This window comes from Dromaius novaehollandiae, chromosome 1 (genome assembly GCF_036370855.1).
Source record: "Dromaius novaehollandiae isolate bDroNov1 chromosome 1, bDroNov1.hap1, whole genome shotgun sequence".
Classification (NCBI taxonomy): domain Eukaryota; kingdom Metazoa; phylum Chordata; class Aves; order Casuariiformes; family Dromaiidae; genus Dromaius; species Dromaius novaehollandiae.
In genome coordinates, this window is record NC_088098.1 from 30564036 (window position 1) to 30708214 (window position 144179).

At 39.7% G+C, this 144179-nt stretch overlaps 1 protein-coding gene and 1 long non-coding RNA gene across 7 annotated transcripts; one reads left to right on the forward strand and one right to left on the reverse strand.

Moving 5' to 3' along the window:
• Positions 1 to 12964: 12964 nt before the first annotated feature.
• LOC112983056 (uncharacterized) lies at positions 12965 to 33576 on the reverse strand. The gene is made up of 5 exons (XR_003259140.2): positions 32966 to 33576; positions 31426 to 31923; positions 24187 to 24297; positions 23782 to 24081; positions 12965 to 14873 (listed from the first exon to the last, which is right to left on the reverse strand). It is a non-coding gene; the product is annotated as an uncharacterized LOC112983056 (long non-coding RNA).
• Positions 33577 to 33582: 6 nt separating this feature from the next.
• On the forward strand, positions 33583 to 113759 carry ANO6 (anoctamin 6). 6 transcript variants are annotated; one of them, XM_064508127.1, is made up of 21 exons: positions 33583 to 33812; positions 63117 to 63193; positions 73581 to 73709; positions 83104 to 83169; positions 84854 to 85132; positions 85492 to 85605; positions 87554 to 87669; positions 88110 to 88244; positions 89526 to 89631; positions 90837 to 90897; positions 94303 to 94448; positions 95663 to 95740; positions 97297 to 97522; positions 98397 to 98566; positions 99161 to 99258; positions 100810 to 100940; positions 101819 to 102024; positions 103342 to 103410; positions 108020 to 108219; positions 108679 to 108784; positions 109233 to 109757. In XM_064508127.1, the coding sequence occupies exons 1-21, from the start codon at positions 33728 to 33730 to the stop codon at positions 109302 to 109304; spliced, it is 2670 nt and encodes an 889-aa protein (XP_064364197.1). In that variant the 5' UTR covers positions 33583 to 33727; the 3' UTR covers positions 109305 to 109757. The 6 variants fall into 6 exon arrangements, with proteins under 6 accessions (XP_064364197.1, XP_064364207.1, XP_064364217.1 ...); XM_064508104.1 differs by lacking the exon at positions 109233 to 109757 and adding an exon at positions 109766 to 113759 and having other exon boundaries at positions 33584 to 33812; XM_026099905.2 differs by lacking the exons at positions 103342 to 103410; positions 109233 to 109757 and adding an exon at positions 109766 to 113759 and having other exon boundaries at positions 33584 to 33812.
• The last annotated feature ends 30420 nt before the right edge of the window (positions 113760 to 144179 follow it).

Below are 144179 nucleotides of genomic sequence, written 5' to 3' on the forward strand. Positions count from 1 at the left end.
CAGCAAAAGGCATTAAAATCATATGTCTAATAATTATTCTTTTGACTCAATTGCCCATTTGCTCTTTATTTTTATAACCAGTGGAACCTAAGGGCAGCAAATACTGCATAAGGGGAACAAATCCTGCATAATAGTTCTTGTTTTGGTACATTCACTTAGTAGTGATTTATTAAGGACTGCTGAATAAACCTGATTAAAATGCATAAACAGTTCTGAACAGTAAACAACCATGTCTAAGGATGAAAAAATGGGACCCACATGCTGTGCATGGAAATTGCCCTTAACAACATGGCCTATTGTTGAACAGATAGGAAGCCAAAGGTTGCTTGTAATCAAATTTGAAGTTTCCCATCACTTATAAAAGCAACACTTCCTTGTGTAAACGTTTCAATTTGTTGTTGTTTAAAACTGCTTCCTGACTTAATCCCTACAGGAACCCAGGATTTCTTTGATTGTCAGGTAGAAAGACAATTTCAAATTAAAGTAACTTTTGTGTTTAGGCAAGGTAAAACAAATACTCTTAACCCAAGCAACAAAATCTGCATAGTTTGTTAAGATTAATGAGAATAATTCACCAGTTGCATCAATTTAAAGTTATTCTCTTCTGAAAATTTCCCCTGTTTTGCAATTAAACAATAATACAAAATAGAGAGATGCAGAGCAGAGAGTACAGCAGTACTAACCTGCCTGACTTGGCATGGCAAGTAGGAGCTCCTTGCAGATTATTGATTTTTCCCTCAATTAATGAGGTTAATTAATTACAGAAATTTGCGTATTAAAAAATGATCTAATGTGTACTAACAAATTCCACTCTTTACATTAATGCCAGGACTTTGAGTCATGCTTAGAATGAAGAAAAGTAAATTTCAAAAAATAAAGGTTGCTTTTGAATATTCTAACAAATGTAGATTCATCTTATTGATGCACTTTAGAGCAATGAAATCTCAAGTCCCAGCTAAGCTATGAGTGCCACTACCCTCCCTCTATACACAGAGGGAGCTTTGCCACAGTCTTCCAGGGAGCCAAGAGTTCCCCCACTGTGTTTGAGGTCTCTGTACAAAACAGTGTCTCTCTAACATTCTTAAAACTTTTTTTTTCCTGTAACGCAAATAGGACCAAACTGTGTCTTTATGTCTAGAACACGACTCCCTGTTATCTCTCTGTCATCTTTGAGAGGTCACAGAGGCCAACGGAGGTCCCCAACAACTAGAGAAAGGCAAGTGTTGCACCCATCTTCAAAAATGGCCCAGAGGACAATCAGGGCAATGACAAGAACTAAAGGAGCTTTATGAAACTCGATGAGGAGAAAAGCACAGCGTTGCCCCTGGGAGGAAAGAGCCCCCCGCATCAGCGCAGCCTGCAGATGGATGGACAGGGAGAGGAGTTCTCTGTGGAGAAGGCTCTGGGAGTCCTGGGGGCAGCAAGCTGAGCGTGGGCCAGCAGTGTGCCCTGCCTGCAAGAAAGACCCACAGCATCCTGGGCTGCATTAGCAGGAGCACAGCCAGAAGATTGTAGGACGTGATTATCCCCCATTTCTCGGCACTTGTCAAACCACATCTAGATACTCTGTCCAGTTCTGGGTCCCCCAGTACAAGAAAGACATGGATAAGCTGAAGCAAGTTCAGCAAAGGGCCACCAAGCTGCTCAGGGGCTGGAGCACTTGGCCTGAGGGAAAGGCTGAGGGACCAGAGCTTGTTCAGCCTGGAAAAAAGGCAGCTTTGGGAGACCTAGCAGCAGCACCCCAGCACCTACAGGGAGGTTCACAAGAAGACAGAGCCAGGCTCTTTTCAGGGATGCATGGAGGGAGAAAAGAGACAATAGGCATAAACTGAAACAAGAGGTTCAGACTGGATATAAGGAAACCCTCTTCCTCCCTGAAGACAGTCAGGCAGTGGAGCAGGTTACCCAGGGAAGTTGCGCAGTCTCCATCCTTGGAGCTTTTCAAGACCAACTGGATAAATGTCCTGAGCAACTTGGTCTGAACTCAGAGGTGACACTGCTCTGAGCAGGAGGTTGGACTAGAAACCTCCAGAGGTCCCTTCCATCCTGAATTATCCTGTGATCCTATTCTGTGATTCAGGAACAAAGTTAGCAACAGTATTATGTAATCTATGCTGATCAAACCAATTTTTAATAATGTTATAATTAGGAATGTTCCATGTAATAGGCTTTACAATGTATATTGAACCTCAGCAGAGAGCTGACTGAGCCAACACAATATGCTGAAGACAGAATATTCCTAGAGCTTCCTGGAAAACCTCTGCAGCCCTGAGCTAGGGCCTCTCATACTGGGATAAGACAGGGATGCACAAAGCCACAAGTCCTTCTGTATTTAAGCATCTTCTGGTTAAGATGATGGTTCCTATTTTTGCAGATACCCTTTATTAGACCAAAATGCTTCTTTTTGAATAAGTATGTCACAAGCCATAGCACTGAAGCTGAGCACAGCCAAGAATAAGAGGTCTGTGGGACAGAAGAGGCAGTAGAAAAAGCCCCTCTCTGTATCCCGATGATGAGTCCTCATGCTCTGCTGCCAGACTGCTTCTAGATTTTGCATCAGCCAGCCTGGGGCTGCCAGGCTATATGCCTGGCTTACACAAGGAAATGGGTATCATTTTTGCCACTAAACATGTTTCGACTAAAAGAGGCCCTAGCTATTGTGTTTAGTCATTACTTTTTCCATCTGTTAGAGACACAGATTCTGCCAACCAAAACAGACCCATCTAGGGATGTAGGTGAAAAGAAAACCTATTTGTGGGTTGCAGAGCAGGCTTAGGCTTGGGGTTGGCACAGAGGCACAGGAGCTGGGGCTGGTAGCATGGTCCGTGGAAGGGCCTGGAGCAGGGGGAGGGCTCAACTGCTGGAAACCCGGGTTTTTTAGTTGCCCAGAAGCTTACATGAAGTCGTGTGGGTCACTTCCTTGGACACAGATGCCTTCATCTATACTTAAAAGGTTATGTCTGATGAGGATCTGTTTGAAAGCGTGTGATTAAAATTCAGAAGGTTTCTGTTGGAATTAATCATAGCTAGCATGATTACAATCAGTATGAAGGCACTCATGTCTTTAGGAAGCAACTATTTTATAACCAATATGATAGAGCATTAGTGTTTTTTGTCCTAACCACATAGTTACACAGGTTTTGTGAAGTCGGATATAAAAATGAAAGTCCTGCCTGGTTTACTGTTTGGATCTTAGACAATTTTGGCCCTTGATTTAGAAAATTAATTAGTCAAAATTAGAGATCATCATCTATTTTATGAATACTTTTAAATGAGAATAGTGTCTGTTGCCTTAGGGTACTGACAGCTGTTTCCTGACATGGAACTTTATTTCAAACAGGTATTAATACTGTTAAGGTTTCACTTAAGGTTAAGGTTATACCTTAAATATTTTAGGATTGATGGGATTCATATTGTCTTGGGGTGCAAGACTGTATGATTAAAACTGTGCTGTGATGAAAACATAGGACAGAATATAAGGAATCCTGGTTTTGTTCTTTTCATGTCTTGCAGGTTGGCAGGAAATGAGCTGCTGTTTTTGTAGATTAGAAGCTCCTCAGATGTGGGATACACTCTGTTATTATTAGCTGCTCTCCATACCTTTTTCATTCTTCAATTGCCTGTTTTTAATGTGATGCCCAATTAGTGTACAAAGTTGTAGATATTTATTTACATTTTGCTCTCCAAGCAAACAAATAGCAAACAAACAAGCTATTTCCTTTCCCAAGTACTTACAAATATCAAACAATGTAATCAAATTTCTGCTATTACACTGAAATCCTTTTTCTGATCATTTTCGCAGAAATGGAAGAATAAATTTTGACAATAAATGTAGTCTTAAGATTCACCTCTTTAAAAATATCTGTGCTTTTTTCTGATACTTTCAAACATTCATTTTCTTTCTCTACTCAACTTTCTCAGCTAAAATCCAGCCTTATGATTTTCTTCTGCATTGCACAAATGCACATCTGTTATGGAGCGTTTATATATTACAGGCAAAAATGCTATGGCTAATTGCAATTCTTATGACTTCTCTCAATTTATACCCACTTACTAGTGCTCTCTTATTTCATTTAAGCCATTTTTCCCCAGTGTAAAATGTCACCATTAATACCATATTTGATGATGGTACATATCAATCTTTTATGTGTTACTAAATCAAAAAGCCCCTTTGTAGTCAACTTAGGATGTCTCCTACTTCACACCTGTCAATTTTCATTGTCTTTCTGGTGCAGAAGTTAATCACATTAGTTAAACACAATTTTCCCTTTATATATCCATGCTGACTAGTGTGTTCATATGTTTCCCAGTTAAGTTTCTAATTAATTACTGAAATCATTTTGTGTGTGTTTTTTTAATATAACAAATCATGCCTAGGTAGCATGTGTTAAGGAGAAGATCAGTTAACTGAAACGTGCCAGCAGGGAGAAATTATTTAGGACTACATCCTAATGTTAAAAAGAGATGTAAACACCAGACAATGAGCCTCTGACATGTTTATCATGTGTTATTTAACCTATTACTATTTGTCAGTCTCTCCTACATACACAAACTCTGCTTCTGCATTAACCATATATAAGCACATTACTGCAGCCAGTAACCCCTATTTAACCCTCCTTCCCAGCTCATTGAAATAGAAGTCTAAAGGATGTGATCAATGACTCAATTAAGGTCTGAGATTGTAATCTAGTCGGGTGTTTGCATAGTGCCCAGTTCTTTGTATGCCATTACTTCTTTCTTCCCCACACACTCATTTAAGATGTCTTACTTCTTATTCTGTGGAAGAATGCCCAGCATATCAATGACATCATGTAAGAACTGTTCCTTTTTCATTATTAAAATCATTAGAGTTAGTCAGACATTTCCTGACAAAATGTTTTTGGTTGGAAAAACACTCATTTGAAAATACAAAAATCACTTTTGTCTTAAAATTCATTAACAAAACCGAAAACTTATGTATTGCTACTATGGGCACTCAGTTTTGATGATAAAATATATAATATGATCAATCCCATCAAAATGTAACACTCCAGTAAAATAATTTCCATGTTTCAGGGACAAAACTTTTCTGAAATTTCCCTTTGTAGGAAATGATGATATCCCACTTTATTATTCCAATTGGCAATGCAATTTCAAAAGGTCAGAACTGTTCATGAAATAGATTACTTGCAGGGTTTCTGAGTATGTGGTTTTCTGACTGTCCTCATGTCAACCTCAGTAGAAGCACCACATCCCATTTTCTCAAGCTACTTGAAATATGATATTGCTGATCACCATTACAAGATCTTCTCTTTGACAATTACAGACAATACCTTATGAGCTGCTGTCAATGTAGGTTTTTTTCTTACTGCTGTGTCTGACTTACAAAAATGTTATTCTGATGATCTGAGGTCCAGCCACCTTTTTGTTTTCTTCTTAGCTACTGAAACCATACCTGTGCGTTGGTATATTTTCACAACTGTGCTTGAAGAGATGTTTTTAATATCCTAGCATTATCTGCCCTTATTAGAGTCCCTGCCTGACCTCTTGCACCTGATACAACAAATCTCTCTTTCCTTGCAGATCTCATGCAATGATCCTTTATCTTGGTGTTAGTTAAATCTTCCTTTGTGATTTCTTGCCATTTGATACCATTTCACAAAGCCTATTACTCTTATATCATTATGCCTTCTATGCCCATCTCATGCCTTTGGTTACTTGATGTTTCTCCGCCATTTCTCTGGAGTCTGTTCAATTTCCTATATGATCCTTTCTTGCTTCTGTGCATATGGTTTATTTTTCCTAGAGGTGACCCTGGAAAGCTTCAATTTATTTTACACTTATTCTAGTTATCCTATTATTATTGCTCTTATCATTATATACTATTATATTACATTATTATTACTAGCATTATTAGTGTTAATATACTTGGAAAGTGCAGAGATCAGTGAGGTCATGGTCCACTGTGCAAAGAGCTGTATATGTAGATATAAACATTAGCATGGGTTTTATTTAGCCATAAGTGCATTATGACTATTACAGTGAAAGCATTTAAAAACCTTGATTTCCATTTCAAGTAATTAAGCCTGAAGCAAGCCTTGAAGTTCAGCAGCACTATCATGTAGAGCATGGACCCTTGAAACACAGCAGTGGGGGTCCCATCCTACTTGTAAGATTTTAATACATTATTACTTTATTTGTACCTCTGGTGATGTGCAGATGACACTTGTTTATAGCTTCTCCACTTTCACCAAGGTCTGTGCTTGGATATAGAGGAGTGAAATTCTAGTGAACACAGTAGAAGCCAGGGTAAAGATGTAGCTTATTCCAAGTACTGATTTTGTCTTATATAAAAATATTACCCTGAAAAACATTGAAAGAATAATGTACAACCTCTGCTTATTTGAGAATGCCAATAAATCCATACACGAAACATTAAAATAGTGAGTGACCTACTGGTGATTTTTATGCTAGATTTTATCTAACAAGCCCTCAGGCCATATAATTTTGCTGTTGAAGAGCAATGACTTTTAGTGGATTCAGTTCAATTAACTGCTGACTTAACTTTTCTCTGTATTGTAATTAAAAGAAATGGCATCTGGAAGCCCAGTTTCTGAATTTGTTTGTTTACACTGCTTCTGAGAGAACAAAGCGAAAATCCTAGGTTATTGATGTGATGGCTTGAGCAGCCTTCCTGTTTACAGTGTTTTGACCACATCTCAGATTAGCTATATTTGGAGGCCAAAGGCCAAAGTCCCAGGCCACAATCAGACATTTGCTGCAGAAATGACAGGGCTTGTTTAAAATGCTGCTTTGCCCTTCCCCATGTCCCCCTTCTCTGCATCCCCAAAGCAGAGATGCCAAAATAGATTGTGTGAGTACTCTCCATCTTCCTTAATTCAAATATCAGCAACATCAGATTAATTTAATCTGATGTGGAAAGCTGTTTAGGATAAATTGGGTGACTTTGTACTGAAGACGGTAGGAATTCTCAGATGAGCCATTTTGGAGACCACTGTTCTGGGGTATGTTGAAATTGCTGTTAACGGGTCTCTGTGTTTTGTTCTTCAGCCCTCCTGATTGTCTCAGCTACTTTGAAGGTGTAGTTGGATGTTATCTTCAACAACTCCCTGTTCACACTGAATGTGACCCAGACCACCAGTGGTTTCTTCCCTTTTTTTACCACCTCCTCTAATTTTTCCCTTCTCAGCATCTCTCTTCAGTCTTCTAATTGCTTTTGAAGAAGGCACAGAATTTTTTCTTGCTTCTTTCGCCCCCCCCCCCATAATTCCTTGCAAAATTGTATTAACTAATTTGGCTTAGCAAATGTAAGCTGAGACAAAAGAGCTGGGGATTGGAGCTAAGCAATTCTGAGAGTTGTAATCTACCGCAAGAGGCAATTACCTGGAGATGGCATAGTGACTAAAACCAACCAAACAGAGGCTACGTAAATCCCAGAATTTGGGTTTATAATGGCTTTCAAATGAACCGTGCACAGGCTCTTCTGTGTTATACAATGATCATGAATAAATCACACCTGGTTAGCCAACCAGGGTTCATTGACCAAGAGCTAACTATCAACTTCAGCAAATGTACAACATTCCTGCATTGTGCCAGTGACCCACATCTATTTTGGTGTGGGCAGATGACACTTCTTTAGCATACTATTTTGTTTCTATTTATTTATCTTACTTTGCATCCACCGACTGGGGCAAATTATCTCATCTCATAGCACTGTTAAAGTGGAAAAATTCCACTTTGATTAACGAAGCTAGTTTTGCTGGCACTGAAGATATGCAGGTGTAACACAGTGCTGCTTTTCTCTTGCAGATATATTAAAAGAGAGAAAAAATACTTGCCATATGTTTATCCCTTGATTTAATATCATAATGTATGTCAACATAAGGAAATGGGATGAATACCCCATCTAGATTTTATTTATATGCAAACCATAATTTCCTTACTTCAGCTTCCCACACCCAGCAAAGAACAAAGCTGTAGTTACTTTAATGTCAGTTGCCCTTTCTTAGATCAAAAACTTGTTCTACGAATGTGAGAAATCACCATGAATCTATCTGTGTAGGTTCTCCCAAGGGAAAGATACTTTATGGTGAAATATTAAAAGGAATCCTTGCCAGGCAAATTTATCTGCACAACTTTCTTGTTTCCTTGAAAATAAAAAGCCCTTAAGGTCTGGTGTAAAGTGGGTCCCTTTGGTTTGCAAAGAAAGGGGGCAATTCTGAAAATTATACTAAAGGCTGTTACGCAGCAAACTGCTTTCTACTTCCCAAGGGACTGAGTGCAAGCTTTCAAAGAAAATGTAATGATTTAAAAATCAATACTTTGAGTTTTCACCTCAGAGCCTTGAATACCAAAGCACAGAGGAAAATACGGTCAGGATGCTACCTGCATTGTCAGGCACTGAGGCTGAATACTGCAAAGGCCTTATCGAGCCCGTGTCTTGTGTAGGGAGATGTTTTATACTGAACCCAAACTCGGAGTAAAAAGTGTTACCGTCCAATAAGGGTACACAGGAACTTTACCAAAGATGTTGACACTTTGTATAGGCAGGTAAGCAGGTGGACTATGGCCAAGATGAACAAACTTGTTTTGTTAATGGCAGAAGGGCAATTCTCTGTTCTTCTCTTTGTTAGGATCAGACTCTGAAAGTCTTATGCAGCTTTAATTGTGTCTTACTCCTTTAGTAACTCAACTGAAAGCCAGGAGAAAAGGAGCATTATTCAAGGTAGGTAAACAGGGCAGAACCTGGCCCTCGGTTGATAAGCGATTTGCAGAAAGGCCTTTTAAAAACATGCTGTGAATGGCTGTTTACTTGCCTTCAAGCAGCAAACAAAGAAAACCTCCAAATCATGCCGTAGCTATTGGCAAGTGTACCCAGCTATGTCAATTCAGTTCAAATATACTATCCTAAGTGAAACTGGAATTTCAGGAAGCAATGTTAAAAGTTGCTGGTAAATGAATCTCTCCTACAAAGGCTGAAACGCTGGATTACAAATGAGCGATCCCTTTAGTTAGCCTGCTAAATCGGTGTGCAGGCCTGGAAAAAGAGAACAATGAGCACCTCCTGACACCAGGCTGTTTGTCTGGTGAGTATCCCTCAGCGCAAATGTTGGTACTGTGTGAGTATTTTTTGTGTTTCTATAAAGTCCTAATGAGCTCCTTGGGTGAGAGTGAAACCCTTTGCTTTTTCACACTGTGCTCAAGACCCTTAAACTTCATGGGGTCAGGCCTAAAGAAAGGGTAATGGACCATGAGGTCCAGCTTAATAGACCTGATATTAACACAGCAGCAAGAATGTCACCAAATGCAAAGTTTAGGGCAGGCAATGAATGAAGTATTTGTTACACTTAAATAATATACAAAGATTATAACGGAGTAGTAGCACTATATCAATGTCATCATGCGGGACTTTGAAAATCCCCCATGTATGAAATAACTTTGCAATGCATCCTTGTATTATAATCACCATAATTACCTACATACCCTAAATAATTAATTACATTAATGTGTGTTAAATGTCATATCTAGTCAATAATATTCACCTGAATTTCTAGTTAATCTTGGACCTTGAAAAATCTATGTGTAGAAAACCTATCAGATCACAGTAAGAGAATATTTGCATATGAGAAGCAAAGAATTTATTCATTCTGTGGCTGAGATTCCAGTAGTGGCAGATCAATTCATGATAACAATTTTGTTGGAAAGTGAATGAGTTTCTCATTTTTGGTCTAGCCCTGAAATGCTTATTGGTACAAATAATGTTTCATCTGATTAATGAAGTGAAATGATAACTCATGCTAAATTACGAACCCAAGTGGGCCCTAAGCCTTCTTGACTCTAACATTCATTTTAATATGAAACAATAAAGCAGTATGTGCTAATGAAAGCAAAGGAGTAAATGCAGATACATAGGAACATCACGGATCACGGATCAGCAGTTCAGTGATTATTTAATAAATAGTTCTTTCCATAGTCATACTTTAGTAAGGCCAGAACTGCTTAACACTATTTTTGAAATAGCCCTATATTTCATTTTATTTGTAGATAAGGAGCTTTTATTATTGTTTCCACTTTATCCTGTTAGAAGAATAAAAATGTAGATGTAAATAGTGGTTCAATAAGCTTTCTGAAGGGGGCAAAAAAGGCTCTTTTAAAAAACATTTTTGTTTGGATGGGGGTTATTTTCCCTTTTTAATGACTGACTGTGAGAGGAAAACTCTTTCTGTAATATACTTTAAGGAGCAGCTATTCTGTGAGGGGCATGTACCATCCTTTTGAAATAAGGCCCCACACAGATGTATGGTGTTTGAAACAGGAAACACAAAAATTAAGCAAATCAAATATTGTTAAAATTAGTAACAATATTTAATTTGACAAAAATAAAATTTTCTTCTGACCATAGAAAGAAAGAAAACTCCCTATGTGTAGACGCGTGGCATCACTGACCTAACATTCGCCAGCGTCGCTGTTGACCTTACTATTTGCTGGCTCTTGAAGAAGTATTCTCCATCTTCCATTTTTGAAAGTTTGTGATTTAATATTTCATTTTACAACGTTAATCATTATTCTTGCATTATTAAAAGAAAAGCTGGCTCTCTGTGTTTTAAAACTTTGAGCTCAGTGTTCATGAGTGGAGCAGGAAAGCTCACTGAACTCATGCCATCTAATTTAGCTTCTCAGACTTCCAGGTAAAGGCTTGAGCTGGTATTGCACAAAACTTTAGGTGGAGAAGCTGTAGGTGAATGAACCTGGTACTCCCTACTACCAGCACTTCTGGCAAGGTACACCAGGAGCAATTCCACCAAAGTTATAGCCAAGAGGGACCACCTCTGCTAGACCACCACGCTGAATGGAAATGCAGTTCTAGTGCATAAAGAATAAAATTTTCTGGAATGTCTGCACGACTTGGGAGCTTACATTTTATCAATACGGAGTGGGATTAAAGTCATATTTTCAAAACTGCTTCCCTGCCTTGGGACTCTGTTCCATTTTCAAAATTGACTCATGCACTTAAAAAATCAACTTCCTTCACCCACCAATGAGGTTAATGCCCAGAGATCCTGGACAGTAAGTACCTATTTCCTATGGCAATGTGAGCAAAGTGCCCAGATACTATCAGATCATAAGGAAAACAAAGCAACTTTCAACTTCATATCAATCACAGTTGGTGAACATATGTGGCAACCTTGAAACAAAACAACTCTGCAGGAGTTTCAGCTTTTTACTGCAAATTATAGAGCCAGCAGTTCAAAATCAATTAAAATTCAAACCAAACTATTCTATTTTTAGGAAAACTGAGCTACAAAGAAACAATCCAATAGTGATTTAAGCTCAGTGAGAATCAATGTAATTAATGTATAAATAAGATATGTTATGAAGTCACAGATGATTTTGAGCAGTGGGAGAAGGCATCAAGGAAACATTGAGGGAATTAAATCATGAAGTCATGTAACACAAAACCTGAGGAAGGCTTAAATTCCACTCTCTCAGTTCTTGAACATGTGGTATAGAAGATATTGCATGAAAATTGCGTGCCTTAGTTACACAGGTAAGTAGGGGTTTAGGCCTTTCTGCCTTGTGCTTTCCACTGGTAGTCCTAGACAACTTCCTGCACATCATGTAGATTTTCTAGATCACTTTTCAGGTGCGATCTTAAGTAATGGCTTTCAGGTGCACTGATTGAATGGGGACCTATGCTCTCAGTTTAGATAGTCTGGATCAGACTGCATGTCTCATGATGTCTAGGGTAGATGATGCAGATCTTGCCCAGCAGTAGTGGTGGAAAAAGATAACATCTTCAGCTTGTACAGTCTTTGGAGCATGAGGTTTAGAGCTGTGGCAGCCAATTTCATTCCTGTTTGATAGTTCATACCATGTAGTTTACATTAACCACAAGGCTCCTCAGGCTAGCATGGTGTTTGGCTTCTTGCTATTCTTGTTTGGCCTGCATAAGACGTCAATGTTTTTGAGAGAAACCCATGTGTCCCAGGTTTTCTAACTGAAGAGGCTACAGTCCAGACGCAGAGGCACATGCTCGACTGTATGTCAGTCTAGCATGCAGTAGACATGCACTAAAAATATAAAAATCATGAACTCCAAAAGACATGACTCCAGATATTGTTTTGCCTGTTTCCCAGCTTCCCTATGAGCAATAAGAATCCCTCATGAGAAATAATTATACATATATATATGTATATATATGTGTGTGTAAAATATACGACATACTTTGAAAAAAATAGTAAACCTTGCAAAATACAGGAATATGACGTTTATGCATGATAAATTTCCTTCCAGCCTATATCCCTAGTTATAGGCTATATCCGCCATCCTAGATTTGAAGGCTTGACCTATACGTCTGTGAAAGTTTTGAAAGGAACTAGTCATTTTGAACATCTATTGTATTATACAGGGTTCTGAAGAACAAGAGTATAAATGTGAACACAGTCATAGTGTGTTATGGAACAGAAACAGAACATCCCAAATGTCTGGCAAAGAATATGCTTTTATAATGCTTTTTCTCTCTCAATGGATGCATAACTTCTGGATCGTACCTTAACCTTTATACTACTGCTAGTCACTTAGCCAGATGCTGCTCTTCCTTGCTTTATTGTAAATCCCCAGACCCTGCTGTTTACCTGGGTTTACACTGACACAAATAAATGAAAGAGGCCTAACACCTCTAAGTAGCTGGAGCAAACTCTCCAGAACATGCAGTACTGAATTGCCTGATTACATATAACTTGGATCTTGAAGTCTTTTATATTTGCGTTGTAATGATTACTTCCAATAATGTATTGTGTCCATTATTTCATGTATCATTCTGCTTTTAGCTGAATTTTTTCTCTTCCCCAGCAGTCAATCAAAGAATTATTATAACTATTCTTGCAGAGTCCAGAGCTACTCTTATCAGAGATAGTATATCTCACTTCTGGTGATGTAAAGAACAGAAAAGGGATGCAAAAGCCAGAAGCACACAAAATTCTAACTTTATAGGAAGCCTTCCTCAGAAATGATGCAGTGTCTAACATATGTTCTCATGTTAATTATTTAGATTAGTAACATATGCCATTTTACAGTAGTCTGACAACAAACATAGTACAATCTTCCACCTGACAAAGACAACAGCAACATGTAGCAGGAGCCTATTATCCTGCTACACTCCTTTGCAATGACGGGGTGCAGTAAATGCATTTCCAGTAACAGCCTTCACACAAGGCAGTGCATGAATGCCAAGGGAGAAGGCAGCTGGCAAATAACCATTCAGGGCTGCGGTCAGATTTCTCACGCAACTGCCACTGAAATCCGGGGCAGTAGCTGCCGATGGCAGGAGAAGGCTAACTCGACTTCTTTTAGCTCAGCTGATAATGGTGAAGGATACAGGTGTGTGACCCCAAACTGAAAGGTTTCCATCTGCTGAAGATTATCGTGTAAACAACAACATTAGCAATACCATTCTTTTCCTGTAACAGCTTGTTTTATTACTGGAAGAGGGGTGATTTCACCACAGTGGTACACTGGTATCTCTACTAACAGCATTTTTCCGTATAACAATGGTAACGAGCTCTGCTCGCAAAAGTTTCCAAGGGTAGAGGTAACTTGGGGGAAATCTCTGCCTGCTCAACAGTCACGGTGTCCTAGACTTAGATTGTCTCTCCAGTAATTATAAACTAACAACTATTTGTTTAGACTAAATTAAAACAAGACCAATAAAAGGTGAAGAATAAATACGCCAAGCCTCAGCCGCAGGCAAATTCTCAAAACTCTTCACCAGAATAATAAGAATAATGGCTCTCCCATTCCTAGTGTGAAGGTGCAAAACACATAACAATCAATATTTTCCCATCTAGTTACGTACAGAAGGGTCTCTTATTTCAACACTCCAAGTAGATCATGTCGATATGTAAGTGCTGTTTTGTTTTATGTTAGAGGGGAGCCTCGCTAGGATTCGGAGTGACAATGTTAGGACATGTGAGCACCACTTCCCTTTTTTTTATAGCCCTCGAGATAATTTCCCTTCTAGGCAAAATAAAACATCTAAATTACTCCTGCATAATGGTTGCATCCTGTCTGAATTCCATTTATTTACAAATGGATTTGCACAGTCTAGTGAGTCAGATTAAGTGCCAGTTTGTCACAGAGATATCACACTTCTTTGAGTGACTGAGGGTAGAAGAAGGAGGACTGTAAAATATAGAAATAAACACTTTGAATCCAGTTACACAGCACATAGAACTATGGGAGATTATTATCAAGGCTTATATATTCAGCCACATGGATACCACATCTTCTACTAATTAAGGTAACTGCGTAAGTGTCTGGCAGAGAAGGGAATGCTGGATAAGGATAACCTCCATTTTTGGATTATTATTTTCTGGAAAGCAAATAGTTCCTTGTTGCAGACAGAGACAGAGGGAAATATGTTAAACTGAAAACATCAGTGAACACGCAGCCTCTAAATGCCACTCTCAACATGAAAGACATGTTGTCCAGGATACTGGATTTATGGTTAAAACTCAGTTCCGTTCCTACGGCAGGAGGAATGACTGGAAACTCCATGAATACACCACACCAGGGCAGCTTCTCCTGTGTTGCAAGTCGACTTCCAGTACATAGTTATCAGGAAGAGGCTCCCTATGACCAAAACCTTCTATTGTCGCAAACGGATTTCCAGAAATCTGTTCCTCCGATTCTCCTGAGGTGAACAGTGCTGTTGCTCTAGGCTGCATCCTACCAGCTGAGTTGTCGGCAGACCAGTTCATTTGTGCAAGTGCAGGCTTTTCTTTCCTTTGAAGGATCATGTATCAGGCACTGAAATGAGAAACTGGGGGCCAAAATCTGACCAGTGCTTGTGTATTTTCTTGTGTATTAATCCTCTGCAGGGGAATAAATATCACAGCATCCTTATACAATATAATTTATGAGTTACAGTCTGTTTGCTAAGGCAACTTAAACACAGGGGAAAGAAATCAGTACATTCAAATACAGAGTGCATACATGGGGATATAAACCACACAAATGTTTTCCTCCTTACACTGTGTGGCAAAATTTACATCAAAATGCCAATAAGTATCTAACTCTTTTCATTATTTAAAGGCCTCCAGAGCCTTAAAACAATAATTAAGTACATATTTTTGTAGAGGAAGGTAGCCTAACCTGCTCTGTTTCAAAACATTTCCAAAACGCAGCTACCTAGTTTGACAAGAGTCTTTTTCTTTTTTTTTTCTGTTTAGATAATTGCTGCCACTTCTCTGCTAGCTGCTGTGGATGGCAAGGGAACTCTGTTGCAGCTGTTGGTTGAGATGGTAAATGAGACCATGCTGCCACCAGGAGGTTGAATGGTTTGCTCTGTCTTTCACTACAGAGGTTTGAATTCTGCTTCAAAGGTATCTATAAACAATCTCCAAATCTTTGACAAAGCTAATGACATATAAATAGCGATGAGAAAGAACAAATGAGCTACCCTAGGGCTGCATATAAATTATGGCTAAAAGTGACCTTAGTTAAGTGACTATTAATGCCTACACTGGGTACACATGAGTGAATATGTGTTTAACTGCACTAACATGGCTGCCACGTATTGTTAAATATAGCTGTGAAAAGTAATCATTCCCTACTAACAGTGACTCTTTCAAAATAGAATCAGGGAACAAAGAAGTGCTCAGAAGAAGTAACTATGTGCTCTTTCTTATAATGTCATTGTGACAATTTGGTATTATTAACCATATTAATTAAAAAAATATATTTGTATTAGGATGCTTTTGGTTCCTTTTAGTAGCAATTTAAGCTTGTATCTAGATTGCAGATATTTACATACATATTGAGCAGGTGTAAGTCTCCGAACACTATTGAAGTTATTGGAGCTACCTCGATATATATCAGTTGAGGATCTTTCCCTAAAAATTTAGCAGGTCATCTGGGGGCTGACCTGCTGGAAAGCAGATTTGCAAAGAAGGACCTGAGAGTCCTGGTGAACAACAAGGTGACCATGAGCCAGCAATGTGCCCTTGTGGCCAAGAAGGCCAATGGTATCCTGGGCTGCATTAAGAAGAGCATTGCCAGCAGGTCGAGGGAGGTGATCCTTCCCTTCTACTCAGCCCTGGTGAGGCCTCATCTGGAGTGCTGGGTCCAGTTCTGGGCTCCTCAGTACAAGAGAGACATGGAGCTACTGGAGCAAGTCCAGCAAAGGGCTGCTAAGATGATGAAGGGACTGGAGCATCTCTCATATCAGGAAAGGCTGAGAGAGTTCGGACTGTTCAGCCTGGAGAAGAAGAGAGTGAGGGGGATCTTATCAATGCCTTTAAATATCTGAAGGGAAGGTGTCAAGAGGATGGGGCCAGACTCTTTTCAGTGGTGCCCAGCAACAGGACAACAGGCAATGGGCACAAACTGAAACACAGGCAGTTCCCTCTGAACACGAGGAAAAGCTGGGCAACATGCTCTGGGTGACCATGCTTGAGCAGGGGGGTTAGATTAGATGATCTCTAAAAGTCCCTTCAAACCTTAACCGTTCTGTGATTCTGGGAATTTCTCTGCAGAAAAATGCTGGTACTACAACTGCATGCTGTCCTCACGTCAGTCTCTGATAACTTATTTAATGTTATTTGTGGAAAATTTTATACACCAAAAAAGAAGTTTTTATCCAAAGCTAATGAGGAATTTTCTTTTTTCTCCTACTTGATTTATAGACAGTCTAAATATCCAGTCCCAGGCTATCCAGCTAAAGATCCAGTAGTACAGATAGACACAAATACTCTGTAAATAAAGCATACCCTTGTTTTACTGATCTGAGAGTTTGGATTCTTTCCATGGCAATTCCTTGGTCTGTCAATCACTTGTCCTGTGATTTTGAGAGAGTTGCTTAGCCTGTCAGTGCCTTGTAATCTGTAGATCAAAATCAACTAAATAATTTTGAGGAATTATAAATCCCTCTGGAATTGGAAAGGATTTTTGGAGCATAATGGCCTTTGCCTCCAGCATAAATACATAATGGCTTCCTGTCCCCCTGAGATTAAAATAACATCTGCTTAGACTTTTTGGAAACAGCTTGCTTCAAACTATAGTGAATGACATTACAAAGGTGAATCAGTTTACATATACCAAATGCCATTTTTACACGTACTATTTCCATCCCACTATTATGCATACCATTTTATAGACCCGCATGAAAATTAATTAATAAATTAACTATGACTCCATGAAAAGCCATGTGCAGGTATGCTCTTTTTGGGGAAAGGGAGAAGTGGCTAGTTGATAGTGCCAATCAGCAATGTGATCTATCTAGACCCTTTAAATACCCAAATATACACAATACCAAGTAAGCTAATTCCAACTCTGTTTGAGAACTGGCTCATTCAGTGAACGCTGAGACCATCCCTGAAGGAGGCCACCATGGTGGCAAAAAGTAGAGACGACCGTGTGGTGTTCACACATGTTGGCAGTCAGGGCCAAAGGGTCCTGAGCTCCCAAAAGCAGTAGAAAGGCATTGTTTGTTTGCCTATGTGCACTGCTCTGCCTTCTTGTGCCCCTTCCAAAAGCCACAAAAACCCCAGCCCAGTCAGGACTGCTTGATGGAAGCTCTCCTGAATGAGGAGAAGTCCAGATATTCAAAGCCCGTAACATTTGTATGGCGACACCTATTTCAATTTGTGAATAGGAGCAGCCAAATTTCAAGGGTCACTCTATATTGTCTTTAAAAGTCACCTATTTTCTAGTTTTGCCAGGAGCTAATGGGCAGCCTTTTCTTTTCTAATGGTTGTATGTAATCTGTTTCTTCTCCTAAGATGTCATTCTTCTATTCACAAGATGTAGTGGTTCTCCTTTGAATTTCTGAGTGCATTGTACCATTATCCATAACTAAAACAACTAAAAACCATCTGGCAATTCATTCTTAATGAAAGCATATGTTTAGAAAATTATCATTGTGTTTTGTTTTGTATCTATACCCTGTTGGTGTCAGCACCCTCTTCCAATAATCTGTACTCCAAAAACGATAAACACATTTTAAATACTAAGTCTAGCCTGGGTTTCCAGGGATGAATTCAACTACAAAAAGTTTCAAAGAGCTCTAGTAAATGAAAATTCACTAAAGAACTAACTAGTCCCACAAAGATCAGGCTAACAAACGCACAAACAAACTTCACGGGAGCTGCTGGTCTATGCTTCCAGGCTTGAGCTTCCTATCTACTTCCACTTTAATATACAACTTCCATTGGTGATTCATTTTGCCTGCACAAACCTCTGAAAGCCTCCTGCTACAACTACCATTTCCTTTTTTCATACAGTGTGGTGTATGGAGTCTCTTTAAACTTTGAGCAATTTGGTCAAAAGGATGCTCCACAGATGCTGGCCCTTTAACCTCACAGGAAGGAAAGATTTTTCTCATCTGTGGAAGCTATGAAGAAGCTTTGCAGAGTACACTGGAGGAGGCTTTCATCAAGGGAGCCCAAACTACTGTGCAGGCAAGAAATCCTAGAATCTAAGAAGGAGAAAGTAATGCTCAGACTCAGCTAATGATGGGCCTTGACACTTCCATGATGCTTCCAATGATGTTTCCATGGCCCACTATAGCTCCCCGCAGGGCCAGGAAAAAATCCTGTTCCTGCTCTTCAAGGCTCCAAGTGCTACTCAAAGCTAGTCTGGAAACAGCACTGATCTTCCCAGTAAGGGGCAGTGGGCAGTTCCTCCAGCCTGACTGAGGTAGTAGTACCTACATGAAACACTCTGCTCTGCTCAGGTTAGGCACAAAATTTCTCTATAGAGAAGTGCTACCACTGTCCACTGGCCAGATCTCTATCAGCTCGATATGAAAGAAAAGGGAGAGAAGTTGACTCATTCTGAGATATGAAACAAGTGCAGATTATAATGGTGTTTTTCTGTTGTTCTTGTTTCTGTCCTACTTATTATTACATAATTTATGTTACAGTACGCTGAAGGACTTTCACATTTTTTTAGATAGTTACAGTTTGAATTCTGCTCTGCCCAACAGGACCTTAATGCCTCAGGCCACCTTCCACACAAAACATATTTGAATTACCACAAGATTCTGGAGAGTGCTACTTTTCCTTTTTGGATACAAACTGCTATTCAGTATTTGGAGTCTTACTGGAAGTTCCCTTCAAGAAGAAAAATTGATGTCAAAGTCAGATTTTTTCTGACTTTTTGTCCTATTTACTTACAAAGAGTAAAATGTAGGAATCGAATAAAGGCAGGTACTTTCTTTGCAATTTCAACCCCCTTTCAGCAGAGGTCTCACTGAAAGATATCTCTGGCTATAGACTTTTTATGGTGCCATGTGCCTAATGCTGGCTTTGGTTGTCTCCCTGCTTTTCAGACGTTTCTCTGCCAGTCTCTGTAATACTTTTGCTGCTTCTCTTCATATGTCTAGCTCCATCAAACAGTGACCACCCTTCTGAATTTGTATTTGGCCCAAAGAAAACCTTCTCTTTTATCTGGGATCCTTACAATGCTGTATATTGCTATGTTCTTGGCAATAGCTCTTTTTGTTTCAGCTATTTTAGTCCAGGAAGGAGCTCCACTAACAACTGTTATGACCACAACTACAAGAAGACTTTATAAAAGCCCTAGTCTGGTGCACCCTGACCCACACTGAAATGATCTTTCAGAATGAAATACTGACTTTGAGATTTGACCTTTACTAAGGTCTGTGGTTCCTAGAGAAAACTTCTTGTACTAATTGGCTACATCAAAGTTGAAAGTTCAGACTACAGAGTCAGAAATGTTCTTCTTCAACAAAAGGAAATATAAAACCAGATCAAAAATACTGTATCACGTTACTGAAGGGCAGACTTTACAGCTGGTCTGGGAATTCTAGGCTTATGGCTGGAGGTAGCTCAGCACTTGAATTTGCCCAGCTCATGACCACAAGAGTCTCTTGACTTATACTGGGCTCTCTCTACCATCCACCATCAATGCATCAGTCTCAGCTCATGGCCAAATAGATGTGCCTGTCTGTAATTTTAAAGAGCAGTGCTGTCTGCTGTCCATTAGTTTGGCAGCACACTCAGATGACTCCTTACACGTCACAGAGCAACACCCTCCCTTCCTCCCTAGATGGCCACATGGGGAAGATGATTCCAGAAGTACCTGGAAAAAAGAGGGTCTAGGGACCTTCATGAGAGCAAGAGAGGTATATCTCCAAGGGCACAAGTACTAAAAACATATGAAGGATTTCCAGGTCCCTTATTGGAGAAGCGTGAGTGGAGGGGTTCAAAAGGAACCGGATTTCCATTATAGCAGCATGGAAGTAAGTCCATCTAAGAGCTGCCCACCCCCTTTACCCCTGCTAACAGAAAGATGGATGGATTCTCAGATTTCCCAAGAATGAGGGCGGGGGGATTTACAGATCCTCATCTCACTGAAATATTGAAGTGTTGTTCAGGGCCCTCCAGAATAGACAAACGGGGTGTCTTCTGGCTCTTTCGACCTCCTCTGTCTTACAGGGGTTTCTAGATCCCTAAATTGAGAGGAAGGGAAAATACTAAGAAGATCCAGCTTGGGACTATGTATAACTTCTCTTCTGTACCTGATTATTATCACTCCCTTTCACTCCAAAAGCTATAAGAAAGACTTTTCCCTCACAAAGAAAAGGCTCCTCACTGCTTGTATTACAATAAAGAAACAGAGCCCCACTTCAGACCCTGCCACTTGATGGCACCATGCTGCCACTGCTTCATTTCCACAAGGTGAGGGCTGTTGGGGCCTGGCTTGGCCTGGGTTTGAGACGCGAGCCTGTAGGCACAGGTGTGTCTATTCTCAAGTGAAATGAAGCTGCTGCAATAATACAAAGTGATGCCAAATGACGGACTTATTAGAATCTTCCCCCATTTAGAGAAATCAATCCAAGCCCAAACAAACCAAAGAAAAATCTGTTTTGTTTGTGCTGGGATGGACTGAAGAACGTGGAGGGGTTCAGAATAAACTTCCTGCTGCAAACTGAAAGGGAAGATCACTGCCAAGAAAGCCTACTGTTCGTCCATGTGCCTGGCTAAAATGCCATGCCTTTCTTCTCTAATGCTTGACCTTGCATTAAAAAACTCCTGCCAGCCACTGTCAGCCCTGAAATTTGTGTGGATCTGCTAAATTCAAACGTAAATATGTGCTGGCAAATGCAAAGCAGCTTGAGGAAGTTAACAGTGCTACATCCACAGATAGCTGCAATGTGTGTACACTGTTTGATAAGGCTTCTCAAGAATTGCCAGTCACATCCTGAAGCACAAAAAACAGCGTGTAGACACAACTGAATCCAGAGTAGAGCAAGACATTTACACTCAGTGGCTGAGCATAAAAATAGATGCAATACATTTTGTGGCATTTCAGTGGCTGAGATCTGTCAGTCACAGAAACGATCAGGGATATTATTTAAAGTTCTCTTTTTCTGTTGTAAATGATGTAAACTCTGTATAGATAATATAAAATGACTTGTATTACAAACACGAAAGACTGCTGTTGAAAAAAATTTGAAGTTATAAGGTCAGGGATCTTCAAGTTAGAAAAGGCTTTTGCAGCTTGCTCTGTGATACTAACTTTAGTTACATTATAAAATATTATCTTCACAAGACTCCTGCTTCATCCATTGGACGGACTGTGTGACCCACTCAGAGAAGAAACTGTTCAGAATTTTGTTTTAGCCACACTATCTTGCATATAGCTAATAGTTCTGTGAACATAGAACTGGATTCTGTGTTTCAAACTGTGTTTGAGTAATTTTCTTACAGGCTCTGTTCTGATACTCCTTATCTAAACTGAGTCTGTCACAAGAACTTATTCATAACGCCTCCTGTTGCAGGGGTCTAATACCATATTGTTTTAGCTAGCTAAAGCTTGATTCCTGAGCACTATTTATTATGTGGATTGCATACAACTAATGGGAAAAAAGTAGCATGTGACACTGTTTTATAGAATGTAAACCAAAGTACCACTTGTAAACCACATGTAAACCAAAGGGGTGACCCCACTAAGGATGCACAGCTAGCCAGTATATTGGCTATTCCTAAATTCTTCTCAGTTAATATCACAGCCATATCATGTTATTTTTAATGTCATATTACAAAGACTGACAAATAAAGAAGTATAACAGGCCACATTCCTACAGTTAAGCCAAGTTCCTCCTGGCTAAATAACTACACCAGAAAACAATGGATATTGAAAACAATTTTAACATAAATTAATTTTAACAGAATTAATATTAGTCTTGTCCTGTTAAGGGAGGGAGGTTAAGGGAAACTGATTTTTGCAGGCAGTCTGGTGATGGATAACTAAAAAGTAGAAAATCTCCCAGCAGAGAAAATAAATAAACGTTAGCGAGCCAGACCTAGTATTAGACTTTGCTGGAACAGTTCCTGTACAGGACAATCAGAGTATACAGGAAAAATTCACTAAAAATGAACATGAACTCTTGGGAGGTCTTAAGGCTCAGCAATGAGTCCAATTCTCATTGCACCCTGCCCACAGAAAGATCAAGGCTATGCTGCAGTATTTCCACAGAATTTACTACGTCAGTTTAGAAATTTAACCTCATAATTAATTAAACTATTATATATATTATAAACTAATTAATTAAATTAATAAATGCTAAAAATGGTGGAGAAATGGCAAATAAGTAGGTAGTGCAAGTGCAGAGAGATGTTTCTGAAGTGAACTTGCAAGTTGATGCAAACAGAGTTGATTTTCCTCTTGCTTGTTAACAGTAAAAGGCTATAACTCTATCAAAGACTCTGCAGGGTATGCACAAAATTGATCAATACAGAGGTGAATGCTTCACTTGAGCTATAGTTACTGAACACCATCATCTGCTTTCACGAGAAACAATGTTGCTGATGGCAATACAAATACAGAAAAGCAGCACAGGTGTTCTGGAGGCATATTACATAATGGGGAACTGATCACTGAACAGTAAGTGCCATACTAACTCACTCTCCCACAGCTCTCACTGCTGTGAGAGTTAGCATGATTTAATGGGCTATCAAGCATGGACAGAGAGTGCCCCGAACAACCTGAATTCTGTGAATTGAGTGCTATGATTTAAACCTTTCTTTGAAAGGGCCAAAGCAACTGTATAATTTAGGTTCTGCATACTTCAGTATAATGTGGAAAATAACATGCAAGGATATTTTGGGTTCAAGGGTATGTTTACTTAGACAGAGACAGCATGCATCATGCTACCATGGCTATACAGTTTCTGGACTGGCTGGCTGGCACCTAGTCAGCTCATAGCTTGGGCAGAATAAGCTCAAGTCTGTTCATACCCTTCTGCGAAAAATGCATTGGCAGAGATGTGTCTCCACTTGCATCCCCATAATGAAACATCAAAAATGTTCTTGTGGTATTTGACTTTGGTTTCACTTTCTCTCTAATAATTTTGCTCCAGTATGGAAGATTAGGGAAAGTGAGAATTAAGAAGCAGGAGTTGTAGTGATTTGGTGTACTGCATCTACTTTGGAGAATGGTCATATCTCTGAATGGAGAGGAAGATTTTTTTCTTTGAAGCATCCATTTCCAATTGCCATAAGCAGAGTGACCATTCACCAAACAACCACAAACACTTAAAAATCCACATCTGGAGAATTGCTGCAACATGCTAAATGGATCTTCTGGTACTCTGCAGGATCACAATATGTCCCTGATCATTTTGTGGTCTACCTGTTGATCAACAGCCTGCACCCTGCAGTTAGGTATCTTGTCTATGCGAGGAACTATATGGGTATAGCACCTTTCAGAAGGAAACTAGCTTCTAGAGGGAAGGGTAAAGGTGACAAACTTTACCTGGAAAAGATGAGGGTCAGGTCCCCGGAGAGCATTATGTATTTGCTGTTTTTCCCCTGGCTGTTCCTGGCAGGCAGGTTGAATGTGCCATCTGAATCATTTGTTGGCATCAGGAAACAGCTGATGTGAGGATATTTCTGCTGCAGTGAATTTGGTCACAAAGAAGAGGAACTTCAGGTCTTCACACACCAGGCTGGGCAACTTTTCTATTTCTTCTAAGGGGATGTCAAAAAGTTCCTCATCTGAATGATAAGTCTTTGATCCTAGAGTGCTTGGGCCTGGTTAGTTGATTTCAGGAAGCTGGGGGGAGGGAAAAAAATATTTTAATGTTTGTGCTACCTCTTATACTTTTTCCATAGACATCGCCAAGCCATTTCTGGATACAGGATACTGGGACAGCCATACCTTTAGTCTGACCAGTTACTGCTGTTTTTGTAGTCTTGTGTACTTTTCACGTCAAACTTCAGATGAATGCTTTCAAAGGCTTTTTTTCTCTTGTTCGTGAATTTTATGCACCTGAATTTGGAGGAGAACAAGATTTTATTTTAATCTTATTTATCTTACTCTTGAGTTTCTCTGGGTTGGTAAAGTGTCAAAGGAAAGTTGTTTGGAAGATGTCATTTCACAATTCAGTTGTGAGCATATTCATATAAAGTCACATTCTGCCCTTGTCTACACTCTGCAGCTCCAGTGATTTCACTGGGGATTTCATAGAGGAAATAAGCTCAGGATTCGTCTCAAGTCCAATCCTACTATACTTACTCAGGCAAAAAGCTCATGGATTTCCTACTACTAATACACAATGCAAGAGAAGAAAACATATGCGCTTCTAAGTGACCATGGTAACTGGTACTTGGGTTTCCTGGGTGATTTTCTGGCAAGTGGCCAAAGGAGGAAAATGTAACAAAATGGGATCCCAGACACCAGAAAGCATTGACATTCCTGCCTATGAAGCAGGCTGTACTGAAGAGTCTGAAGTGACAAGCTGTAGAAAGAATTATTCCAAACTCCTCACTTTTAAATTATAGTTAAGTGTCAAACACAAGGCAAGAGAAGGTTAAGTAAATCTATGGTCCCAATTTCCTTCCGAAACTAGTGAGCCTGATATGTTTCTTTCTCTTCTTCTGTCTGGTGAATGGTACCAGTCTTATCTAATTAATATCTTAAAGTTCGTATAAGCCAGTTTTGATAGAAAATAAAAGGCCAAAACGACACAGAGAAAGAAAAAAGAAGTTGCTTAAAACTGACTTGTAGCTTGAAGTTAAGAAATTCTCACACTCTGTAAATATGCATATTTATGTTTTAAAGTCTTCACTGTAGTAAATAATAGTAAGTGTTTTTTTATTTTGCATTTTTCAAGGCATGGAAGATAGGTTCAAAAGAACCAATTTCTCTTTCAAGCGGACTAGAGACACTGCAGAACGTATTCCTTCTGGGGCTCCCAACCAGTACACAGAAGAACCCCTCCTACCACCTCTTTGAGGGGGTTTCAGAACTCTCCTTAACTGCCTACCAAAATCATTCCATCCTGGAGCAAAGGTGAAATACAATGACAGACAATGTGGCACAACAGAGTAGAGACAGAAGAAGGACTGGGGGCAAGAACATCTCCATTTCCTTTTGCAGAATAGAGGAAGAAGGGTTCATACAATCATGTAGACGTACGTGCTCTGCCAACTCTTGTGCAGCACTAAAGACTGACTGTCACAGGATGCTCTCACACATTGTGAACTGTGCAGTCTACCAAAGTCTGCAGAGAACCGATGTGCACAGTAAGTACATGACCACAAACAAGTACAGACATAGCATCTATCTAACAGCGGAACATCCCAGCAACAAGAATGTTACTGAAGATTAGATTATGGACTGCTGTAAATTATGAAGACCAGCCACAGCAGTAGCGCTGCCTGTGCTGATACAAAGTCTGATCCGGAAATAGCAGAAAGCTGTTTCCTTTCTGCTGGAAGAGAAGGAGCCAAAGGAGTTCGAAGCCTCTCACTACAAAAAGACCACCTGCTGCACCTGTTGTGAGGAACTGCTGAGTATCAAAATCATAAACATGAATCAAACTGTTGCTAAGTGTTTACTTGTGCGTTTATATGCATGCTTTCAACTATAAGTAAAGCCTTATGAAGCTTGATTGCCAGGTTTTTCATTAAAGCCAGAAGGTCCTATTCTATCCCTGCAGGATACAGTTATTGACAAGTTATTTTAAGATCTTGTTTCATGGCCACAGGATAAAACCAAATTAGCCTTGAAAGTGCTGTGAAGTATTTTGAAATTAACTTTTCACTTATCTAATTGTGGGGTTGATTTCCGAATTCTTCTTTCTCCCTCTCTCTTCAACTTTTAATGGAAAATCTGTGCTGGCAACTGGTAGGGGAGATGTACAGTAGCAGTCACTGAAAGCACTTTGCTTACCGCAAACACAGAGCCTTTCTGAAAGCACATGGAGTGAACACTTGCTTATCCCTCTGGAAATGCAGTAAAAAAATGAACAACAGCTGCAGTGTGGGATGCATCAGCCACCATAGTAAGAATAGATGGTGATGGTGGAGGGGAGAGGGGATGTAGCCTACATTACCCAGGGAGTCTGACTGTGTCATAACAACCCTTTCTGACCTTAACATTTATAAGCTTCCACATGCATATTTATCACTAAGTAAGTTCTCTTTATATTCCTCTAAGAATATAGATCTCACTGTTAACACCACCCAGTGTGAACACTCAGCTATATGCTATGGCTGTGTGTACTCCTCTCCTTCACTTTCCCATCCAGACCGTGCCTGGACTTGGTAATGCTGCACTGCATTACTTAAAATACTTTAGCAATTTGCATGGGGCTCAGGTCAGTACTAGATGTAACTCTTTACACATTCTCAAAGCACTAAGACAAAATCTATCTGCAGTCACACAAGTGTGGCGCATACCTTCTCCATCAATTGAGCATGATGCCCAGATGCCTAGCTAATTCTAAGCAGCTTGGTAGATCCCCATAGCAAAGGACAGCACCATGCGAAGGTACTAGCACGGGTTTGGAAAGCAGCAGTTGTGTTAGTGATGTACTGTACCAGAACTAATAAGCCAGTGCAGGTGTCTTTGCTTTCCATACCATCTGCCTGTAGTCACGTCCGTAGTCTACTGAACTCCAGCAGGCTAAGATAGGGTAGCTGAGAACATGCTCTCTCTTGAAGAATGAATAAGACTTGCTAGAGCCTTTCCCGTAGATGTAGGGATGTCCAGACAGATATGGAACAAAAATGTTTTTTGTAAGTGTAATTAAAATATCATAAAATTAATATAATATACTGCAAATGAAATGACTGTATTATTGTTCATACTTCACCTGAAAAAATAACATCATTAGCTTCATGAAATTCAAATATTTTGAATCATTTGATTTGAGACATTTGTGTTAGAAAAATAAAATGATTTGAACTCCGAGTCTATTATTCTAAGACATACATAGGCCATTACCTTTCCTAAGAATTAAAAGCTCTGTGCTAAACATGTTAAAAATAACAGACAAAAAGATTGCCGTGTTTATGTCCCATACTAAGGACAGATAGTGAAAGGAGGTAAAATGAACACAAAGGTAGGAGCCAGCAGAAGATTTGGCAGCACTTATGAGACTGCTACATAAAGTAATTACGCACACCACTGGTCTGAGATCAATTATTTATATCCTCTTTTACATATTGCAACTCACATTTTATTGGCAATTGTTATTACCAATTCACTTCAACAGAGGGCAAAAGAGACTGAAGTTGTCATCTCAGACTGGAGGTTGCATGCAAGAGTGAGAATTAAGAAGTCTAGGAGGATTAAGTACAATTGGAAACATGACCAAAGTAAAAGAAAATACTGGAGCTGTACAGGGTTTGAGTAATTTTAATTTCCCCTAACGCTTCACTGCTCTCCCCATCTGTGAAACATACTGGAAAAAAAACCAAAAGACCTTGGTGAAACAAAATGAACTTAAGAGTCTTTACACTAATTTTTTGCTAGACTTGGACAGTTTGTAAGCATGCAATTCACAGCACCAGGAAAAATACATGGCTTGGTGAACTGGAATTATGTTCTCCTAAACCTTCTTTTACTGACTTTTAATGCAGTAAATTACTGAATAATTTGATGTACTTATGGGAATTTTCTGTGGTAGATGAACATTTTATTTGTTTTTATTTTCTCCCTGATTTCATTTCTACAAGAGAACAGGGACTTTTCAGGCTATCTAACATAGAATTTCAAACTATTTTGTGTTACTGAGTTTCACACTGTTCCAGTGAAATTTTAAAATTCATTTAATATAAATCACAAAGGTAAGATATCCCAGCAATTATTAAAAAGGCTTACGTTTTATGTAAGATGAAATAACACACTTTGGACTCAATGATAATTACTTCTTTGATTCTACATAAGAATGCAAATAAAAAGGACAGTGCCTTCCCAGTTCTGCAAAGGATTCCATAATGGTGGACCAATTTCATGTTCATTCCCTTAAAGAATTCCTCATGCAGTGGTATTTGTCTCCTATTATTCTTCATAATCTTTAGTATTGAAATGATTTGCTATAGCGGCCTTAATACAGTTTCTTTCACTAATTGACATCTTTCCCACAAAACTTTTTCCCTCCAAGATTTTTTTAAGTACACTTGACCTACCACTCCTCCAAATTTGCTGACTGTCTGCTTTACTGATGCTCGTGGTCTTTATTCTGCTATGACTGTGGTTTAAGCAATATGCATTTTGTCCCTCAGCACTTCAGAGGCATGGTGAAAGAGAAGAAATTCAAAATTTTCTTGACTAACGAGAGAGTTGATTAAAGGAGGGAATGTAACAAAAACAATGGCAAAAATGCTCACTTAAGAGCAGAAAGTGAAATTCAGAAATACAAAATAGAAAATCGCCTGACAAAGAACTGAGCTGCAGATAGTAATATACGACACAAATACAAATTGACAATGTTATACTGCTGCAAAAAAAGTCACTGAGGTTTGTTAGAAGGAGCATCATATTCAAAACAGGACAGCAATTACAATCGGTGTGGGTGAGTTCTTACCTGGAATTCTGCATTTGCTGTTGGGCACTGCACCTTAAGAAAGGGTTAGGCAATGAAAGAAGGTGTACAGACTTGTAATAGAAATATTAAGATTGTAGGAATGAAGTATGAATGGGCATATCTGTGTAAGGACCAGAAGAAACAGCAGAACCATGTAGAAAAAATGGCCCATATTCATAACCAAGAATACAGTCCACAACAGTAAAACTGAGGAATGTTGTCTGTATCAAGCCCAGAAGGCCTGCACCCCACTGAGACCAAAGCAGACTGCTTGTCAGCAGAAGACTAACTAACAACATGAAGATGAGAACAAGCTTACAGCACATCACACATGCCATTCCTTTTCCTTTTACCCTAACAGGAAAACAGACTATCGCCGTAAGAAACTCAAAGTGAGAAACAACCAACAGTCAGTAGACCTGTCTAAAATTTATGGAGGAGGAAGCAAACAAAATTCTGATGCAAAAGAATCATGCCATAGTAACTTTTGGCTTCTGAGACATACAAAAGACCTGTCCAAAAACCAGTCTGTCATTGCAAATCAAGAAAAACCCAGCAGATGTGATGAGGACTCAGTACCTGGTGTCTTTTGTCCTCTGTATTGCACATAACTGACCCTGTCCAGACCACCTGCACACACGTCTTGGTTCTTGTGAGGATGTGGGTGTGAGAGCGTGAGTGAATGAAATCATTGAGAAAATCAGTGTGAGTGTGTAAATTTAATATACTTAGAGGTTTTGTAAAATAAGTATCATCTTCTCCTTCCATAAGGTCTCATACTGAGTTTCGTTACACTCATTTCTTACACAGAAGAAAGCACATACAGTGATATATGCTGACAGGCTGAAAGAATTGCATTTGTTTAGTCTGGAAGAGAAAAGCTTTGGGGGAAATAAGGTCACAGTTTTCTGTATGTAGTATGCTATTATTAAGAAGACAACAATCAGTTGTTTTTAATGGATGCTGGGAGAAGGACAAGAAGAAATCAGCCTCAACTGCAGCAAAAACGATTTCAGCTGAGTATTGGCAGGCGTGAAACCATGGAACAGCTTGTCTCGGGATGTTATGGAATCTTCACCAGAGATTTTAAAGAACATAACAAACAAGTACATGCCAGCAAGTGTTTCTATACGTTCAAACCTATCTTAGTCCTGGGGGCTGGACTCGACCAGTGATTGACAATAAATTTTTGTTGTCTAGTGCCAGATTTATTGTCAAAGGCATTGTGACTCAGAGGCCCTGGTGCCAGCTCAAATCTGTGTCAGTTATAAGCTTGGTGCCCATGCCAAAGTTTTGTCATCACTGGACTAAACAATCTCTTGATGTCTCTTCCTGACCTACGTTTTTATGGTTGCTATGAAACCCTTACTCATGCAAGCAATTTTTCCATTGGCTCTATGAACTTCTGTTCTGTTTCTCACTAACGGAAATGTTAAAACATTTTTATTGTTTTTCTATTTCCTTTTCAATAAAATTGAAAACAGCCATGCTTGGAGTTGGGAAAAAATAATTTCTTTTACTCTAACGTTTTCATTTCAACTGACTTTTACAAAATCTATCTGTTGGCTGATGGATAACTGCATTTCTTTCAATAGAACTTTTGTTATTATCCATTTGACAAAGAGATGGCAGCAGGGTGGTGCTGTTGCATTTTTCTCTTCATTTGCTATTTTTTTTTCTCTATTTTTCAGAGGTAACAAAACCAAGCTTCTGAAGCTTTGATACTTTGCCAAGAGTACACATGGAAATATTTGCATCAGGTATAAAGTTACAAAGCAAATAGCCATACGTTTTCAAAGAGTTTTATGGGAATTTAAGACATAGAATTCCCATTGTCTTTTCAGATAACTGTCTAACTCTCCCCAAGGTAATCTGTGAAACTGAACATTCAGATAGCGAGGTCTGAATGAAGCCTGCAAAATCTTTGTGTTCTCTAATTGCTGGGAGAAATCTTGCAGTGAGAGCAGGATTAAGAGGTGGATCCTATACCTATATTTTTGGTAAGATCAAGTTAAAAAGCCCATCTTGAATATAGGTTATCTTTGAAATGCTCCTCTTTTATATATATTTTAATGCACCTTGCAGCTTCTTAATTACATGTTCATTAATGAAATATAGAAGTAGGAAGCATGTAACTAAGGAAACAATGTTGTCCCTGGTGTGTATCAGACAGTCTGTAAATCTCATGTCACAGTTCTAGGACAAACTGTAAATTTTCTGTAACAATCCCTGCCCCTCTCTCATTATGCATGAAAGAAGATCTCACTAGCAGGGCCACATTTTGCGGGGAGGGGCCCACAGAGAAGAAGGGCAGCTCACTATTACATAATACAGGTATAAAAACATGTAGTTACAACCATTTGCCAGATCATGTGGTGTCTGTAGCTGAGCCAGTCTGGGGTAAACGTGCCTAGTAAGGAGCTGTGTAATCCACTCTTTGGTTGTAACCTCACTCTGCAAAATCTAACAAGTGGTTGCAACAATGAGGAAGGCACATGTTGAGACCTTTCAGAGGCAGACTGGCTCCATCACAGGTCAGTGTACCATATTTCAAACTTGGGACACAGGAAAACATGTCTTACTATGTGGCGTTTCCCTGTATTTGGTATACCCTCCATGGTATTGCTTTTCTTCTCCAGTCCAGATCTGCGATGCTTCTGATGATGGGGAGAAAAATGCTCAGTATCAGATGGCACTGATAACACTAGTCTGCTAGTTTACTAAGTCCTTGCATCAATAAGGTTGAGGGAGGAAGTTCCTGTACTGATGAATTCACTGATGTCCTTGCAGACTATTTCCCTTTTTAAGTGATTCATGTGAGGGAGTCTCTTCTACGCAGAGTTGTTCCAAAACTTTCTAGTTAAATGTCTCAGTTTTTAATGTTGCCAGAAAGTGCTTGCTTTTAGATTCACTGTAATTCTAGGCCTTTCGGTGGCTCTTCCTCCCAGCTGCTTGTGAACATACATAACCATATTAGCAAACAAGACAAACTTATCTGACAAATGGCCCTTAGTTCAGCTTCTTGTTTGCATGCTTCAAATATCCTGGGTACTGTGGGCTATAATGGTATCAGCAATAGCCTGGAGAAAAAAAATAGATTGCTTAGTGGAAATTTAATGCTTTATGCAGAAGAAAAAAATGTGTATTGTTCTTTTCTCCTTTACCCCAAAAGGATCTGCCCATTTCTTCAACCCAGTCTTCCAGTCTTTCTCAGCTAACATTTAACACTTCACTTTCATTATTTCTAGTTCTTCCTGCTATTCAAGCTCAGCCCAATTCCTTTTTGGGCTCCCAAAACCCCGACAGTCCTCCAGATTTCTTTCAGCTTTAGGAATTCTCTACTCTTCCCCTGGACCAATACATATGAGTAAATAGGTATACTGTTGAGCATGGCAACTTCCTTTTTGTGAGAACCTCTGCCCCCAAGAAATTTGCGCATAATGACAATTCTGCATTGAATCATCCGATTTTGTAATTGCTGGCTAAGATGGAGGTGAGGACAACTTGTCTCACCCACAAAACAGTCAGTTGTCTTGAATACTTCAGTAAAGCTCTAGCAATGGACCCTTTATCTTACTCAGTCCTTGAGCCTTCCTCCTCCAACTTCCGCCACCTTCTCCAGGTAACTTTGCCGGTACTCACTGGCTCTTATCATATATGTGTGTTCCACATGTTTAGAACTGTCTAGTGATTGTGAGTTCTTCAGCTTTTGGGTGCATAATTTGACATACCTTAAGGAGATCTGACCTGATTTTTAGAAGGGGAACAAATGGTAAAAAAAACAAAGAAAAATTCCTAAAATCTTTGCCATGGATCCTGTTAAGAAAAACTGTTCTCTGATTAGTTTTAAGATGGCATTTGTGTCGTTTATGATGTGATATGGTCGTGGATATGAATTCCATAATATGGTCAGCTGCAAAAAAAGGGAACAATGACCACAAGGATTAATATAATATTTTTCTTACTTTCTCCTTTTACTCATCTAGGATGTTATTAATAAAATAAGTAATGTGCCTGTTTACAGTGCATTGCTTTTTAATGGTCTCTGCCTTTATCTGCCCAAGATCAATGAAAAAGCAAGTCAACGTCTTCTGCCCATGCTGACAGCTACAAGTGAATTACCTGCTAGAAGGCGACAGCGATGTAAGGGCTAACGGGTACATTTGCTTCTAGTCTCTAATCACACCTAGAGCTCATCTTGTCTGAAGCGAAGCCACTTCAGGCAGGAGCTGCACAACGCTTACAGCCACGGGACCGGACCCCTCGGGCCTCCTCGGGACGCAGCCAGGTGCGCTCAGCCGGAGCCTCACCATCCAGCGCAGGCCAAGGCCTGGACAGCAGACAAGGCCACCGCGGCGAGCCTCCCTCGCGGGGGTGACAGCACAGGTGCTCGCAGGACACAGATGCGCCGCGCCACCTTGGCAGTCCCATTTGTGCCTTTCTGGAAGGAGCGTTTCTACTTTTCTCTGTACCTCCCGGCGGGGCAGAGAGTGTGAAACGCCGGGCTCCCCTCCCAACGGCCACCACAGGGCGCGGCGCTGGCAGCCGGCTGGCAGGGGGCGGCCGGCCGCGGCAGGGGCACGGCGACAGCCCGCCGCCACAGCGAGGGGGTCCCGGCCCCGCGGGCCGCGCCCCCGCCTCGGCTCGGCCGCCGGCCCCCCCGCCCGCCGCCGCCCAGCAGCGCCGCCGCCGCGCCCCTTCCCCGTGGCGCCTGCCGGGAAGGTGGCGGTGGCCGCCCCGCCCGCCCCTCGCCGCCCGCTCCGCGGCTCCCGCCCCGCCCCGCGCGGCCCCACACGCGCCGCGGCCGCCGGGGCTCCGCGGCGCCCGCCCGCTCGGTGCGCGGCAGGGACAGCTCGGTGCGGGCGGGCCGCAGCGTGGGGCAGGATGAACGTGGAGAACGAGGATGTGCTGCTGGACCTGGAGGAGGAGGAGGCGGCGGCGGAGGAGGAAGATGAGGACGGGGAGACCGGTGAGCGAGCAGCGAGCGGGCGGCGGCGGAGTCCCGGGCGGCGGCGGCAGCCGGGAGGCGCCCGGCGAGCGGAGCTCCGTCCGGTACCCTCCGGTGCCCTCCGGCAGAAAACGCGATTTATTTGTACTGATTTTCACCACGACGCCGTGTTGCTCCTTTCACGCCATCCGCACGTGTTGGCGGGCAGAGAAACGCGGCAAACTTTACGCGTGGGCTTCCCCTTCCTGGGGGAGAAGCGCATCGGAGGGCACCGGAGCAGCGCGCTGCCCCGAGTGTGAGGGGGAGATCGGCGGGGTCGGCGGCGACCGCCGAGCGCGGGCTAGCCTGTCCCGCGGTGCTCCCTCGCTTCGGAAAGGGGGGGGAATGCCGTTTCCGAGCGCTCCCCGCGCACCCCGAGCCGAGCTGCGCTGCTGCCCGCCCCCGCCGCGCCGGGCAGCCGCTTCGCTCCCCGGCCCGCTGGAGCTGCACGCCAGGCAAAGGAGAGGAAAAAATGACACCCCCCCAAAAAAGGACAAGAAAGGGAGAAAATTAGCAAAGCATAGAAAGAAATTCTGCTGGAAAAAAATGTATGCTGTGTCTGCCAGCAGTGCAGGAAAAATGCCCGGAGTGCTGGAGGTTGGAAGGGAGAGTGCGTGTCAGTCGCGCACCGACAGCGAGCGGCCCGGGACAATTACGGTTGTGTTGGCCGTGGGCAGGGATTCCGTTAAATTATTTCCAGAAAACAGTCAAAAAGGGCTAGTTCTCAGATGGCTCAGACTGAAAGGATCTATTCATGCCAGTAAAGAGACAGTGGTTTACATCGGTTCAGAAGCTGTTTTCGACAAGAATACCCAATATTGCTTGTACCACATAACGAGAATACCCAAGTTATTCCGAAGCCTTTTATTTCTGCTTACTTGTTGAAATATAATAAACAAGAAATGCAGGCAACTGTCAGTTAGACAAGCAAGGAGAAGATAGACTCCTATATATAAATTCCATCAAATAAACAGGCTTGCTGCTCATTATTGTTTGCAAGGTTGTGAATAATTCTACTGACAGGTACAGAATTGTGGTAGTATTTTGGATATTGAGGCTGAATTTCTGTACTTGTTAAAAAATCTAGTGACATTAACTCTTTCTGATACTCTTGTTGCCTTTAAATACTAATCCTTAATAACGGCCACTACAATCTGTCTCATTTATTCAGTTAGCTCAGTCCAAAAGTGTATAAAGTTTGAGCCTTATCCAAGGTCTGTGGAAATCAGGGAATGTCTTTTCTCCAGCCTCACTAGTCTTTGTTTTGGATGCTGTGGGAGTATCCTTTGGTTTATAGTAATAGTCCAAAGACAAATTGAGTTTTCCATATGAAGTGAGACAGAGGAATTGTTTGACTCCATTCCCCTAATTAAGGGGTGGATCAGCACTGCAATGTATTAATCACCACATGCCTTTTTCTTTCCATTCTTTACCCCAGAGAACAACTAAACTTTTTCCTACTCATGAGTGTGTATCAGATTTGGAGTTGGTTCAGTTCCCAAAGCCAGCTAACCATGAGCTGCATGTTATGCTTTCAGGATACAGCAGTTTGGATCAACACAGTACGTGGTAAACTTGCCTGAAAACTGAGCAGTAATGGTTTCATAAGTTGTCATGCAAATGGGTTTTACTGTACAGCTCTGTCATGTTTGCTGTTCTGCCTTGCATGGGTAACAATCTCAAGGTTTTTAGATTAGCTATAGAGATAATTACAGGAGAGCTGATTTAATCTGAGAAACTTGTAGATCATCCATTTGCCTCCAGTTTTATTGTATCACTTGCCTCTACATTTTTACCAAGAAAGCCATCCCTGCTTCAGTAAATAAGTAGGACTTCTTTGGAGCTCTTTCCAGTTCAGTTCAAACCCACATAGCCCATCAGGAAAACATTATTATGGCATATCAAAATTTGTAGTCATGGCACATAAAAGGAGTGCTCTGGCTTGCATTGGCATATAACTGCTTTTGGTTATCCACGCTGGTGAGTAGCAAACCACTCATGTCAGAAGCAGACTTAGGCAGGAGTCCAAAGAAAGAGCAGGACTCATGAATCCAAATCCACAGCAAAGCACCATAACCACTTTGACATACATAGCTTTGAAATTGATTGTTTCAGCAAGAGATAAAGATATCTTGCCCCCAAACTAGGTTTTTTAAACAAGCTGAAAGAAACATTTTTTCCAGTGCTTAACGAGATGGGCAGCTTTTATTTTGGAGTCAGACTGTTTTCAACAGGATTGTTCTATTAGTGACATCAATTTGTTTCTGAGATAATGTAGCTACCAGGCAGAAATGGTGGGAAGGACACTGAGCCGTGGTTGCCACAGGAGTTAAAATGCTCCAAACCTATTATTTTCTGCCTAGAAACTGTCAGACAGTTCCATAAACTGCAAAATTTTTGTTTCCCTGGTGCCAAATCTCATACTACATCTAAACTGGTTTGCTTGTGTGTTGGGATTTACAGAATATCTGAGTGCTCTCTCCAAGAGAATTAACTTCTGAAGACAATATCAGAGGCATATACCCTTACTAGCCATTCAGCATAAAATACTTTTCCTTGTGATATTGTTAGCACCTTACTAACACTTTGTTATCTTGGTTTTGCATAGATGTAACTTCTAGCTGTTATTCTTGAACCTCGAGTGTGCAGCATCTTCCTGTCTTACGAAACTGCTGCAATTACCAGTTTATGGATGTCCATATGCTTAGGTTTTTCTTGTCATGCCATGCAGATACTGTGCTGATGAGGAGTCCAGGTCTTCTTTTTGAAAAATATTTCATGCAGGGAATTGCATGTTCAGCACACATTTATGCCGACTACTAGTTCTGTTGTTTCTAGCAATTTCTTACTTCATTTTCTGAACAGTTGTTTTCTTTCTTTATTAGCAGTGATACTTTTGTATTTGTGGCTTATTTGCTTTGGCTTCCTGTCTGTTTTTGAATCCATTGCATTAATCTTAGTCTTTAACTTCATAGTTCTGTAAGGTGACACAATCTGGCACTGCTGCTGAAATAGGAAGCCCTGCCCTCTTCCTATCTTGACTTGCCCATTCCCAGCCTCACACTGCCCAGTCCTTTACACCAACGCAAATGTTCTGCATGGTGAACTGTCCAGGCTGGATTTTATCTGGTGTATATCTCCAGTTTGGTTTACTGCACAGCACACAGCTGTGTGTGCCAGTATATGGGAGGAGGTGACATGGTGGGAAGCAGGGAGGATGTGGCAGTGAACAGGCAGGCTAAGCAGGGGGATGGACTGGTTATTTCAGTGCTAGTTTATGCAAGTAAAATTATTTGTGGAATTGCAGCTTAAAATCATCTGTGGGATGGCATTCTTCTCCGGCCTCTTTTCTTCCAATTCTGTGCAGCACGCTGTTCAATGGGCACCTTGTCCTAAGGGGTGACGTTGTAATACAAATGGTGAAGAACAGACATAGCTATTCTTCACCTCATTGCTTTTGCTCACTGTTCTGTTCTCCCCTGCTTGTTTCCTCATGACACGTACTGAATTTTATCATACTGCCTGCTCAGAGCTTCTAATTGGTCCTACTAGCTTCATTAACTTGACTTGCTTCTCATTTTCACCCTGCAAATATTATTGATATCATATACCGTACTCCAGAATGAATGTACTGTGTACTGATAGTGTCCTTCTACAGATTACTCCAATATATGCATTAAGGATTTTATAAAATGGTCAGTTACATATGGAAGTATTCTAAAGGCAAGGGAAAGTCTAAATAGTTACAATTCCTGACTGAAAAATGTAGTTAACTTTGTCCTGCAATTTATTAATTGTAATTTCCCCAACTGCAGGATGTTTAAAATTGGTCTACTCAGCAGTAGGTGCAAGTATCTGATAATTTTCTAACATGCAAGGATGTGTAAGGAGATGTTAAAAACTGAATTTCTGAAAGGACGATACCTTTCCTTTCATACCTTATTCTATGATAAGCAGGACTGCCCCAGTCCACTCTTGTCCCATCTGGTTTTCTTAAGTTTTTCTTCTCTGGTTTGTAATCACAATAACAATTATTGTGGCATATTTCAGTCATCCACTGTCCTGAAGAAGGCTGTGGGATGGATATGTCTGATGAGCTGCGGATCAAATATTTCTACTCCCCAATTCTGTGCTCAGTTGAGTACACCATTCTAGTTCGTAAGTGAAGACAGAGAACTTTGTATGCTAGACTTTGAGCTCTCTTTTTTTGGTCTTCTGTGAAGCAGAATTTACTGTATATGTGCATTTAGCAGACAAAGAACAGTAGTAGACTCACTTGTCTTATTTATCCTGATTTACAATTGAGGCTGCAGGAAGATCTTCATCATGAACCAGGACTGTATTCTACCAAGCCATGTACAAATCCAGAATGGAAACACTACCCTGTAATGTTATTCAGAATTTTAACTACCTCTCATGGCTCCATGTCCTTCCTCATATCTCTGTTACCTAATGGTTTACATACATTTCTTTCTCCCTTCTTACTTCAGTCATCTTACTTTCTGACTCTTTCTACTCATTTCACTTTCACTGGATCCAAACCACATGGGAGTAACAGCCTTGTTACTAGGACTGTATTTGAACAGCTATGCGCTGCTGGTACCACTCACTTTAATTGTGATTTAATGATTTTTCTACAAAAAATCATAATATATGTAATACAAAATCAGAATACACATAATGAGAGTATAAATGTTTAACTACAATATAATTACTGTTTTGTAGCTATTTATAATTCATAAACTTTGGAGGAGCTCATTACATTTTAAGAATCAGAGAGGAATTTGGGAAAATTTGCAAGATTTTTCTCTTTTTAAACTTTTCTACCATAAGGGAATTCCCAGTCCTCCATGATAAACTTCTTGTACTTTGAGAGTGTTCTTTGTTCCTACATGTAACATTTCAGACTTAACTGTACTGAGCATGTGAGTTCAGTTTACAGGTAAGTCTGCAGTCTGTAGGACTGAATTGTTATTGGCCATTGTACTAGCTGGTGTCATTTGTACAACTTTAATAGTAATAATTTTGTATCTTCTCCTGGTTATTGATCAAGTGGTTAATTTTGTCAAATATGTATCACAGGTGATTCCTTAAAGTTTTATCTTTGTTTACACATCCCGCAAGCTCTTTTAAAAGGAAAACTGCCCTATGAACCATTATGCTAAACATGCTAGATTATTAAATTACTTTTCAAGCATTATCATTTTCAGAAAAAGAAAATTTATCTAAAATTGGTATGTAGGAAACAATCAGGCTTGCGTTAAACGGTACAGGACTCCTGGCTAGTAGTTCCATAGTGTCACAGTTATTGAAAGTAATGCCATCAAAAAGTCACTATCAAAAAGTCACAAAAAATGTTAATGCACTACTATTAGTTGATTTGCAACTTATGCAGTATATCAAATTTGAGGTAGAGAGCTTGAATTTCAGGAGACCAGAGACATGAAAGGGCTGATCTGTGAATGCCTTAACAGAGTTTGTGCCAGTCAGTGGGTCCCATAATTCTTAGAGAGAATTCAAAAAGCAGTCTGGATGTTTTTAAAGCCTTGAAAGTATTTTTATTGTCAAGGGCAACAACAATCTCACTTTCCTCATATGTTTACCTTATGGTGGTAATAGAGACCACGTGCCTTGAAAACACGTGCAGAACAAGTAAATGGGCTAGGTTTATTGTAATAGGCTTTAATTCTTCCATAGCATAAGAGATCATGGAAACTTCTTGCTTGCCGTAGAGAATCATTAATCTAAAAATAATGAAAAATACAACTCTTAACTTTTTGGTAATGCTAGCTCTTAACAAATTTTTTTTGTTGTTCATACAATTCTGAGGTCCAAAAATCAGAAGTCAGTCCCAAACAGTAGGCATATGTGGAAACCACAATCTTATCTATTTTAGTACTCTCAGACAGGTTTACAAAATATTTGCTCAGATGTAACTTACATGATTTTTGGTATTTTTGTTTGTATATATATGCATATATATGGGAAAGAAGATGGCAGAAGTGAGATTTTACTATATGTATTGCAGGGAGTATTCTATGAATATAACATTTTGAAAGAAACTAACTCATCAAATTTTCAAGATTAATTATAAGCTAGTCTGTCCACAGAACTGAAACACTCTTTTGGGCCCAGTCAAAAGGGGGATGTTGGCTCAAGAAAGTGTTCATTAATAGGAAATGACAGATGCTGTTCTATTAAATTAAGCCAGTTTTATAAACTATAGTAACCATTAAAGAGCAAGTGATGAGAGTACGTCATTCTCAACAGTAAGAGTCTGATAAAACATTAATGGACCTTTTAAAAATATTTAAATGTGTTTTATGAATAAGACTTGTTATTATAAGCATGTTCATCTGAGTTGTTATCATTTAAATCACCTTGTCTTAGTATTTCTTGGTACTTGTTGTTTCCTAGAAAATGATGAGTCACATGCTATGGCATTAAGGTCTAGTTTGCCACTGGACACATGGCAAGTCCCAAGGGGGAACTGATACTAAAGCTGATGTTTTCTGCCACACTAAAAAAAGAACAGAAGGGTGATTCTGTACGAGAACAATTACCTTTCCTAAATTAGTCTTTGTAATAGACTAAAGCTGTCTTCCAGCTTTTCTCTTATAAAGAAAGCTGGATTTTTTTTCTTTTATTGTTTGTTTTGTAGTTTGAGATGGTACATTCTGTACACCACTAAAAAGTCAAATAAACATTAGCCTGAGCTTGGGATTAACTGGGGTGGGTCAGAAAAGGATTGTTCATTTTTATAGCATTGGGTAAAGGTAATGAAACTAAATGTGCTTGATATGAGAGGCACTTTGAGAAAGGTGTTGCAGGTGTTAAACATATAGAGCCACTGCAGGTGTATATTTAACAAGACAATGCATTTAATACAGTGTAAATGTCAAGGAGAAGCATTGAAGAATGGCATCTGAGTCTCGGGTTGTTTATTGTTCTTGTATTCAGAAGAAAAAGGTGGGGACAGAAATATTAAGCAAGTGCTGAACTCTGTAACTTAATGAATAGGAAAAGCCAACTTTCTTTTACTGGGCTGTCATTACTGCTTTAGTGTACGTCTCTGGCATTATCCTTTCTAACAAATATGAAGTATTGGTCTATACAATAGATATATTATTAAACAGATATTTGTTTTGTATTTTTAATATAAACAAAAAAGCATTTCACCAAGGTATGTGCCTAACAGCACTTGTAACCTTTAGTAGGTTTTTGATTCAAGTCCAGGCCTCCCTGTGAATGTAGATAGAACAGTTTTCCCACTGGACAGGGTGTTTGTTCGTCTCCTGAATTGGCTGACATGAAAACCCATAAGTACGCTGTTAGCTTTTTGTGCTAAGAGTTCAGGTTTGATGAATCGGAAAGTTTGAATGAAAGCCTTAGGCTGTAATGTCAGAAACATGTCAAGCCAGCATAAGTTGCCTTAGCTACCAAAGAAGAATTCACCCCACAACCACCTTACAGTGGCAACTTAAGTGTTCGTAGCATTTTGGCCTTATTATTCGTTGAGGTGTATTAGTGGCAGCATGGTAGGAATACAGAACTGTAAAGAACTACACAATACTCTTGAAGTTCTTATTGCTGTGGTTTTCTGTGGGAAATGAAGACTGGCAGTCATACTAAATGCCATCAAACAATAGATTTTTTGTGATAAATTAGTCAAAAATAATAAAGCAAACATTTGAGCATAGAATCTTTTGTCTTCTGTACCCTTCATCATGTACTCAAGCATCCCACATTTGTGTGTTTATGCTTCATGACAGGATGAGTATATTGGTTGCTTCCCGGGGAATTATATGACCATCCAAAATATCCTTTTGCTTGTTTCAGCAGACTTATCTGTAATTGTTGTTTTCACCTGTCCCAAGCTCTACACATTTGGTGATAAGAACAGTAAGCATGATTTCCTGCACAGACTTCAGGAATGAGATCCGAAGCACCACTAGAACTAATTAGAAAAACTCCCCTTCAGCTCCAGATGGCCAGATTTCATCTTTGAGCAGTCCCCGCTCTTCTGCAGGATTCAGAATTACTCCCCAGCCTCATTCTGTACATGTCAGATACCTTCCCCAAAGCGGTCAAGAGGTGTGCTCAGGCCTCTTGCTCATATGTACATGATTTAAAACTGCCTGTGAGAAGATAACTCTCCTAAAGCAGTGGCTGGTTTATCAGGGATGGACTGCTGGGTGGCAAACGGCAGGGGAAAGAGAGAGCTCACTGTTTCAGTAGTGTCAGGCAGCCTGGTACATATTCTTCTATTGTGTAATATCATCAAATGGCAGCACCATCCCTTTTTCCCATTCATATGCTGCGTATACATCAGGACAGCTTCCTCTTCATAAGGCTTTCAGTTCCAGACCTTATCAGTATAGATGGTCCGTTTCCTATGTAGCAAATGAACTGTTGAAGGACATAATATTACTGAATATGAAATAGGCAGAGTCTAGTTGGTTTTGTTAATGGAAATAGCCATATTAATAAAATGTGTATGCTGTGTTTGTAAAAGGGTAAGATTCAGACCAGCATAGACCCTGTTATCAGGAAGAACCAGCAAGACCAAATGGTTTTGGGGAGAGACTGCATTTAAATATCTTTAATTAATACCAGATCCAGATTGGAAAATTAAGAAAAATTTATTAAAACACAAATCGACTGAGCTTTAAGCAGTGCAGTTACAAGTCTGCTGGAGCATAAACATTCTTCTTTAATTGATTTTATGCCTCATGTGGTAGAAATTGCAGGTTAGTTTCAAAATATTGTATAAAGGCTGAATAAGATTGAGCCCTTCAATTTAGCATTTACATTAAATACTTTTCAGCTAAACCACTAATCGGCAGTACTCATCTGACATTACTGAAAATCAAAGTTTTGTAGTAACTGCCACCAATAGCAGGCTTTCTTTTTCTTTTACAATTTCTGTTCCTTTCAGTTTCTTGTGGAGAGATTTCCCCTATCCCATTAATCTGGTTAGTCAGGTTATTCAGCATTTTTTAGCTGTGATTTACCATGGGACGTTAAATATTTGCATACAAGACTGCCTATAGTACGGTCATCTGAATGAACTACTACTCCAATCTTGTAGCAAACGGTCACCACCTCTTTTCTGTCCAATGGCTGTTTGAAAATGGTTGCTGCAGCAGACACCGTAGGTTGAATGTCTGATAACTTGGGTGTTTATGGAGCGTTTCTGTCCTGTGGACTTGTGGCTTGTGTGGATCTTTTGGAAATGCATATGACCATCAGGGTGTCTACACGAAGATCGCAGTGCTTGCCCTCACTGCTGCAGCAGGGACCCACAAACAGTTCCCTGCTTTGGGAAATTTCTGCCAGAAGAGGAAATCTTCACTGGGTAGAGAAGAGAAGGAGGAGTGAAAAGAGTGCAAAGACGGAGCACTTCTCTTAAGAGGCACTGAGTCTCCTGTGCTGTGGTGGTGCCAGAGCTAATGAATTTTGGACAGGAGAAGGGGATGTATTTGGTGACTTTTCAGTGGGTGAAAAGAGATTATGGGTTCTTTGTGGGACAAATACAGGAAATGTCATCTGGATCAGGGTGGAAAATACAAATACAAGAGCCCATTATAAAATTTTTGCTAGAGATGCCGGGGTTTATTGCTCTCATCACAGGGAGTCTGAAGTTTGCACTGAAGAATAGAACTTGAAGCAGAGTAAAGACTCTTATAGCACAGAGCAGGGTCTTGACTGAAGAGTCTGCTAAAATAAGGAGTGCTGAAGAGATGGAAAGAGGTAGTTGTAAGTAAGGATATGGAAAAATCCGTTCAGACCTGGGTACACACTTAAAAAAAAAAAGAAATAAAAAGAAAAGAATTGAAAATATTCATAGTAGTCAAACTGACCAATGTAACTGTTCACCTATTTATCTGGTCAGGAATTTATAAGCACTAGAATAATGAGTCTTCCAAGTCAGTTCATCAGGAAAATAAGATGCAGCATGGGAATAAGGTAGTGTATGTGTAGTGAATTGAAATAATTGATCTGAGGCATTTTTATGCATATTTTTAATATATAGTAAAAATCACATTGTGTCTGTAGGTAATTTAGCCAGCAGAAAAGATAGACTACCATAAATTATTTGCAAAAAATTTCCACTGCTCTAGGTTTAGCAGTGCAGTTAGAGATAATAACATTTAACAAAACAAGACTGAGATGGTGATCCAGAGGGCTCTAACATTGCCAGAGAGTTCTACTGTCTTGTGTGTAATATTGCTAAAATTATTTATTCTCTCTGTATGTTGCTTCTTAAGTTGACTAATGGAGTTTTTAAAGGCAATAATGAACAAAGATCAGGTCAAACAGTGCACACTACCCTTGTGAGTAGTCCCATTGACTAGAGTGGGAATAGGATTATTTTTGTAAATGCTATTCATAGTAGAGGATGAAGAACTTGTCCCTAATGAAGGTAATATCTTTATTAAATCTTTCATCATCTCAGTGTATACAGATAAATTCTGGGAAAAATAATTAAATTCATTTAATTATTCTGCTGTCTATAAAAGACAAGCAGGAATATGCACATAAGGACAGTTTATAAAATGGTGGCTGTGCTTAAGACAATCAGCTCAGCAAATACCCCTTTATTATGTGGTAAGGCTAAGACATGTAATGTAGTATTCAAGATAAAAAGTGAAGAAATCGATGTGACTTGAAAGCTAAATGAGTTAATGCTGTATTTGGGGGCTTTTTTTGTTTTTTCTTTTTTTTACAAGTGCCTTACTGCTAATAAAATGAGAAGAGAAAAAGTTTCAAGGACAATGCAGTCCAGCCAAGTGGAATTCCATGTGTTTTTTAAGGTTATTGGTGTTTGCCAGCAAAGCAGAACTATCTTTTAGACCTCTCATTCACAGAAGAAGAAGAAGGTTTTATGTAGCAGTTGTTTATCTTGCATGCTGTAGCCAGTGGAAGGAAAATCTGAGGAGTCTTTTAATTGCTAAAACTACAAAATATTTCCTGGTTAGGAAACAAAAGTGCACAGTTTCCTTAGGTCCAGCGCTGGGAACATGTACAGACAGGAGTGTATGCACATACACACACAAGTAGCTCATAAATATCTATAGGTTCAGACTTCAAAATTAATACTTTCATAGTCAAAGTAATTAAAAATATCTTTTGGGGACCTTCCTGTATACACGTGGCATAACAGTTGAGTGTAGGAAATACTTTAAAGCAAACATTCAAAGAAACTCATTACAGAAATTCAACTATATCTCCTTTGAGACATGTAAATTTAAGAGCAATGGGCATAATTTTATGAACATATTTCAAACTACAAAATTGGATAGTTCATTGATCCACGGGCATTAAAGTCTAACCAAACATCCATTTGCCATTACAATTTGGTTGATCATTTCAAATCCCCATGAAAAGATTCCACAGCTGTCCGGAGGCTTGACATTGGTGATGAACACCATGGGCTCATCTTTGCTGCTAAAAAAGCTGTGTTTATAACTCCGGGCAACTACTGCACTGGCTGTCCTCCGGTAAAACATACTGAAGGCAAGGCACACTAGGTTTCCATGTAATAGGGCAGTAATTTTGCCAATATGCTTGGGATTGATCATGGCAAAAGCAGAAGTACCTTGCCTTCCTTTTATTTCCTGCATAAGAACAGCTGGTTTGGGTTAGTTGCTCTGAGGTAAAAAAAAAAACAAAAAAACCAACCAACATTATTTTAAGCAGCAAAGAAAACCCCTTCACATTCCAGAAGATACTTGGGCTGGCAGAAGTCTAGGTTTATTTGTGGAATGATGTACTTTAGCTCTGGAGCAGGTGAAAAAAACAGCTTATCATACTCTTGACTGGAGAGTTAATTATGCTGTCCCCGCTTAAGTGTAGGTCACTCTTTCAGCAAATCAGTGTTTGGAAATATGCCTGTTTATTAGGCCAGGTTCTGGGTACCCCTTTGGTCTAGACAGGGAAGGTGGAGTGCTTGCACACAAGTGCAATGAACAGCTTATGCTGTTTCTTGTTTCTGTCCTTTTCACCTTTAAAACATCAGCAATATTATGGTTTAATATGCACTGGGTTAGGTCAGATATCACTAACAATCCATCTGAAATTTGTCAGGGGAAGGAAACACAAAGAAAGAATGACATCTTATGATATTTGACCTAAGTAATTTAGTGCCTCTAATAGCTGTTACCTTGCCAAGATTTCACTTACTCTTCTCAGCTCATGATAGGGATTCTGATGTTTACAGGATTACCTCCAGTTTGCTCCTCTTGTCTTCACAAATCAGCATAAACTTTTGAGCTAAAAGATTTGACCAACTAGACAGAAGCAGGAGGCTGCTGTTAATCTGTGTGCACCCGGCTGCGCGGGGACAGACGGCAGGCCTGTTACACAGACATGGGAACAATCCCTCTGAGTTAAGTGGAACTGTCAGCATTCATGAAGTTATTTAAGTGTGTAAATGTTGCAGTCTCAGCCCGCAGGGATTGCATATTGCTGTTCAGAGTGGGGTTTTTTTCAGTGGTTTATCTTCAAAAGTGTAAGCTATTCATGATGGAAGGATGAATGTCTGTCTAAATAACAGTAGTCCATTTATCAGCAGTAGTTGGTAGATCCTGATCTTTCTGTCTGTTTCCTCTGAGCAGAAGGGAGTTTAATTAAATATTTTGGAAGTAGATGTTTATCCTATACTCTAAGATAAGACCAAATGTGTGTATCAAGGGGGTTTCTGTTTGTTTCACTGTGTAGAGTTCACTAAACAAACCCAGTGATCATTTGACTCAACAGGATTTTTCTTATGCATGCAAAAATAAACTGCAGAGCAATGCCCTTGCCTTTCGGGAAGAGTCTTCAGTTCTTTTTCATCCCCTTTGCAATTTCCTTCACCTTTTTATTCTGTCGCCTTGGAGTCAATGATTCTCTTGGCCTTTGGAGTGCTGAGTTTGACTCCTTAGGAGCTGAGTAGGCTCATGCAAAACAGAAGTCACTCAGAAGTGACATAAGGCACTTTTAGTGTCCGGACTGCACAGGCAATGTGTCAACCTGCAGCAAACAGCAAGAGAGGAGAGTCATTCCATGATTTCATGTTTCAGGGACTGCTCCACTTTCCAGATAAATGAATTAAACCAAAGTCTGTGACTAGAGGGAAGGTGACCGTTGAAATATTACATTCATTGAAATCTTGAACATATCCCGTCTGTGCTAAGTCCAACAGGGGACTGATATGGCAAGTGCTTAGAATTTCTAAGGTTTTGTCTGTGTGGAATACAGGCCATAAATGATGGCTTGATGATAAGTCAGATTCAAAAAACCTTTCTTATACATGATCAAGCAGCTTTCTAATTCTAACTGTGCTAATATAGGGAACTAAAGTCTACAAAAGTGAGAAAATATGTATTTGATATTAAAAAAATTGCTGGCAGTCTAATGAGCAAAGTTTACTTTCAAAGAATTTGAAATGCTGAATTATATGTGTGGCTGTGGAATCAGCCTTGCCCTTTTTCTCTTTGTCTCTGAAAGTGTATGAGGAGAATTTTCCACCTTTTTTTTAACTGAACATCTGTTCGCTTCATTTCATAATATGAAGGAAATGAAAGTGGCAGCACATTTCTAAATGCATTTTCTTCTGTATCTGTGGATACAGATCCTCTAACATGTCACCTTGATATAGGACAGTAAGAAGAGTCAAACAAGGCAAATCTCAGCTAAAAGTTTCAATCTCAAATTTATATTCCTGCTTTTTAGAATGTACATTGCTGTTGAAGTTAGTGCATTATTCATTCGAAGCATAAACATTAGCTTTTCAGTTGTGAAAGTGTGGCTTGGAATTTAGCATTCCCTCCTCAAGTGTTCCTCAAGTCTGTGATACTTTTGTTTTTCATTAAGCGCTAGTTCATGCCTTGCAGGCATAGCTCAGAGTTAAGGCCAGCAGAGGCTCTCTGCCCAACAGCGACCTCTATAAGTCTCCTCGATACCTGATTGCATTAAAGAGTGGCTGATACAACTAACATGGTCACCTACTTGCTGTCTCTTTTTGGTGTCTGTTATGAGTCATCATCTCTTCCTGAGGCAAAGATTAACAGTGGTTGTTCTCCAGGTACTCTACTCCCTCCTCAAGCCCTCTTCTCCTCTTTCTCCTCCATTCTGCCTTCCATGTTGCTGGGTAGGAGTTAGGCAGATACTTCTGGAGTGCAAAGACAGAGCAGAATCTATTGTTTTCACTGCTGTAACAGAATTTCTGTGAGATTCATTTGTATGATGCAACATCTCCATCAACCTGTTACTCTAAGGACTTCCAAGAAAACTAATAACCTGGTAGAATGGCTGAATGCTAAATCCCTCCAAAATGGAATTTGCATTGTAAACTTAGAGGTATAAATATAATGTCACTATGAGTTCTGCTTTATAAATACAGTTAGGCCTAAAAAAACCAGCATAGAATGAATGGATATTAATTTGTCTTTGAATTCTTCTGCTTGCATAAATTTGCTTGCAGTGTCAGTTTCAAAGCTTATGTAATTTTTCTGTGATTTATGAATGAGTATATCCATAGGTCAAGCTCTTTGTTTGTTAATTATGTACTTAGGATAACGTATAAACAGAAGATTTCCTTGATGGACTTACTGGATCCTAATTTGCTCTCTGTTTCAAGAGATCTTCTTGCTCTTCTGTCACTCTAATTCATTGACATCTTTGGAACTAAGAAGTTTGTTCTCCTTCAGACAGAAGTAGCTGGAGTTGACACAAGAGGTAGGAGGTGAAATCCTCTGGCTTGTACTGTAGAGGTCAGACTGGATGATCTTGTTGGTACCTTCTTGCCTTAGAGAGTCTATGAGATGGATTCACACATTTCAGATGGTCATTTTTGTTCCCCTCAACACACACACAAAAAGAGAATCTGCAGTAAAACCACTGTGATCTCCTCTTAAAAATAAAATAAAAGTCAGCATAGCCCATGTCAAGGGATTATGACTAGCCTCCTAACAGCCTGTCATGCTTGCTTTTTGCCTACTGCCACAATGAGATGTACTATCTTATCTAAACTTAAATGAAAAACAACTCTATAGAGGCTGCTTTGCTTTTTTTCAGGTGAAAGCTGTGATTTTTTATATCCTCTCACTTCCACAGTTTTAAGGAAATGGATTAGAATCCCAGTAGAACTGATTTTGTGAAGAAGGCTATGGCTGGGCCCCTCAGCACTAGTTCCAGTTTTATGAAAATCTCCATAACGTTGAATGAAATGAGCAAGCCCCACATAAGCCCTATGGTTATTTCTATGTTACTGCTATTTAATATGTTCATAACATTGTAAAATAGTGTAAGAGAACTTTTAGATACCGAAGTAAAATGTCTTTCCATGCATTCCAAAGCAAAGCTTGCATTTCCTCTTTTGTGGGGCTTTTTTTAATTTTACAGAATTATGCTGTGGTTTAGCTGAGATAGTAGGAAAACAAGAGGATTTCTGTTTGGCTTTTTTTCTCTCTATTATTCCTGTTGTTTGGTTTTGTTGTAGCTGGATAGTATCTAAGATTCAAAGCCAGTCATTTTTTATCAGCATCATTACTATGTACTCCTGACTGCTTTCCTCCTGAAATGAGCTATCAAAATACATATTGTCCATATTTGTATGGTATCTGCCAATCAAATGGAGACTTGTGCTTTTAAATTCACCTGAATTCTTTCCATACGAGTTCCTACCTTGATCTTTCTCACTCTGGGATGGCTAATATTCTAGGAAGGTGCACCAGTTGTTAGAGAAGTCTACAAATGGCGCTTCATGCCACACCGTCATATACTAACTTTATTGGGTCTAAAGCTGCCTCCACTGTTCCAGCTCTGAACGACCTATTCACAAGAGTGGCAGATCGCTATGCTGAAATCTGAAGTATGACATTACCCAGGGAATGATCCTACTCTATGTGTTATTTATAAGTATAAATCTTTAGGTGACATAATATCTAGATATTCAACATGTTATTAACATCATTGCAAACAGCAGCAAATGAATGTAGCATTTATCTCTAAGCTGTCTTGGCCATTGGTTTTATTCAAAGCACTCACAAAGCACTCACTATCCGATATGCAGCACTGTTGATGCTGTTCCTCAGGTATCTCTGGCAAATGCCTTGGAGTGAGTGGCAATATGTGTGCCCATTACATTTGAGAAGGTTATATTTCTACTGTGCCAGCCCTACCTTATGGAATGGAAGGAAAGCAAAACTTACTGGTCCTTGCTCTTCCCACTGCCAGAAAGTGTAAGAAGTTGCAGGTTCAGAGGTGTTGAGAGAAATTCAGGGATTAAAAAGCCATCAAATGATTTAAAATACAATAATACTGCTCCTCTCTGAGCATATACTGTGAATGTTTCACTGTCTTCTTGCCCTCATCTGACAGTTGGAACATGGATGGTTATTTTGACCCAGGGCACCATTTGCTCTTGGGGACGGGGGACTGGCTAGATGGACCACTGAGATGACCCATAAGAACATTCTTCTGTTCTTATGTGCCCTTTTTATCCTTTGGCTCTGTGATTAAGCACTGACCTCGTACAAAACTAGTAAACAGCCTTATAGCCAAAAGGCAGAGCAAGAACATGGACAGAAGGCAGGCTGTAGGCCAAAGGCTCCTTTATAACATAAAGGTGAGGTTTGAGAAGAGGCAGGCTATCCAGGAGCAAAAGCCAGGAGCTGGTGCTAAGACCTGCAGCTAAATGATCACAGGCAAGTGGTGAATTTCCTTCTTACATCTGCTAGATAGGAGAAAGTACTAATCAGGCTCACCAGCCAGTTCGCACATGATTGCAGCCAAAGATGCAGCCTGAAGGTGACATTAGCTTGGAAAGCTTGTAGTGTTCTCAGCCCTGCCTGAGCTCGAGTCTTGGTGCTGTAGAGGTGCAATGTCTGATCTATGCATTCAGATGTCACCTAAAGCTGTTGGCTCCTTACCAGTGACTGAAGTGAGACAACCAGGATCTTCAATGTGGCTTTTTCATTTCAAAGGAATCCACTGCATTTTTCTGTCCTTGCCTTGTAAAAGGACTATAATGACTGTTGTGATGCTTCCTCAGCCTCCAGGTTCTCAAAGTCTGGGGAAGATGTTTGTGATCACTCTGGACTTTGCCCTTCCAATTTTCTGAATTTGTTTGCATATAGGTTTCTTGAGTTGCTATTTTAATATGCATATGTTTATTTTTCTTTTGCTATACCATGGACTTTTCAATGCCAGGCAGCAAGAACTTAATCTGATTTTCCTATCAGGCTGCCCACATTAACATTACTAGAAAGCTCTGTGCGCAGGTACATCCTTCTTGTTGATGCCTCTTTCCACAGAAAGTAATTTAGATCCCTCGGTGTCTTCAAAGCCACAGCTGTTTAGCATGAAGCTGTCAAAACTCACTTAGCCATAGTTGCTGGGTGTCATGAATTGAATTGTTAACAGCATCCAGAACTTTTATTGATAGTGATTACAACAAGCTAAAACATGCACCAGTTTTCCATCACAATACTGAATTTCCACTAATTAGGTTATTCTGTATGGATTTTTAAAGCTTAATCAATTTGATATGCAAGTTGCTAAGGAAAAGTGTCCATAGTTATTAAGATTACTTTTCTTACAATACACTTTAAAATTACTTCTCAGCAGTTCAGAGTGCTCCTACATATGCAGCACTAATCAAATTGTCTGATTAGGTGAAATTCTATACTTTCAGCAAAGTTTTCTTATGCCAAATTGCGGTAATAATTGTTCCATCACTTCTGCTCAAGGGAATCTCTCCAGTACTTCAGATATAATTTCACTTCTAAACTGACTGCATAATTAAATAATACCATATAGCCAGCAGTAATCTTCCTCCGTATTTAAATGTAAATATTACCAGTTACCAACAGGAGTCATAGCATCCCTAATTGGCTGTGGATAATTATATATTACATCTAAAAAATGTTAACATTAAGGTTGCGAAGTCAAGCACTTAGAAGTTGGGCAATGTCAGAATTAACGCTGCCCAGGCAACTTCAATTTTCCTCCCATTTGTTCGCATGCATGATGTTAGGTTTTAATTACAGAATTATACTGTTCTTTTTTTCCTCCAAGTCCATTGCCTCATTCAGTAAACTGGTAGTAACTGAAGATTTCTTTTTATCTTCTTCATTAAGAGCTTGGCTCCAAGCCTTGTTTAACTCAGATTAACCAAACCTTGCACAGTATACATTTTTATTAATTTCCTCTGTGTTTCTTTTACACTCTTACCATATGTGAATGCTATATCCAAAAGGGATGTGAGTGTCGAGTTGCCCAGCTTCCCTCTTTAGGAAGAGCTGAAGTTTCAGGAATCTAGACTCCTGTGATAAGCCTGCAGGCTACTCAAGTCATAAGACTGTAAAACACCTCTGAATGGGATCTGCAAAGTCCAAGTGCTGAACACAGAGCCCCAGTACTACCAGCAGCAATACCACACATCTACTGCAGGTCCACCAGAAATGAATTAATTTTCAAAAACCTCCATACAGTCAAGTATTAACACCATCCTGCTTTTATGGCTGATAAACACTCTGTGTTTCGTAAAAAGTTGTCAAAGTGCTCACTAATCACAAATACTTTGGGAGTAATTTTTCTGAAATAAGAGCATTTCCATATCTTATTGTTCGAAGTACTGCTCCATACTTCTCCAGCTAACTTAGTGACTATTACCCCACTGTAAAAGTGCTGAGTTTTCCAGTTGTAACCCCCTGGGGAGTTAGCGTGAAAACTTTGCCATGGCAAGCTAGGCAAACTTTTTCAAGTAGCTTGATCAAGCATCACAGTGAGTTATCTGCAGAAGCTCGGGCAGGGGCCATTTCTCCAAGGCTGTTCTCAAATTCTTTGACAACCTTTGACAATCCTTTTCCCTTTCAGTCTTTCTACAGTCACTGTATCCTCTCCATCTTCTTGGAAAAACAAGGTGAGGGTCTAGATGGACAAATTCTCTTCCTTGACCAAACCTGGACTCAGAGCAGACCCATCTTGTGCACAAAAGGAGACAGGGTCCTGAAGAAAAAGAATAATAATCTGGGCTTTATAGTGAAACGTGATATCCTTTGCTTTAAAATCCATCAGCATCTCCTGTGATAGATTAAGTGCTATTGCTGTGCACCTTTTACCTTTCGAGTAGTAAGAACCATTTCTGGAATGGGAAGACCAGGACCCAGTCCCTTCCTTTGTCTCCTTTAAAATAAGCATCAGTAGCGACAGGCAGTCTTGAGACAGAAGTATCTTTATGTGTATGATTTTGAATTTGGAATCTTACTGGTCTGTTGACACATTTGGCTATGATTTTCTCTTTTTTAAAAGATCCCTGAAAACCAGATTCTGCAATGTAGAGCAGTATCAATCAAAGTGGAATGATTAAAGTTAGTAATTTAATTTACCTCATTTTCCATCAGGCCATAACAAGTAGGCAAGCTGTATCCAGTTTTAATCTTGTTTTGAATTTATATTTAGGATTTTTCCAAAAGAGAGAGATTTTTCTTGTTGATTGGTATAGCAACTAAGCCAGTAAAATTGCATTCTGGTTGATAATGATGTTGCAGACCGAGAGGGCGCAGTGTGGGCTACACCCAGCCCGGACCCTGGTGACTCACGGGGCAATGCCTGCACTGCAGTACAGTTAATTAGGGAGGCTCCCGTTAACCAGCAGCTGCACACCCATGGTTTTGGATTGTTGTTTTGGGCCTGAATGTTTTGATTACTCACAAATCTTGTTTTATGTGTCTACCTCCTTTCTTTAATCCTGTAGACACACGTTCATTTAAGCAGGTATGTAGTTCAGTGTACATTTACTCGGATTTTAAATTTCTCATTGAATGATTATTTCTTATTTACCAGATAATAACTATTCACTCTGAGTTTGTTTTAAGATACATTTGGTTGGTAACTGGAATACAGTTAACCACAGAGAAAACCAACATTCAAAATTCAACATTAAATACGCTGTATACATAAGAAGAAAGTGCATGTATAAAACATATTTTTCATTAAAAATGATTTAATAAACAAGAGAAATATTAACTGTAGTTAATGAAATTGAGAGATTAGTTCTTGTCACTAAGGACCATATGCTGTGTTTGGTAGGTGTTTGATATAATTTTTCTTAAAAACTGTCAGTGTGCTTGGACACTTTTGAATACCTCAGCAGGAATTTATCTGTAACTTTACATGCCTAATACTTTCTGCAAATCTGTCCTAAGGTCCTTTGGGTTTTTAGAATTAGTGTGTCTCATTCTCTGCCACCTGGATTTTATTCATTACAAGAGAAAAAACATCAACCTGCTCTTCCTGGTCACTTTTTCAACCTTAAATGAATTATTTTAAGTAAAGTTGGTTTTTTTTTCTGAACCCGCTATCAAAACTAAAGATCAGAGTTGTCTGTAAGCAGGTGCTGGGCTCAGTGACCCTGCTGATCCCTGCTGTCCTATGTTCTTAAAGGGATTGAGGTAACTGTTTTTCTCAGCTCTAGAAACTGAAAGAACTTACGATTTATTTGGACAGCATGAATGACAATGTTTGCACCACTGTAGAAAATGAAAGAAATAAAGATTTTTTTTTTTCAGTATGTAACACTCACATAGTTTGAATTAACCTTGAGAAAGACTCATTTGATAGTCAACACTACAGCAGTTTTCTACCTGATTCTGTATATAATTAAAATGAAGCAGCCCTCAGATCAAAAATTTGAAGAGGACCATTTGTTATATCATTTTAATATATTTAAATTACTTAATAGATTATAAGAAGATATATGTGGAAAAAAGTGAACGATCATCTTTTCAGGCATTAATCTTGGGTTGGAATATGGGCCGGGATCAATCTGAAGCCTTTTGAGTTTGTCAGTTTATTCCATTTTTGGAATATTTATTCCATTTTCTGAATATTCCATATTCAGGGTATTTCATACTCTGACAAAGGTAGCTATTTGCATGTATACATTCAGTATACAAACAGAAAGTTAAAAAATGTTGTTTAAAATTATAGTAGGCTAGGTGTGTTAGTCAACACATTCTAAAAACACGTTTTTTTCTGCATATGGCCTGTTGATAGATGAAAGCTGACATAATTCTTACTGACAGTCATTTCAGATGAAGGTGGGTAAATTGTTTAGCCTCGTAAAAAGCTTTTAGAATAGTCTAATTAGCAGCTGAATTTCTGCACTGATATGCAGTCAACTGATGTTTTCTGTACCAATGAGAGCAGAACATATGCAGGCAGTTAGGTTCTGGTGTGCGTTACACCAGTGAAGACCAGGAGCCAGCATTTGCGTTTTGGTGGATTCCTCTCAATCCACAGAATTTTAACTAAAAAGATGTTAGCCCGGTACCTGCTTTCTAAACTGAAGTTTGGGCAATAACAGGTCTCTCTGAAATTATTAGGATTTTTGCCATAGGTTTTGGGCAAGTGTCCCACTTTCAGTGGAAAGTGATCTTTTGTCTATTTGAGCTCTGGACACATAAGTACCGTGTGACTGTTTGGTTACTGAGCCTGTAAATCTTCTAACCCGATGCCTCTTAAGTGTTTAGATAGCACTATCAATGGAATAATTTCCACTAAGTCTAACTTGTTATTTTATAATTGTCTCCTAATTGCTTATTCTTTTTCTTGAGAGCTACCTTGACACTGAGCTAGCTGCTTCAGGAAATGGGGTGTTAGATTAGCAATATTCTTTATATTAGATTACCAACTGAACGTTCCTTCTGTTTAGGGTTAGTCATGAAAGAGTATTTAGTTTTGAATGCCATAGCACATGTTCCCAATACTTTGTTTGCACAGCTGTAAGAAAAGATAACTTAACGGAAAGAACAGTCTTTCAAACAAAAAGAATCATCTTCCAAGACAGCCATTTCGCTTCCTTTGTGATTCAGTAGTGTTTGTATAGCTTCATATTGGGTAAGCTTGTATGTCTGAAATTAAAATCAATGCTTTTCTTATTATGTGGCATAGATTAGGTTTGGGTTTGAGAATACCTGCAGATCTGCTCTGTCTGACTGCACAAAGAACATAATTTATTGACAGCTCGAAAAGCCATTTTGGCATTGCTAGTAGTCATCTGTTTTCTCATGTACTGTAAGACTTTAGGGGACCCTAAGAAGAGAACGAGACTTTCACACTGAAGGTAGCTATATAGATCTTTTATTAACTATAAGTAATAGGTCATAAAGTATTGTCTGTTATAAAAGTAATTCAATTTCACTTTAAATACATAACTTTTCGCAAAGTGAAGAACATGGGTTTCAGTAGCTTGTATTCTTCAAATAAGATCTACAGATACAAAATAGAGCAAATAATTTAAACACACTTCAATAAAATAACTAAACTTAAAAGAATGGATGCTATTAAGTGCAAGCTTATAGTATTTTGGTGGAATGAGGTGAAATATAATCTGTGATCGTAATGGCTGGCCTTATGTGTGAATGGAGAAATGACTGTAGCCCAGAGAACAACTAGTCTGCAAAAGTCTCTTCAACCCAGACAGAGCCTTAACAATGGAAAAGATCCTGATAATAGTGTTGATACCTAGCAAGGAGTATGGTAGAAAGATCACACCTACATTTTGAAAGGATAACCTAAGCCATTCTTTTCTTCATTGTTTGTGCTTATTTGTTTACTCTGAGAGGAGACAGAAATTAGATTTGAATATCTTCCTAGCTAAGGAGAATTTGATTTTTTTTTCGTTAAAATTGTTTTTGTGATTTAACGAGGTTATTTTATGTGTGACTTGATATGTTAGAATCAAGTCCATCAAGAATATTTTATGTTTAAAGCTGATGTATTTAACAAGGGAAATACATGGAAGAAGTTAATTGCCTTGATTAATTCTGTTTTAGAACTATGGATCTCATTGTCTCACTCCTTGTTTGATTCATAAATTTGAAAAGGAAAATACACATTCCTGCTTTTTCAACTCCCAATTAGTTTCTAGGTCTGAAAGAACTCCTATACATTCAGATGAACATATGGAACAAACTACAATAAATAAATATTCTGCAATAGCTGGAGAGATTGTGGCCATGAAAAACCTGTATATTAGTTCAACAGTTTCTATTTGCAGAAAAATTTCACTTGTGCAGTGGTTTTACTTCACTTAAAATTTCAGCAAGTGTGTGGCTTGAATATTTATTACGCTTAATTGAAATAATTAAAATAAATTGTGCGAAGATTAGCCCTTAAAATAGGTTGCGATCAGTTCTGAGAGTTTAATAATAGTTATTAGATTAATTTAGAAAAAATGTATTAAAATCTGATATAAATAAAAGAACAGGAAGGAAAGCAGTTGTTTTCTACTCTAACTAGTATATATTCACATTTTTCTTTGTTCATAGCTACAGAGCTCATTGCAATGTTTATAATGACAGCTTCACCTTTCTGAGTAAGCATAAAGATTTGGAAAAGCGAACTCTTTCCTCAGTACAGAAGCTCCTGTGTAGTGTCAGTTCTCCACCTTTTTGATCTTCCAGGGTATTTAAAACAAGATATCATAAATCTGTCACCCTTTTCTCTCCCCAAAAGTCAGGAGAGAATTTTTGGAGCAAGAGGTAGAGGCCTGAACTTCTTAAGAAGGCTAACTCGTACTTAAGACCTCTCTCAGGATAGTGGCTTTGCTTCCAGTCATGGTTGGCTGTCAGGGACTACCCCAGCTCTTCAGACTTACCCACCTATTAATGGTACTCAGAATAATTTGACTTGATTAGATGATGGGGTTCAGATTAGTTTTCATTCCTTTCAGGACTCAGTTCATATCCAAATATTTTACTTCATCCCTTCGTATGGCTTCTGTGACAGTAGGTCTCAGAAGGTGGGAGGTGGGGCTTTTTGCTCGTTTGCCTCTCAGGTGCCTACACAGAAGTGATAGTACCATAAAACCCGTCTGCTGCTGTCATGACTGCTGAGTGCCAAGGAGAGGAGACACTACCACAGTGTTTATCCACTTCCTAAGGAGCTGTACAATGCAGGATCAGCTCTACTTAGTAAGCAGTACCCTGGCAAAGCCTACAGCCTTTGGATCTTGTTCTTTGTCCCAGCAGACAGGGAGAACCTGACTCCACCCAGTAGTGTGAATCTCTTGGTGGAAAACCTGATATGATCCTTGAATTTAATTTTTGCTAGGACAATTAGACTTTACCTGATGAGGTTTTTTCCTGTTCTAATGTGGTGAAGGGACTATCATATAAATATTTCGGGGAATCTGGCAGTTCAGGTAGGAATTACATGTAAATATTTCCAGATATTTTCCAGTCAGTGGATTATTTTATTATTACATTAATTTTCTTCACAACCTATTTGGGCCTAAAAGACCTAATTGTGTCTAACTGAGTACTTTTACTTTCACATTTTTATATGCAGTGAAACACTAAACGTTGTCTAAGGCATGGCTACAAGAAGGCTTTACTGTGAGCTAAGCTAGAGTGTGGGTTTGAAGCACATCATCTGTTCAGTGTAGCTTTCTGTTCCCCTTTGGTAAATGCATGTTTTCCTGTTCTTGTACGCTCTCTGCTTGGCTTTGCTGTGGGATAACATTGTGCATGTATCCAGTTAGTGCAGATGAGCTGATGTGCCCTAGCACTGCATTCTAGCTTACTTTGCAGCAACTTGTTTCTTGTAACCACACTCTAAACTTTCCTGCATACAGAGGACAGACTGTAAGCAGCATGCAGATCCCACCAAGAGGCTAAACAGATATTCTTGGGCACATCAGTATTGTGCTTAGGAGAGCACAGTGTTCCATTAATTTGCTTTTTCCCTGTAAGGAAAGGATTTAGGATTTATACTTTTTAAAGCTTTTGTAACAGCCTGTTGATACTCTCACTTACAAAATACTCACTTACAAATAGGAAAGTGAGAGGTGATATGACATTTATAACAAGGCAGCAATGCCTGAGGGATTCTGGGGGATTCTAGACATCATTTCTTGGCTTTACATTCATGATTACAGTACTCACAAGGTACCTTATTCACTGCCAGGGCTGAGATCTTGTCCCTTACAATGGCTCACAGGGTTGTTGAGGGATATGAAGTACCAAAGTACTCTTTGGTGTTGTAAAAACCTTTTTTGTTTCTCAGAATAATTCTGTCTGTTAGTTTGACTTGTTTACGTGATTTACAAGCTTAAAGAATGCTGCTGCCCTTTTTCACCCTTTATCATTTCCATTAGAGGAAAATTGATGATAGCCAAGGATTTCTTTGGCACAATAAGTTTGGCATCTTCAAGGATATTTGGCAATGTCTTTGCTTATAGAGCCAAGCCCAGTGGCCTTTTCAAATATCGGCTTATCCAATATCTTTGTGGTTTTCTTCTCATTAATGTTTTTTTGGACAGCATCTTTCTCTTCATTTTTTTTTAATGACCTTTTCCCCATTCTCAGAGCCTTTTTAATTGGACGGTCTCAGAAAAACTGTTTCATCCCCGTTGCCTGTGCATTAGGCAGTCGCTCCTATTATTTTATTATTCAAACTCCAAGGAAAAGTTTAATTCTCCTGTCAAAGGGAGAGCAGCTTTTGTGTCTATCATTGTGTCATTTTCTCTCACCTCTGCCATAGCAATAGGTAGAAATTGCTAGGTGACTACGTAATATTCGTGAAAGGCTATAAAATTGAATTATTCAATGGAAAGATCATTGAACATCCAAAACCGCTCACAGTCAACATCGATTAACTAATGCAAGGACTAGACAATTTACATTGGCTCTCAAGGAATTTTAGGAGCTTTACTCAATCTAGCCAGAAGTGTTGGCCAACCTGTGAGAAAACTAAGCCTTTCCTAGGGTTATAAAGCAAACCACTGGTAGAATCAATAGCGAGATTCAAGTCTCTTGGCCTGGCCCAAGGTATGGGTGGTACACACGTTATAAAGAAGAAGCATGGGATATGTAAAATCTGGACCTAGTCTTAATTTCCCAGAGTATGCTTCTAGCTTCTGGTGGGGTTCAGATCCCACTGAGATATCCTCGTAAAGTAGCATGCACAGATTTAGTACTTAGAGTTTATATAACATTTGTACATTTTGTAAGGACTAGGAAAAAAACAGCTGCTATCACCAAGCAAGAAGTTAAAATGTACAATTACAATTCAAAGAAATTGGATCAAATGTTCTGACAAAAGCATATGTTACCAGGATTGCTTGAAGATAGAACTTGATGTGTCAATGAATTAAAATCAGAACATGCCAGCACAAATCTAGTAGATTTCTTTGCTCCCTTATACTTTCTTTGGCTTACTTGGCTTAATGATTAAAACATAAGCATCTACGTTTGATGTGCTCCGACCCAAACATTAACAGGGTTGATAATGCTTCTGAACAAGAAATAGATGAGCAAAAATATTATTTTAAAATTAAGTCTTAGTGCAATGATCTTTTTTGGACATAACTGTGAGAACACTGTGGCCAGGCCTACACTCAGAGGAAACTGGGTCTGGAAAGGACCTCAAGCTCATCTAGGCCATGCCTCTAAGGTTCATGCTGGGTTCAACTTGGCATAGATTGTTACATCATGTTTATTTAATCTATACCGAAGAAACACTGGTGTTGAAGACCTCACAGCCTCTCCACGTAGTCTGATTTGCTATTAGAGAGTTGTTTTTAATGTCCAACCCAAAACTTTCTTGCTGCAATTTTCTTTCTTGCCTTCTCTGTTTCAAACTGGTCTTACTGTAATGCTGGAGGGGAGGTGGGAGAAATAAATAAGATGAATTTGGGGATAGAAAAAAGCCTTATGTGGATGCAGCTTATTTTGTCAGAGCTGAGTTGTTGCAGGTACCATTTCTATCTCTCCACGAGATTGGAATGATCTCTTCCAGCTAAAAGCACAACTGCACAAATTGGCATAGCTATCCTAGCAAAGCACTACTAGAGCAAATCTGACCTAAGTACACATTCAGGTAGTGTCAAGGCATGTATTTAATTTGAAAAGAGAAGTTCTGGGCTCATGTCCCAGAATAAGTGAGAGTGGTAGGTTCCTTTTGCATGAGTCCTTTCATTGTAACAAAGGTTCAGGGTTTGTATTAGGCAGTATTTCAAGTAAAAAGGCATTAAGAGGATAAATATTGGTGAAATGATAAAATATTCATGACGCTTATACCATGGGGAAGACATGCTGGCAAGAGACACTGAGGCAGAGGCAAATTCTACTCATTTATATACTTTTTTCCAGAGGGTATTCCTGGCTAGCCTCAGATCATCAGGATTTGGGAGAACAGGAGTTATCCTTCCTACTGTGAATGTCATGCTTTCTCCCTCTCTTCAGTTCTGGTGGAAGGGATTTCTAAGCAGTGCTATTGAGTGCTGTGCAGTTACATATAGTGACTACTTAACGAAGAGGCCATTTTAACGCAAGGTTCTTGTTCTTCAGTTCAGTGCCTGGCATAAGTTTTCTTGTCTGGAGCTTCTGCTCTCCACATCTGTTTGCTCCCTATAATGACATGCAGAGTTTCAGAGCAGAAGTTTATATTTCGGAGCTTCACGCTGCCCATTATATATGGGCAGTAACATTCCCTCCTCTGTGGGTTTTCAGGAGCGTTCTGTATCCAGACAGAGAATAAAGAGTGCCCTAGGGAGTGAAGGGTCAGTCCCATTACACTGACATCAGGGATTTATATTTGCCCTTCTCACACTTGTCTGAATCGAGCCCATTAAAATATGATGATCTCACATATGGCAATCTTGTGGTAGCTGCTGATATATACCCATGCTTTCTGAGTCTGCATATTATGGATTCAGCATGTAATGTTTGTTTGCTGCACTACTCCACGCTTTCCTGCTCTTTTTTTTGAATGCTGGCAAATGTTTCTAAAGATTTCAATGTTTCGAGATCTCGCTGACTTTGACTATCCATCTGGGGCAACATGTAGGTTATGATTTAGATGTTTCTGAAGCTATGTTGAAGGAAAAATTCATGGAGTTGCTTTTGCCTCTTCCCTGGAGTATACAAAATCACCACAATAGAGATCTGGAAACTGACAGCTCAACATATGGAACAAAGTCCCTACCAAACTGTATAACATAGTATTTAAACCAGGGAATTTAGCAGGTTAGAAACCATGAGCAGATTCTGCTGATTTGTAGAGAGAAATTCTGTTGTGCTCTATCTCCAAGTGTTTTGACAGATCTTCAACTGGCATAAGTGAGCATCATCAATGAAACAAGGCCTTTTTGTGATTCTTTAGAATCTGGCCACATATCAATGGAGTTTTTAAGCCAAAAAAAATCTTTGGACATATCAGTGATGTTGGTCCTACTAATGTATATAACAGGCATTTAACTATCCTTCTAAGAGTACTATCTATTTGATTAAAGAGTATTTTTGATAAGTTGAGCTATCCTTTCCAGGCAGCACTGACATGCAGGTATCCTTTATATCGATGACCCTTTCCTTAATGCAGGGCAGACTTGCCTAAAGCACCTTTTATTTTAAGGCTCTAAAAATAACACATGGAGTCCATCTACCTGCCATGCATGGGCAGAAAGCAGCCTTCTCTCTTCAGCCACTTGTCTTCAGCTGCAGGATGTTGTCTGTCCTTTTCTTAAGACTCAAAAAGATTTGTTAAGCGGCTATACAGATGAATTTATATGTTATGCAGTGCTTGATCTGGTGGCCAGTTTTCCCAATATGTAGCAAGCTGTTAGACAGCTATGCTAGGTAGTAGTATCAGAGTAGTATACTTCACTAGATCACTTTTATTTTACGCTGTGTTTGCAGGAAAGAAAGTCAGTTTGCATGTAGGTTTTTTTTTAGTGGGAATCACTCTGGGGAAATGGGCGAGAAGTCACTGGGGTGCCAATACACATTGAACTTCTAGATATGATATTAGGTTACATGAAAATCATTCCTGTTATGTAGTGAATGTTACAGCATCACTGTCTGTATCACACCCATTCCAGGATTTCTGTAGGATTTCCTGGTACTGTTGTTGCCTGACAGGTACAGTCAGCATGAACCAGGGTTATTTGTGCAGGTGGAGCCAGTTCCGGTGCCCTTATTCATTGAAAGCCAATACTAATTGCCACTAGACTGCAGATGAAGTTTTCTGAAATGCTAAGCACCGCATACTGACGATGGGACATTTTGAATCACGGTAGCTTTGTCCGTACGATTTCCAAGGTTGTCACCCTGGTGAAATGTATGCTTTGCTCTCTCGCCACCTGTTGACTATAACCAAAGTCTGACACACAAACATGCTTTTTCTGAAACACTAAATGAGTGCAATAAAATGGTGTATCCCCAAACCATTAATTTAAAACCTTAGCACACAAAATGTTAAACTGTTTTAATTTTGTATGTTTATTTTTAGTCTTGGAGTTGAACCAGGTGATAATTCCCACTTATGGAACTGTGCCAGATCAGCAAAACCTTCATACTCCAGAATGGGTGGGTACTTCTTTACTTTAACTATGACTTCCTAGAATTGTTCCCAGTAGGGGTATGCAACGACAGGTAGCTACTCCAAAAGAACAGCATTCTCATTGCATTTGCAGTGTGTGCAGTTCATTTACATGATTAAGTCTGGACTGCTATGTCTCCATGTCCCTAAAGGTACTTGAAGTCATGGACTCAGATGTGAAAATGTAGGCTGACACAGACACTGAATTTGATTGAAAGTGGCAGGTCACTAGATTCGTTACAAACATATAGAAACTGATACACACACATACACCTCCACTATATATGTGCTTGTATGTGTATGCATGTATAGGATTTGTGTGTGTGTGTGTGTGTGTGTAAGGATACAATATATGAACACACCTTGCATATAAACACCCATACCTTATCGATTCACACGCACTCAAGTATTAGTTGGCTGATGTGTGAGTTCGTTGGCTTTAGGTGTGCACAGATATCAGAGTAGCATACTTCACAAGATCACTTTTATTTTACGCTGTATTTGCGGGAAAGAAAGTCAGTTTGTATGCAGTTTTTTTGTGGGGGGGAGGAATCACTCTGGGGAAATAAGTGAGAAGTCACTGGGATGCCAATACACATTGAACTTGTAGATATGACGTTAGGTTACATGACCTCTATAAGCAGGTCAGTCTTACAGGAGGACAAAGCTTAAAGAAGCAGATTCAACGGTGTCAAGCATTGCTTTTTGGAGCGATTAATTTTGAGCACCCAAGAGCTTCTTGATGGTTTTCAAACACAGGAATCTATTCAAGAAATTGGTGTGATGTTGCCACAAGAAATGAGAACTGGAGCAGGTTACTAGTCAGCCTTGTCCAAAATATTGAAATTTAAACTATCACCTGTTAACAAATAGCTGAAACGCACTAAGTGGGTTTGCCTGTGTGTTTCTGTCATCTCTGTCTACTACATACTAGATACCACTTACCCTTTAGCTTGCATAAGGGAGGTCTGTGTTGTGAGTGTGGAGGCCCAGGTCCTGTGGATTTCTCTGCGTATATGGAAATTTATTGTTTTCTTCATATATCATACAAGAAAAGAGCTAAAAAATTAAAAGATGCAAATCAAGCATTCAAACTCAATGGTCTGAATTAAGCCTGCCCTGTCTTGTATATAGATACTATGACTGGAGCTGTGCAAGTAATTTATTTCTTGGCTTGGTCACCAAACTGAAAGCTATTTTAATTCATATTAGACTGAAATTAGAAACAGAATCGTAAAAGAAAAAAGCAAAGAATTTCTGTAGTGGTAGGGAAAACATGTTGTTTCAAAAGCAGTGGGAATGAAGGGGTAGATTACATTTTAACTACACCAAGCTGTACTAGGGCCTTATGGGGGCTGCTCTAGTAGCTTAGCTGGCAAAGTATTTTTCATAGTTAGTACTTTTCATGTAGGTTTAGTTCCTTCCTCTGTTGTAGGAAACAAATATCCCAGCTACCAGGAAGAGAATTTTATTCTGGGAGCTGAATGCCCCAGCCTTGCCTGACCTTACCTTACAATGTTTTGACATGGTGTTCTCTATTTGATGCTGCTTAAGTTTCTGGAAAAATATTTAAACATTTTTGGAGCATGAACTGGAAGCAAGACCTTCTATTTCCCAGTTGAGTGCCATGACTAGGATGTTATAAAAACCTTAGACTCTCTTTGTGGTTCAGTGAAAATTTTTTTAATGTATTTATGTGAAGTGAAATAGTATCAAAACAGCTAGAATGTCATATACCTTGTGGTTAGAGCATTCTTCTGTGACCAGTCTTGTAGAATTATTTTTATTTCTACTGAAAATTAACCTTCAAAATCAATTTTTATTTTTGGTTACTAGTGTTTACCAGCAGTTGTAATTTCTGCTCAGTTTTAGCAGCATCTTTTCTGTACCGCTCCTTCCATGTCAAGTCCTCCTTTCTGTCCATGTCCATTGATGGACAGTTTCAGTGGGTCTGAGGGGCCAGAAAGATTGAATAAAATGGAGTTCTACCAAGTCTGTCTGTGAAATGGATAACATGAGAGGTAATCCATTCAGGTATAGCTAGAAATTGAAACTGGGTAGGGAAGTAATGTGCCTATTATCTAAACTTAGATTATGCTTTCCAGCTGAAAGTATTCTGTGAATTTGATTTGATTTTGCAAGTTGTCTTGGAGTAGCCAAAACTGTGAATAAACTATTGACTAATAAAAATTGCCCCGTCCTTATTGTGATACTGTTTCCAATTACAGGATTACATGCTATGTTTGCCACAAGATCCCTGCCTCATTCAGCACGAGTTGGACGTTAATCTGCACAAAAATCCAAATTCTGTGAGGAAGGATGTTGCATGTAGTACTTCTGCAAGGTGTAAATGTGAGAGGAAATTATAGGAAAAGAACAAATGGTCTTACAACTGGCAAAACTGAATGCTGTCCTAGATAATTGGATTTTATCCACGCTGCTGCTGCAAGATTTCTGAGAGGCTTGTTAAGTCACTTATGCCCAGGATTTATTTCCTGAGTGTCAAAGGGGAGCATCTGTGGCCTTGCTTGCATTAGCACAACATAGTCACAAATAGACCTAAAAGTGAGTGTAATGCTCTTTGAAGAGATAGAATTGCTAAGCACTCTGGAAGAAAAAAAAGTCTCCAGGTGTCTCAAGCTAGAACGCCAAATTTGGGAGACACTCAACAGTACTTGGCATTTATCTATAGATGCCTCATGTGACCACTGGTAAAATTGACATTGTACAGTTACTTTCTCCCCGGGGCTTTGTAAAGTTAAATTTATTAACATTTGTAGAATACTCAGATTCTATGAGGAGAAGTCCATAGAAGGAAATCAGTATTTTAGGGGGTTGGGCTATTTAGATCAAGTGTAACAGGAAAAGATATTGAATGAAGAAGATAATAAGGAGTAATGCCTATTACAAGGAACGTAGAAATATGGCATATGGTTGTGCAATTAGATCTTACATCATAAACTGTATAAGGAAGACAAAATTGCATATACAGTCTTAACTCGAGCCTTTTCTAGCTCTCAAGTAAGCATTTTTCAATTCTAGCTGCTTTATAGGTGGGTAGTTTGGATTTGAATGGAGCAGTGTTTCGAGATTCAACATCTGCAGGGGAGATCTTTGCCAATAACTCTAGCTTGTGTATTAGTGCTGCCTCTCAAATACAATTTTTGTGCTGAGAAGGCTTCAGAAAATTCAGAAAGGGTGAGTTTCCCAGCTTCTGCATTCAAAAAAAGGATGAGAGGTGCTGAAAAGCAGATATTCAGTGGAGTGCTGTCCTCACCTTTATTTAAAAGTATGCTTGGTCTCTCTCTAATCAAGAGTAACTGGAATTCCTTGTGCAACCAGCAGTTACACGCAAACTAAAACAGGAAGTCAAGTGGGTGTCTAATCTAAAGTTAGCACAGGGGACAAGGCATCCCAATGTCTGGCCAGTTACCAACTGTTTTGTGCTGACAGAAATATATGACTGTAATGGTGCCCCGTATTTTTCTACTTTGTAAAAACTTTTAGTCTCGATTTATTTCCATTTCCTAGATAGCAGGTATTTCTCTCTTTGCATGCTGAGGTACTGAAAAAAATTTCTTTTGATTCACGTTTGATAATAATCTCATTGTTGCTAAAAACAGAACTAAAACAGTCCTGTGTTGTTATTAGCAAATATGAGTCACGGGGGAAATGTTAAATGCGTAACAGTTTTATTGCCCTTTAAACACGCCAACATTAGCTTCTCGTGGTATGCAGATAAGCTTACATCTTCCAGAAGTAAATGCTTTGTTGGTCTTAATGTCAGAAAATTTGTTGCACATATTGGTCACTCTGAATCTAAAGTAATAAAGGATCTTTTTATATAGCTGTGATAATAATAAAAACTGTACATTTTGGTAGTGTTTTCACCAGATGATCTCAAAGTACTTTGCAAATAATTGTATTTCATGATATCCTTGTAATATCATTTATTAACTTTTAAATTACTGGATTTGAAGAGAAGACCTGTAGCGAGAAATAATTATGCTCTTAAAAATCTGCTCTGAAATTATTCATCTGCTGATGCCCAGAAGTGAAGTGCAGCCTGTGGGAAATGGGAGTCCTCCCCAAGACTGGCTCAGTGCTGACGTGAGGCTTTTTTGCAGGTGCCTGTCAGCAGAGGGAATGCTACACCAGTAGTTCTCCGCTCTCTTGTTTCCCAGTCCTGATTTGGTGTCTGGCATGCTGCAGGAGGCTGTTCTGAGCTGCCTGAAAACTGTATGAGGCTGCAGACAAGTAGTTTATCCCTCCAGTAATGACTACATTTGGCACTATTGACAATCACACCAAAAGCTCATATGGACAAAATAAAGCACTTCTGTCCTTCCAGGTAGATAACTCGTTCCTGCAGAAGCTCTCGTTATTTAGAAAAGTCATCTTACAATACTGTGCTTGTTCAGGGTATAGTAAACAATAAAGAACTGCAATTCCTTTGCATACGTTTTTCTTCATTCTTGTCCATATGCTGCCCTTTCTACTATTGTCCCCACTGTATTTTAGCATTATAATGCCCTGAGAAACCTGGATAAGGGAAGACAGGTTTCTTTGTAACACAAGTTACAAACAGTTACAACCAGTTTTTCTCCCCTGGAATAGTGCGTTGATGTTGCTGAAGGGAGTTTTTGGTTGGAGTGGTCTCCTTTCAGTTTCTGCTGCAGAGATTACAGGTAGCCATGACTACAGGAACTGTCTCAGGAGTGAGACACAGCTACTCCCCTTAGATACTGAGATACCTCCTTACAGGATATGCCTGCAAAAGAAGGATACGGGATATACCTACACAGTAGTCTCCTTCCTGAGAAGCTCTGAGGTCATGGGGCTGAGGGTCAGCACTACTACTGTTTTTTTCTCACTTATTTGGCAACACTGCTGAACCGGTTACCTCAGCCTGTACACCACTGTTTAGAGGGATAAGCTCATCCTCATTTTCCACTCATCCCTAATCAAATTGCCATTCTGTCTAGGGTGTTGGGGGAGCAAATGCTATTTGCTGATCACTGCTTGTGCCAGTTTAGGAAAGAACGCAGGAAGCTCCTTGTTCATTACCAGAGTGGTCAAGTTGGCCACTGTGGGCCAGAGTCAGGTAGGATGAAGAGAAGGTAGTTGAGCAGGGGTTTGTGTGCATGGCAGAGAGCTGTTCAGGGCTGTACAGGGACCTTCAGTGGGCTCAAGTATCAGAAGCAGTATAACTACATCAGTGCAATACTTCCCAGCCTTGCTTCTCAGATCTGGCAGAGTCCCACTATGTCTACATTAGCCAGTTGTGAGGACCAAAGTGAGTCTGTAAAACAATACATTTGGTGCTGAGAACCTGATGTCTGCATTATATACGTTCCTGGGCTTTTTGTTACTGCAGACTACCTCCTGTCTCGTTCCTTGGAGTGAGTGTCCATTTGAGGCCGGACTGCACAGGGTGCACTCCTGGAGAGCATCTTCCGGTGTAGTTTCATCCAACAGGAATGCAGCTCATGGACTCTGATACCATTCTGCAGTGCAAACCAAAGCACAAACATTGGAGACGCTAGGAAGATTCAGCTCAAAAATGTGCCCTGGTTTGAACTAAAACACAGAGATACACCCATGCTAACATGGCTGTGCTACTTCCAGGCTAGCTCATACAGATATATCCTAAGTGTAAAATTTCAGAAAATTTTATGTACAGTCTGACCCTCCATTCCTTCAGATTCCTTCTGTTAATAATGCAGCTAATAGTTCCCTACCTTACAGTGGTAGGCAAGCAGTTGATTTTACAGCACTTGAAGGTTCAGCAGCACTACAGAGTATGTACTAAATACAATTACCATTCTACAGCCAATGTATTTTTTGTATTCATTAATGATGTTAATCAATATTAACCTGCTATCCATTAGGGTATTATTATAACAGTAGAATGCACAACCAGTTGTCTGCATCAGTACTTAAAATGTGATTATGCTGAGGCTCAGAAAATTAGAAAGTGCAGTAAGTAAAGCCCATGTTTGTTTTCTTCCAAAACAAAGAGGTATGGGCTTGTTCATTATTTTGGGTTATAATGTGCCACTGATATTTAAGCAAAATTACATGTTGGAATTTCAGCCCTATAAAATTGTGTGTGTGTGTGTGTGTGTACATTTCTATGATAATAATGTTTGTAATATTGTCAAATAGTATTACATACTTAAAAAAACATTGTCTCAAAGGAATTAACTCCAATGCACAGCTTTTTTTTTGTTTCCAGTCCTGTTCTCCCCTGCTAATTATGTTGAATAATATATGATTTTTCATTACAAACTATCCAGTAGGGATTTTAAGATACACCACACATCTAAGTTAATGTAGCTGTTGGAACCTTAACTATTTCATTCCCTTTACATTTTACTTCTCACATTTTAATTGAGCAACATTTAATGTTACATTACAATTGATTTTTGTGGGTTTTGATCTTGATGTCTTAAGTATTCACAGTTAATGAGTCAATTCTGTATTGTTTTATTGATGTGTAAAGTGTCTACTGACAGGTCAGTTGGACATTGCCATAGTAATTAAAAACAATAGAGATTGCATTTAAGAAATTGGCTTCATAAATGTGAGCTTCTGCATAGCTGGAGTCATACAGTTCAGTAACTGAGTAATCTTTCAGCTATACTTATTATAAACATGCATAGTTTCACAGATATATAAAGGTGTATGAATATGGTAATATGCATGTACTTGTGTATAAACACACACACATAAATAAATTCATGAATCAGAATGCTGCTTAATGGGCAGTCTCTGCCTACTTGCAGTGTTATTGGCCATCCATTAATGCCAGTTATCACAAAGTTACACACTGTTTTTATAAGCTTAAAGGAGACTATATTTAAAGGAAAATTATTTAGATAGTGAAGTCATACAATTGCAGATTGGGAAAAGCTTAATCTTAGGTTTCTTGTCTGACTGTCATTTATTTCCTTTCTATCCTGTGCATAGGTCCCGTAGACAAAATAGCTAAAAACTATAAGGAAAAATCCATGAAGCTATTACAACTTTCATGCTTTTAAGTGCTTGAGTTTCACAACTAGACTATCTCTCTTCAGACTCTCGTCTGGTTTATGCAGTGGTAACACTTCTCGTTATTCATGATCACAAGGTTTGGTCTCTGGGTTTCCAAAATTGCAACACAGAGCAATTTTAGCCAGGAACGGAGATTGCTGGGGTCCCAGAGAAGAGCAGTGGCTGTGGGGGTTGTGCTCTGTGTCTGGGAAGGACATGGCTGGCTTCAGCTCTCTCCTCCCTCTCTTTTGCTGCTGCTCCAGCACCTCCCAGGCAGTCCCCAGACAGTGGCTACTGCTGGTTGGTGGTGGTGAGGCCTCAGCATTAAATCTCTCTCTACTCTGTCATTACGGCACAGTGCCTTTGTGCCTGCGAAACAAAAGCGAGAGGAGGAAAATGGTGAGTTTTTTTACCAGTTCATATCAGACTTCTGTCATCGACCTGGTTCATATCACATTCCACCACAGACTTAGTGTATTCCTGATGCAGTGCCACAAGTTTTCCTGAAGCACAAGTATCCGTCTTATAAACATAGCTGATTCACCCACTGACCAGCCCTGAATGCAGCCCTGGAGCTAGGGAGAGGCTTCAGCTCTGTGCTGCAGCCAAGGCACAAAGTAGTGGCTTTGTGCTTAACAGGGCTTTCTGGAAGTCCCACTTTCCCTGACTGTGCTTCCTAAGCATGGGAGGTAATGCTCACACTCGGATAAACAAGAGTGGGACTCAGCTCACAGGCAAAGACATATACAGGTGTCCACATGGGAGCTAAGTGTCTTAATTATCCTGTTAGTCTGCATTATCTGTAAATACTGGTGACTGAGTTAATCAGTTTATCATTTCTTGAGGCTTTTTAAATGGAAATACTAGTGGAATTTTCAAGATGGAAATTCATTCTGACAGAGCTGTGCACTCTACGCTGAGCATGAGTAATCTTTTTATGAATTCCAGTAAATGTAAAGAAAGTTTCAAAGTACTGGCAGATTTGCTTCGGTGGGAAAGCAAAAACTATTTCCAAACAAAGCCAGACCTAGCAGTTTGACACTTTCCTCCCACATGGAAGCTAGTCAACATGAAATTGTCTTAACTGTGTTTGAAATGAGACTGTAAATGGTAGTAGCAGGGCTGCATCTTAAACTGTGGCTAGTCCTCAATGGGAAGAAATCTTGTCAGGGTCAAGTCTGATGACCTGATGGGACTCTTCCAGCTCTAGTTCTTACAAATTTAGGAATTCACATCTGTGGTTGCCTTTGGGTGACAGAACTACTCAGTGCCATTGTTGTGCTCTGGTGATGACATCTGAAAGTTTAAAGCATTTTTCCTAAAACTTTATAGTGTGCATTCATATGTTGATTTGGTGACTCTGCTTAGGTACAGTTTCTGAATCCTAGACCAGGTTCTGAAACTACTTTATGATATATCTGTATATCAGGCATATGTCAGTATATATTTATATTTATTTATATATATGTTTATATATAATATGTGTGTAAATATATATCAGCAGCAATTTGCTGTCAGGTTTGTCACAAATGTCTCAGCAGAGGTACAAGCTGAAGCATCGTCAGACAGTGAGATTCCAAAGAAAACCAGTCAAACCAAGAATCTGTTCAGACTGTTTCAAGCAACTAAGTTGGCAGAACACTTTTCCAGCTGGTCATAGCCCTTGCACATGCAAAGTAAAAAATAATGAGTTTAAGCTCCCATGAGTTAATTTAAAATATGGATTTTTCCTCAAAATTAGGGGGAGGTACATCCTGGTCAACAGTTTTGACTCAGTCAACAGACAATAATAAATTAGGTTACAGGCTGGGGTTTGGAATAAAACTCCTATGGAAAATTTGTTTTGGAAACAGACGCAGGTTATTCCTAAAATGCTGTATGCTCCCTGAGACCGGGGTGCTCCTGACTGAAAGTTGACATTCTTGTCATTTTTATCACAGCTGTTGAAGAATAACCATTTCAGTCTGCAGTTAGGGAGTATCTGATCGTAACCATATTTCCATGCACCTTCCTGTGAACCAGACATCCCAGATTCCCAAAACTGCACTCAATCTGTTTAGAAGTCCTCGTAGCACTTATGAAGTTGGGTCTACACTGACAGGGAAATTTCAGAGCTATGAAACTTGGAGACCTTTTCCATGAACACAAAGGCACAAATCCTGGAGATTACTCTGGGTTATTTTGGCCTGAGTCCATCTTAGGCCATTTTGCCTGTCTAGCCATCTGGAAGTCAAGGCGCCAGACATTTCTGTGCGCCAGTCTTGCTGTCTTTTGTGAGCTTATCTTCTCTAATGCAACACTGAGTGCTCTTTCAGTTATTTGTTATCCACTAACTTCAGTGGCAGTACCCTCATTAACAACATGCATGGATCTGGCCCGTGCCTTAGGGTTTGGCACTAGTGTCATTACATAACATGACAATCCAGATAACATTACAATTTAGATATTAACTAAAAGGAGGAGTCATTACATGTGATGGTGCCCACAGAGTATTCCAAGAAACTGCAAAATCATTACTCGAGCATTCAGATTCCCCCATCATCAATATGTCTATATTGTCACACACATGAAATAACACATTAAGAGGTTATTAGTGGATATGACAATCTATCTTGCTTTCCTCCAGGGACTAGATAATGGCTTATGGATTTATTAATCTTTTTGATTTTGGCATCTATTATACCGTGATGGATGCATGGCATATAACAATGTTCTTTGGTTGCTGAGATTTTCCTAATAAAAAGATAAATAAATTCACATAGGATGTGTTCCATCTTGAGAGTTCATCTACACCCTGGCCATGTTCTTAATTCTCTGGGCACTGGTGTTTTTGGAAATTCGTGTGCATAAAACTACTGCTTTTTTTTTTTTCCTTTTTTGATTGTTGAGATGCTTAAACTTCTGGCAGGTAATGGGACAGATCGGAAGGCACAAATTCTGAAGCTCCCATCAGAAAATAAAATATCTTGTAGACAGAACATCTAACACTGTATCCATAACTGCATGCAAATTACTTGACAGATGTCTTATTCAGTAATGGTACTATATCCTAATGCTTCTCCCATTGCTAAAAGCTAATATGCCATTTTTAAAAAATAAAATCAGGTCAAAGTTCTGTTGTCCTTATGTCATGCAGAGACCTGCCAAGCTTCTCTGAATATGTTTTTTTCCAGTCATAGAACACAAGTTCAGTGCTAATTTTGTTGTCATATTGGACTTCTTGTTATATGTGTCCATAGGTGTTGAATTACTCTGTTGCTGAAATACTGCGTTGCAGGAGGCAAGTAGGTAACTAGCTAGTAAAGTTCTTCATATTAACTTATTCTACCTGCCTTCCAGGCTGATTTTGATGAAAAGCCTGACTCCTTGTTCTTCAGCGATGGGCAGCGAAGAATTGACTTTGTTTTGGTGTATGAAGATGAAAGCAAGAAAATGACTCACAAGAGGAGTGATCGTAAAAAGCAAAAGGTAAGTTGTTGTTAATACAAAGCTGAATCATTTGTTTTGTGTTAGAGCAATGGGCAGAATGAGCGCTGTCTGTCAGTGTGCATTAGGTGTCCTTAGAGCATACTTGCAGGAGGGAACTCTTCAGGAAATGTATGCCAAAAAATGCTGGTTTCAAGATCCCAGTAAGAATTAAGCACCAGTATCTTCAGACTAGGGCAATTTTTTATAAATACAGTAATTGAATTAGGCCCCTACTGGACTTCAGAAATAAGGGTATTCAGGGGAGCTTATAAAAGGAGGCAACTAGGTGGGGTGCTCCAGGTCACTGTTCTAGATATAGCTACTGACATTCTGCCCGCTAATGTGCCTAAGTCCTTCATGGGAGATACAACTCTATGTTGCTCTGCCACCAGAACTTCTCCAAGTACTACTTTTTCCCTTGCCAGTTCAACAGCTTGGCCCTCCCTAGCAACCTTGCAAAAATTTTCTGACTCCATCCAGTGACTACTTGGTGCTTCTTAAACACTATGAACAACAACAATCAGAGATTATTTTTGAATTATTTCAGTAGGTCTCACAGTGGGTTCATCCATAATGGCGACTAGTGCCAGGAGAACAAGCTCTGCCGTATCACTGAGCTATTTTAATCATCAGCTGCCTGAGAGATACCGGCTGGATTGTAGTCCCCTTGAAATCTGTGCTCTCCCACCCACTTCCTTCCTGTGATTCAGCAGTTCTCATGTTCCAGCAGCCTCTGGTGGAGACAGGCAAGGATGGAGATATCACTGAAAGCGACTCATATACAAATAATGATTTGCCATTAGGAAAGGAAGAGTAGGAGTAAAAAGGCCAAAGTTGGTTGATACTCATTACACAGTGTTGTCATTGGCATTATCAGGGCAGCCATAAGGAACATCATTAGTAGGGTTTAAGAGAGTCCTGCAGTGGGTGGATGTTACATTACACATGACCACAGGATCAGCAATAAAAATGAATCGAGAGGTAATTAGAAACAAAAAGCTGCCCCTTTGGAAACAATTGTTTTTTTCAATTACCATTTTACATTTATGTTTGTAATATTTGGCTATTGCCCAGATGTATTTAAAAATACAATGAGTGTCTTTTCCAAATAGTGATGGAAATTAAATGCAAGCAATGCATTAGTATTTTTAGTGCACCATTAATGTTAGGACATTAGCCAGAACTAAACCATGAATGATTAGACCAGCAGATGATTGTGTGTACTCTATGTGCTTTCAAAAGAGGAGGTTACTTTCCAAGGCCTCAGTCCTGCAAAGTTTCTCAGCCAAATTGAGTCTATTGGGGTACTGAAGAAGAGGAAGTACTGTACCTACATGTAACAAACATAAGCATGAGGTGTATTAGACTAGCATATAGACTAACATATATAACAGTATGAAGGTGAAGACTGACTGGCTGAGAAGCAGCTCTGCAGAAAGGGCCCTGAGGGGGTCCTGGTCGGCCCTGCAGCGTGCGCTGGCAGTAAAGAAGGCCCACAGCATTCTGGGCTGCAGGTCAGAGGCACAGCCAGTAGATCGAGGGAAGCGATTCTTCCCTTTTACTCAGCACTCATTAGACAACATCTAGAATACTGTGCCCAGTTTTAGGCCCCCCAGAGCAAGAAAGTTGTAGATAAGCCAGAGCAAGTTCAGCAGAGGGCCACCATAATCGTTGGGGTGCTGGAGCGCTTGCCCTGTGAGGAGAGCTGAGGAAGCCGGCTTTGTTCAGCCTGGAGAAGAGAAGGATTCGGGTGTGCCTAACAGCAGCCCCCCAGATAACAAGGAGGTTATCAGGAAGATGAACCCAGGTGTGTGGCAGGAGGTCAAAAGACAACAGGCATAAACTGAAACAAGAGGTTCAGACTGAATATAAGGAGAAACTTTTTCCCCATAAGGACAGTCAGGCATTGGAACAGGTTGCCTAGAGATGTTGTGCAGTCTCCATCATTGGAGGTTTTCAAGCCCTGACTGGATCTTGAAGCCCTGAGCAACTTGGTCTGACCTTGCTTTGAGCAGGTGCTTGGACTAGACACCTCCTGAGGTCCCTTCCAGCCTGAATTACTTTATGATCCTATGAGCCTGAGGTGCAGCCGACATGTATCCAAGGTGGAGGTTAGTCTTTTTATGATCAGGTCTTTCAGTATGAAGGTTTTTTTGGCTGTGTGTTTCTATTTATCTTTCTGTAAAACCAAAGACTGTTTTCAATTGCCTAGCAACTCTGCCATTACCAGTCTTTGAGATCCTAAGGGGTGACAGAGACGTGTCAGAAGAAAGCTGATTGCAGAGACTAATAGCAGTTTTCAGAGCCAGGCTTTCCATGAACAAGGAGAATCTGAAGCCATAGGAGTCCTGTGGGAGGTATGGGCAAGAATTTTGACTTACAATGCTGGAAAAGCAGTAGAAAACATAGAAACTAGGATGAAGAAGCTGCAGAGTTATGGAGGATCTTCAAGGACAAGAACAATGGAAGTATGATGACACTGAGCTGGAGAACTAATGAAGAAATCCAAAGCTGTTCATGAAACAGACAAAATATTATGCAAACGGAGGGGAAGGTATTAGAGGACACTGAAAGATGAAGGAAGGGGAAGAGAGCAGTGAAGAAAGGATTTTATTAAATGAGTATTTTGTGCTGTGACATGAGCTGAAATAAGTCACCTCGTCATAACCAGACTTTTGTGCTACAGTTCAGAATTACTGACTTTTTCCTCCTAATACTTCACATACAGGTGTCATCAATTTAGAAATGCATTTCCTTTATCTGTTACTCAAGGAGCAACCCTCTAAAGACTTGAGTATATACAGGTTTTCTACCTCTCTAGGATGGGATAGGTGCAGGTCAGCTCTAAGCACACAAGCACTTTAGTCACCTTGAAGACAGAGAGGGTTGGTCTCACTGAGATCAACAGTGGTTGCAGCTAAAACAAGCTGTGTGTGCTGCAGATCTTTATACCCTAAGTAAATACTGCACAGACATTGACAGCATTGCTCACATGTTTCTTCCTGAACTTCCTTCAAAGCAAGATGCAGGATTTTGCCTTGGGATCTGCCTAACATTCATATTAGAAGTGAAAGGAGAGAGATTGAGAAGAACCAAAAAATAAATGTGAATAGAATATTTGAAGAGAAGAAACAAAACACATATACTGTATGTCTGAGGTGGAACGGAAGATCACATTTATGGTGCAGTTTTTCAGCCTGGGAAAATACTAATAGAAGGTATACTGTATATATAGAATACTAATAGAAGGTATAGTGATAGAATTAACATTTTGGCCTATCAAAATTCTCAGAAAGGTATGGAGATGATGCCGCCCAAGATTCATAAAGAATTTACTAGTACTGGCATAATATCTTGTTGATACTTTGTATTTACTGACGTTATTGTTTATTTGATTATATTTTCTTCCGGTGCGAATGGACTTTGCTCTTGTGATGAAATACAGGGTACCAACTTGAGGAATATTGTCATTTACAATCAACTTTAAGTACTGAACAGTTCATTGTCTGTCTCTCATCAATGATGAGCTGAAAATGCCAAATTTCATAAGCAGTATCTTGTGAATTCAAGGTGAAGACTGAAAACATTCCTTGCTCATACTACTCTTTCTTTGACTCCCATGACGGTTTTATAGAGCTATTATCCAGAGGTGTATTGTTCACAGAACTTTCGAATTCCAGCTTATTAAAGGGTAACAGTTCCAGTGAAATCTGTTCTCTTAGGGTGAAATCCTCACCTCACTGAGGTCAACAGCAAAGTCTCCATTGATTTCAGGATTGGCCAGGAGCAATTTCACAGCTCTGTGAAACGTAGGGACCCTGAAATGTAGTCACTGGAACAATTCTGTCCGACATGCGCTACACCCCACTTGATTGCATGACATGTAGGTTAAGGCAGTATTTAAATTGTTGGTGGCATCAGAAGTGAAAAGTTTTGGCTGCTGCACTTGGCAGTCTTTTTGTATGATATAATGAGAGTGGAGGAGCCCCGAATTATTGGGAATGATTTGAAAATCAGACCTCAGGCTAGGTATCCAATTTATTGGATTCAGAAAAATGGAGCACAGATCCATATATTCTCCTGCAGCAAGAGAACTATCCGGTCCTAGGACCATTGTTATATTTAATTTGAATGGCTTTCTGTCCTTATTCAATTGCATGAGTGTAACTGAGAAAATGGCCCAATGTTAGCTTGTATTAATTAGTAGCATTCTTGAGCAAGTGGCTCAGAGGAAAGAACGAAATAAAATACCTAAAAATATGTGGTTGATTCAGAAAGAAGGAACAAAAATCTGGGTTTCCGAAGCACTTGGAGATTTCCATTGCTGTTGTGCTACCCTCATTTTCATGTGCTTGGGTTTCCGAAGCACTTGGAGATTTCCATTGCTGTTGTGCTACCCTCATTTTCATGTGCTTGGGTTTCCGAAGCACTTGGAGATTTTCATTGCTGTTGTGCTACCCTCATTTTCATGTGCTTTGGAAATCTGCTTTAAAGGAGCCAAAGCCAAAGAACTGAAATCACACCCTCATGAGAGTGTCTAACATAATTTACAAACTCAAAATTTAGCAGATAAGGCTCATGTACACAGCTCAGTTTGAACTTCAAAACTTTTAAAGTTGTTATACAATCAGTTTTGCAAGCACTAACAAAAACCAAACTGTGTCAGGAGCAGATTCCAGAGAGTGTAATGTGCAGTACCTTGCAAACAAATTCCAGAACATGGGTGCAGCTGTTGTCTGAAATTCAGGTTCCTGGCCAAAGCATGCTTTTAAACCGCATAACTTATGTACCCCATTTGTCAGGATCGGTTACTATCAGGATAGAAATTAAATAGCACCAGTCTTTCATAAAATGCTCCAAAATGTCAGTTTTATCTGCTGGAATTCTCAAGCACCTTGTTCTTGAAAGCTAAAGGGTCGACACCAGAAAGATAAATTCAAAACAAATCAATGCAGAATGTCATTCTAGTCCGTCTGCTTCCCCATAACAGAAATAAACTAAAAGACTGTCAATAATTTAAGTAAGAGTTTGAGCAGAACCTTCATATCTAGCCGTTAAGTAATGTGCTTTGCAGAAATTTACAGTTTTAAAAATTAAAAAACTAGAGTTCCCAGAAAATTTTACATACTCATTAATTTTTTAAAGCACAATTTTACAGAGAACTTTGGCAAGGCCATTGTTTGCTTGCCTTCACAAGCAAACAATGAGCAGTTCCTGCTACTAGACTTGTTTAGTTTAGATAGCCAACAAACAAAAAGCTTCAACAGCTCTTAACAAACTAGCTGTACTTCTCCCTTTGTTTAGAATGTGTCACACCTGCAGAGAAAGAACAGTATTTGGGTTTACAAAAAGAACGATACCTCAGTGCCATTTTGTGCTGTAATTTGACACAATAGAGGATGACAGGCTCTGTATGCTAGCGGTGTATCCAGCTGACCTACCCAGGAAGTTTGATAACAAAGACGAATGAGACCTTTGAAACTGGGAGGAGGGCAATCACACCTACTCTGAGCTCTGCAGGATGGATTAGTTTTGAAGCAGGAACACACCAAAATAAAATCTCTGCTTCTGAGGTAACCCCAAACCCTGCTCCGTGTTTGCCTAGCAGGTAGAAGGAAGGAAGGATGGAAAGACTGATGGAAGGACAGGATTATCTAAATTTAGGGCATGCATTCATGGAGCCCAAAATGGGTCTTTCCAAACACAGTGATCAAAAGCCATAATTGAGAGTAGGGCTAGACTGCAGTATTGCCAATATTATGTGGTCATGAATCAGGTTTCAAAAAACCACTATGCTGGTGTAAAATCAGAGGGTATCTCAAAATATATATACTTGGAGGTCTTTGCACTTACTCTTTTGTTTCAGAGTCTTCCTACCATATTCTGCTTCACATTTTTATGATTATCTTCAAACATAAAGGAAAGAAACTTACATTAAAAACACAACAACAGAAGCAGAGCTTCTCAGTCAACCAGTTTCGTGATGCTGACAGCTTGGGCTTCCAGAAGAACCTCCAATACCACCAAAGAAGCTCAGAGCTGGCAACCAGTACTGATAGTGGTCCTCTCCACTCCTTTTAACTGATTTCGGTGGCGGAGTCTTTGGGTCCAGTGTTCTTTCTCTGACTGTCCGTGATTTATCTGTTGACTTTCAGGTCAGGCAGGGCTATTGAAACACTCCTCTCCTTGTTAGGATTGTTCCCCTGAAGCCACACTGAAATTTTTGTGGGGAACTTTTCTCTTTGCTTGGAAAGAAACCAAACAAAGATATGAGTTAACATTCTTCTATCACTGTAATCAAAGCAAGTTCTCCCTACCATTTACAAAACACAGAGAAAAACCTGCTAGTGGTCTGTTACTGATTTCCAGGCTCACAATCTTGTTAGCCTGCTCAGCTTTGCAAGACAACGATCAGATATTAAAAGCATTATGGTGAAAAAGCAGCTCCCAAGAGTTAACCCTTCTACATGCCTTTAATATTTCATGTTTATCTATACTATGCTTTCACTTTCATAAGACTGTATATGATTATGTATATCTCATATCTTATTCTATTGGCGAGCCATTCAGTCATCAAAATCTATGTCAATTTTATATCAGCAACTTTACCATGTTTACATTACCACTACAACTTAGCTTTGCAGCAACTTAGCCTAGCAAAATGCCAGATACTGAAATACACTTGAACGGTTTCCATATTCCAACCTATTAAGCTATCAGAACTTTATGCTGTGTTCCCCAGTCAACAGGAAACCACTATAGACTCCTCTGGGTAAAAGTCTAGCTGCTCCATAGATCATCTTACACAGAATTCAGTCATTTATATAAAATAGAAAAATCCCTAATTAGCAAAGGTTCCCAAGGGCTTTGTTTCTCACTACTTGCATTAATGCATTATTGGAAACTTTATATTGTCAACATTCCTCTAAGATTTTGAGGGCAAAATTAATTTGGTGAGCTCCTTGCCATAATAAATTATTGAAGCAATCTGAATGGTAAGATTAAAAAAAATATATTAAACATACACATAACTGAGAATCACCCTGTATCTATCTTTGCACTATTTAGGAAAAAATGAAACAGTTATTTGGCCCTGTGCCTTTTTTATTTGCTGAAACACAGCAGGACTCTAGATCATGAGTCAGTATCATTCATCTTTCAAAGAACCACATGAGCACGGAAGATGCAAAAAGGTAGGAATAAATTAATAATTTTCAGCTTGGCAAAAGAGGTAATAGTGGAGTGAAAAAAACCTCCTGTGTTGTTTAGTGCATTTATTAATGATCTGGTAAGGGGAGTGAGTTATGATGTAGCAAAAATTGCACAGGAAATAACTATTTATTTCTAATAACTATGTAGGTTACTCAAGAGCCAAGATGACTCTGAAGCTTTAGCTTTGAGAGTGAATGAAGAGCACTATTACCCATGAAATGCTGACGAATGCACGGAAATATATTGCTGCAAGGAAGAAACTCATTCACATTCACTCTAAGTTAGCACTGTCAGGACAAGGAAGAGACTGGAATAAAAAGGCAGGAAATGCAAAATAGATAGAAGAAATATCTTTTAACAAAATATGAGATTAGTCCATTTAGAGCATTACTACATACAGAGGCAGTAATTGAGAACAATTGAGAACTAACAGTATAAAAGGGATGGGCTGTTTATATGATTATTCAGTATCATAATTATTAATTCCAACAGTTGTTAGAGTTTTGGAAGATTTTTTTTTTGTACTTCAGGGGCTGCCATCAACATTACAGATCTGGATGAAACTTATGTGGAGACACAGTTCTGGAAGATATCTGACCCTTTTGCTGAAGTCTCTGATATTTGCCTCCCTAGAGACAGGCTACTCAGTGGGTGGACCTTGGGTCTGATCCTGCAGGCCAGTTTTTGTGTTCATATCAAAGTTTCTAAGACTTTATCTAAAGGATCATTAGTTGAATTTTTACCAAAGACATTGAGTTTGGTCCTTCACAGTAACAACAGGACTGGGTCTTAAGCACAGAGGTTTTTCTGACTATAGAGAACCAGGCTACAGAAACCAATGGCACACTCTTATTTTCAAAAAACGAAGTTGCTATAGTGGTCGGCTCAGAATCCCTTAGGCAGAGGAGAATATAAACAACTAGAAATATTGTCCAGTGGCATGAAAACAATCTGGCGATAAGAAGGTAGTATCACCAAGTCGCTGTGAGAACAGTGTTGCATGCAGCCTAGCTGGGTTCAACGATAAAGCAGTGAGTCCCCACTGAGCTGTTATCTGCTCCTGGCAAACTACTCACAGAAGCCTCCCCTGTGCCCCAGCTGTCTAGAGGTGCCCCCTCTTGCCCATACTAATATTTTGATATACAATCTTGAGGTCAGAGAAGGCTGGCCACCCTTTACTTAGATGAACAAATAGCTCATTGGGGAAGTATCTGTTTGACTGCAACTAACTTTTAAGTTGGATTACCCCATATCAGTTTTCAAAATTTCTTACAAATCCGTTATAGGGTTCTATACTTGGTATTTTGGGGAAGAGGGGCTCTTTGTGTGTGATTTTATTTTGGGGGGGGGGGGGAGTTGTGTGTGTGGCAGTTGTAAGAGAGAAGGAAATTCAGAATCACAAAGACATTTCAGATTTTTTGTAACTGACTAAACCCCTAGTGCTGCCTGGTACTGTGAAGTGAAATTAGAATGATCTATGAATTACCTCTTTCTCAAGGGAAACTTGTTACGCTGTTCTGGGGACACTGAGTGCTCCTAGAATAGCACCACTGATCCTACAAGTGCTACAGCTGTCAGCTTCTTCCTTTGGGGTTGCACATCCATGGACTAAAATGTAGGGGGATACTACAGTTTGAATCATTATGTAAGCTCATATGATTACTATGAAAGAAGAATACAGTTACAAGCTGCTGGGAGGAAAGTGGGTATTGATTTTCATGGAAAGTCCTTGAGATTAAGAGTATTTTCTAAAGGGCAGATTAATGGGAAGAGGCAGGCCGCCTTCAGAGGTTCAATTAGTGGCTAAAGGAGAAGAAGATCACAAGTTTCAAGCATAGTTGTTGTCACAAAGCCAAAATTTGGGGTTCACTTTTACCTCTGTAATGTGCCATAAACTGAACTGGTTATGAGTCCCCCCCATCTTGTAATTGTAATGCAAGAGGGTGAAGTCTCCTCCACAGTGGCATTTGAGGACATTATTGCTTATTGGACAAAAACAAAAAAATTGATCTAGATTAGTAGTTAAGAGTGTACCCATTGCTAGAGCAGCTGCCAAGTGAGTTTTACAGATAATGACTTAATGATTCTTAATTTTGAGAAGCAATTCCATTCTTCTCTGCATACATGTGTGTGAAATGCATGTTGGAAAAGGTGTTTTATAATTTTCAATCCCTTTTAACAGAGGAAGAGACAAGTTTATGAATCCAATCTGATAAACAATGGCTTGCAACTTGAAGCCACAAGATCGGTGAGTACTGTTTTCTTTGTGTGGATTGCTGTGTCTGAGAGTAGCTGGCCCTATCTGAATAAGGAAACAGGATGTATGAATTTTTGTAACTTTTTTCTCCTCTCGATATAGGGTAAGAGGGAGGGCTCACCTTTTTTCGGTCTATAAGTGTCTCTGTGATCTCATGCAAGATCCTTTTAACTTTGCATCTCTTTCTTCCTCTACAAAATGAAACATGTGGAATGGGAATATTAGATAGGTCATGTTTGCTCAGCACCTGAAAGATAAAATATTACTGGCTACATTCTGAGGACAGATTCTCCCCCTACTTCTTGCTATATAGGAAATGTAAATAAGCCAGTGGATGTCAAGGGTGCAGTTCACCTACCAAAAGAGCACTGCGGGGTTCCTGTAAGTGACCCAGCTCCTCACAAGGCCTGGCACAGTGGAAGTAGTTGTAACCATCAGGCTCGGTATAGTTGGGGCTCCAATGTAGCCTGTAGGCAGTTCAAGAGAACTATTGTAGTGTATAACAGCTGCTGGAGCTGTGGACTCTTGCCCTGAGGGTTGTTCAGCCCCCACAGTAGTTCAGAATCCAGACAGAACAAAAATGGCATAAAGCCACTTTTCCTTCCTTTCCTGCAGGACTGCAGCTTTAGGGCTGGGTCTCCTGGGAGAGGTACAAGACAATCTGTTCCAGTGTATATTTGTTATTATTTGGTAATTTAATGGACTCTGGAATGAGAGTCATTTTGACCCTTTCTCCCAGATTGGACTCAGAATCTATGACCTCACAGTATTTATTAGATTTCTGCAGTGAGAGCTCGTGTTGCACATCCAGGGATGCGGTCTGGCTCTTCAGATTTGTAACAAAGCTGAAAGTCTAACATGGATCTGTTACTGTACTTATATTTTGCAGTTTTCAGTAAATCTGCAATGCTTATGACTGAAAAGCTTTTGAAACTAGAAATTTCTTCAGTTTAGATCAGAGATATCTGACAGACATTCCTGAGCCAATGAGCTGCATAATGTAATTTCATGTGGCTGAGACTCACAGATTCAGGGAGTCAATGGGAGAAGGAGATCTACAAGCGCTCTGCAGATCGGAGATAGCAGCGGCTCCCACTGCATGCTGCTGCTAGGTTGGGCATACAGCTGGGAACAGATGTGCCCGATATGGTCTTTCTCAGTACTCTTTGGTGGCTCCCCTTTTCCTCTCCCCATTCTCCATGCAAAATTCAGATTACCGAGAATCACCCACTGCAGCATAGCCTTTCTCAATCAAGTAACATAACCCTGGAGTTATACTTGAACTGCTGGGGAGAGTCACTTAGAGCTAGCTCCAAAGCCACAGCTTGGCCAGCCAGCCTAGGTGTACAAACACTCCTAATTAATCCATAAAGGGTAAGCTTTGTTAAATTTAAATTGCTTTGTAAAGTAGTTTGCAGAGATGTTAGCATTAAAGGAACATTCAGCAGTCTTTTTTTTTTTCATGCTGTTCTCTCTTGAATATTTTCACCTTGTGTCAGTGCCTTTACAGAAGCTAATGATATACTCACTAAGATGGACAGAGAATGCAACCTTCAGTGTCAGTCATCTATGAGCTCTAAAGAGAGAAAAATCTGTGTAGTTTTAAAGGTGTTATGAAAAATTCTGTACTTTCATTTTCTTACACACATATATTTTTAATATTCTTTCATTTTAGGTTTTGGATGAAAAACTTATTTTTGTAAAAGTGCACGCACCTTGGGAAGTGCTATGTGCGTATGCCGAGGTTATGCACATCAAATTGCCTCTGCAGCCCGATGACCTGAAAACCCGAGATTCAGCTTTCAACTGGTTTAGTAGACTGTTCAGAGTGGATGAAAATATCATCAAACCTGAGCAAGAGTTTTTCACTGCCCCTTTTGAAAAGGAACATTTATCCAACTTTTATATTCAAGACAAAGACACATTTTTCAATCCTGCAACTAGAAGCCGAATTGTAAGTACGTAGGGTATTTCTAGCCTTTAATCTTTAAAATAAAAGGTTATTATAATTAGATCAGTGCAATTACCTTTATGAAAGCATCCTGAAATAGTAGAAATATTTGGGAGGCAATAGTTCTGTATCGCTTATGAAACAGGCTGGATAATCTAGACGGAAGGCATTCCATAACTTTGTCCCATTTCATTCCACCTGAGCTAAAATTCAGACGAAAGATTTGAGTGGTTCATATGCCTTGTACAGTTAATGTTGTCTACACTGCTAGCCCTTTTCTAACTCATTTATGTTGAAACAGGTGTTGTTCTGTATGATTACTTGCAGGTTGCAAGAGACACCAAGCATTTTGTATGTTTCAGGTTCATTTTATCCTGTCCCGTGTGGAATATGCAACGAAAAACAATGTGAAAAAGTTTGGCATTAACAAATTATTGGACGCTGGAATCTACAAAGCAGCATTTCCCCTTCATGATGTAAGTCCAGTGCTTATAATAGTTATCTAGTTAGAAATAAATGTATGGAGCTTGAGAGAATATGTGGGGTTTTTTATAGCAGAAGATACAAGCACTATTGATTGTCCTACTTCGTGACTGGTTCTTTTATCCACGTAATAGAATGGTACATAGTTTGGCTAAAGAGATTTTTTCCCAAAACACGTTTGTTTTTTCAAGAAAATGTAGATCTTTGTCTAAAAAAGGATGCTCTGTAACTGAAAAACAAAGTATTTCATTTAGGAGATGTTAATCTTCTATTCTCTGGGAGGTGTAGATCAGTAAAGCACCTGGCTGGTAGAGGAAACTGAGGAAACCAGAGCGATAGTTCCCATGACACACTATATCACAATTTCTAAATCAGAGTTTTAGCATAGTTCCTTTTATTAGTATTCAAATTTTCAGTATTAAAATTCCTATCAAATATCAGATTTTTCAATAGAGTTTTAGAATACAGATCTCATTTTAGGCTGTGTTACAGTCTTACAGAATGAGGCACATTTTCACAGTTTCCAAACATTGGCACACATCTGCAGTAAAACTCACTCTTTTGCAGGAAGGCTCTGTAGGGCCATTGCAACACTTCAGTAGATGATGTCAGTCATATGGAGATATACTCAAGAGTGGTGAATTTAACCTTAAAATAATAAGAAATCCAGCTTTTGTAGCTACATTTCTGAGATAACCTTTTAATGTATATCATTTAAGGAAGCAAACTGTATTGAAGTCATTTTCCATATAAAGGCTAGTAATAGCACAGAAAAATAAAATTAAGCAGAAAAAAAATCAGATCTCAGAGTATGTGACTAAGGAAAAACCCAGTGTAAGTGTGCAAATGGAATACAGTAAGCACAGACTGAAATCTGATTTTCTGTATTATCTCTACACCCACACATCTCTTTCCCTAGCAGAACCACTGTTTTGTATCTAAGGTGTGTTCTGTGGAAAAGAGATTAAGAAAATGGGAGATCAGGAATGGTAACTGCTTGAGATATTTGGACTCTATGTAAAATATTCAGGAGGCCTCCACGAAGATTTCAAGAAAATGTTTAAGTCAGAATCAAGAAAAATCATGCTTCTCATGAGTAACCCAAAGCTTTACAGACTAGAATAAATAAAATTCATGAGTATCCATTATTATGGTTTTCTTTTAAAGATTTAAAACCTGCCTTGCAGGCTACTTCTGTCAGGGCATAGGGAATTTGAGCTCAGTACGCCTGATAATTAATGACTGTCTTTTCATACAATTAAAAAAATCTATCACAGCTTCTCTAAAAAACAAAAGTAGCCAGTAGATTTCTACAAATGTCACTTGTCTTATTGCACCACAGATTGAGAATGGAAAATTCCATCAGATAAAATAGGTTTTATTGAAATAGGTTTTTGAGTAACCTAGTAAAAAACACATGCATTATCTGCATGTGAATTCTCTTTTAAATTTAAAATTTAAATTTAAAACAGAGACTAGAAGCCCTGGATTTATCCTCCAGACTTTCCAATCTTTGTTCCAGTACAATATTGTCCTGAAGCAAAGCATTTTTACATGTTACAGCTACTTAAAATCCATTTTAATTCAGTCCTGTTCTTTAGTTAGAATGGATCCTTTTCTATTTTCTATTTCTATGCGTAAGTGTCAAGGCACTGACATGTGCTTAGATTTAAGTTCATGATTAGTGTCTATTATTTTTGCCTCACATATGTAAAGATAAGTGCTTACTTTAGTATTCATTGCCTTTCTGACAGCCTTCTGTCTTGAATCCTGATGTGCTCTCAGAGCTGCCCTCCTGCTCCTTTCTCTGGCTTGCAGGGAGACTGGGCAAAAAGGCTATTCCAGACTGTGGTTTCATGACATAGGGTCTGGGGAGATGACAGTTGATCCATGCTGGTTAGATTAAATATATCTTCTTCCCTTGCTCTTTCTATTTTGCAGTCTAGTTTCAGGCACCCATCAACTGATCCTGACTGTCCAAGTGAACGATATCTTCTCTACAAAGAATGGGCTCACCCTAAAAACATTTTCAAACTGCAACCCCTGGATTTTATCAGGTTAGTGTGACTAGGACTGGACTAATGCAGAGGGACCTAGGAACTTACATAACAGGTCTGGTTTTGGGGATGTCAAAGAGATGCTGCTCAATTCCAAGGACAGATATATACACCCGTATCAGGCCATGCATGGGAGCATACTTTGAGCTTGATTTCATGACAGAGCAGTTCATGAAAATGCAACCAGTTAAAATTTTTCATTGCAAAGAATCATCTTTCTATTTTCCTTTCTTTTTTTCCCCTTCCTATCCTCTTGTATAAGCATAAAAGTGGTGATAGAAATAGCAAGAAATTACCAGCTATAACACTTCTGTAATCCTAAAGCTCAAACCAGAGGAATATGACAATGAGGGCTGGTGCAAAATGTATGAAATGAAGAGCTATTTGAAACAGAAATGTGAATTTACTTGCATTTCAGAAGAAACGTTTCCCCTCCACAGGAAATATTATGGAGAGAAAATTGGAATCTATTTTGCTTGGCTGGGCTTTTACACTAACATGCTGATCGTGGCTGCAGTTGTAGGAGTTGGCTGTTTTCTGTATGGATGCCTGACAAAGGACAACTGCACGTGGAGGTATCTGATCAAGCCTATTTTAATATTCCACACAATTTTGATCAGTCCCCTACTGTACAGAGTTTGCAAGACATTGCATAATGCAGTCAGAGGCAAAATGAAAGGAGCCTGAGAACAAGTGATAGATTTGACGGTAAAGGCATAACATATGAGATAAAAGAGTAATAGATGTCGAGGGACCATTACAATGATAGACATTTGAGAGTTTGCTATTTCATCATTATCTTCATAGGTTCACCACACCCAGTGTAGAAATACAAAGAAAAGAGTGAAAATCAGCAGTCAGTATGAATTGCTGTAACATAGCCTTTTCAGTATGGTAATCCTTAAGGGATGTATCCAGAGACCCTGATAAAAACCCCAAATTTGCTTTTCTGTAGTTTGAGAGGAGTAAACATGAAGAGCAACAGCACAGTGAGCTTCAACTGCCCAGGATACATTGGGAAGAGAGACTGGCATAGTCATAACACAGATTCCCTTATCGGAGCATTCAAAGAAAAAACACCTAGGTCACTGAGCAATGTTCTCTGCAGGCTATCACACTTTATAGTCCCCTTCAAGAAGGGTGTTTCTCCTTATTTAACATGATGAAGGGCTGTTCCAGAGCTCCACTCCTGTCTTGACTGCACCCAAGCTGATTCATGACCAATTTATACCCATTTAATCTTATGCCAGTATTATCATTTAGATAAATAGTTCATCTCTCTCCTTGCTGTTTACCTAGCTGATATATTTATAGAGAACAAGCACATCACCTTTCAACCTCTACTGCACTAGGTTACATAAGCCAAGCTGTTTTGCCCTCTCTTAGGATACAGTTTTGCCATTCTTCTAATTACCCTACCAGCCCTCCCTTTCCATTTTGATTCTCTTTAAAAGGCCAGAGACTGGGTAGCTGTTTTAGATCTGCTGCTAGGTAGGCAGTGTACCTCTCCCATCCCATTGGACCTTCTATTGTAGCTGGTATGAGCATGCAGGTGTGGGTTTCCTGTTGAGGAATGCGAGATGAGCTAAGACCTTTGAAGAGTTGTTTTATTTTTAGTGCAAACAGTTTTGAGAATTCATACCAAGTGTACGGAGCAGAAATTATTTTCCCTCAATGTCATCCATTTTTGAGATGAGGGCTAAGAATGGAAATAGGGGAGGGAGGAGGGAATATTCCTGAGAGCAGATCACTGGTAAATTATTTCCCAGTTCCCTGAGATTAGTGCACTGTCTTCACATGTGAAAAAGGACTTCAGAGATCAGTGTTGGTGAGTAACTGACTAGTTTTCTTTTTAGCCAAGAAGTATGTGATCCCAACATAGGAGGTAATATCATAATGTGCCCTCAATGTGATAAAGTATGTACCTACTGGAACCTCACCATCACTTGTGAATCATCCAAGGTAACTACCTATACAGCTTTTAGACATGCTATCGAACTTCAGTTGCACTTTCTCTTGAACCTACTACATATAAAACATTGTTGTTCCTCCAGTAGTATCCTGCATGATTAGTAAAACTGTGCAAATAGTTGGGCTTCTTGGTTCAGGGACTGAACTTTGAAAAGTAAAAACAACAATAATAATAATTGCTTCACTTTGATCTAAAATTAAAATAAAAAGAGGATTTTTTATTTCAAGTGGCCCCCAAATATTTGATACTGGACTAAACATTTTGGGGTATTTCTTTCCTTTTGAAAAAAAGTTCAATTATTAAAGTCTTGATTCAGAGTTAAACAATTTTGCTTAAGAAATTTTGTTTAAAAAATGTTTTGACATTTCTAAATTCTCTTGCCTCCCTCTCCAAACAAATTAGCTGAATTTGTGCCGTGAATTTGACCTAAGTTGTCAAGAAGGAGGTGGGTACATGGAGAGGCTGATGTTAACCATAACAGAAGGCTTGCTGGGCTCCTACTCTGAATTTCTGTCTAGCACAATCTGTCTTTCTTTCTCCATTAACTTATCTCACTAGGCTAATGCTAGCCTTTGGTCATTCCTTTCCATAGATTCAATCACTCCAAAATTGTAATTTTTCAGCTACTGTGAAAAATATTTTGCCTACCTTTAATGAATCATGCTGCTTCAGCCCATTTAAGATAAAGGGTAGAAAAAAACAAGAATTTAGCGAAAAGGATATGATGGAAAGGAAGAGCAAATTGTGATCACAGAGGCATCCATCAAAACAGGTTTTTGCTGAATAGCTTGATTTGTTGTCATCTGACTCGTGAGAACCAGATACGTTCATTGCCTTTTCGTGGCTGTATTAAAAATACATAACTAAGTACTGAGTTCCCAGACTAGAAGCACTAGTTTTTCCTCTTCCTATGCAATAGATGGAAGGAAGTTTGATAATATACCATTTTACTATCCTCTTTCTGCATATTTGGCTTATATATTTAATGCTAGTTTTTCCACTTAATTTCCATAATTTACTGTAGGGTCTTTTACATTGAGTGAAATTGAGGGAACACTATCAGTAAAGATTGTTTATTGAACTACAAGAGAGCTAAAACAAGATTTTCAGTAAGCAATTTCTGTTCTGGGTCATGGTAGAAGAAAACACTGGGCCATTATCTTTTAAGACTTTTTTTCTTTTCATTTTTTTCCAGAAACTCTGTATATTTGATAGCTTTGGAACACTGGTGTTTGCAGTATTTATGGGAATATGGGGTAAGTCATTTTCAACAACTGTGATTTGTCGTCTAATTTTGGCCAAGCCTAAAGCATCAGCCAAGAAAACATGGATAAATTCACAACTACTTCATTTTCTACTAGTCAGCAATTCACCAATAGGTAATTCAGTAGAAGACATATATATTTGCAGTAACTCTTTTTAGCATCATAAGAAGAGAAAAAAATTTAGAACGTAAAGGACCAGGTGAGAATGTTGCTCTTCACTGTTTGTTTTGTTTGTCCGACCTGGAGAAAAGTAGGAGAGAAGTGATCAGAGCTTCCTCATGTTCTTGCAGCAGGATCCACATGCTTAAGTATCTCCTGGCAAAGCAGCTGTTTTGCTCCAAAGAGTCTTGGAGCTGTTTGTGCCTATTAACAGCTGTGTGACTGTGCAAGGCAGTGGAAAAATACAGTCATTTATTATATTTTCCAGTAATTTTTTGCTCCTGTCTTCATTTAGGAAACTGATCTGGTAAAAATGCAGTAATTACAAGCACTAGAGATATCTTGTAGCAGAGAAAATGTATATGAAACCAGGATGTTTCCTCTGGGTGAAACCACTTAGTACTGGATTCAACAGATTATGCGAAGTTTATTTTTGCAGAAAGAATTTCATTTGTTCGTATTAGGAACTTTGTTAACTGGCTTTTACTGTACTGTCTTATCCAAAAATTACCAAAATTAAGTTGCATGTTAGGTCTGTATACAGGATACTGTAGAAAAAATAACTGATATAAAGTTTTGAATTTGTATGTAGGCTAAGAATATTTAAATTGCTCTTTCTTGCAAAACACATGGTATTTTGATCTTCCTATAATGACTTAACATGCTTTAAAGTAACTGTATCTTTAAAGAATTATTAGATGAAACATATCATTTTTATAAAGTTCTTTCAAAATATATACTAAAATCAACATACCAGCAGGAAATTCTCTAAAAAAATTAGAACAACTTGTAATGTAATGTTCTAATGTAACCTTCTGTCTTCTGAATATTTAATTTATTTGTAATTTGCTTTTTATTTAAAAATTGTGTTTCCTGTTTTGAAGAACAGTTCCAAGAGTAATAATTACAAAGTTAAGCTGCATGGTTATAGCAGTGGCTGCAAGGTCTGTTAGTATTCTCATCATAAGTCCACTATATAAATAGTGTAATTGTATTACACTAATTCAGTCAAAATTGTACTGAATCCAAATGACCCCTGGTCCTGGTGCAATTTCAGCCGTAATTTTCATCCAGCTCTAATACTTTTGTAGACCTGCTGGTCCAAAATAATTTAAGGACTATTAGACTTTTAGATATTTTATCGCATCGTTATCATCAATAAGCTTTTTAATAATTGTGGTTTTTTACTATACTCCCTTGAAAGATGTCAAAGCATTATAAAACATCAGTGAATTTGTCCTCAGGAATTAACCCTGTTACCCTTGCTCTAGATCAGTGCCTCTGCCAATTCTGCTGTAATGGCATGGCTGGGTTGGCAGAGCTCCTGGATAAGAAGCAGCTTCCACTTCACTTGCTGCCATCACTGGATCCCCTACCCAGACAAGATCAGTTAAACATAGAAATATTCTCTAGTAGAGGCATTTATTTTGCAGTCTTTAATGATACAGCTTAAGAGGCAGAACTACCTAGGCCATATCTGGGTGGCAGGGTTGAGTGACGTCCTGAAGATTCCTATGTGAGATGGAATTAGCACTTGAATCTCTTGATTCTGGAACTTTATTTGTTTCCACTGCTAAAAAAACAGTTGTTTCAAAATTAAAGGAGAATGTTAAATGCAGCAGCATCTCCTTGCCTATTCTGAAAGATGCAATACGGCTGCTGGGTCGTTTTAGCTAGCGGGAGAGGTTTTCTGTGTCACGAGGCTCAGAGAGCTGCCCTTATGATATGTGCCCTTCTTCTGCTGTTAGCACAGAGGCTATCATAGAAGGAGGCCCTGCACTTTAGGACTCCCCAGAGCCTTTTGCAGCTGGAACAGATCAGTATAATACTGTTTCCTGTGATTTGGTCTGGGGCCCAAACCAGCAGTTAGAGGTTCATGGAAGAGATCTCCTTGCTCTGCAAGCAGAGGCAAATGTGATCCTCTGGCCCGCTGCTTGGCATGGTCTTTGTGCTTCCCAGCATGAAGAAGCAGAGAAATGCCTGTGAAAGAGACTCTGGAACAACCAGAGGAGGAGGATTTCCTGAGGTTTTGCCTGTATGCAGATTCCAAGGTCACCTCACAGCCCAACCCATGTTATTTTCTGGGTTTTAAATGCTTTGGTTTGGGATTTATTGACCACACCTGATTTTGGAAATAACCTTTAATATTTGGACTTGTAACTGCATGCCGTCAATGTTCCACCATTCAGGATGAGGGGCTGAATTAATAAGAAAAGCCACTTTTAAGGTCAATTACTCCCAGATGGTGGGAGTGCAGTGAAGAGATACTAACTCCTGCTGGAGGCAGTGCTGCAGAGCCACACCACTCGTTTAATCTGTAGGGCACTGTCTTCAGCAATAAAGCATCCCAGTGCACTGGGGAACATAATACTGACACCATGCTCCTCAGCTCCTCCCAGCCTTCTTCGGTGGGTCTGTCATTGCTTCTGCTGCTAGATCTACCTGTGTCATGTCTCAGGCCAAGCTAATGAGTTTGACTGGGTTGATGTCTATCCAGCATCACTCAGGCATCTGTGTACCTGGTTCCCTAGCGCTCTCAGTTCTAGGAGCACAGCCCAGGAGAACTGCTGGCCCAGTCCAGAAACCAGGGTTTCTTAGCCCCTGCGCCATGTCGTGGAAAAAGAGTCACAGTCCCTTCAGATTTATGCTAGCAGAGGAGGAAAAACAGCTGTTTGTTTCAGCAGCTCTGCCTGAACAAGCGTCATTGACTGTCATAGTCTTCGGACTGATAATTTGTCCACACAAAAATTGCAGGTTGAATGAACATGAGCTTCTCCTCTGGCAATTTTCAACTTACTGAGTTTTCCTTTTCTAGACATCCTGCACTCCCCAGCATTTTGTCTTCAGCCATCCAAACAAACTGCTTTCTTATGCATCCCGTGATGAACTTTTTCAAAAAACAGTCTATAATGTAAAATCCAAACTGTTCATATTCTAGCCTTATCCAGAAAGGAGTTAATCTTTTACATATTCTTTAGCATGTGCTTACAACACCATTTATCCCCAGGTTTCTCTCATTAAAGCATCTGCTATATCCAAACAATAATTAGATAAAGAAGTAGATCCAGTTATTTTCTCCCTCATAAACACTAGGCACCATCCCACAAGCCAAAAAGGGTTTTATTCCATGTCTGTGGAAACTATATAGAAAACTAATGAGCCACATGTTGTAGCCTGAGGGTCAAGCAATGTCCAACACTCAGATGATATTGCTGACTTTGTTTATCTTTTGGATAGTTACCTTATTTTTGGAGTTTTGGAAGCGAAGGCAGGCAGAACTGGAGTACGAATGGGACACAGTTGAGTACTTAGAGCAGGAAGAACAAATTCGCCCAGAATATGAAGCACGATGCACTCATGTAGTGATGAATGAAATCACACAGGTAAGGAATATTTTGATAACTGGTCGTAGCTACTGTAATAGACATGTTTTGAAAGGATGCTATGAAAATGGTGAATCTGGAGCTGTTTAAATCAACAGTGCTTCAAAGAGAGCTGATAAGCTGGCCTGAAAATACTGAACTTGTTTGAGGCTCCTTGAGGCTTCTCTGGCATAAATGAGCAGAAGTTGGCATTGTAGCTGACTTAGGAGACTAGCTGTACCTTACTAAATCCCCCAAGTAATGATTCTGTGTTATTTCCAGAGGCCAGTATCACAGAGCATGTGCTATCTTTGTCTAAGAATACATCAGTATCTTTGTCTAAGAATACATCAGAAAAACAAGATGAAATGGAGAAAAAGATGTTACATTATACATAAGGCTGAGACTTCTTTTTTAACCAAAGGTGTTTCTGTTTGAAAGATGTATTGTTGCCAAGTGCATGTGGATGCAATTACAATTAATAACAGCAAACTCACAGGGACAAGGATAATCCTCATTTCAATGAAATAGGATTCATATTTATGAGGATGTTATTTTAGATTTCTATTTATTATATATTTTTGAGTAGCTTTAGCTTCTGTGGCTCACTCCAGCTCAGCTTTACTTTTTTATTATTCTGTGTTAATATATCATTCTAGCATTTATCTGATCATTTGCATTGCATCCACATTCCATCCACATGATACTAATGTTTATTAGGGGGCACTTGAAAAGTTTCAGAATTAACTGGCAAAGCTGAAACTATCCTGTATCTTGTACTATAGAAATCCCGGTTCTGTTTAAAACCTTTAATATATAGTCATAGCTAGAAGATTCCTTTCAGACAGTTCAAATAATGAAGAATGTGCTAAAACATAATGGCTTTGCTCTTCGGAGATCCTATAAAGATTCAGTGATGTTTCACAACACCATATTGAGGTAGGCATTTTTCCTGGGAGATTTGTCGCATTGTCCCAGGGAGACAAACTGAGGAATGCCGGGGCCAAGTCATCCTCTCTGGAAGTCATTTTTCTGAGCACCAAAAATGACACCCTGAATCAGGGAAGACTTTTTTAAAAATTGTGGATCAATGTGAGTTTAAGGATGACAAAGCAGGAAAGGAAACAGAAGTAGGGAGTTGTCCTCAGTCTCGTAAAGTGTTACTTGGAGCACACAAAAAATATATGAAAAAAAAGATTGAATGCAGGCTAAACCTCTTTCTAAATTTTTTGCAGCAAGAAGAACATGTGCCATACACTGCCTGTGGAAAATGCATGCGTATGACTTTCTGTACAAGTGCAGTCTTATTCTGGGTAAAGTTCTCCTCTTATTCTTTCACCCCATTAATTCATTTCTCTGGTAGATATCTTAAAAAAAAAACTCCTCCTGAACTTTACTAAAGATAACAAAGGAATAGGTTTAGCTGGGTTTCAATCTGATACTTAATCCAAGCCCATAAAGTAGGCACTCACATGGATAAGGTCGTCATAGTCACCAGATATTAGGATACACAAGGGAAACCCTAGTCAATAGAAAATATGTAGCAAAATACTCTGTAGCTATAGCTAGTGAGTGATGCTTGAAAATGTGGTCCATTGGCTTCTCCCTCATTATTTTAAGATAAATGCCTTTGCTTCTGGGGCGAGTAGGGGACAGAATTTGTTTTATATGGTCTCTTCACTGGCAGTTTTTCTCCTACTTGTTCCAGCTATTTGGTTCAATATCGTGTCTCACACTACTGGTTGTCTTTCAGATTTTTCGTTTCACTTAAAAGAGCAAAGCTGGGAGCTCTTTAATCTTCCAGTGCCGCTGTTTTAATTAAAACTAAAATTTGAAAGACGTCCAGTCATCCATGAAACAATATGTAACATGGTGAGCAGGCCCAGAGAGGCCGCCTTGAAAAGCTCCGTGTTTTACTATGCAGCATGTTCTCCTAGCCTGTAGCACAAACAGGAGCTGGAAAAGAACTCATCCTAGATAATAGGAGACAGTGACAGAAATGAGATAGAGTGGTGGCTGGCAGCCCAGGAGGGGTTCGGAGTTAACGCATCTGAAGCACAACAGAAAGAATACTGGCTGGCTGCTGGATTTAAATAAGCAGAACTTCAGGCTGAAGAGAAGAGATTGGGTCTGATTTTACCATTTGTGTTACTGTACTCTGTTACTATGCATAGGGTATGGAGGGTGGTGGATTCATGGCAGTTTAGAGATAGTAAAAAAAAAAAAGAAGAAGAATCCTGACCTTGAGTAATTTAATCTGAACAATAGCTAGACACTAGCAAGAAATAATAGCAGAAACAGAAGCAGAGATGACAAGCGATATGAGATGCATGGAACATGATTACAACTCTTGCAGATCACATGATTTGGCTTAAAATTTGCCTATTTCATTGAGGGGCCCGTAGTCCGTAATACTATCATGTGAAAGAGAAGGTACAGCCCCCATCATCACTGCAGACCTGCTAGTATATTTGCCATCCTGCCAATTGCCCCGTATCAAAAGAGGCAGATTGCTTCCTAACTCCTGGAAACATCACATGCCTTGAGGCAGAAGACTTGATTACCTATCTCATTATCTTAGCTAACGTAGCTGCAAACCTTGTTATTAATCGTAAAACAGACCATCTCTTTTCTTTCCTACAGATTGACTATGCTGCACAAAAAATATTTTTATGGATTCTAAATTTATTGCCTTCTATTCTAAATTTATTGCCTTCTGTTTTATTTGAGGATCCTCCTGCACTCATGTGATGGAATAAAAAGCACATAATCTGTTTGCTTTTGCCTGTTGTGAAATGTGTTTCAAACTCGCTGTCTTTCTCAAAGCCAATGGTTCAGCATTAACACATTTCTTATATTCTTTTGGCAGATTCTTTTGATTATTGCTTCAGTTATTGGAGTCATTGTCTACAGACTCTCAGTTTTCCTGGTGTTTTCTGCAACATTGTCACAGCACATTACTGGAACACAAGCAATCCGCAAGTACCTGACTCCCCAAACAGCTACTTCAGTAACTGCTTCAGTCATCAGCTTTATAGTCATTATGATTCTGAATATCATCTATGAGAAAGTGGCAATCATGATTACTGACTTTGGTATGCCTCTGTTGTACCTCAGATAGAAACTTTATCTAAAATAATAAGAAAAAATAGCATTTACACGTATAATAAGAACTCCAATAAATGAATACCTGTACCACATACTTCAGGATTTTCCCACCAAATCATGCAATGCCATCTAGAATTTTTCAAATACAGATTTTCTCAGTACCAAAGAAATATGATATTCAGCTTTTTGCTTGAAAGCTCCTTGTGTAGCCATCATGAAAGATCAATTGTTTACAGTTTTGTGCTTGTGAAGCAGACAAAGCAAAGAGAATTACTGTAATAACCAAGCTTTATGATCAGTAACGCATAACACATTCAATTACATTAGCTTTCGTTTATGGGGAGAATAGCTATTTTCTTGTAAATAAATGAAATAAGATCGTTGTTCCAAAGCTAGATACTATCCCCTTGTTATTAAATAAATAAACAGTCACAAATATTATTATTCTTTATAACCAGGCCATCAACATTAAAGTAGCTACTTTACTTCAGATGTGTAAAGTAGCATGGTGTTTTAATACTGTTTCATTTTCATCAGTTCAGAGTGTTACATTTGCTTCTTTCCTGAGTGTGCTGGATTTGGGAGATTTTTTTCCCTGAGTTTTCAGAATTTCTGCTTGCTCTTTTTCTTAGTGTCAGAGAACCAATTCTTTCCTTTTTATAACCCATATAGTTTTAGAATTAGCATAATGGCTACAGTATACATGGAAATTATATACAATCTAATTTATAATGCTCTCAATCTTATTAAGGAATATAAGGCATACTCATACTTTTCTGACTAAGGGTCCAAAGCAGCTTATAGGTAGTAACCTAATTGTAGGTTGGAGTTAAAAAAAAAATATTTTTTTTATAACTACAGAGCTTCCAAGGACACAGACCGATTACGAAAACAGTTTGACCACAAAGATGTTCTTATTCCAGTTTGTGAACTACTATTCTTCATGCTTCTACATAGCCTTCTTTAAGGGTAAATTTGTAGGTTACCCTGGAAATCCAGTTTATTGGCTGGGAAAGTATCGCAATGAGGAGGTAAGAATGTATCAAAGTTTTCATTTTCAAACATCAGGAGACATGAGTCCAGGTCTTCTTCTGTAGTTATGAGGGAATGCATAGCCTAGTTGTATGTATTTAGTGTAAAGGTTGAAAAAGTATCTGCCTCCTAGGCCACATGCCTCATAGCAGCCCCTAGCATAAATGGGATTTACACAAGACCAGTTGGGTTAAAAAATGTGTTTTGAAGACCCAGACAATCTTACTTTTCTATGGCCCAGCCATCTGAAAATAGCATAGGGAGGAATGGGAGAACATCATCAATATCAGCTCTGGTCTTGCAAGGCCTCTGTGTTCTGCTGGGTGTTTGTTGCATGATGACAGCACAGTACAAAGCTGCACGACTTGGCCTAGTATTTCACTCCCTCTGTAGTGTCCTGTCAACTTCCAAGGCAATCATATATGGCCTGGAATTGGCTTTTGTATAAGTTATGAAAAAGGTTTGCCTAAATAGTCTTCTTGTATTACTTGAAGAAATGTTATCATAATACACCAGGAATTCATTGTTTTAAATGCTTCAGTCATGCCTGAAAAGTTTCCCAACTTCCAATTTTCATCTTTCCCAACCTTTAGTGTGATCCGGGTGGATGTCTCCTTGAACTCACAACACAGCTTGCCATCATTGTAGGAGGTAAAGCAATCTGGAATAACATTCAAGAAGTGCTTCTTCCGTAAGTTCACGTTATTAAATATTCTGCTTTTTCATATTTGAAAGGTGAGATGCTGCTTTTGCTTGATGCATGCAGGTATTAGGTCATTAAATCTGATAGGAGCATATTGCATTCCAAAAGAGTAAGAATAGTCTTTCAGGGCCTTTTTAGACAATTTGGATATCTTCAGTCTGGTAGTTCTGAGCTCCTGTCTCTGTCATTCCATTGATTTTAGTTCTAAACAGAAGTGCTTCCCTCCTCTGCAAATCAGGCTCAATGTGTTTCAGCCTGGATACTTAAAGTGTGAGGCAATAGAAACCCTGAAAATGCTAAACTACTGTTGCTTAATATTGAATTGAATGACTTGTTATACATTGGGCTTTTTAAAATCATGCATAATTTACTTATTTAACTCATTTAGTTTTACAATCATACTGTTATTCATAGTTCTGAGATTTTTTTTTTTAGTGATGCTGATCTCTGGCAGATCATGTTTTAATGTAAACAATAAGGAAAGTGCTAACAACAAATGCCCTCCATGTAATCTAGATGAAGATACTAGTCAGTACTCTGTTCCCGCTCCCGGGACTTGTTCTTTATTTTATGCTGATCAGTAACTAGTTATCACTTGGAGTAGGGAACTCACAGTTTGCTTACCCCCTGTTGAATGGCACAGCTTCACATTCCCTCTGGCTGTGGTTCTTCTGAGCCCGTGAATTGTACCCCTTTGCTGCACAGTGACCCCACTTCAAGGTGTGTCCCAAATACTGTACAGCATTGAGGCTAGAGTGCTTTGCTGAGATACGGGTTCCTCCACACCCAAATACTCTGTATATGCAGCTAGTTACAGGAGAGAACTGTGAACCCATCCTTCTTTTCAACATCCATTAGGTGGGGAAGGCTTCCCAGGACTCAGCATGCTTCTGTCAGCCATAGACCACTGACTCCCCCCATTCTGTGTACAAGAAATGTATTCACCTAACTGGCATTCTGAATTCCTTTCCTGAGATGGCAAATAACATTTAGGTACTGAAATGCTAAGTATCACTTCCACATCTGGTTCTTGACTGACCTGTCATTCTGCATCTCTGCAACTACAAGTAGAAGCATTTTGGTTTTGTCCTTTTTGATGGACATTTCTCCCCCTCAACTTTTTTTTTTTATTTGAATGTGGTCCTTTGACTGCTGGAAATAGCTACACCCAGTTCATCAGTTTTCTTAAATTCTCATTCAAGCCTTTCAGATCAGAAGGAATTAATATTTCTAACCACAGGCCTACGTTTGATTTGATTTTCTTAAACTTTACGTTGTCATTCACCTGTACGACATGAGTATAAATCACTGCCATTCCAATATGCTGTCCTTTTCCACCCTTACTTATGGTTAAAAATAACTGCATTCAGGATAAAGCAACAGAAAATCATAGTCATGTTTTAAGGAAGTTTTCAGTAATTCAAAAACTCAAAAGCCACTGTTCAAAACTATAATGGCACAAAAGCCAAATTTTTCCATTTACTGAACTTTTTAGGTTACTTTACCAATGTTAGTGGTCTTTTTTTCCCTGGCCGATAGTTGGGTTAAGAATCTAATCGGAAGATATTGTGCAGCTGCTAGATCAGAAAAAATTGTTCCACGCTGGGAACATGACTACCACCTGCAGCCCATTGGAAAACTTGGATTGTTTTATGAGTACCTTGAAATGGGTAAGTAGCAGTTTAGTTCTGCTTAGTCCAGAATCTGTGCTGGATGCAAGTATGCTTTAAAGAAAATGTTCATGCAAGCAATGCTTAATAAGCTTATAGACAGAGGAGACATGAATGTTTTAGCAATCCAAGACAAGTTTTAACGAGGCATTATAGACAGCTTTGCTAGTTAGTTTTCCTAGCTCTTATTAAACAATTAAGCCTCAATTCAATTTATAACTAAAAGACACAGCAAGTGATTGTACAAGGAGGTGCATTCTTGCTTCTTTTACCACATGATTTGGAAAATGTATCCAGAAGCCAGAACACTACTATCTTCTACTCTAATACTGCAGCAGCAGATTCCTGTATCAGGCTAGCGGAGATTTGCAGTCACTTACTTGTTGCTGTTTTCTTGGGGGCTGGCAAAACTCAGTTTTGTTGCCACTAGCCATTCTCTAATAGAATTGTAAACACACTTGTTGCAGCTCCTGAATACAATAACGTGATTCTTGATTCAGGCTTTCCAACATAGCACTGAGATAGTCATTAAACTTCCAAGTCTAAATGATGAAAAGACATAAGAAAGAAATGGATGTTTAAATACTCAGAAGCGTTCCTTTTGATGAGTTCTGGCTTTTAACATTTTCCTGTCCCCTCCATCTGGCAGGTTTTTTTCAGTTTTTCATTCTCAGTACCTTTTACTATCTTTCCAAATGTTACTGTATTATTCTGCTCATATGTCCTCACAACATAGATTGTCTGAACATAAGATTTGCTAGGAACTTAACCACTCATCCTTGTTGCCCTTTCTCATATTTCAATGTATGTTTTCTCATATATGCTTATCTCTGGTAAGTTAAAACCTCATCAGTGTATTTAACCTCTCCCTTTGACAGTTATACAGTTTGGATTTGTCACTCTGTTTGTGGCATCATTCCCTCTGGCTCCTCTTCTGGCTCTTATTAACAATATGTTGGAAATCCGATTGGATGCTTGGAAGATGACAACCCAGTTCAGACGCATAGTTCCACAGAAGGCACAAGACATAGGAGCCTGGCAGCCAATCATGCAAGGAATAGCTATTTTGGCTGTGGTTACCAATGTAAGTACTGTGTCAACAATTCTGAAAGGTAAAATGCCTTCGCTGCAAGTATTACATCCAAATGTGGGAATGGCATGTGTATCAATGCATATCATGCCAAAGTGACTACAGGTGAAACACTTAAACTGTTGTAAATAAATTATGAGCTTAAGTCCCTTAAGACTTTAGCCCCTGTGAATTAGGCTCTTAATTACTTTTCACATGTTTTGGAAATAGAACATAGTTACTGTCTAAAACATTACATCTAAATAAAAGAAATGCCATTTAGAGTTACTAGAGTTTTCAGGAAAATCTGTTACTAATGAAGACTAAAGAGCATCTTTCCTAAAATTTTAGCACATAATACAGACATATTTTGGGAGAGTCTACAAGTAAATGCATGATTTTTTTTAAAAAAAATGTTGTAATTAAGTTACATTATTAATGATGATTGTTTGTAATTGGTACAATTATTATGGTCATGTCTTCTTTGTGAAGTTTGGCTTTAAGCAATTTTGCATTTAAAGCAGCAGTTCAACTTCTTTCCTATGTATTAAAAAATACAATGTATGCTCAAAATTACAGCACCTACCTTCTGAGAACAGAAAGAATATTTTTTCTAAGAATTTTCAAATGAATCCATTATTTATTTGGTGCTAAACTTAATTTTAAAATGGATTCTTTAAAATATTTAGAAAACCTTTTTTTCTCATGGATATAGTCTTAATGATGAAATTCAGACATTTCAAATTTCCCATATAATGAAGTCACCAAAATCTTACACAGAGGCTGCATTGTGTAATAATACTGAATAGTACTGAAAACAGTACTATTGGACTTTACCACTGTTAATTATTTGATTGTTTATTCTTAAGCAGCAGCTAATATATGTTATCTTTCAAAAATTTCCACTGCTGCCCTTTCTCAAAAGAGCAGTGACTGCAGTTCTCCTCTGCAGTAACAGTAAAGCCTGCCCCTACCTAATGTGCCCTTTTCAACTCGGTCGCCATTTTATGCTGTTATCCCTCAGTTTAGGAATTCATTTTAACACAGTAAAAGATAGTCACTTCTTCCAATAGCTACTCCTTGCAGTAACAGTACTGTATTGCACTCGCTTACAAGTTTCTGGTGAATCCAGTTCAGTCAGAAGATGGGGTTCATCTTAGCCTAAACTTTCACAGGAATCTGCCTCTTTTGAGAATGATGGAATTGGGTAAGAGGAGAGACGGAACTGATCATTCAACCACAGTTAGTAACCTGCTAGTTAGGAGACTTATTTCAAGTAAAAGAGCAGTTCAAGTTCAAACCAGGACATGAACTTACTTTTCTGTATCTCAGGTGCCTTCTGTAGTCACTAGGCACCTGTCTAGTCTGGAGTCTCAACTACAGTGTTTCTGCTTTTCAGAGGTAATGAAATAGATACATGTACCTTTTTTTTTCTCACACCCAGATGAGTTTTCCTGCATATTGCTCTCTCTTTTATTTTCCATTCTGAAAAGTCTTTGAAATTATTCCTACACTTCCAAGGGCAAAACAAAGAACAGAATGATGAGACTTCGTGACCTGACTGCCTATTGAGCTACCATCTTCTCAGTAGCTTGGTTTCGTTACTATCAAGCTTGGGCTGGTGACCATATTGAAATGAGTCCAAAGTGGATTTCATTGAAGAGGAAGATTTATATGTTAGTCTTTGCTATCAGATATATTTTCAGGTATTCAGTGGCCTCCCAAAATGGCCATTATTCTTTTTTAGAATTTTATTTCACACTATATTTGTTTGATATAGTAGTATAGGTATGGTAAACATGGATGGCCTGTAGAGAGGGGATTTGGGGGAACATAAAGGCAGACGAGTAAGCAGAGAGAGAAATGCCAGAAGAAAAAAGGGAACTTGGGGATGGAAAATTCAGAAGAGAATCTGCGAGGCAGACAACAAACTAGAGCATGTGTTCTGGCTGTTTTGCACTGCTCTGCTGAGGCAAATCAGTCATAAATCCAGCTGTTCCACAGGCATGTGAAACAGCCAAGGCCTACTAGTAAATCTGGTGTTAAACTTTAAAATAAAATGATGCAATTTTGGTAACACGTCTTGAGATTGTTAGAAATATCAGGTGATGACAGACATACTCTTTGGCTTTTTTGTTTTAGTGTTTGTAACTCTCTCTGCAAAGTAGGGAGATAGAGCAAATTCACAGTTGAAACATAGCTATAGTTAAGTAGAAGCAACATTCTCAGTGCATCAGTAGCTTCATTTGAACTATGCTGCTACAAAACTTACACAATAAAAGACAAAGAAGTTTCTGGTGCCCTAGATGAAAAGCAAATGCATTCTGCTATTGGATAAACTAACAATCTTAGTCAATCCAACCAAGCCTTGTAATACTACTATGAAGTAAAAAGTTAGATATGCTTCTAAGGATTATTTTAAAATATTGTTAGGAATACCTTAATCATAGTCTCCACGACATTCAGGGCAGAGTTAAAGTTGCTTTGGTGACCTAAAGGTGACTCTGACATGTGTAGACTTCTCTGTTAGGAAGGTATTTGTGTCCTTGCTTTGGATTCTGCAGAAAAATGACCCAACAGTAGTTTCAGGTATCTATCACTATCCATTGACAGCCCAGCTGAGGCTAATCAGAGATTTACAGCTGTAAGAAGCTTAATTGACTCCAAATTCATATTCCTCCCTACATGATTACATACTTACACCCCTCAAGTGACATCTCTGAAAACATGGAGTCCTTGATGTGGAAAAGTAGATTTACATCATGGTTTCACTCTCTCCTTGTCCTCCTTGACAACACCTCCATCCCCATGTTTGTATGACTGTTAAGAGCAGGCATGTTTCTCCTGGTGTAGCCCTTTTTGGAGAGCTCACATGCTAGATACAGTTAATCCTAGTATAAATGCAGTGCATTTGCCACTGACATCAGTGAGGTTATTAGCATACAGGGGGCACAGGATGAAAGATGGTCATGTTTTCTTCCCTTACCTTTGAATATGTTTTTTTCTTGTTTGTTCCCCAGGATCTGATGTAGGTAGTCTTTGCTTTACCATGCCTGCCTTACACTTGATTGGTTTTTTTCTTAGTACACAGAAACTGTGTCTGTTCTTTTCTGTTGTGACTGTTACAGATGATTAGCAATTACACTTTTATATACTGTATCCTCTTCCCTTTCGTATATTATCTTTGTAACACCTGCTAGGTTGCTAGTAACTTTTGCACAAAGCTATCAGTTTTGAGACTTGCCGCTCAGGCCCTGGACCTGCTATTGCATGATGCCAGAGCATCTGTTGTTGATTTGAAGACTGATTTTAATTTGTTATAGTATAAATGGAAAACTGTGCTAAGTATAGGTTGGGAAGGAGAGAATGCTCTATTTGTTTGTACTGCTCCAGTGCGATATTCTAAAATGCGGCCCACAATTCAGGAGGAAAAAAAGTTTGTCCTTTGAGAGGATGCTGTGGGATTAGCTTTCGTATTTCTGCCCTTGCAGCTCTCTGGAAAACATCTGGAGATCATTCCGGGAGAGGGAGAGAGGGAGACAGAGTTCAGATTTATGATTATGAGAGACCTGGGGCCTTGCAAAAAATTCAGTAAGAACAACCATTAAGTTATGTAAATACTGTATTCCAGCATCTTTTTTAAATGATACATAGAAAAAGCAGCAAACTCATTTGGTCCAAAGGGAGAGGGGTTTTTTTGTGCCTTACTGTTTATTTGCTATTAGTTCATTTGTGGTCTGCCTGGATGCAAACCTTATGGGCTAATGAACAGTAGGAAATTACATTTAAATAAAACTTTTTGTTCTTTTACTTAAGTTAAAAATAGAGTAATTTAGGTGTGACATATTTTCCCTGCAACTGCAAGACACAGTAATGTCATATATTTCTTGTCAGCTGAAACCACCTACTCCTCATGTAAGTATAAGCAACACATACCTTCATTGCACTGCATTGTGTGTAATGCTTAAAAACAGTTTTTAAAAGTGCATGCCACCTACATTTGATTTAAGCCAGAATACAATACAAAAAAATCCTTTTTTATGTACTTATCCTTGAAAATTTTAAGCAAGTTTATTGTAGTCTTAGGCTGCCTCCCTTTTCTTTCTCACCAGCCAAATTAATGTTCTCTCAATTGAACTAAAACCTAACAGTCTTCTGGGAAGCCAAATGAAGATTTTGGACCACAATCTCATGCTTAAGCAGTGTTTCTGCAACTTTTGTCTTATGTTAACTACAGTTTTGCTTGTCAGGTGCTTCAAAGTAAGCCAGCTGGAAAGGTAAGACATTAGAGTATTGTTCAACATTTGGCAGCAGTGCTACTTGAGGTGGGGTAAGTCTTATCCCCTTTTCAACATCTTTTCCCCTTCCCTTCCCCTTCTTTTCTCCTTGCTGCTGTCTGTTGGTCTGTGCTGACACAAGCACTTTTAAAAGCATGTGTTGAACCAGATCGGGGAAAGGATCTAGCTGAGTTTCCTGGCCAGATCAGTGCCATGATCTGATCCCCTGCACAGCTGCATGAACACTCGAGCCAGCACGGGGCATAAGTGAACTGCTGGGGGCAAAAGGCAGGAGGGATGGTGGCTGTTTAAGCCAGCACTGCCACCAAAGTGTTGTTTGGGGAACAGCCAAGAGATGTCTGCAGATTTCTTCACCCTTTATCCTCTCTCCCCTCCCCTTTTTTACAGCCATTACAAATACCTCTTCAGGTTGGGGCTCTCCTGCTGGAAATCCTGCAGCAATTGCAGACTGGCATGAATGGGAATAAAATACAGATATTCACCAACTCTTAAGTTCTTCTAATTCCCATTACTGATTCTTAACTTTGTCCCTTCCTCTGTCCCATACCTTTCCTATCGCTTTTTGCCCCTCTTATGTATCTCTGCCTCCCTCCCTCTGATCCCATTAGCTCCCCACTTCACACTCTTCCATTTCTCTGCATTGGTTCTTTCCATTCACATTTGGAGATGTTTTTTTGCCATAGGACAAGAGACTACTCTTGCAGCCATGGAGCACAAATAATCACTATATCCTAGATGCTAGGTGCTACAGATGCCTGTAGTGCTGAATTGCCTGGGCAGCTTCTTGCTAGGCACTCAGTTGCAGATCTTGCCAGTGGAAAGCCTTCCCCACAGGGAAGTCTTCTGAATATGCAATAGCAAAGGAGGACATTGGATTAAACATAATTAACCTGTCTTCCAGAATAGGATATTTTGGGCAATTCATGAGTTTAAAAAAGACTTCTTGCAGTAAACCCACAGACCGGATTTCCTGCCTAGTTTGTGACAAGCAGACTGAGTAGGACAGGGACTCTGTTGAGAGCAAGATAACAACAAGTGGTCTTGTCATATGTAAAACAGCACTGTGCAGCTGCTACTGAGGTAGAAAAATTTTATTGGCGTCAAGAACAGTTTCTACATGTACTGGCATGGAAACTTATGAGGCAGCAGCTGCCAAGACGAATTTGGTCTGGCTATCACCTCAGAAAGAGTAGGATGTTTCTAGGGTCAGAGATAGATCAGCTATATATATAATTTATCTTATTCTTTTACTCAAACTTCAGGATTCTGGGTGAAATTTAGTTTACTATTACTCTTCTGTCATTTTCCATAAGATTAATCAGGCAAGATTTCTCTAAGCATATCACAAGTACATCTGATAGCCAGCATGTTTGCTGAAGGTTACCTTACAGTAGCGTGAGTTTGGTTGCTGACCTGCATAATGTGTTCATGAGCAAAAAAGCATATTACAGTACAACTTTTTAAAGGTATGCAGCATAGCTAGTGTAATTTAAAAACTATATGGAGTGCACATTCCAGAAAGAGATTGTTTTATGCCTGTGAGTGACTGCATGCTCATTTACGGAGGGAATCACTGACTAGAAAAGCATCTATTTTCTATTTTTAGCTCAGTATGGGAAATTTTGAAATATAAAGTGTGTGGAAAAGCTTTGCGTATTAAGGCTTGTTTCTTAAATGCTACTATGCTTTTGTCTTCTTTTTCTAAAATGCAGGCCATGATAATTGCTTTTACATCTGACATGATTCCTCGTCTGGTTTATTACTGGTCCTTTTCAGTCCCTCCTTATGGGAATCACAGCACTTACACTATGAAAGGCTATATAAACAATACACTCTCTGTCTTCAATATATCAGACTTCAAGAATGAAAGCAAGCCATTTCCCCCTTGGTTTGGGAACCAAACAGCATGCAGGCAAGTGTCAAATAACCATTCTTTTCCAATGAGAAGAGCAGTAAATACCATTTAGTACTATCTAAATAACCTAATTCTGTTAAAATATCCAGTAAGAAATGTTAAAACTCAGTAAAAGGCAGCATAATTTGAATGGCAGAATTGAGTAGCAGTCTTTACCGTAAATCTGTGTTAGTCAGAAAACATTTACTTTATTTTATTATCCCCGTAATTGATACAGTCTTCAAAAAAACACTTTAAAAGTGATTTAAGCCATTCTTAACACAGTGGCAATAAAAGGCATTTCAGCTAAATATAGTTCATTCTGCAAATAGAAAGTTTACCTATCAGTGTAGTTACGTGCAGCTAACTGTTCCAGGATGAGTTAAGCAAGGACATGTCTTGCTCCATCCTCCGGCCATAGTGCATTACTGCAGAGATTCCCAAAAGTAGTTCCTGACTTTCCTACATTGCCTTCAGATACCGTGATTTCCGCTACCCTCCTGGTCACCAGCATCAATATGAGCATAACATATATTACTGGCATGTCATTGCAGCCAAGCTGGCTTTCATTATTGTCATGGAGGTAAGTGCATGGCGTTTTCAGCTTCAGTTAATTAGGTTCCTCTTCACTTTGTTCAGAAATTCCTTCAAAGACTTTCTGTCCAGGCAGACCTATCAGAGCTTTCAGTTAGCAATGTCAGCTAGCATGGACAAGATCTTAGGAGGTCTAAACTAAGTGTAGCATTATTAGAAAAAAAAGTCTCTGAAGTCATGACGTAAGCTGCGGGTTGCCTCACGTTTGCAGCTTTTTTGCTCAAGAACTGTAAAATGATTTTGAGTATCAGAAATAGAGAGAGCCATACCAAAAATATTTTTACATAGTCTTAGAGGAAGTTTGTGCACATCCTCATGAATACACATACATAATACATGTGCACTGACAGAGGGAACTGTGTAAAGACAATCACTGAGAGAGGTGAGTCTTTAGATGAGTGTCTTTGGTTAAAAAGCAATTACTCCTTTCTGTGCAGCTAGAATCTGGGCATATGGAAAGATGGGAGTCAGTCCAAGATCAAGGGAGAAGAATACTAGGTAAATATTAAATTATAAAATGTATTTAGGGCCTGATCTAGGGGCTACCAAAGTCATCAGAAACACCTAAATTTTGAGAGCAGAGTTCTGATAGTGGAGAATGTTTATAATCTTAGGGTCATTTGAACAAACCTGAAAAGGTTTTAGAAGAAACTGTAGTCACGTATTTCCATGATGTGAGGGAAGAGGAAAGTGCTGGGTGGTACAGTTCCCCCACAGCAAGCAGAGAAGTCAGTGTTAAAATCAGGATTAGAAAATTAGAAATTCTTGCTTAGTAGTCTATTCTAGTCTATTAATTCTTGTGATTATTCTATTCATTAGTCGTTACTGCTTTTTAAAATACTGTTCCACTATGATAGCTAGATACTGGTACTGGACTCAGAGTCTTAAGAGATAATGTGACATTTCATCTATAATAATAATAATGTCCTGTTCAGCCTGACTGACATTTTTTCATTTTCACCTTCCCCAGCATGTCATATACTTTGTGAAGTTTATTATTTCATATGCAATACCGGATGTATCACAAAAGACCAAGAGCAAGGTCAAGCGAGAGAAATACCTAACACAGAAACTCTTGCATGAGAATGATCTCAAAGTTGTGAAAAAAACCATGGGGAAAATAGCCGACAAAATTTTCAAAGGAGGAGGTAGCCCTTTCCGACCTAAAGCTGAATAAGTACTTTTTTATATGAAATAACAGTATTTAGCCAGCTTATACCTATCCACACATTACCAACAGCTAATCAAACACTTTGGATTAATTTCCATTACTAAACACTGCTTCATGCAACTTTCTCCTGCTCATTTCCCTATTTCCCATAGGCAAATACAACCACTGACACGCAATGAAGAATTATCAGGTTTTTTTAAACAGCTTTAGCATGACATACTTTTCTAACATGTGAGGATAAATATTATTTATCATCCAAAGAAGATCAGATTAATTCTGAAATGCATAGAGTACTTTCGACTTCATGTAGGTGTTGGCTATTTGATCTGTTGTAGAACTTGACTAAAACTTTAAGAACCAGAATTGTTTTCTGTAAGACTAACACCACTTCCTGTGAAGGAGTTTTGATCACATGATAAAGCAAACACCAAAAGTATAAAAAGAAGAGGAAAAGCCAAAATATGAAGGAAAGAGAAGGAAAATACAACTCAAAATCATGCTGCTAAGCTATTGCAATTGATATACTAAGCGCTGTTGTGTGCTGCACTGACTTAGTTATGCAGACTGGAACTTAAATGGATAATAAGATATTTCAATTAATCATGGACTTGGATCCCAAGAAGCAGCAAGACTGGAAGCCCATCATGTTCATCAGTCTCTATGTAAACTGGAGAATTGCCTTTGAAATCAATGCAAACAAACTGACTTTATAGCACTCTGAGCGAGCAGAAAATCAGGTATTTTGTCTTTCCCTAGTGAATGTACTTTCATTCATTCGCTTGGCCATTCTGTTCTGAATGAGTGTAGCCTTGAAGTTCTCTAACTTGTAACAGTAGTAAGTGTTAAAATTCTTTCCACCTCCTAAATCAGTATTTGTAGAGGGTTGTCTTTTGCATTTCTCCCACACCAGAGGCACCGTTCACTTCCCAGATAGAATTCAGCATGCAGAGAATGTGCAGCTGGACCTGTCATGATACGATTTTGTATGATGAGTTGAATTTGGACATGACCATGAATCTATTGAAACTTCAGATTGGAATAAACAATTTAACATGCCTTAACTGTGTTATGAAACTGTAAATAACTAGGAGGATGTTAAAGATGTGGATAAATTTATTAGAGCTATCAGTCATCTTCAGATTAGGCTTTATATCTCCTTGGTGGTTTTGTGCGTTACAGATTAAGCATGTATGTAGAGCTCCACTTTGAGTCTGCATCAGTGATCTTCCCACTTACTAACTTTCTTTGTCTTTTAATGGTTATAATGGACCAATTCCTACAAATCTTGAAAACAAAAATCATGTTAAAAAAAGCAAAAGGGTGTCTGTATTCTGTAAACCTGGTGATTACTGGTGGTTTTGTAATTTTGTACTCTTAAACTTAATTCATATACAGAATTCTTAGGCAGATTATTCATGTAGCTATTTACATATTATGAAGTTGGCAGAAACTAAGTAGCATTGCTAAGGTGTACTTTATTCCATTGGTAATCAGAAAGGATCAAACATTTGAATTTTTTAAAGATGTTCAAAATAATGCTGTGTACCTCAAGCCTATCCTTTGAAATGATGTTCAAGCCTGAATAGGTAGCACATGGCATGAGTTCTCTCTTTATTCGTGATACACAAGCTCTCATTCAGCAAGACTTTGCAAAATGGTTGCATGGAAGAACATGAGAGTTTCAAAAATGAAGCTAAGGCTGAAATATGAAAAAAAGGAAACTCACAAGTTCAGGAGAACATTTACATTAGAGGCAGAATAAAAAGATAAGATAGACTGTAACTATAAATGTCAACCAGAGCAGTGCTAGAACCAGCACTTTTTTTCACAGGAAATTCTGCTCTCTGCCATTTGTTTTGGTTTCCATTCAGAATCATAACAAGTGTTTAAAACTTCCAAGAATCAAATAGATTTGGCAGATGGACAGACAAACACTCCTAGCTTTCTAAACAGGACATAATTTCTTATCAAAGTGTATCACCCCAGTACTGATCTGACCTTTTCAGAACAAACTGCCAAACTTCTTTTTAAAACAAAATTTTGTCCAAAAGACCATCTCATGGAACAGTTGTATTTAAGTAGTTAGGATTTTCTTGTGCAAAATGAGTTCTGGTAGAAAGTCTAATCAGCTCCATGCAAACTTGGAGCTTTTGATTTTAGCTTTGTACTGCCGCTTCCCCTGCTGCAATAGTATTCAGCTAAGAGATTTCATTTTCCTATCAGTGATTGCAGTGCCAAAGTGCCTTACAGATCCTTTCAGGTGCAGTGCTGAAAGACTGGGGCAGACAAGGAGGTATAGTGTGATAAAGGCAAAAAAAAAAAAAAAGAAAAGAAAAAAAACAACAACAGCAGGGAATGGACCATCTCAGGTAATTCTTTGGTCTTAAAGAAACACTTAGTGTCCTCTTTGACAGGTAAAGAGACTGGGAAACAAAGGAATTAAGTGCCTTGGGATCACGCTGGGAACAGTAACAAAGCTTAAGACTAATTTTAAGGAGTGCCTGATTTCCTGTACCTTTTTGGTTCCTGCAGCCTCTCTGTCTCTTTCTGCATCAGTTGGCAGCATGTCCTGAAGAGGGTGTTGGTCATCGAAAATATGTATTCTTAGCTTTAAAATAGTGGGGTTTTTTTAAAAAAAAAAAAACTTGCTACATCACCAAAGCATGAATCCGTATGAACTGGGATCCTCCTGCAATAAAAACCCAATCACCTTTAGGTGTGTATCTACATTAGCCTTTTTGTTCAAATCAGGAGTGTGTTTTTGAAACTAGTCTTCCACTTGTCCCACTTGCTGGGCCATGGTTCACATCACAGCCTGGTCTCAGAGCACAGGAACGCGTTCCTTTTAGCTGGAACTAAACCGAAAGATACATTTTAGGTGTGTACATAATTGTCTCTGACAGTCAACAGGCATTTAGTCCACAGGTCTAAACCAGAGCTAGTCTGAAGAGAGCAGCAAGCATTGGGTGGGTATCAGCTCCTTAACATCAACTTCTTGCTCTAGTGATTTGATTCTAACCTGCCATGCTACTTGCTAATGTAGCTGCAACCTTTAACTTCAGGAAGCATATCATGCAGCACAGTTGTGAATGGGAGGGAAAAGAGGAAAACTACTAGAGTGCCTAATGACTGCATTTTTAGCAGTTTGATCTCTTAAGGTGTGCAATTTATGTAGGCTCTACCTCCAGCTGCTAAGATGTACACAGTGAGTTCTCAGGTTCATCTGGATAAAATGCTTGGGGGGCAGAAGCCAACACAAGAGTATTTGTAAGTTTTTTTTGGAGACTAGGTCACTTCAAGAACATTTAAAGATCTGCCTGAAGGGAAAATTAACATTTGTTTAAAACTGTGAATCAGTTTTACACATTTTAGACTTTATATGTGGGCCAAACATGTATGTGCGTATGTCTGTTGAAGTCAGGGTGAATTTGGACTAGTGACTGTTTCATTGCCTTAGAGTGAGATAAGAACAACGTAAATTACAGAACATTGCCACTGTTTTAGATTCTGTGTATGTTGATAAAAATCAGAGTGTAAGAATGTAAAGTTTCTATTTTCTTCTAAGAATGTTTGCTATTAGTTTCTGAATATTACTTTTTTATATTTATTGTTATTAAATAAAGTTTATTTTAAAATAATAATACATTTGATGTTGATCAGAATTGTTTGTTTTTAGATGAATGATACTGCTGCTGCCAAATGCCGCATTTAAATTCTTATAACATCAGCACTGTCTAATTTCCATATTCCTCTTTTTCAATTTTTTGCTATTAAACTGTGTTATTGCTACTCAGATTTATCTCCTCTTCTGTTTTCTTTCTGCATCCTCTAGATGGAAGTCATTCCTTTCAACACCAAGTCGATGACAAAGACAGGAGGGACCATTACCTTCTCCTACCAAAAAATAGTTTAGGTTTTTATACCCTTCCACTGCTATCATGATAAGGTCTGCATTATGTTTCAGAGTCGTGATCTCTTTCTTCATCTGGATCCAGTCTGTAAGATGCTCCCACCTGGCAGTCCAGGTTTTATGTTCCTTCTCAAGGAACCCAGCCCACGCAGCAAGCGCGTACACCAGGTACGCCTGTCCTCCACAGGGGAAGTCAAGGGCTTCATTTTGACTGAACAGAGGTGACTGGCAGAATGAAGCAAAATCTATTATCAAGGGCTTCATTTTGACTGAACAGAGGTGACTGGCAGAATGAAGCAAAATCTATTATCAAATCTCACTCCGTTTATCGCTCTGTCTTGCCCTAGCATCCATCCATGCAGTCATCAATTCTCTTCTACTTCTACTCTGAATCTTCCTCTCTACTGTGAGGGATCCCCTTTTCAAGGCTTAGAAAACAGGAAGGTTTGAAAGCCATTTTAAACAGAGGCCTGCTTTGCATTGGCTTCATTCCTTTGGGATTCCCAAGATTTGTTTTAAGTGTAATTCTATGGTAGTTTTACCAGAAGAGAGATGATGTCACCACTTCCTCTACGTTTTCCACTGACTTAGGTCTGTGTGTCATAAAAGTGCCAGTATACAATCTGTACTCCTGCTTTTGCAGAGACACTTCCCACAGTGGCACACTTGCATTGATTTGGCTTTAGCTGGAGTGAGGATAACTGCAACTTCGTGATGATGATGGGAGCTGTTTTCCTGCAAGCAGTACCATCACAGTACAATCACATAGTACCATCACAGACCACATTTGTATGAAGAGGGGTGTGGTTTTAAATCCCTATTGGCTGGTATCTTTAAAGCTCCTCGTAGAACAGGTTTTAGCATTTTACTAGTTAATATACAAATAACCAACGCAGCATATTACTTATTTTGTTGCTTGCTTATTTTTTCTTCTTTCTGCCAAAGTGGAAGAGTTATCTTCTTTTGGATAACCAGTACATGCCAGATCAAAACAAGCTATGCTGTGTTGCCTGCGGTACATGCTACCCATTCGTTTTACACTGCCTGTACGTCACAGGAGAGTTCAGCAAAGGTGTCCCCAAGAGAGCTGCACCGTTTACACCAAGTCTGGATTTTTCTCTGCTATGCCCACCTATTGTTTCCAATCCAGTAAATAAGCTGGCATTTCCTATGCAGGGAAGCAGGCCTGGCGGCTGCAAGCTTTATTTTTATTTGCATTTGTATGGGCCTCAACCGTGGATAAGTAACAGGTACACAAAGCATTGAAAAGATAGGTATACAGTCAGTCCTGGCTAACCTTAACTTCCACATGCTTGGTGGCAATATTTGCCTCATAAGAAAATAATATATCTTAATAGCCTACTAATAGTACTGCATTCTTTCCAGGAAAGTTGAAGAAATAGGATTTTATTTACAAGCTGGAAGTGCATCAAAAACAAGAACCTTTTAAAGTTTTTTCTGCAATGTTTATTACATTCCCTGACACAATTATCCTTTAAAAGCAATGCTAATCTCCAGTATTAACATTAAAATTTATCAGTCAGCAATGATGCAAAGAAATTAAATCACTTCTTTTGCTTTTTGAACCTCTTCATTTATTTTCTAATTATTCCAAGCAGTCCTAGCACTGTAACAATACAGGGTTACACAAGTGTATGTGTGGACACATATCCTTTATCATCCCTCAAACACACACGCACACATGCACACACAGGCACGTGCGTGCACGTGTGCTCTGCTGGCTGTGAGGAGTGTCACTCATGATGTCTCACTACGCAAGATGCTCTTTTCCAGTAAAGAAGAAAGTCTTCCATCCAGTTGTTTCAAGATGCATTATTCTATGTAAACACATAGGATATGGTAATCTCCTAAATGCTGATGTGAAAGAGAAAGCATGCAACATGCAAACCCTGGGCAATATCTCACCGAGTCCCATGGTGCAGCAAGCACAGGCCAGGCCACCAAAGAAGTGAAAGTTTAGAGAAAAAAATAAACTCAAATTCCTAAACTGTACAAGATTAGGGAACCTGCAGTCAACTGTGGTAACCATGAATACAGTATTTTATTTTTGAAATACCCAGCAGACACCTTCGTGAGCCCTTCATTTCGCTGCTCCCGGGCAGTCGCAGCCGGACACGTCTATCGAGTGGCGCTGCTGCTGCCGTGGCCGCCTCCGGCCCTCGCCCTGCTCCCCGCTCTCTGGGACCCCGTTCAGCTCCTGGGAGCAGGCTCCAGTTACAGCCGCCTTGTGCTCGGTCACGCAATCATTTTCTAAACCAGTCAGGCTGCTCTGAGTGAACAGAATTACACTTAAGCCCCTACGACCAAGTTGCTGCAAGATCTTTGTTTGCTTTTACTCCATTCCCTGCCAGAGGCTGGCAAGTCAGGGACAAGCAGCGACAAACATCTCCTGCCCAGCCGGCAGCCCTGGGTATCCGTCCACACCGCCGAGGCGCAGCGACATTCGGGGTTTGCCAGGTTCTTGGGCTTTGCGGTGCTCAAAGCAGCCTGGCCACCACGGGGGGAGCCAGGGGTTAAGGTTATTTGTCTCATGAAAATATCCAGGTGGCAGCACCAGCGTGAGCAGACCGGTGCCTGACAGCGGTGGGAGGCCGAGGGAGCTCAGTGCCTGTAACCTGCCGCAGGCCGCTGGGCAGTTCGGCACCGATGGCAGCAAACTGGGCTCTTTGCAGCAGGTTTTGGCAGGAGGCAGCGGTCGGGGCACCTCGCCGTGCCCGAACCCCAGCATCACAGCCCTGATGGCTATCCCGGCATAACAGCTGAAAAATTCTTTCCGTATCTGCTGCTAATTGGTAACTGCTTATTTAGATCTGGGAAAGGCAAACACCGCTTTGCCTCTTGTGCTTTGCTTCCGCATTAGTGGTTAGACCCATTGCAGCTCACAGCAATCTGCCTTTAGAGACACTAATGTGTCTTTTCCTTCTCTTAAACAGGGACAACACAGTGCGTAACATATCGCTGCTTCCGCACACCACTGCAAATAAATAAATAAATAAAATGCTGCTCTGGCACTCTTTGTAACTTAAAGCTTTAACCGGGAGGCATAAATCCAAAAAACAACCTCAGCGGATTTCTTTCCTTGCTGGTCCGCTCCCATATTTTCTCCCCCGATGGTCTACAAGGAAAAAGAATCGTCACCACCCCCCAAGAGGAGCCATTAACAAATCCTTTCTTATCTTGCAGCTGAAGTAATGACATTTTATTGACAGCCCGGCAGAACAAACAATGTCTTATTGAAAGCCCCAGTGCTGGAGGATTTGGGCTGTCCTCGGGACTGGAAACCAAGTAATGAAAATAGGTTTTGCTACTAAATCAAGGACGAGGGCTGTGCTGGCTCTCCGATGGCCCTTAGCCATCCCAGAGCCTCAGAACCAGAGCCGCTCGCTGTGGTATCACCCACGGTACTGATAAAACCAAACATGGGGACCTTACTGCAGGAAGGATGCCCAAGGTAGAAAGCAGCTGTAGTCAGATCTGCGGTACACATGGGAGCTGTGCTGCAACTTTTTCTTATGATCGTATATGACGTATGGATGGGCCTGAGAACACAAATCCCTCTGTTTCTTACAACCCGTTTTAGCCTTACATGAATTTGCAAGTTATTTGATAATTTTTGTCCCATGATTCCACCTTATCAAATTAATTGGATCAGCTGCAGGCATTTTTGAGGACTGAACTGAGATAGTGAATTGGGGTTTGTTTTTCGTGATTGCATAAGATCTTACTAAAATTATTAATGTATCTTTGTTCTGTAAGTAGATACTTCTTCACGCAGGCTCCTCTCAGCATCCTGGGGCTAAGGCGATACTGTTGCAAACCAGATATCAGAATTAGGCCCCTTGTATGTATATGACATTGTACAGCTGAAAATCAGTCAGACGTAAAATGTAACCCTACCTCTCAAATTCTTCCAAGCAATGGGGCGACGCAGACAACAGATGTGCCGTAGAGCCGCAACCCACAGTTTAACCGAGCCGAGCCCCAGAGCACACCATCCATCAGGCCCGGTGTGGAGAAAGCCGGAAACCACGTGCTTTTCTACCTCCTCAATTTTGTTCTGGATCAGTGAGTCCAACTGGCTCATCCCCAGCCAGGCTGTTCCCTTTGCAGCGGCAGCACGGTGGGAGCCTGGCTGAGCCATCCTCACCCTCCCGCAGGACGAGCCGCAGCTCCCGCAGCTCTGCCGCCTCGCCGAGACGCGGCCGGCTTTGCCTGTGCTTTCTCCCTCTGGAGGGGAGAAGAAATTCCTTTAGTTTATTTGTGTGCTTACAAAGCCCATGCGTCACTTCTGTATGACACTAATACATAACGGCCTGACAAGGCAGAATGTGAACATATATTAAGAAAGTGGTCGATTTATCAGTATTAAAGTTAATAGATCTTAGATTAAATACTACATTTATCACTGAGTAAACAAAGATTAATATTAAACCCTGTCTTTGCCAGAGCTGGAGCAGAGCCACATGTGATGTCTTCACCTGGGAGTACGCATCTTCGATATGCTGTGGTGGGACCAGGAGGAGAGGGAAAAGGGGCAGGATTCAGGTCCCCAGAGGAAGCTGAGCACCACCACAGACCGCTAAGGAGCGAGGCTTCAGATCTGGGAAGGGACTTTACGGAGAGGCGCTAACAAGGCTGTCCTCCTGCCCCCAGCAAACAGCTGGCCCAGGGACAGTGCTTCCATTTTTCAGGTTTCCCTCTCCAGGCCAAGTTAAATTCTCAAGAAAAGAAAAGTTTTCTAAATATTTGAATAGACTTCTTTAATAAAGAAAGAAAATCTTGCAATAACTTGGCAGGCCATTTCCAGTGGTTCTCGAACCCAAAGAACCTTCAGCACGATGGGCAATGGGCTCTCCAACATCCATTGTCCCCACCCAGGAGACTGCTGGATAAGCACAACTGAAACTTTGACCCTGAAGTGGATTTCTTTTCCCCTCTTCAGATTCAGGATTGTGCACATGACCTAATAAACATATTTTAATTTGTCTTGTTTTTTAGAAAAAATCAGGACCATACATTTCACCCACTTCTAAATCCCAGAATGGATTAGACTTGGCAGAAATTCCTAAATCTTTGCTTGTTCCCAGTGTTTCTGGTTTTCACCTGGTCTTGCAAAGGAAGAGGCCACCTGCATTTGCAGCTTGTAGTTGATAGTCGCAACAGCACCAGGGCAGCTCTTCTGCCCTGCCCCATGCTGGTGGGCTCTCACGAGCTGGACATCCCAAAGCAGCAGCACATGCATAAAAATCCTGAACCATCAAATCTAAATCCCATATCTGGCCCTGTCAGCCTTAGCCATAAACTTAGACAATTACTGCTTTTTATCTCATGACCTTTGTTTGCTTTATCTTTCCACTGTGACAGCGGTTTCAGCTCTGTAAATACAAACATCCTCATTTGGTCCATCCCTAATAAACCCTAAATTTGCTTTCATTTCACAAATTAATCTTATAGTTCAACAAGTGCAAAATCGCACAACTTAATGCATCACTCTATGCACTCGTTTCACTTATTACTGTTGTCTGGCCTTAAACAGGATTTTGACTCGAAAGGTCAGGGTGTCCTAAATATAAACTTTTTTGATTATCCAATACCAGAAGGGTTAGAAAGTTGCAACCACTTAATTTGCAGAAGTAACTTACTTGTCCTTAAATCCTGGTTACTTAATAGTTTATCCTGAGCCATCTTTCTAATATTTGAGTGGAAACATAACATCTGGTTGCAATTTGTAAAACTGTTAAAGATGAGATAAGACTAATCAAATCTATTTGACAATTCCAACTGCAGCAGCCTAAGGTACATAACTGCTTTCTTGATGCAGACAAATAGCCTTCCAAAGAGGATATCTCATGTTCAGTACAGCCAAGTATTATGAACCCCCCACACACACACTTTTTTCTAGCAGAAACACTGCAGTTGCTTGCACTCTCCTTTTCCAAAGCATCTTCCCAATCAATGGGTCATTTCCATGAAGAGCAAAGTTCTCCAGTAGTCTCTGGAAATGTATTTTGCAGAACAGCCAAAAAGCCATCTTTGCTTTCATCTTCTCCAAGTGCCAGTTAATGTCATGGATGGTTTTGGATTTGAGGGATGCAAAGAAAGTGGGGCTGTGCTGCATTCTAGGTTAAAAGCTAACAGCTCTATTAAGCCATGGTGGAACAGGACATTGGCAGGATTTTTATTTTCATGAAAGAAAAACTGCACTCAACTCTTCTAAATAGAGAAGATAATCACAATTATTAATGACCTGAGGATATATTAAAAATACAAACAAAGCAGGATTTACATGCATTGCTAAACTAATTGTAACTAAAGAAAAACAGTTGTTTCACAACAAAACACACCAGTGACCTGGTGACTGGTAAAGTTGTACACCTTAGCCTTCGATCATTGAGGACCCTCTCTCTAAAGTAACACAGAAATATGTAGTCCAAGTTTGGGGGTTTTTTTACTTTTATTGTAAAAATTATGTTATTAAATGTCTTAAACTAATGGCTGGGAAAACAAACTTTTCTTTGAGACTGATACACATCTCGATGCACGTGGAAGCCAAATCAAACACGGCGCTGCCTCCGCAACCCGTTCTGCAGGCGCGTTCTGTGCCCGCCGCTTGCATTTTGTGCATTCCTGGAGCCTGGCGGATAGTGCAACTGCTTAAAAGCACAATGAGAAAAAATGGGCAGTGAGGGCAGAGGGAAAGGCAAGCCAGAGGGCCAAGTTTCCCCTAAATCAGCATGATAATCACATTTCTTTGTAGAACATTGTCCTTAACAGAGGTTGTTCTTAGCCTGATCCTTAATAAAGGGGATAATAGCTGATGAAAACAACAGTCACAGGAGATATTTCTAGTCAGCTTTTGTTCATGTACTTGGCCAGTTTATGTGCAGCCTAAGGGTATAAATAGAGAGACTATAGAGGGGATTAACAGACTTTCTTTGCAGCAGGGCTCATGTGCCAAAGCAATGACTCTATTAGCATTGTTTCCCCTGAAAGGTTTGTTTCACTCCTGCCAGCACAAAGGCACCAGGCGCTTTCCTGAGGCTCCCTTTCCTCCTCTGAAGAGGAGCTTGGCATGGCCTCTCAGAGCAATTGCAAAGCTAAACCCTTCGGGGTTTATCTGTCCACCTAGGAAAGCCCAGCCCCACTTTCCACCTCCCATCTGCAGGCTATCACCAGGGACAGGTTTTCTGTGGGGACTTTACTCCCCTACAAGCTCCACATCGACACAGCAGAGTCACTTTTAACTTTGACTTTATAACACTGAATATGATTTGGTGAGTAGGAAGTTAATGATGACTTTGGCCTTTCAATGACCTAGGATAGAAGAGAACTTGTACAACGTCTCCTAGGCACTGTCACACCAACGCCAGGTGAGAGAGGATGGGAAAATCGGGGAGTTAAAGGCTGGCCTCACTTCCCCAGGTTTTAGCCCTCTGGAGCATAGTCATCAATATCGGAGCAAGTGACCCTGGGATGCCTTGGTAACTAACAGAGAAAAAACAGGCACTTTTCAGGTGTGATCCCTCTGGTCATTTTAATCCACATTGGGATGGGGTGAATCACATTTAGAGGCAAGCAGGAACTAGCTCACTTGTCTGTGTGTAACCAGATGAGGTTGCAGTTCAGCTCCAGTCTATCACACACGGGCAATTTAATCTATTGAGCCTCCAGCTTAGCAGGCTTTTTTTTTTTTATTTTTTTAACACAATCTCATCTTTGCAAAGCTTTTCGAAAATGAGGCATTCGCTTTTGAAGGGCAGGTCTCAGAAAAACACAGATGTCACAAGAACAACGGAGGTGGCCTACCAGAAAGCTGGTGACTACCCTTCGAGCAAGTGGCTGGAAGAGGACATCTGTCAGTGCAGGGGCAGTGGCACGAGCTCACTGTGTGCTAGGCACGTCACGGGATCCACCAAAATCCCTGTGCGTGTGTTTAAACATGATCACAAGTTTAAACATCTCTTTGGATCAACTTTATATTGCCAGCCCATAGAAGGCCTGAGCCCTTACAGTCTACAGCTAACAGCATTTCCAGAGTTGTACCATTAACCAGTTTGAAAAATGGACTATTTTGACTTTGGCCATTCATGTGGCATGCAAAGTTTCACCGGCATGCCATAATCAGCTGTATGATCCATCCTGATGTGCCCAGAGCTAAATTCAGGTGATTAGAAACAACAGTGTGAATTACAGGGCAATGATTTATTCCAGGTGCATTGTGCAACACCAGGATGGAGGCTGAGAGCCATCTAAACAGCTAAGTGTGAATTACTATGTCATAACTCAAAGTCAGTGGTATCTGTTATTAATCATTTATGGAGCTGCGTATTATTAATATATGCAGCAGCAGCTGTCTCTTTCTCTGGTGGAATCTGCTTTTGTGAGCGATCTAGGGGAGACCAAGGAGATGAAGAAGCAAAAACCTAGCTGCCTTCCTGAACAGCAAGGAGGAGGGCTGCAGAAGTAGGTCACAAAACCTCGCAGTAGGTAGACGGGTCCTTCCCTCGTTAGTCTATTTTTAAACCCACAGGACTGGATCCTCAGCTGATATAAAGTGTGGTTCCACTGGCTTATATGTAGCCAAATGTATTGACACCCCTTGAAAAACCTGGCCTGGGCTTATTTAAATGTAAAGAAATGAACCCGCAAGCAATTACAAGCCCAAAAAACATTTCCAGTGTGCAGTGACACAAATCAGGACATGCAATGTACTGGAATAACTGTAAAACTTGAATATTCTTCAAGACACAGGGCCAAAGTGCTTTTATTGCTGCACAATAAACACATTACAGAGTGGAGCTGTCTCCCTCCATTTATAAAACAGATATTGCCTTCTTATTCTCTGGTTCGTGGTCTTTGCTTACCGACACATAAGAACTGCTCTCTAGGACTTCTTCCACTTGAGGACTGACTCTCTGGACCACTCTGGAAGATTAAAAAGCACTCTTGGTTTTACAGAAATCAGTTCCTCCTATTTAAACACATAATTAATTTCATGGCAGGCATTTCCCAGCATTTTTTTCTTTTCAATCTATTTACAGTGCCTGCTGTCTGCAGTGCTTTCCAATACAGTGAGACCAACTTGTTTAATCTGCTAACATTTGTACATCAATTACTCTGCGAAAAGGCAGCTTTCAGGAATGAATTATCAATCTCTTAGCTACCTTTAAACTCAAATAGAAAAAGAAGAAAAAACCCTTTTTTTTTAATAGAGCTGAATAGGGAACATTTTCCTTCTCCAGGGAATTTTTATGATTTCAGAGTGTTTTATATTCCATAACTAGACAAATCCAAGATCTTGGAAAGTTTTCCACAAGCAGATTTAAAAGCCTGGAATAGGCTGGAGTGAAGGATTTTCACCTGGGATTTGGGGCAAGCAGATCGAGGTCCCCATGCTAGTGGGTAGTTAGCTAAAATGACAATATAAAATGAGCTCATCAAGACATTCAGAGACTCCTTCCCAACTCCTTCCCATCCCAAATAGCCCCTGCGGAATTTGGGGCCTACTCCTGCCAAGTTTGGAGCCTGGTGGGGCCCGGGTTGAATCAAGGCATTGGGGACCCCAACATGCACCCAGACACTCACCCACTGCAGGGAAGCAAGCGAGGGAAGGTCCTGCCCTGCCCCTCGCTGCCCTCCTCTTCCTCCTCCTCTGCCTCCCAACCTGGACCAGAAACTCCCTCCTTTAGCTAAGAATCTTTTTGCAAGGATTTGTGCCTTTTAATGGGGGGGGGGAGTACTTTGCATGGACAAATTCAATTTAGATTAATCAGCAAACTGATGAAAATAAAGGTCAAAAAAATGTCACCGGGTAAGACATTTACTCCCCTAGAAATGTGTGAATGAACAAAGATATGCTTATATTGATTTATAGATCTTACAGCGAGAAATAGAGAATTGCTATAACTCTAGAAAGTTCTAAGACTAAAGTATTGCTGCTAAAATGCATATAAATCTGTAGCATGCAGCAGGTTATGCCCAAAGTGTAGCTTTTCATAGCTTTATCGTATGATGTGACTGAAACCTATAGTAAAAATACAGATTTTATGTGTCTCTCTCCCATTAGTGGCGTTAACATACGATTTGGACCATTTATAGTCTGAAACATGATACTGGCTAGGACTGAGAGTTATAAGTGTCAAAGAGACTCTATTTTAAGACCGCTTTCATTTCCCTTTAAGCCGATTTTCTGGGCTTTGTATCTGTCAAGAAGTGTTTTGGAGTTTTATTCTTGATGTGAGGTTTGAGGAAAACTTGATCAGTACTTTATTTTTCATATGTATATAGAGAGATATACATAAAGGTGGAAAAAGTGCCATCAGCTCTCTAGTAATCAGTAAGAAAGCTGCCAAGATGCCTTTGAGATTGATACCTGTAAACTTCAGTGTTGAGACAAATTTTTACTTAAGACATCTAAGTGCTTTTGGATCTGTATCTTCGCTTTGTACCAGATGTGACTGAACACATTTTCAGGATTATAAATTAGGAAAAAAAACACAGTAGAAAAATAATCTTGCCATTTTTCTGAAAACTTGAGTGCTTACTACATTTACAGACTAATGCAATGTTTTCTGGTGTATATTTTACGGGTGTTACTGGCATTTTTAAGTTGGGACTAAAATGGGGTGTGAGATACTGCACTGCGTGAAGCACCAGCTCGCAGTGCTTTGTAGAGCCTGGATTTGCTTTTAAAACTACTTTATTCATTGTAAAACCAGATTAGGTTTGATAGCACCGGCGCAAGCATTCTCAGTGCCTCCGCGAGGCCGGCGCTGAGCACCCGGCCGCCGCGGCAGAAGGAGCGCGTGTGCCTGCACACGGGGGTCCAGGGCTTGGTTTCCCCTCCCCTTCGCCTTGGCCGGCGCCCGCGGTGTTCGCGCTGCCTGTGGAGCGGTCGCTGAGCCATCGCTGCAGGCGATTGCACTTCCGCGGGGCTGGGGCTGCAAGGTGATTTCCTAACCGCACGCTACACTGCTAGCGGGACTCTCTCTCTGGGAAGTTTTTAACCATCCTGGACACAGCTGGCTGGGAATTTTTCAACACCCATTTTTCTTTAAAAAAAAAAATCATCAAAGAGGAAAACTTTAGCAGAAATCTGCCTGTAGGAGCAGAGCGGAAGGAAGAGGAAGAAACGGCACCAAGAAAATACCCTTTTTTCCCTTGAAAAGATGGATTTTTTTGGTGAAGTCCAGAGAGACCTGGACCCCCACACACAGACTCTCACCTGCAATAGCCATCAGCTCCACAGCTGTGAAATTCATCTGGAAGACCAAGCCTGAGGCTGAGTCCCCCTGTCGTACAAAATCCAAATTAGTCCTTCATTTTCTGCAGCCAGATAACTAGCTAGGACCACCACAACGGCTACGTCTCTATACCACTAGGCTCAACACTGCAGGCTCCCCAGAACATACCTGGGTTCCTGCCTTCAGAGAGCCATTGCAAAGTTGCAAGGTTTTCCCTTGCTCCAAAGTTTCTCTTATATACAGTAAATATGTTGGAAACAATTATCCTGGGGAAAATTGATTGCTTCCAAGAGCTTATTTGCAATAACCATTTTAGAAGGTTTTTTTTTTAATGACAGAAATTAAAAATTGCACCGTATAGACAGTTTAGTTGTAAGAAAAAGAAACTTTTTATGTCCTTGATATGCTCATATTACGGATGCCTTCAGTCTGGAAACACCAGCATCTGCACGTGCTACGAAGGCTGCGCTGAGGCACGAGGACATGAGGATGAGCCACAGGAGACCTCCGCAGACCCAGCAGCACCCAGGCCACTCGCCTTTGCCACCGCTGCTCCTCACCCTGCAGCCGCAGCCTGCCCCTCGCAGCGGCCGGGGACTCGCGGAGCCTGCCCTGAGCTCGTTCAGCTCACTAAACCTGCAGAAAAGCAGAGGTATGCAGCCCGTCCCGCCAGCGGCATGCATGGGCAGTGCCACGCAGCAGCCCTTAGGCTTGCGGAGGGGGGTGGCTGAGAGCACAAGCCCTCTCGCACGCTGTCCTGGTGGGAAGGCAGGCTTCACTTTGGGTTTATCCCCACTTACCAGCACGCATTTCTGATGGCCAGGTGTGGAAAAATGCACTACCGCAGCCAAGGTGTCGTCTGTATATAATATGTGATATATGTAGCATGTCTGTATGGTCTGTCTAGTAATGAATAAGAAGATTTTACAGGGACTTACTATAATTTTTGCGACTCACCCAGCAGCGGGCACCACCATCCTTTTTCCAAACTGAAAATCAGGCATGATAAGAGACAGTTTTTCTCTCCCACCTTTGTGAGCCATTTCTTCTGAAACATCTCCCCAGGACTAGTAAATGGTAATTTAATGGGCTGTTTCCTCCAATAACCACCTTTTACTGACTAAATGCTATACAATTTACCTGTCTGATGGATTAGGAGAGCAATTCCTCTTTGTGTAACTCAAAGCCCCTAAGTCACATACCATTTGGCTGTTCATTTAAAGGTGCAGGATGGAGTTTCACTGCATTTGCAAAAGACAGGGTGAACAGGAGCAAGGCAGCAACTGAACTGTTTTTTTTTTTCTGTATTCTTATCTACTCTCTTTATCTATTGCACTTCTGCTCTTGGAAGCTCCCTTTTTGCCTATGTGTCTTAGTGAATTTAGCCCCCACCCCATATCTCATTTCTTCTTCCCTTTAGCTCAAGTGAAAAGCAGCTTTAACAAAGTTCAGAATTGCCTGTATGCCAGAGGCAAACCTGCTGTCAACCATCAACACTTTCCAGAATAACCCACTGTTAATGACGGCAGCCCAGATTCTGCTTTTGGTTGCACAGGGTAAGCAAGGAAAATATTCGACACTAAGGGCCTCCCTGCTACTATTAATAGTGAGCAGGCACAACAGTCTACCCACACCTCAGCAATTGCAGTCTCATAGTCCAAAAAGCTACAAGAAATAGTCCTGAAGTTGCACAGATAAGCATTCACAAAGGCAATAATGACGTTATTTAAGCAGCTTTAATTCTGCCCATTTGGATATATGTAGTTAGGATGTCATCTAATAACAGGGTCTAGTTGTAAAATGCAGCATGTCCTGAAAATGGGCTGCAAAATAATGCTGTTAGTGAACTTATTAAAGATAAACAGTTATTAGTAATAGTCTTTCAGCTGAGCACCACACAGTATGGGATAGTTATAAAGACAAGAAAAATTCCCCAACTGAGGCAGCACAAGTTACATTATAAATTGCGATATACTGCCATGCTATATGAGCTACATTAAATTATTTTTTCTATATTAAACCTATCAGCTGCTCCTTTTTTCTTTAAACAGGACATTCTCCCATACAAAATCATTAAAAGCCCATTAACATGAAGAGGCAAACCACTTTGAATGTTAATAAAATACAAATACATCTTGTTACACTTGTCTTCACTCTTCTGTTTTGGCCAGACACATTTCTAGAGATTGGCTGGTTTCACAAGAGTGTTAAATAGCTGTCGCTCCTCCGTTCCAGCAATGCAGGACAGTTTTCTAGTGCTATTATAAAAGTAATTTGCCAGATATCTCTATACATTAACCTTTGCATCCATATTCTGAAGGGTGGCTTAAGAGTCTTTCAAGTTAGGAAAATGCTACAAGATATGAAGAGGCTTATGACATGTTTTCTATCATTTTCCTACTCAAGATCACTTGAAACAATTTTGCTCTGTCTAAAAGCAACTTATTTTATGCTGGAATAGAGCAAACATGGAAGGCAACAGCTTAATAGATATGAGCCAGAGGTTAGGATGGAAGATTCTTAATTACAGATTTAAAAAAATATATGTATAGATAAAGCTAAATTTTGAAAGTTTACCTCAAAAAATATTACAGTTTTTGCATGGCACTATTACTGCCACACTTGACTTTGCAAATGATATTTCACTTCCTCATATATATTAAAATTTCCAGAACTGGCATCTTGATATTTGAGACCTAAATAAGCATTGCTACACTCATTCACTAGAAAGCTTACATGCTTCTTACGTGCTTTAGGATACACAAACCAGCTATTTTTGTCTGGATGTTAGAACCATGTGATTCCTTTACATAGGCTTCTGTTCTACTGTTACTTGTTTCCACACAGATACTAGGTTTCCAGATAAGCATCCCAAAATACACCCCCCTACACACACACACACACACACACACACACACACACAGACTGGGATATGTATCACTGCCTAAATCCCTTAGATGAAGTCACCTTGATCAAGTCAGTATGTGCAGAGTCAGTATGCGCAGACGCCTTGGAACACAAAGGGAAGTAAGTGGTCGCAGAGGGCTGGCGGATAAAAACCATCCCAACTCCTACCTTACAACCAACATCTCTCCCCAAATCCCATCGAACGACTGCACAAACCACTTGCAGTGAAATGATATTAATTGGATCAGAAAAATGAGAAAAAAATAGAATAGATAGCAAAAAACATAGCAAAGGGAATTAAAAAAATAACGAAGGGAATCACATTCCCATCCAGCTCCAGCTGCTTCTCTTTGAACTCCAGGAAATGTCCCAGTTTGTGCAAGGAGCTCACCTGCAAGCCTCAGACGGTGCCAGAGTCAGGCTGAAATGGCTGGGGAGCCTTTGCAGCTGAGCCTTTTGATATTAAAAGCAAAGACCCTCTGCAGCAGGAAAACAGGGAGTCCCTTATACACCTACAAGCTGTTCTTTTTTGGGGAGGTTGCTGGTATTTGTTTGAAGTGATAAGCATGGCAAAGCTCTGTGTCTAGGGCTCCAGACTGCATACTTACGCAAAAATAATTTTTAAAAGCTGATAACCTCAGCTAGGCAGTGCCAGGGCTAGTTTGGTAGTTTTCCTTTTTCTGAATGCTTATAAATTTGGGTTTGCTTTGAAAAACTAAATGGTACTTCAAAACACAGGAGATTTAAGAATAAGATTCCCATCAGCAGCTGTTAACAGGAATTATCTATGTAAATCCCTTCATACTAAGATGAGAATAAACTTACGAAATTCAAAGACTCTGTAAGGAAGAAAGAGAAGTTAGAAAGAAAAACCTGCAGAATCACACCTCCCAGCTTAAACTGACGGCAAGGGGCAAGCGAGGAAGCGGTGCCACGGCCACCATCCCCAGGCTGGGCCCCTGCCAGCTGGAGCCAAGGTGGCACCTGCCTTTGGACCTTCTCATTTACCACGTTACCCTCTTGCCCCCTGGAGCCCTCCCTGAGGGTAATGCTGTACTGCAAGGTAAGAGCTGGAGCATACACCCACAGGTGCATTTTTGCTGCTTTCTGAGGTCTGACCAGCTGCAAATCTCTGTATCCAGTGAGCTACCCACCAGGCACAAGGCTGGAGGCAGCACACGCCAACCCTCCTGTCACAGCTGGGCAGCAAAAAATGGGGTAGAAATGGCATAGAAAGTGCACAAAAGGTACATTGAAATTAAATTGAGTTCCCTGGCAAAGTACAACACCATAAGCTACTGGCAAGGTAACTCGTTTGAGTGAGTCTTACTATGTTTGTGTCATATAAAATAGAGAAGCATGAGGTGGCATGTTTTTTAGGACTTAGGCTCATGATACCTTACCATCGCCCACAAGGTTACCAAATACCAGCTGAAGCACGGTAACTGTATGCTGTCAGCCTACTGCAAATTTGTAATAAAACACACTTGCTCTGACCCCATTTCATCCCTTTATAAGACACCGCTTCTCACACTGACCACTGGTTAAATGTGCACGCTAGGTTGATTATCGTGGCTCAGCTGATGCATGATAACTGCAACCTCGACTTCAGGACGGGCGAGGCATGCTCCCACGTGCTGACACAGCCTCTGGGGGTGATGACGCACTTGCCTGGTAAGTGAGAGGCAATGCAGGGAAGTGAACTCTTCCTTCAGGAATGAAAGCAGCTGAACATGGGTCTCCTATTTTCCAGCAGTGTTATAGTCATATTGTAGGAAACAGGGTACCCCTTTTCTAACCGTACAAGAGTGAGTCCTAGCATAGCTCATCAAAAGAAAGCAGTGCCCACTCAGCGTGAGATTCTTAATCAATGAATTAATTATCCAAATCACTTAGTCAGATCAGAGCAACTCACTGTATGCTTTGAAACACCGGCCCAGAAACTGTACCCTAGGCCTCTGTCAGCCACAGTGAGTGCCCCAGCCAGGAGGCTGCAGTCAGCCTGCTCCGGGTTGTATGTGCTCTTCTGGGAGCAACGCGTGCTGAAATAACGGAAGTGGACAAATTACAGCTGGGAAAGCTGCATCTCACAGCGCCTCATCACGTGGCTGCTTATCAGAGCACTTGTGGAAAACAGATATGTGGAAGACAGATATTTTAAATTCCCTCAGGCAGCAGGAAAAAAATGAAGTTGAAGATCTTGCACCCAACAGTCACTAGCTGCACCTACAGCCAGCCAGTTGTGGTTGCCATCCCAGCAGACAACTATTCCTTTTTTTTTTGTCATGATGGTTTTTTGCCCACATGGTGACTCAGATCAGCTCAACAGAGCCCAAGGCAAACACCAGCGAAGGCACAGGGTGGAGGTGGGAATGGCAGGATGCAGAGCACACCTTCATTTTGTGAAAGCAACAAGCTGCTAGATTAGTTCAAAGCATGTCATGTGGTTTTGGCTTATTTCCTTTCATACCTTGATGAATAAGGTTCAGTGTTACTGTAGCCCCTAACTGACTGGATAATGTTCCTGGTGGTCTTCTCTGCCATCAGGATGGATGGCCAGAGATGTAATGAAGAAAGAATGGAGTTCAGAAGAGCACAGGAAGAACTCTTTTAAAAACATAGATCCCTCTCTAAAATAAAATGATTTGCAAAAGCTTCTTTTCCAGGCAATGAATTGCTGGTTTTTTGGATTCAGGCTAGGAGCTATCTCCTTACCAGGAGAGAAAGTATTAATGAGGGATCAAGGTAGCTGTGTGGAGCCACAGAGCACGGGAGCTGCTGGGTCCATCCCACCATGTCCATCCCACCCCAACAGCGGACAGCCGGTCTACGTTGGATGTTATGAGATGCCTTGCATTAAGCAGGGGTGGTGTGATGTGCCACATTAAGCTTCCTTCTCAACCCCAATTGCTGTAAGCTGTTGAAAACATGATAACATATCCGTTAGCAATAACCAGGAACAGATTTACTGGAATGGGCTGGAAGAGCGGTAGCCCTCTGATCACCACCACCCTGTGGGGTACCCAGCCTGGCTCACACAGTGGAGAAACAGCTGTGCGGCCTCCTCCTCTGCCCTCCTTACCCTTGAAGAGCTGCACCCAGCTTTGCTAGCAACTCCTACAATGCAGGAGAGTCTGGTTACAAAGTACTGCGTCTTTAAATGTTATTCATTTCTTGGCTCTGTGGTGATGAGTACTGCTGGATGTTTGTGTATTATGTAGAAAAGTATCTTTTTCCACTGGCTCAGAAGTTGTGCCCTTCCACTTTCCGTGACCATCGCTATATTCATGGATAAGACAACTGCTCCCCTGCCCTGCCTTCTCTATGCTAATGGTTTGCAGCCTTTTTTATCCCAAAAGGTAAAGGGGGCTCAAGGGAGAAAGCAAGACTGTGCTGTCAGCAAGAGGGGAGAGAGGCAGGTATCATGAGGTTAATCTGATTGTGTTGTCTTGGACCTCGAAAGGTCCTTTAGAGAATCACAAGGGGTGCATGGATGAGTCCTTCTAGACTACTTACTTTTGTCTCCTTTTTTATGTCACCTTTTTATTTGTTTCATTTCTAAGGGAAACAACTCCAACCTTATCAATCTCCCTTGATATGAGAGTTTTCCTCTGCTCCAATCATGTTTGTCACCCTTTCCTGAACCCTTTTTAATTCTCCTGTTATTACTCTGAACAAAGATGGATGGAACAGCAGAAGCAGAAGCAGTTGTCCAGAGGCACGACTTGTGAACTGCAGAAAAACAGGTCAAGGCTAACCTGAACTGTGGAGCAATGCTAACGAGGTCAGTGGAGTTACCTCAAGAATGAATGTACTCTCCCCTTCAGTTAAGTTTCCAGCCAAATTCAGCTTCTTTCATATTGCTTAGGCTGTGAAAAATAGCTGCTGCTGAAAATGGGTTGTCCATAGTGAGTGAAACTGAAATAATATCAAACATATTTCAGATAGAAATATGTATATGTAGAAGCTGTGCTGAACATTTTAGCAAAATCATGACTAAACCTGTCTGTACATTTGCAATACCTGACCAGAGGAATGATCCGGCCTTCTCAGACCCCTGTTCTGATCACTCCCAAATGAACTGACGAGAAACCTACTGCCAAATAATTGGAGGCCTGCATTTTGTCCCCATGGCTTGTGTCATACAGTGCTGGCAAATAAGGTTCGGATCTTCTCATTCTCTATACAAAGATATTTCCTTATTTTTATTTCACTAAATCCTTTATTTTGATGCATCAGTCAGTATCATAAATTAATAATAGACCACTCAGGATACACTGCTTTTCACTTTCATTTAATATTCCTTTATTTTTTTATTATGCACAAGAATAAATAAGAGACCCTGATTTTCTCTAACATGTATTATTTTGTGCCTCTGTCACTCCATATCCACTCTATTCCTACACTTACTTTTTTATCTGCTTTCTGAATTAAGCAGCTGTGGTGCCTCCATCTCTCTTTATACAGAAGTATTCCCAGGCTCTTAGATGATGTGGCAAGATTCCTCTTTGTCCAGCTACTCTATGACATAAAAGAAACTTGATGCAATACAACAGACCTCCATTCAAGTAGCAGAATGACTTATCTTTGTGTAAATTCTTGGCTTTAGTGACTTTCAATCAGGCAAATCAAATTGAACCAGTATCTTGAATGGTCCATCCTACCTACCATGCTGTAGCCCTTGCGGTGTTTGATTTAATCCCATGGCATTTGACAGTAGCTATTGTAGCCCTGCTCCAGTCCTGGGATGCTTTTCATCCATCTTTTTAGGAACACTGTAGAAAAGAAGTAAGAACCATCAGAAGAAGTGAGCTGAGCAGAGCTACATAGCAGGACAGTGGTGGAATAACTCTTCAGCAGCCTGACTCATGGTAGCAAGATCGTGCCACGAATATCTGTAAGATTTGTAGCCATACTGAACGAAGGGGACATTCATGAATTCTCACTTTAAATCCTATTCCATGAAAAAAATTCTGTCCCCTTGAAATTTTTTTCAGTACTTGCAAACCTGCCAGTTTTTTATCATATAAATAGGAGCATTTAGTGGGAAAACAGGGACATGATTTTAACTCTGTCGAAATACATTTGATAGAGAGAGCTTTTAGGAGGAAAAGAATTGAAAAGATTCACTGCTTTTAAAGAACAGTTAAAACCCTTCTTTCATTACAGCAAGAAATAGAAGGAATGGCTTTGATCCCTCAATATTATCAGAGCAAAGGCAGTTAATACCTGCTTCCAGAGTAGCAGCATTAGCTTTTGTATGGAATTCTTTAAGTGAATTCTAGGGCCATTAGAGTCAGTTGTAAAACTTCACTGCATTTACCTAACCAGAATTTCCCCATTAGAAGATCCGTGCATAGAGGGCTTTAGATGTCATAACAGCGAGTGTCGCAGTTCTGAACATTTGGCACTTCTGTCCAGCTTCACCTCACTAACTTTAGGAACCTTTGCCAGGAACATAATCTTGCTAGTCTCCTCTAACGTCAAAGGAAAACTCCAGAGAATAATTTAGGCTGACTGCTACAGGGAATGAGCCCAAGATCTTGGCACCCACTGAAATGCGCAGCCCTGAGTTATGCACGTAGGGTCCCTATTGAATACATGGAGACACCTACGTGCCTCTGAATGGGGCCAAAAACACCACTAGAAGGAATGGGGAACTCTTCAGGTAGCAAGCCCTCAGGGGCTGGGGCATGCAAGCCTCTTCCCCCTGAAACCCAGGAAGCCACTGGTGTTATCTTCTTGCTTTCTTTGCTGTCTAGTAGCAACAGGGATGCCCATCCAGGTCTGTGGGCTCTTGACTCCACTCTCTTCTCTGCTCAAGGCAATTTTAACCTAGGCCTTGTTGAGGCCACCAGAATATGACTTGGTGGAGCTCTCTCAGTTTTTTCTGATGAAATTGTTCCAGGTTTCATGAAATAATTAAGTGTCTGTTGGGCTAGCGAGCCAGAAAATTACTCTCTAATCTAGTCACTTGGAGTAGGAGTGGAGGACAACTGCATCCCAGTTTCTGCTGCCATGATCATTTGGGTACTTGATATGAAACATTAATCAAAGATGAAATTAGAGCCTTCATTTAATTGACAAAACAGTCGTGGTTAGGGGAAATCTGAGAATGCCTGGTTACTCACAGCAATGAGCCGCTGTTGGTCATGTTCACAACCTATCATTCAGGAAACTAAGAACTTTCCTGGCAGAAACATAGGTAACTAGACACTTAACATCCTGCCAGGGACAGATAGCAGCAGAGACAAGATGTTAAGTATTTAGATAATGGTCTAAGATCCCCATATGCCTATAGGATATACTAGAGATACTGCTGCTTCTGGCTCTCCCTACAACATGAATCTTATGGGGGACTTCAGAGACTGCAAAGAAAGAGGACACCTTAGACTTATTTAGTCTTGCTCCGTCCCCCACATGCAAATGGAGGCATATGTGTGGAGGCATTGCCATTAATAATTCTGAGTTACACAAATACCTATGTCATTTTTGAATGACTAAAGAAATGAATTGGCCTGCTACCTACATACTACTCACCACAGCGTACTGGCATAGCATGTTGGCCAGATAAAATAAATAAATATGGCTTTATCTAGTAGTCTGAGAAATAAAGCTTACAATGAACAGACCTGTTTAAAAAATATAAATATACTACTAGGAGACAAGTGTGCCATCTGTGAGGTTATTAATTAAGGTTGTGTGTGAAACTGAAAATAGGCTAGACAAAATAATATGAGGATCACCATTGAAGGGAATGGAAAATGATGTATTTTAAGCAGGGAAACAGCCAAAGAACAATGAAATATCAATGTAAAATAATGAAGAAAAAATGGGCAGAACAAAAAAAATCAAGAACACAAGGAACAAAGAAAAATTATACAAAAGGAGAAGTCATCAAGGTCATCAACTGAAAAAAGAAGTCTCTGAAATGCATGTTCATGCATTTGTGCACTAGAAATGAGCAGTATTCTGTTCATTTACATGTACATTTTTTTCTAATTGAAGAACACTATAAAATGCTTTTGCAGAATATAAACTTATTTTGTAAAGCTCTCATAGAAGCTATACATACACACACACATGTGCACACACACACACACACACTTAATATGCTTATAAACACGTTTTATATTAAAACAACTCATTCCTTAACTTCACGGTGAAAATGAAAATGCTGTGGCTTTCAATAAAAAAAGAAGACTCAGTTTCAGTTTAATGAGAACATTTGTCTGATTAACCTCCTCCATAGTCAGTGACTTGTAATGGTCTATCAGTCATCCATGCCTAAGCAGTTTTGCCAAATGAATTCAACCCATGCCCAAACACGTATTTATAGAAGCAATCATAGGCCACTAAATAAAATCTGGAATCACCTGCTAGTCAATGATCATCAGGAAAGCCATGCTTAGAGCATTCAGACACCTAAAGATGTGCCTTGCATGACCAAATTGTTAGAGTTCACATTCTTACTGGTATTAAATACCAAGGTGAAAATTGAATCACATCAGGAAAAAAGGTCATGAGCAATAGAAAATCCCTGAAGATTTTGACTGGTTAATGGAAATGATTCGGCATAGTAGTGACCGAAATATAATAGTGCTTAGCAATTGTCAAATAGTATTCCTGCATGTAAAATTGTTGGTCTTAATCCAGTTAGCAGTGAGAAGGTGGCTGTATTATTAAAATGTATTGTGCTCTGGGCTGAGGGAAGACAAGCTGGAGTCTGAGAAGCCAAAGTGAGGAGGTAATATAGACTTCATTGCTCTGTTAAGGCTGTAGTTATATTGTCTTTATGGAACAGCATGGGGAAGTTAGTCCCCTTTTCCACTGCCTTTCTAGTATCTGCTCTAAAGATAAACACAAGCTTTCATTTTCTGAAGCTACCAAGTAAATACCTAGAATGCCATTAACTCTTCTTTAAAAAACAAAACAAAACAAAAACACAGCATACAGGTGGAAGCCAGATGTTGGTCTATAGTCTTGCAGTTACTCAGTGGGGTCATTGTGGGAGAAGACATGTAAGACCATGGGGGATTTCTGTTGCCATGCTTGAGGGCATAAATCAGGCATTAACTGCCAGAAGTTAAGAAGAACAACTCCTGTGGGTGGGTTTCTACATAATATTTTTCATAGGATTGTTGAACCTTTCTTTGAAACGTATGGTACTGGCCACTGTGCAAGAAATGGCAATGGACTCATTAGGGTAGCAGTTAAAATATGGCAATTCTTCTGTTGCTGCAATATTTAATATAGGTAGGACGATTCATCACCAATAGTTTATTAGATAACTGTTGATTTTTTCCCTTTATGATCTGCCACAGACAAAAGTCTAAGCTTTCAAATATGGCTACTACTCCAAATTACTTGTGATTTCCTCTATAGAAAACTCACAAAGAATAAAGTGTCCATCAAGATCAAAAATTTGAGAATGTGCACTGTATTAGTAGGCTATGTATTGCTTCAGGCTCCAGACAGGCTCATATCTGCAAATAAATATCAAAGTACAAATTGAAAATATTGAATATTACAAATGAATATATGATGAAAAACTAACTTTTGAAAGAAAGTGGAACATAAATTATGCCTTTTGTGCACACCTGTGATACAAAGTGTTTAAAAAATCAAATGCTTATAAAACTAAATTGTAATATGTATTCAATTTCAAATGCCTTATAACCAGCCCTGAAAGGCTTCTTGTCCAAATTCTGTTCTAATTTTACTTTTCCACACGCCAAGCCAATGGACAGATCCTGTCTCCCAGCCCCCCAGGACCTTGCTCTCTAAGGGCAGACTCTGGTCTTTACTATCAGGGATACACACACATCATTGATAGCCCCACAATTCCACCAGTGGTACTGAGTGAAGCATCTGGCCTGCAATGTGTTTCTTCAGCACCACTTTCTTAATTATGTTTTGCTAATTATGTTATTGACCTTCCTCTGAGGAAGTTCCTCTCTTGTGAGAAGGGTATTAACTGAATTAATTTAAAAATGGAAGGTGCTTTTTTTTTCATGGAACAGAGAACATTCTAAAAATGGCATAGAAAGGAATATTATCAGAGCACAAATATACATGCTGCATATATTCAGCCTTTTCTGACTAATGGAAATTATTCTTACTACTGAAAGTATAGATTTGTGAGTAGAAATGGGTGAACTATCCCTTCCCCATAATAATCAGGGGAGAATATGTGTCTAATGTAGGTCATTGGTTCACTTATTCTGATCTGTTGCAAACAGAATATTGCTCTTCTTTTATTACACAAAAAAGAAAGAAAACTATTTGCTCCATATAAACAACATACAGGAGGGACTGCTAGGAGGTTGGTAAAGAATAAGCTCTGGCAAGTTAAAAGTAAAACCATAGGAGGCAGGTCAGAAGAACATTTTAGAGACAACTGGCTAAAGGCATGAAAACTGGCTAACGGTAGCCAAACCTTCCTCAAACACACCGGAAGCAGAAAGCTTGCCAGATGATCGATAAGGCCTATGGGGCTTTCAGAAAGAAAAAAGCTAAATAGACTTAGGAGGGTTAAGGAGGGTATCAAGGAGATTCCCATATCATGGACTTTCCTGGAGAGAAGAAAATAGAGGGACTGTCTCAAATTTAGTAGCAGATTTAGGACAGATCAATAAAAGAGGTAGTAACAAATTGGCAGGACCATATAGTATTTTCTCAGGGTTGTCAAAGAACTGCTAACTGTAATGGACAACTTACCACTTAAAAGGTGCTAAGGGAAAGAAAACGCAAATGTGATCCCAGTTTTGGAGAAGAAAATTACAACGAGATCTACAGACAAGCAATTCTAACTTTATTCCAGGAAAACTCGGAAATTTGTAATAAAGCATAGAACTAAGAGACATATAGATAAACACAATACAATAGGAAAATATTAATATTGCTTCTGTAGGAAGAGAATCTTGCCTTATAAATCCATTAAACTCCTTTGAAAGAGTCAGTGAGAATGTAGATAGTGGTGATGTTGTTGATACTGCATACTTCTTTTTCCAAAAAGGTTTTGACAAGGTCCCTCCCCTAAAGGTTTTATATAAATATAGCTCTCATAGCCAGTCAAAAAGAAAGGTAGAAATAAAAAATCATTTTTCAAAATAAAGGGAAGTTTCCAGTAGAGTCCCACCAGCAGCTGCATGCAGCTATGTGCTCCATTTACCCATAAATCATCTGGAGAAGAGTGAATAGCTGCGTGGCAGAGTTCGTTGATGATGCAAAATAGTTTGGGGCAATATAAACAGGAGCTGACTGCAAAGTGTCACAGCAACATATCACAGTGCGACACATGGGATTCATCTTACCTAACTATGGACATCTACGGCACAGCTGTTAGAGAAACTGAGAGTCACCGGAGGCTCCTTTTGTACTCAGTGGAGAGAAACAGGCACTTTTAAGGCTGATTCCTCTGATCTGTTTTAGATAATCTGCATTAGAATTTGATGAATCACAACGCTAGAAGTGCCTCTTTCTCTCTGCCGACTATAAAGGGAGCACACAGTGACTAGCTCAGATGCTGTTTATCTACATTTAGTCTGATGAACCTGCTTTGAGTATGTAGGCAGTAAAATAGGAAATGAAATTCAGTATCAGCAAATGTAAAGTAATGAATATGGAGGGAAACAACCTTAACTATCCATATATAATTTAATGGATTTTAAATTGGCTATTACCATTCAGAAAAGAGAACTAAGAGTCTCTGCTGATAGGTCTATGAAAACCTCAGTTCACTGTTCAACAGCAGTCAGGAAGACTCATGGCTTGGTCAAATTACTAGTAAAGAGATGAAAAGAACAAAACATAAATGAAATGATGCCATTATATAGATGGTGGTGCATCTACTTCTGTCTTATTGTGGACTGTTCTGGTCCCACCATTTCAAAAAACATGGTAGAAAAGGTAAAGGTGTGGGAGAAGGACAAGGGAGATGGTCCAAAGGCTGGAACACCTTCTGAATGAGGAAAGATTAAATTGACAGGACACACTGATGTGGAAAAGAGATGTCTAAGGCCAATAAAATCATGAGTGGCATGAAGACAATCAGCACGGCACACAGTCACAGTTTGTTGTAATTTTTCCAACATAAATGGAAGGAGGAAAAATTCCAAGACTCAGAACTGTCTTGTTATTAGAGACATGTTGACAACACCATCAGTCTGAACTTAAAGTAGGAAAACTAGTGAAACACTGTACTGCACTGCAGCCAGCTCCCAGGCAGCGGTGGGTGGGAACAGCAGAAGAAAAATCCTGAAGGGAAGCCTTTAGGAGAAATTTCAGATGAAAGAATGAGCAAAAAGCCCAAAGTGGGTCAATCTGGCTCCATGGACCATGCTGCCGGGGAGGCAGGGAAATGCCGAGAGGTGGTGTAGGGCACGAGGGGTTCGGAGAGCTCAGGGAAACGTAAAGTTTGGAGAAACCCCCCAGTAATGGCAGACAATTCAAATAGACATTTTGTTTCTCAAACCTTTCCTAATACTCTAACAGCAAAGTATCTAAGTAGAAAGACAGCATATTCACCAAGCTGTCAACTTTGAATCACAGGAAAGCATGTTCTGTCACTTTAGTTAGATTACCGAGAGTTGCCTCTAGCATAAGGCCAGTGAGCAATCTCCTGGGGCTTCACTTACCTGACAAAGTTTAAAAGGGTCCTATTAATTCATAATAAAAGGGAAAATTGTGACAGAGGGCAGGAAATGCTGAAACACCGCACTGTAAAGTAGGCGATCTAACAGATTTATCAGAACTGTGATTTTTTTCAAGCAAGTGACCTCAGAAAAACCTTTCAAGACTGAATTATATATGTTTATAATTGGTATATAATATGCACTATATAACTATATAATATTTTAAAATTGTCTGAACACAGGCATTTGGGAAAATGTCTAACTTGCTGATCGAAGATCAATTCTTAAGAGCTGCCAAACTGCAAATCCAATAACATACAACAGAAAATAGTGAATTTGCAGTTTCTGTCTTGGAGAATTTCCAGACACAGAGATAAGACTATGAGAAGCGGCAGAGGGAAAATTAAAAAAAATACAAATCTTCCCCTATGTCCTTTACAATGGATATATAACAGCTCAGTGTAGGAAAAAAAAAGCAGAAGTTTTTCCTGGAATTGCAACATTATTAACTGTTTAGAAATGCAGAAAATAATAGTCTGTGCTGCTTAAAAAAAAAAAAAAAAAAAAAAAAAAAGAGCTGACTCTGTAATGAACAGGCCTGTACTAATTTGGGGTTAAATAGTGTGTTTAAACCACAAGCTCAACAGAGTCTGGAGAAATGCAGAGGCAGTCATCCACCTTCCTAGGAAGATGCACATGCTCAGTAGTCCTCACAGAGCCCCTTGCATGCGTTCATTGTGGGGGCAGGAGTGGTGGGGTCCATGGCAGCGGGTGCCCACGTCGCATCCACCTCCGTTGTCCCCAGGCCCCACCGCTGCGGCCGACATTGAAATGTTCTGGCACGTAGACGGGAATTTGCCTGGCCCGACTGTGGGGACATAAAGCAAGACGTCTCTGCATCTGTTTTTGGTCTCTCTCTTGTTCAAAACTCACGCTGGATGATCTAAACCGTTACGTCTAACAGCTTACTTAATAAAATATTGATTTTTTTCTTCATGCTTTAGGAAATAAGATCTTTAAGCACTTTGATGCAGCACTGTAGTCTGAGAAAACTCTTTTCAAGGTCTAACTGAAATTCTAAATCCTAAACTGAATGTTTCCTATTAAATTATACCCACATTTCCAACAAGTCCTATAAAAATAAAGTATGTCCACCAAGATAGTCAATGAAGGAGAACACCACAGCTTTTCCTATTTCTTCAGAGAGAGGTCCATCTACAATCACACATGGAAAAATGGTTGAGAGGAACCCCCCCCCCCAAAGGTAGAAGAGTGAAGAAATAAAATTTCTAATAGGTACTTGCTAACTAAAACTACATAAAGTTGAAACTAAATGCTAGGTATGTCTTGAAGAACAAAAAATGTAGCACACGCAATTAGGATAGTATAAAGTAAGTACAGTTAGATAGTTTATGAAAGAAATGTGTACATTATTTACTTCTGATTAATGATTTATAAACTTAGTATTAGGGATGAAGATGTACAGACTAAGGTATATAAGTTATATAAATTTGGTTGATCTACCTCAAAAATAAAAATTTTAAAAACAGAAACCATAAATATATTGTGAATCATAAAAAATAAGATAATCTGTAGGGTTCTGAAACAGAATATAAATAAAGACCTTAAGTTATAACACAAATATGGAAGAAACATATGTTTATAGAGAAAAAGTTTCAAAATACACATGGTATTCCTAAGGGGATTCATTATAGTGTAGTTAAAAAAGAACCATATTAAAGACTAAGAGCAAAATGTGTTCATGAAATACAGGAATTGTAACTCCAGATGGATAAGTTCTGAAATAAAGTATTGGCGTCTGAAACACTGGCTATGCAAAGTGCATTTTAAATATGTCTCTAAAAATTATTTCACTGTTAACTTTGTAATTTAATGTTTCACATAAAAGTTTATTTTAAATCTTTTCCCTAGAATTTCTAATCTTTTCCATATGAATCCCCTGGAAAAAAAAGAGGAAAATTTTTTTTTCTTGAAAACTTCTGGAATTTTTCTCTAATATCTCTACCTAAAGCGTCAAACAGGCTGAGCTACTGAAGATATGCTGGAAGTGTTTCTGAAGTGGTATCTTCAGTTTGCCCATGGAAAAACATATGCCTGTGTCATGCTTTAACCAGCTTTGACGCTTCTATCACTCAAGCAGAAATAAATGGACCCTTGGCTAGAAGAGCTTGTGATCTTCACTCATCTTTAAACTTTGTTTAAAGTTGAGACAAACACAAGTTTGGTGCGCATAATTGAAATCACTTTACAGTGTACTCTACACACCAATGCCAGCTTAAATGAGCTGAGGATCTAGTCAGAAATATTTTCCAAGGCATTCACAGACTGCCTGCCTGCATATTTTCGGTATGCTCTGTAAGAGATTATACTGAAGAAAGTCATAGGTAAATGCCACTACTATCTCCTTTATGTTATCTGCCTTGGCAAAACTAATCCTTTATGTTCTTCTCTTTTTAACTTTACACATATCAAGGCCTGCAGATAATAGCAGAGAAATCTGGATAGATAAGAGAAGAAAGTCTAGCACACTATGGTACTAAATAAAACTGAAACAAATGTGCCAAATAGTTAAAACAAAGGAAAGTGAAAAGTCTCCAAAATATTGACAGTACTGCCAGAGGAAATACTCCTCAGCTTTGAAAAGTACCTTCAGGCTATTCCTTTTGCCATGGTCTGAAAATAATTAGAAAAAAAAGCTTTACATCTACGTGGTGCTATAGCAACTGAGCTGCTAGAAGACAGAAGGCTTTACTCACGGCAGAGAAAAGATGGGTGTTAACTTACTTTACTAAGTTACTTTGAAAAAAAGGTTAAACTTAAACGTGCAATTTTTTTAAACTGAAAATTCAGAGACCGCATCTGGGCAAGTTCCCCATCAGTTCTCTCAGTTCACAAACTGCAGATGCTTATCCAGCAGCTGAGATTTCTGCTCAAATTCACAACTGAAGAAAAAGTTCATTAGATATAAAATATGATGGACATGAGGAAACTTCTCTAGATCTTCCAAAACTTAGATTAAAGCCATACTTCACCAAGAAAAGACACAATCGCCCTTTTTTGTTTTCCCTTTCTGTCTTAATCTTGACTGGCGTCACTGACCACCACAAGGAAGAGAAAAGACATGCCTGTCCCAATTGTATTTAAAATAATCTCTTTGGTTGGTGAATTCTGTGTATGCGGGAGAGAGGAGGAGAGACAGAGGAAGGAGTTCATTTTGTAAGGACAGTACGTATGGATCTGAACTGAATGAGTAGTTACTCCCAAAGTAAGCCATTCCCCGAGAAGCAAAAAAAATTAGCGGTCCTGGTTTGCTAAGAAAAGGTAAACTGTAGTAACTTGAACAGCTCCCTAAGGGAAAAATGGAAAGGAGGTACTCTGCCTTGTATCAAATTATAAAACTTCTCACATTAGTACAGAAGAAGTTCGGTCTGTGACATGCTACTTCTTCATCCATGACATCTGCTCTGTGCTGAAACTCCACCTTCAATGGTAAGAAATAATTTCCCAGCACTCATTTTAAGACTACTGTTGCTAAGGCCAGTAGGCAAAAATGCCTACTGACAAAGCTCAAGGATAAAATTTTACGGCAGACATACGCTCTGCAGGAGACCTGTTTCAGAGGAGGAGCCGGGGCTGCCCGCAGCATGGTGAAGGCCCTGCTTCCTGCCCCATGTTGCATGCCAAGGCCAAAGGCCGACGCACGAAGGGCACAAATCCAGCTCCTGATAGCAGGGGCAGTCAAGACGGGGAGTGCAGCACCGCTCCGGTACAATGCCCCATAGCGGCAAAAGCCAGCGTGCGCTGTGCCCTAGGGTTAAACACGTCGGGAGCTTTCTAATGCCTGAGTTAGCAGGGGTGAGTGGAGCTGGGGGGATATACAAGCAGACACCCTAACCTAACCCTAACACCAGCCTTTCCCTTTCCACATCCCTGTGCTGCTTCTCATCCCCAAACTTCTTTTCCTCCTCCAGAGCCTCCCACCTGAATTCCTGAGTTGCAGGGATGACCTCCACAGGACAGTCACTTTGACATGGGATACAGAGCCCTCTGGATACTTAAAGCTTAATGATGATCTTGGTGAAGGCCAGTCCCATTTCCAAATGCAGCATCAGAGTCCCTCCTCTCTTTCTAGCTGATGAAATATAGCTGTTGCAAAATGCTAGCTAACCACATTTAGCAAATGGAGATGATAACATAAAAATAAAACTATACTTACTAAAGAAACCTATTTTCCAAAACACAAACTTTGGCTAGAAACTGTGTTTTGCTTAAACGTCTGCCAGATCTGTGGACTGTCTTGTAAACAGTTTTCAAACTCTTGCTTGTGGGGAAGACACATGAGAAGGGGATAAGAGACAGATGGACATATGAAATGTATCCTGAGGAAACTTCAGAAGGAAAGAAAAAGCCTGAGAGCTGCTTTGATGTAGACTTATGAGAACCGAGTATGGTAGAAAGAAGGTGAATAGCGAATT

Excerpts from the sequence above, each read along its gene's own strand:
- ANO6 (XM_064508104.1), top strand. The coding sequence starts at position 33,728 with ATGAACGTGGAGAACGAGGATGTGCTGCTGGACCTGGAGGAGGAGGAG. Across the intron at positions 95,741-97,296 it reads CAAGTGCAGTCTTATTCTGG|ATTCTTTTGATTATTGCTTC; the intron begins GTAAAGTTCTCC and ends TTCTTTTGGCAG. Across the intron at positions 97,523-98,396 it reads AATCATGATTACTGACTTTG|AGCTTCCAAGGACACAGACC; the intron begins GTATGCCTCTGT and ends TTATAACTACAG.